A 144179-nucleotide genomic window follows, 5' to 3' on the forward strand; every position below is an offset into this window, starting at 1 on the left:
AGAGACAGTCTGTCTGCTACCTGTTTGCTGTGCTTTACTGAGGGCAAGATGTGTATCTGAAATTGAATAAAAAGCGGACAAGGCCAGGTTTCAGTGTGCCTCTCCAAGAGAGATGTCTCCAACTGGCCCCTGATGCCTTCTAAATTCATATTTCTTCTCTAGTGTTTTCATTTGTGCATCAGCCCCTTCTTTAGATCATGAACCCCTGCTGCAAAGGTTGTGGCAGCAGTTGACATACAATATGATATTATTTTCACGTGTACAACATAGCGATTAGACTTTATACAACTTACATAAGTTATTATCCCAATAAATCTCATACCCCTCTGACACCATGCATAGTTATTAGAATACTACTGGCCTGGTACATGAAATTTGTGCACAGAGTGGGGGTTCCCTCAGCCCAGCCTGCACCCTCTCCAATTGGGGACCCCTTGGGGATGTCCGACTGCCAGTTGCAATCTGGGACCGCTGGCTCCTAATCGCTCACCTGCCAGCCTGCCTGATTGTCCTTAACCACTCTGCCTGCATTCCTGATCACCCCTAACTGCCTCTGTCTGCTTGATCTCTCCTAATGACCTTCCCTGCTGGCCTGATCTCACTCCCAAATGCCCTCCCCTGCTGGCCTGGTCGCCCCTAACTGCCCTCCCCTGCTGGCCTGATCTTGTCCCTAATGGCCCTCCCCTGCTGGCCTGATCTCACCCCCAACTGCTTTCCCCTGTCAGCCTGATAGTCCCTAACCACCTCTGACTCTGCCCTCACAACCATAGCTTTGTCCGGAAGGATGTCTAGAATAATGTCTGGAAGATGCCCAGTCTAATTAGCATATTACCCTTTTATTAGTATAGATGCCACAGAAACCTCTAAAGGGTTGTAAGCTGGTGGGAACGGGCACTGAGAGATTCCTTTGGCCAGGGCTGAGGAAGCCCCCAGTTGGTGGCCCTCAATGATCGTGGGGAGCAAAATGTGGCCTGTTTTATTCAGAAGAGCCCGCTCCTCCCCCTTCTGCATCCATGACACCCCACTTCCCTCTTGCCCCCCCCCCCTTATCCACTCCTCCCACTCTCATGTCGGTGCAGCCACACCCAGGTTGTCTCAGCCTCTAAATCACTCTCTGCTGTCAGGAGCCTTGAGGGCATGACTCCAACCTAGTCCCACCCACACACAGTGCCAGGTATTCAGTAGGTGCTCAATAAATGCTCACTGAGGAGAATTAGGGGGAAAGGCCACCAAATCACCTCCCCAAACTTTAGAAAGGGCTCAAAACCTGTGAATGGAGGGGAAGTGGCCCTCACCCTGCCCGCCACTCCCTCCCCCATCCCCTGTCCATGACGCCTTACCTGGTTTTGAGGAACTTGCAGGCTCCCAGGACCATAAACTTGCAGAAGTGCAGCTGCCCACAGACCCCCACCCAGGTGGGCTTGAGGCGCTGGTGGCCATGACACAGGTGTAGCGCAGAGACGGCCAGCACCACCTGCTCAGGGACAGCGGCCTCAAAGCCCGTGTTCACCCCGTTGCCACCACGAAGTGGCAGGACTCCTGCAGCAGCCGTTCTGTTCCAGTGCGTCCACGCCAACACTGTCCCGGAAGCAGCACTGTAGCTGCTCCAGCTTCAAGGTGCCCCCGGCTGCACACAAGACCTGGGTCACCTGGGCGAGTGTGGCAGCCTGGGCCATGGCCGCAGCGGTAGGGCACACTGCCTGTCGGGCCCCTGTCTGGCAGGGCAGGTCCCATGGGGAGGAGAAGCTGGTGGGAATCAAAAGCGAAAGCTGCTCCGGCTTGGGGGAAAGCAGAACCGCTGCGGCCTTGCCATGCCCCTGGGCCCACAGCTGAGCAGGGCTCGGCACCTGGCACCTTCCCTCGGTGCTCCCAGTGGAGGCGGCCCGCCAGCCCAACCAGGAGATCATCCTGTCATCAGGCCCACACTCTGGCAGTGTCCAGACAGCTCCCGGCCCTGAGGGCAGTTCTTGGGGCGCAGGGAGTGAAAGTGCCTCTCGGGGCCCTTCACCTCCAGGATGGAGAGTGACGCCACATGCCCGCTCTCCTCCCAGGGCCCGGCGTGTCAGAGAGGCTCCACTGAGCAGAGATTTTTTGCCCAGTACTTCAGTCAGGTGGGATGCGACGGCCTCTAGGCTGCGCCGTCCTGGTTTGCAATGAGAAAGGTTTTATGCTGAGCCGTTTTCCAATCAGACCTTCCTCTTCCTTCCCCAGCACACTCCAAATCTACTCCAGCCTACCACCCCAACTCTGTGGACCCTTAAGACCTTACCCCCTATTTTGTTGACTTTCCCCCATCAAATGCACAACCTATTGTGTTGCCTAGGGGTGCCCTTAACCGCTCCCTGAGGGATGGGGCAAGCATGGAGAGGGGCGGTGGTGTTGCAGGAAAGTGGGCTGTGCGTTCCATCACGTGCATGGAGGTGAAGTCTCCGATTCCCGCTTTCTTGCAGGCCTGTGCCCCAGAGCAGCCGGGGATGAGCTGGTGATCCCAATGGCCTGACAGCCAGCCCGGTCCTCCCACCACCCACCCCGATTCCCCCTGTTCACCATCACTGATCCATCAGAGCCTGGGGGAGAGGGGGCACCAAGAGGTCAGCAGCTCGGCCAGCTCCCCAGTCCCCACCCACCCAAGCCTTCTGTGTCTGCAGCCTGGTATTCAGTTGAGCCTTCGGTTGTTTTGGACATTATAGACCCTGGCTCTTTATATATATATAGATTATTGACTACATTTCCTATGCTGTACTTTACATCCCCATGACTATTCTGTAACAATCAATTTGTACTTCTTAATCCCTTAACCTTTTTCACCCATCCTTCAATTTTCCTCCCATCTGGCAACAGTCAAAATGTTCTCTGTATCTGTAAGTCTGTTTCCGTTCTGCTTGTTAGTTTATTTTGTGTTTTTCAGATTCAGTTATTGGTTCCTTTTTAGATAGTTTTTAGTTCTTTTTGTAAATTCTTAATTTTATTTTTAAAAAACATTAAACAATGTTATTTTAAAATGTATGAATCTTTACTTGTTCTTCTCTTCTACTTAAAAAATTTGCTTTTGTCCTTTTGTTTGCCTGGTAGAATACATGGCTAATAAAAAAAAACAAACATAGTTTGAAATATAATAAAATGCTTTCTTTTCCATCAAAATATATATTTTTTCCTCTGTTGGGATTCTAGAAATAATGTCAATTCAATGTTACCTTATTTTAAGCAAGAGCAGGTCTCAATCATCACTAGCCTGCTCTGTATCTTCTTCCACTTAATTTTACAGTAGAGCTTTGGGATCCTAAACTAAATTTAGGTTGGTTTGTCAGATTGCCTCAATTTCTGGTGCACCCTGACCTTATATATTTTCTCTCATAATACCACATGACTGTTATAACTCTACTTGTCTTCTTTAAGTCTTTATATTACCCTCCAGGATCACCAGATTCTCCTAGAGAATTTAAAGTCTCTAAATGAATTTAGTTAGGTTGGATCTTGGAAGCATCTTAAAATATGCCTTCAGATTAAAAAAGATTATCCAGTGTTTCTCATTTTTCTCAGTAGAACTTTTCTCGACACATTTTTCTGCCATTGCCAAGAGATAGGCTTTTTTTTTTCTATTGGACCAAATGTAAAATTATAAATTTTGAAGAATTGTATATTTCTACCTACTAGGAAAAACAGCCCCAATCTACCATAGCCAAGAGAATAAAAGCACCAATTACCAACAAAGAGAATAGCAATTATTATGAAGGTATCTTTGCACATACAAAATCCTGAAAGATGCCCTTTCTTAAGTGGACACGGCGGTGCTGTTGTTATGTTATTATGTTGTCAAATCCAGCACAAGTGTGAAGTGCAAAGCTGCAACTAAAACTTTACGTATTAAATATATGGGAAATGGCCTAAACTTCAGTGCTGCAGGTAAGCTGAAAAGAGCTTAATAGATTGTTCTCATTTTAAATCAATAATGTTCAATGTGCTATAAATTCTTGACTATGGATTTGTGCCATTTCTAGGTCCTAAAGTTTTACCAGAAGAAGTGGGAATTCCTTTTTGATGTAATATTAAATTGACAAGGTGAACATTCATTTGCCTTTTCCAAGAACATAATAACATGACACTCTTGAAAATATTTTCTTGGTTGCCAAGACAGCAGTTCAACATTCACCTGAGACTGAGCTTTCAGCTATTACACAACAGAAAAATATTTGAATTTCCTTATTTAAAAAGAATCTGATTAAGCATATGAAGAGAAGGACAACCATAAACCCTGTTCATAAAGCCAAGTGCAGACATGAGACTAGCAATGAATCCACTGCTACAGTTAAAGATGGTTCCCTCCACAATATATGCAAGTGCCACTTTACCAACGAACCTCTTGTTATACTCTGTATGTTTGTGTTAAAGAAAATAACAAAGGACATGTTACAGAAAATTAAGAAAGGTCAAACAAATAATAGACATGTGAAACTGACATTCTGGCATGTAGGAAGGCTCTTCGTAACTTTCAGATAGATTATGTACGATTGAGCCCTTTCAGAGGGATTTCCCAAACTTTTGTTTAATTGAATAAAATACTTTTATACAATTGTTTAATTATGACATTGCATTATAGTTTAGAAAGATGTATTTTTCACTCTTACTTTCTCTAAGAATATAGAGCTGATACTTAAGCTGTAACCAGTGCCCAGTGGCCTCTGCAGTGTAGGGTAACTGACCAGCTGCTAAGAAATCTCAACAATTTCCTTAACGCAGGAAGTTAACATATTTGTCAGATAGTTGAGATGAAAAAATGGCATTCATGGGAACTTTTTAGCCTATGCCATCTGGTCCTGAGGTGACTATTACATCTATTATTGACTCATTAAAGTCAATGAGTTGAATAACACAATTAAACTTGTTTACTTGTCATGTAACAGTCAGTTAACATTGAAATGTAACTTCCAGTTCCAATACCACTACGCAACACAAATTCAAGGCAACAATACTGATACTCAAAATTAATCCCAGTTAATAAATCTCAAAATTATAGAACAATTTAAAATTGCATGAACATTTGAGGCTAATTTTTAGCATACAAATGCCACATAGTAGTCACATTGAAGATTAGTCTTATAATAAAAATAATAAAACAAAATAAATGGCCAGTGGGGACCAAATGCAGGACACATATTCCTGCACTCCACTAATCATTTAGCTACAGATGGCTTGCACATTTGCAAATAGCTTGCAGAAAATATGGATACATTTATGCAACCAGGGCTGCAAGAGGCAAAGTTATCAGAATAGAAAAGCTTATTTCTATGAAGCAGTTTAAGAATTCATTATTAGATAGGCTCTGAAATATGGTTATTATGGTTGTGGTAAAATAAAGGTATTATTCTTATTATCTTAACATATTTAGTAACATACTGTTCAAGTATGTTTAAATTAATATTTAAGTAACATTTTTCAAGAACTCTAGGTGAGATAACACTTGAAATAAAACAAAATGTTTATTTTTCAATTATATTGATTTAGTTAAAGCAAGTAAACATCATTTATTCATTATACACATTGGACACTTAAATAAATTAATGAAATGGCAGGTTTAAAATTAAGGCTTTCTAAATAACTGTTAAGTGGCTTCAAAAATAAGTGTGGACTTCATCACTCACAATACAATCAAGTATGCATATGACCAGTAAAGAGAGAAAGAGAGAGAGAGATTTTCAACCATATTGATTAGGCATAATGTATGCTAAAAAAATTCTTGAAGCTAAAGTAATTTTAGATTATTGTTTTGCCTTTGTGTGCATTCTCAGCAGTTGTTAAATATTACTCTTTATGCTGAAACAAATATTTATTTAGCTTAAAAATGAATTCCTCCTTTTAATATAAAAATTTCTACCAACTAATATCCATATAAAATTGTTAAAATTTTACACATATGTTATACATATATTTTTTACCTAAGATAGAATATAGTGAAGAGCTTTGAAAATTTTCTCATTCCAATGAACACAAAACAGCTTTGAGTACTTTACTTTGATAGGAAGAAATCAAGAAACATCATTGGCCATTAAACTTAAATAAGTAGCACATTGAAAGCTATATCCCCACAGGCCATATGCCTTATCAACAATTTTTTGAACCTAAACAGTTAAGTTTAGGACTCACATTGTAAACCCTACTTACAGAGAAAATGACCAAAATAATCCAGACAGTCAATTTTAACTCACTCCATTAGTATGACAGAAATGTCATGCTCTTCATCATACGGAAATAAAACAGAAAATCAGTGAATGGAAATAAATATATATTGCATCAATACTCTATGGGGTGATGAATAAAAACTACACTTGAGCAATTAAATAATTGAAAATGTTTGTTTCTATAAAGCCCTACTAATATATCTCATGGACTTAGTTTAATGACAATAGCTTTGCTTCTTCCTTCTAATATGTAGGGAAGATATTTGGTGAATTATGAAACTAAAAATAATACCAGTTTTGACATCCCATACACTTCTATGATCATAGGTTTTACCACATTAACAATATTAAAATATTTAAAGGACCTAACACTTTAGTGTTGAAGTAATCATTATTTTAGAACATCATAGAACATTGATTGCTATTTACAATATAAGGTTTCCATGTATTTTTGACATACAATTGTGATGTTTTCTAGCCATACATAGATTAAGGGCAAAGGTTAACTGCTGTGCATGTTGAGCTTATTGATATTTTTTTAGTAGAAAAAGTATTTTCTAGTAGAGAGTGAATCTTTAACAGCACTTCAAAGAAAACGCTACATAAAAATTAGATAGATTTCAATTATCTACATAATTTTTTTCCTATTTTCAAGCATTTTCTACATAAGAATGACTAATCCATTTGAACACACAATGAAGACTTCAACTACCTAAAGAAAAACAAAAAAATCATTTGCTATTTGCAAATGAAATTTAAATTATGTAAAAATAAGCACACATTCAGAATCTGTATAAATTCTGGATGCTATTTAATGGGAAAAAAACACGAGAAGACACTTCAGAAAATATTTTTACATCACATGGAACTCTCTATATATTGTTTTTATGGAAAAAATATAATTGTATAAAACCAAGCTATTAAGTGTCAGATCAAGTAACCTTCTTAAAAAGGGAAATTGATCTTCAAATGGACACTTGGGATGAGATGGTAGTAACCAATCCATATGGACCAGAGAAAGTAAATACAAGATTACGTATTTCATTTTAGAAAAATGAGAAAAGGAAGACAATTTGAGAAGATGAAGAGTAGCCTAATGCATCTTTCATATATATTTAATCAAAAGCAAAACTTATTTAACTGTGAAAAAATAGAGAAAGAAAACACTAACTTTTAAAATATTGCATTTTAAAACGAAATTATTTTTGTTTCATAATAGTAGCACTATTTTTACCTACTATGAATATTACCCAGTGGAAAAAGCTTTTGTAACCAGCCAGTGATATATAAAATGCATGGTAGTTTTTTTTACACCTCATGTAAAAAATAAATTTACACCCTATGTGAAAAGTATATGTAAAATGATTACTGAGCCCTTTTTAAATAAAATGCAATAAAATGCTTAATAATATTGAGTAAGGTGTAATGCATTCAAATGTGGAAATATAAAACTAGATAAGTAACAGCATCCACAGTAATGCAAATTAATACTTTTAGAACTTTTTATTACGACAAAAAGGTCTAAAAGCTTACGAGTGCTATAAAATGTGCTCTGAATTACACATTCTCCGTGTCTCATCAAAAGCTTCAGCACTTTTACTTATGGGGAGCATGTCATGAGCACCTTGCTGTCCCTCTGCCTATGGCAGCTGAGAGAGCGTGTTTAGACATGTTTAGAACATGTTAAAAGTGAACTCCCCAGCTTTTTCGTTAACGTGGGAAAAGCAAAAGTTCCTGATGTCTTTCTTTCCTTTTTTTTTTTTTTAATACTCTAAAGGATTATTTAAAAAGCCTCAATAGTCTTCATGGATATCAGATCACCCTGAAAGAGTGATGTTTTGATGATTTAAGCATCAATGAATCAAAACCATATGGATTAAATTTCCATTAAAATACACAAGGTTGTAAAAACCAAGGGCAAAGGCATTCCAAAAGGTACATTCGAAGCTTTGACTTCAAGTGTTTGAAAGCAGTTCAAGATGTTGAGTGAACCCAACCTGCAGATAGGACACACCATTCAGGTTGTATGTTGTTGCAGGACAAGGAGGGTTTGTGCTGATAGGGTGGGATTTTGGAGATTTTTGCATGCCTCGATGAAATCAGATCAATAATCATTTAAAGCTATCATAAAAATGAATCGATATGATGCGAAATAATGTATGATTTGCTATAAAAAAGGCCATTTTTAAATCACCATTTTGAAATTGTTAGAGAGTAGCTAATTAAGCTTTAACTGAATTCTTCCCACTAACTACATTTCAGGTCATTGGACAGATACCTCTCCTGGAGAAGTTTAAAACATAAAAGATAAAGGGAAAACTGTTGTATCTTTGGGCAAAAGAATAAAGTCCACTTACCCACGGGGTGCCCTTTTATTATGTCTTCATTGAAATGAAATTTACAAACCATATAATTTACCCATTTGTGTACAATTCAATGGTTTTTATTTACAGTGTTATGCAACCATCACCACAATCAATTTTAGAACATTTTTATCACCCCCAAAAGAACTCCCATTCTCATTCGTGTCACTCTCCATTTGCACTGACCACTTTTACTCCAGTCCTGGGCACCCACTAATCTGCTTCCTGTCTTTATGTATTTGCCTGTTCCGGACATTTCAAGAAATAAGATCACACTATATGTGATTTTTTTTTTTTTGTGACTGATTCTTTCAGTAATTTTTTCAAGGTCTAGCCAGGGTGTAGTGTATATCAGTACTTTCCTTAAATTGCCAAATAATGCTCTATTATGTAGATATACCACAGTAATTTATGCATTCATCAGTGATGAACATTTGGGTTATTTCTACTTTTTTACTTCTGGGACTAATGCTGTTATCAGCATCATGCCCACATTTTTGCGTGGATATAGGTTTTCATTCCTCTTGGGTATAAACCTATGAGTAAAATTTCTTAATCATGGAGTTGTTCTACACTTACAGCTTTTTTTTAAAATATATTTTATTGATATTTTACAGAAAGGAAGGGAGAGGGATAAAGAGCTAGAAACATCGATGAGAGAGAAACATCGATCAGCTGCCTCCTGCACACCTCCCACTGGGGATGTGCCCACAACCAAGGTACATGCCCTTGACCGGAATCGAACCCGGGACCCTTCAATCCGCAGGCCGACATTCTAGCCACTGAGCCAAACTGGTTTCGGCTACTTACACCTTTTGAGGAACTATCTGACTGCATTCCACAATAGCTATGCTATTTTACTTTCCCATAAGCAGAATGGGAGAGATATATTTTCTTATTTCCTGACCAATAGGTGGTATTGCCTGTTTTGCTTTGTTGTTGTTGTGGTTTTTGTGTGTGTGTGTGTGTGTGTGTGTGAGTGTGTGTGTATGTGTGTTTTAATTCTAGCCAACTTAATGCCTGTGATATGGTATCTTATTGTGCTTTTTAATTACATTCCCTTGCTGTCTACAAGGTAGGCCTGTTCATGTGCTCTAGAAACATATGTCCTAGTGAGTTAAGTAATATGGACTAATAGGTAATAGAACATAATCTTAGACAATCAGAGGGACAGTAAAATAACTTATGAAATAGGTTGTCATATATAAAAACAAAATGGAAAAGACTATTTTTAAATATTAAAAATACCTAGAGCCTAGCCAGCATGGTTCAGTGGTTGAGTGTCAACCTATGAACCCAGGAGGTCACCGTTCGATTGCTGGTCAGGGCACACGCCCAGGTTGTGGACTTTATCCCCAGTGTGGGCTGTGCAAGAGGCAGCCAATCAATGACTCTTTTTCATCATTGATGTTTCTATCTCTATCTTCCTCTCCCTTCCTCTCTAAAATCAATAAAAATATATTTTAAAAAATACCTAGAAAGTGCGTAGAAAGGTGCTTCCTGAATAGGTAACACTGGGTTAAGTAACTTAAGTAAAATTGAAGAAAGGAATTCTTGTGAAGAGTTCAGAAGAGGTATTGTTTCAAGGAGACACTAGAAACTGCAAAATCCCTGAAGCAGAAATGAGCATGGGACTTTCTAAGAACCTACAGCAGCATAAAGTAACATAGGCATAGAAAGTGAAGAGATGTATGATATATGATTAAAAGGGGAATTAAACATGATTAAATTAAATGATTTAAAACATGACTAAGTGAGAAATTCATATAATTTTTAAAGTGCCTAACCCATATCAAATGCTGAATAAATTTTGGTTATTATTGTTCTTATTTGAGTACTAGAGGCCCGGTGCCCAGATTTGTGCATGGGTGGGGTCCCTCAGCCTGGCCTGTGCCCTCTCGCAATCCAGGACCCCTTGGGGGATGTAGCAGTGCCAAAGCAGCAGGAGGCTGGGGAGGAGCCCCAGCCTGGGCCAGGCACAGCTCCACTGCTGCCCATCCCGTCCCTGCTGCACCTGTTGCTGCCGCTGCTCGGTAGTGCTGCTGTGGAGGTGGGAGAGTATCCCACTGCCACAGCTGTGCTTGCCAGCTGTGAGCCTGGCTTCTGGCTGAGTGGTACTCCCGTTGTGGGAGCGCACTGACCACCAGGGGGCAGCTTCTGCATTGAACATCTACCCCCTGGTGGTCAGTGCACATCATAGTCACTTGTATACCAGTCATTCCGGTCATTTGGTTGTAATGGTGGCTTAGGCTTTTATATATATACTAGAGGTGTGATGCACAAAATTCGGGCACAGGGGGGTCCCCTCAGCCCAGCCTGCAACCTCTACAACCTGGGATCCCTCAGGGGATGTCTGACTGCCTGTTTAGGCCCAATCCCAGCAGTCAGACATGGTTCCTAATTGCTCACTTGCCTGCCTGCCTGATCACCCCTAATAGCACCCCCTGCCGGCCTGGTTGCCCCCAACTGCCCCCTCCCTGCTGGCCTGGAAACTCCTAACTGCCCTCTCCCACTGGCCTGGTCACCCCTAGCTGCCCCCCCCCCCCCCCCGCTGGCCTGGTTGCCCCACACAGCCTGCTTGTTCAGTCATTTGGTCATCCTTCACTAACCCCCCTGTTGGCCTGGTCATAGGCAGCCATCTTGTGAGGGTGTGAGGGTTAATTTGCATATTAACTCTTTATTATATAGGGCTAGAGTCAGAGTCCCGGTGCACAGGATTTGTGCACTGGTGGGGTGTGTGGCCTGCAGGGATCGGCTCATTGTGGGAGAAGCTGCTCATCCCAGTCAGTCAAGCGGCGCTCCCATTGTGGGAGCACATTGACCACCGGGGGGCATCTCCTGTGTTGAGTGTCTGCCCCTTACTGGTCAGTGTGTGTCATAGCCACTGGTTGACCAATAATTCTGGTCATTCCGCCATTCGGTTGCTGGGCTTTTATTATATAGGATCTAGATCATTAGGTTTGTTAGAAAGTATGAGGATAAGCTATTAAAAGATAGGTATAATTTCTGTGGAGAAAATATTCTTTAACTTTATTATTACTTAAAATTTTTTTTTTTTTAATTCAGAGAAGAAGGAAGAGGGAGGGAGAGATAGAAACATCCAGGATGAGAGAGAATCATTGATTGGCTGCCTCTTGATGCCCCCTACTGTGCCCTGACCAGGAATCAAATCATAACCTTCTGGTTTATGGGTCAACCCTCAACCATTGAGCCACACCGACTGGGCTATTATTACTTTTTCATGATTAACTCATATTGCAGTCAGTTGGCATAATGGAAAGATCAGAAGCCTAGGACAAGTCTCAAGTCTACCACTTTTATGGCAAATACTCAGTAAGTGGGGTCTGGGAGAAAGTTTGAACTTTGAGCTAGTTCCATTTTGTTTTAACTTAACTATGCAGGGACATCCCCTTTCTCTCTATCAATAAGCATCCGGGTGTGCAGGGTACAAGTCTGTTCTGTGCACCCTCCCTCATCCAGGAGGTGAGAGGAAACTGTTCACCCTGTGAGCCTCAGGTAAATGTTGCATACAGCCTTGTGGTGAAGTTCAGTAGAATCCTTATTCTGCAGGATAATGATTGGATGACATGCTGGTTGTTATTAATGGTCCATCCCCAGAGTATAAGTAATTACAAGGATGGGCATATCGTAGATGGCTGCTCTGTACAGGCAAACATCAGTTCTCATTTGAATTCTGTCTGGGTGTTTCCAGGTACTTACTTGGTACTTATGATGACTCCTGGCCCTGGTGGTAGGTATTCTTTGCTCAGACTAGACTTGACTCTCTTCCTATGGTCTCACACTTTCCCTCATTATCCACATCAGCCTACGGAATGTTAAAAAAAAAAAAGAAAGAAAGAATGCATTTGTCGAAACTCTTCTGGTTTATACTCAGACCTAGAATTATAAACTTGAAAGGAAAGTGTATTGTGCTTTCTCTTGTTCTACCTGTCTTGGCAGTCTTGAGTGGTCAGTTGATGAAGGTGGTATTAGGAAAGAAACCACAGTGATTATTACTTTGGTGGTTGTTACTTTGGTGACTCATGCTACCAGCTAACTTTTGTAATTCTTTCAGCTAGGAGATGACAATAATACTCTACTTCAAAGAACTGTGGTCATAAAATGAACATAGTGTAAACTATCATATTATGCAACATTTGATGCCTAAACCTTTGTCATTCCTTTAAGATTACCTACAGGTTAACCATATTCTGTACTTTTATTTATATTTTTGTTTTATATAAAGGGCTGTCAAAACTCACCATCAGGGCAATGCCCCTTCTTTGCCTACATGCTCTTGTGGATGACCACGCTGGCTGGTTTCTGAGCATCCTTGCCCTCTCTCTCTACCAGACACATCAGCTTCTTCGCTGCCTCTCAAGCATCAGCTCACCTTAGTGCTGATGGGATTTTGTTTCAACTTTTAATCTTATGGTTTGCTCTCTCATTTCCTACAGGTCTCCACTTGACCTTGGCATGATCTATGCCTGGTAAGTGTTTTCTTGTTCTTAATAGCACTTAATACCATCTGACAGAGTATACGTCTGTTTCCCTCAGCTACAGTGAAAGCTCATGAAGGTAAAAACTTTTTTTTTTTTTTACTGCTTCTACCTGCCCATTCCCAGTAATAAAAGTGCCTAATCTAAAGCAGACAATCAATATTGGTTTAAAGTCTTAGAATTAGATGTTTATGTTGGATAAAAACATATAAAATATGTCATTTAAAAACATTTTTAAAATGTCATGTCATGTAATTTCAGTTTCTTATATTGCTTTCATGATCCTTTTGACCTTTACATTCTCTACCCAAATGATGACTGTATTTTTAATTATCTCATTAAGTGTCAGGTCTTCTGACCTGAAATATAATCAGAATTCTCTGGCCACCTTCCCCTATATGTTACTCCCCAGAGAACCAGTTTTGGAGGGTAGTGCTTGCAGAATAGAAACTGGTCAACAATTCTGGATATATATATATATATATATATATATATATATATATATATATATATATATTATATATATATTAGAGGCCCTATGCACGAAATTCATGCAAGAGTAGGCCTTCCTTCCCCTGGCGGCCAGCACTGGCTTCCCTCTGGCACCCAGGACCTGGGCTTCCCTTTGGCCACCGGGACCCAGGCTTCCCTTGCAGCCCTGGCTTCGTGGGAAGGTCGTCTGGAAAGATGTCTGGTCTAATTAGCATATTAAACTTTTATTATTATAGATGTTGTTGTTGTTGCTTGTAACTGCTCATTGCAATATCACAAAAATTGTTTTCAGTTAAGATTACCCTATCACTTAGTTCTCTCATCGATAAATATGCCTCTAAAATAATAGATTAGAACAAGATTTCTCTATGCATTGTATATGAGCAAAAGAGGAAGTAGACAATGGATTTTAGGTTTGTTACAATTTCTTCCAAAAAGAGTAGTAAGTGGGCCATAATGTCATTCACGGATCAGGCAGGTCAGTTCAGGGAATAATGGTAGCTTCCATGTTCAGTTTGGATGATTAGATGATTAAAAATTACACATTTTGAGAAAAAGTACTGAAAAATCATCAGTTTATTTATATCTTAACTAGAGGCCTGGTGCATGAAATTTGTGCACAGGGGCGTGTGCCCCTCAGCCCAGCCTGCACCCTCTCCAATCTGGGACCCCTCGAGGGATGTCCGACTTCCCATTTAGATCGGGCCTAAACAGGCAGTCGGACATCCCTCTCACAATCCAGGACTGCTGGCTCCCAAATGCTCACCTGCCTGCCTTTCTGATTGCCCCTAACTGCTTCTGCCTGCCAGCCTGATCACCCCCTAACTGCTCCCCTGCCAGCCTGTTTGCCCCTAACTGCCCTCCCCTGCAGGTCTGGTCACCCCAAACTGCCCTCTCCTGCAGGCCTGGTCTTCCCTAACTGCCATCCCCTGCAGGTTTGATTGCCCACAACTGCCCTCCCTTGCAGGCCTGGTCCCTCCCAACTGCCCTCCCCTGCTGGCCATCTTGTGGCGACCATCTTGTGTCCACATGGGGGCAGCCATCTTGTGTGTTGGTGTGATGGTCAATTTGCATATTACTCTTTTATTAGATAGGATAGAGGCCTGGTGCACGGGTGGGGGCCGGCTGGTTTGCCCTGAAAGGTGTCCTGGATCAATGTGGGGGTTCCCTTGGGGCATGGGGTGGCTTGGACAAAGGGCCTGTGGTGGTTTGCAGGCTGACTACACCGCCCCCAGCAATCCAAGCAGATGCCCTGGTATCTGGGATTTATTTATCTTCTATAATTAAAACTTTGTAGCCTTTAGTGGAGGCCAGGGTGGGCGGAAAGCTTGGCTTCCTCCATCTCCAGAGAAACCCAAGCCTCCTGCTCTCTCTGTGGCCACATCCATTTTTGTTGGGATTTATTTATCTTCTATAATTGAAACTTTGTAGCCTTGAGTGGAGTCCAGAGCCGGCCAGGGTGTGCGGGGAAGCTTGGCTTCCTCCATTCCTGGGGAAACCCAAGCCTCCTGCTTGCTCCATGGCTGCAGCCATCTTGATTGGGTTAATTTGCATACTCGCTCCTTATTGGCTGGTGGGTGTAGCGGAGGTACGGGCAATTTGCATATTACTCTTTTATTAGATAGGATTGGTTCTACATTTGATAGAAAATAACGAATATAGAGAACCCAGTATTTTATTTGTCTCTTCTTGTCTTGCCATTGCACTTTATAGAGGTAAAAATGATTAGAATACAGGTATCCCCAAATGGAGCGCCTTCATTAAACTAAAAGAAAAACAAAACAAACAACAACAAAAAACACGAAAGAAAAACTGAAAGTATAGATAGCAACAGTCTTCACTTGCTGAACAATTATTCCTTGGTAGATCTTTCTAATTATTGATTTATTTGAGTAATAGATTCCTAGCAGAATCAGCACTTCCTTTGAGAGGTTAAATCCTTGCTACTCAAGAAAATGGTCCTTGGTTGGTGCAGAACCATCAGAATTATCTGGAATTTCTGGGAATGAAATATCATGCCCTACCCAAGACCTACAGAATCAGAATCTACAATTTTAACAAGATCTCCAGGTGATTCTTATGCACATTAGCATTTGAGAAGGCTGGCTTAAACTCTGTGTCTATTATTGAAATGCATTCAGAGAAAAGGCAGTAATATAAAAGTACAGTGCAGGAAAATGAGTGGGTTAGGCTAAGGCAAACTTGACAGGGAAAGCATGGTTCTGTAAAGGTTTCAATTTAATGTAAGAAAAAATAACTCACTGTGCTTGGGAAGAAAAAAAAAACTGTTCATAATTTCCAACTTGGTTGAAACTACATGGTTTAGCATGAGTTAAATTAAAATGCCATTTCAACCAGATGGTCATCAAAATCAAGCCAACCTTGGTGAACAGGAATAGACCTGGATATATGGCTATTTGGGAGCAGAGGACATTTTAAGACAGGGTTTTGGGAATTTAAAGCAACAGGAGGGTAACGTTTCTCCAGGATTGAAGAGTATAGAAAGAGGAAGTTTAAATGAAACTTTGCTACTTCTCTTTCACACCCAAAAAGAAACTAGATGCCCTCAAAGAGGATAAGAACTGTGTCCAAGATTATGTTGTTAGGGAGTAGTGTTACTGAGAGATTTTGCATTAACTCTGCATATTTCCACAGCCCAGGCATCTCTACTGCTGGAATCAAGGGTGGCCCTGTTCAGTTTACCTCCATTAAATGAACGCATCCTTGCTAACTTACTAAATCAATGCCACATATATCTGAATCTTTTTGCCTTTGTCCAATTATTTTGTATATAGTATCCTCATAACTATCATTTAATAGTCTTTATTTCTGACCTGTGAAAAGTTAAATGTTGACCAGCATTTACATGACCTTTGAATGAGTAGGGCATTTTATTCTTTCTTCATGAAAGTTATCTTTTCCTTGTGTTATACATTTTCTGATGACGTCAATATTAATACTTTTATGTGCATTTATATTACCTTTGTTTTAGATCCAATTTGCATAGATGGCTTCAAGTCTCATTTTTATAGCATCCATTCATTTTTGTATGCTTCAATAAAAAGTCATATATGACAATATTATTTAACTAAGAGTATTTTATAGGTGATATTCTCCTTCATTCTGTATACTGCATATTTTCCAAACATTCTGGTAAACATTTTATTTTAATTTTTCCTATATCTGTTGGCTTCTAAATATAAAACTGCTTCTAACTTCTCTATTGTTTGCTTGGTCTTGATAGAGTTTATCTCTATTTATTTTGCCTATCTCTTAAATTCAAATTCTTGGATCAACTCTTTAAGAACTACTCTGTACTCCTTTTAAGAAACTTTATTACATTTATCGGGGTAACATTGGTTATATGAATTTCAGGTGTACAATTTTATAATACAGCATCTCTATTACTCTACTAGAGACCCGGTGCACAAAATTCGTACCCAGCCTGCACCTTCTCCAATCTGGGACTGCTGGCTCCTAACCACTTGCCTGCCTGCCTGCCTGATTTCCCCTAACCACTCTGCCTACCAGCCTGATCTCCCCCTAACCGCTCCCCTGCCAGCCTAATGGACACCTAACTGCTCCCCTGCAGGCCCGATCGCCCCCAACTGCCTTCCCCTGCGGGGATGAAGGGACTGGGGGACTCAAGCTGGATGAGGCGGGGCTGAGGGGACTGGGGGACTGAGGCTGGATGATGCAGGGCTGAGGGGACAGGTGGACTCTGGCTGGATGAGGTGTGTAGCACCTGCCACCCCCCAGTGGGGCTGAGGGGACTGGGGGACTCCAGCTGGATGAGGCGGGGCTAAGGCAACTGGGCATCACCATCTTGTGAGGGTGTGGCGGTCAATTAGCATATTCCCTCTTTATTAGATAGGATTACGTGCTTACCATCTGAATTCTAGTCTCCTTTCATCACCATGCATTTGACCCTCTTTACCTCTTCATCTTCCCCCCCACACTCGATCCCCTCTAGTAACCATGATTCAAGTTTGTTTGTTTTTTCTTTGTTTGTATATTTGTTTTGGTTATTAACTTGTTGCTTTCTGTTTTATATTGCACATCTGAATGAAATCATACAGTTCCTATCCTTTTCTGTCTGTCTTATTTCACTAAGCATAAATACTTTCAAGATCCACCCATGTTATTGTAAATGGCAATATGCCATCTTTTTCTGGCTGAGTAGTAGTTCACTGTGTATATGTACATCATCTTTATCCATTGTTTGTTGAAGGACACAGGTTGTTTCTATGTCTTGGCTATTGTGAATACCCTTATCACTCTACTGCAGTTTCTCATCCTCAGCAATATTAATATCTGAGGCTGGATAATTTTTTGTTGTGGGAGTTCTACTGTGTATTGTAAGATGTTTAGCAACATCTTTACACACTACCTACTAGACAAAAATAGAATCCAAGTTGTGACAATCAAAAATGTCTCCAAATATTGCCAAATGTTCTGTGGGTCACAAGATCACTCCTAGCTAAGAACCACTGCTCTACCGAAACTTGTCTTCTTATGATCACTAATGACCAGACACAAGAGTCTATTTTTAGTTCCTTTTTTCCTTTATTGCTGGTATCTGGAAGCTGCTGGAACCTCCCTTCTCCCTGAGTTCTTTCTTATAACACTCCTCTCACTTTTGATGTGTTCCTGTTTCTTTGCCTGGTCTCTGTGCGCCCCAGAGTTCTCAATTCTTCTTACCATATTTTGTACCATTTCAACTTCATTTGTTCAAGTGAAGTTGAATTGTATCATGGTAACAATTGTCATCATGGCTTCCATTCCCCTTCTACATTTGGATGAGTGCTGTGCCTTCATTTCTAGTCCCTGTGCCTTCGTTTCTAGTCCCTGCAACTGTACTGAATATCAGGCTTTCAGGATATTGACCTTTGACTTCCCTGTCAGCATGAATGCTTAGTTTGTTCACTGCACATTCTTACCTTCTCCAACACCTGGTATTATTCATCATGAATCTCTTTTGTTACTTTATGTCCCCATTCCCCACCAAGTTCCCCTCCCATCTCAAATTAAATGTATTACCAAATCCTGTTTATTACAAAAACATATATCCTGAATCCAATCTCCCTAATCTATCTCCATAACATTTTTTTGAAGCTAAAGAAATACTGTGGTTTCCTCATCTCTTGTCTGCACTATTTTTACAAACTCCAAAATAGTTTGCTGGCTGCCAGATCTCCTAGACTTTGGTCCACTGTTCGCATTGCTGGCAAATTTACTGCCCTAATAAATAAATTGGAATATGTCATCCCATTGATTAAAAGATCTCTTGCTATCATGCACTGCTTTCTGAATAGAATCTAAACTCTTTGATATAGTGTTTAAAGACCTTTGTGATTTGGTCCAACACATCTCTCTAGAATCATCTTTCTTGGCAATCATTATGCACTATGCGGCCATCTCTTTGTATGACCTCAGTGAAGATCTTGCTCTTTCCCCATACTGATTGCCCTGGCCCACTTCTTGGCTGCTAATCTATTACTGATTCTTCCTAAGAAAGTTCAAATACCCCTCCTCTCAAAAGGGAACTCCAAGTCACACAGGCAGTATTAGGCACTGTAATACTATAATCATTTATCACAATATAGTATAAGTATTCTTTTAGAGGTTTATTTTCCTCTAATGAGCTATCAGATCATATGATGAGAGTTACATGCTATCGATGCCTAACACAATGGTTACTTGTTAAAAAAAAACTAATTAACTTGAAATGGTTCAGTTGATTCAGTTGTATATCTCACAATAAAATTGAGAAATTAAAGCAAAGGGGTAGCAATATAAATATATACATATATGTTGAGGCACATGTATGTACATGCATGTGTGTGTATGGGTAAGAAAGGAGACAGAGAGTGAAAAAGAGATGACAGAGATTATGGGAGATAAAGAGAGATTGAACTGTGTATTATTAAAGTAAGTATATTTTTAAAAAGATATATTTCTTAGTCTTATATCATCTAAATTATGCAAACATTAGAAAATTTTACTACAATTACAGGAAAAATGATATTATTTTGCATGTAAATGAAAATGAAAGTTTCATAGGGGAAAATAATATAAGTATACTGGTATATAAGAGCTGTCATATTAATCAAATTAACTGTTAATACATTTTATGTCTCTCAGAAATAGGAATTCAGAAATGTTTTGAAATGCAATAAAAGAAAATGAATACTTGTATTGAATTTTATATTTTCAAATGCCAGAAATCCTCATTAAAGGTCTTACAAGCTGAACATTTTTTTTGCATCTGTTTAAATGCAAACACTTTCTGGAACCTTTGCCAATTAATTCCATCATCTTAGCAGTACCAAATATACTTCATATTTCAGCTCTTCTCATTCTAGGCTGAATTATGGCTCAAAATTGGTGCAATCTTAAACATGAAGGGCCATTACTTTATCTGCTAATCTTCATCAAAATACTGACTTTGTGTCCATGGTTGTGCATCATTGCTGAGGGCTAAGTCAGTGGGACTATCTTAATGGAGTGTGGTCAGTGAGTGCAGAGGGCCTAACTGAATAACTGAGTCAGTATGCTCAAACCCATCTTCTGTGCACAGTAATTTCATTAGAAAAAGACATCTTTGCCCATTCTTCCTCATTGTTTAGGAGTTTCACCCTGCTTATAATTTACCACATTGGCTTGTAAATGGGAAGTAAGACATTTATTAGGAATTACTTGTAATACCTGTGATCAAAAACTTAAAAAAGAAAAGATAGGAGTAAAACTACAAAGGGCAAAGGATTTATTTGTTCAAGTAAACTTGAATTCTTTAAGACCAATTAGTATTTTTATGATCTAAAAAAAGGTCTTCTGTTAATAGCATTAATAGTATCATGATACTCGCCATAAAAATAATTGTAAGCCTTCTTTCCCATCTTGTGGTTAGGAAAATAAAATTTAATTTCTGGAGAGTCTTTCCATCAGGACTTGTTTCTTGTGGGCAGAGCACAGGTCTAGAATAGTATGCTTTATTTTCACCCACTAATTCCACCTTTTGTTTGAAGACTAGAACAATGTGCAGCTGCTGCTCTATCAGGTTGACTGGCAAGCTATTTCAGAGCTTCATCCTAATTAGATCAATAAAAGCTAATCCCTCTGAGAGTATAAATAAGGCTTGCCAATTATGCACTTAATTTAGAGAGAAGCACTACTATTTTCAGTAAGTGGAACTATTATGACTACTCCTTTGCTTTTCTGCAACATGTATTTTCCTGGATTGCTGAGCTGCAGATGTAACCTTAGAAATGTGACAGGGGTGGGAGTGGTGAAGAGAAGGAGCCATCGCTGGTTGATACTTATGACTGCCTTGAGGCTTGTGGATTGATTAAAGAGAAAAAGAATGATTTTTCCCAAGATTACATGATTGTGTAATAATTGCTATATATGCTCTAGCAAGTGGTAGAAAATAAGACAATTATCATAAGTATCTGTATTAATGTGACTTCAAATAACTCCACTAGACCATCCCTACAAAAGGTCAAGAAACAACCCAGCACAGCAATCCATCCGAGAGCTGTGACTGTTATACAGGTGGCACTCGGCTCGATTCTCCATCATCGATAATAATGAAACAGCCTTTGCCCGGAGCGGCTTTAACTGTCTGCAAGGAAATAAGTGTCCACAGCCAACACAGTCACTTTCTATCGACCAGGAATTGATTCAGTCCTTTGCTTTATTCTCCATGCAGAATCACCAATTACAACGTGGTTATTGCTATCAGGGTGGATGCAAACTGCCTACACTTCCATACTTGATGAAAACTAAGGAAGAAAATTGTGTTTCCTGTTCTGACAAAATACAGCAATTGAGAAATTTTACTACTTGATTTACTTTTTTTTGTTTTGCAGATTGTATAATTATTGTAAAATTGATTTTAGCTTTCCAGTCTATTGACTCTTCCTTTCAACATTTTTTCAAAGCAAAGTGATATAAACATGTCTGATTCCTTAATATTGTATATGTGTGTAATATACATGTGTAATCACATGTATCAAGATGCATGCACATAGTGCACTTTTGAATAAAATGTAATTTTAAAAGTTTGTGAACGTATATATTAATTATATTATTTAAAATGGTATTCACATTTAATCAATAAAATATAAGTATTAACTTTCATTTTAAACAAGGCAATAACCACAGTTTCTATTAATAATTGGTTTTAGGTTAGTTTGGCATCTGAGCTTTAAAATCACCAATGAAGAATCATCAGTATCTATGGTTGTGCTAATTTGTACATCTAATCCTGCAAACAAAATAGCTCTCTACTCCTGCCCATCACAGTGCAGCTTCAGAGCAATCCCTTTTGTGTACTGTTTGAGAAACACGATCAGTTTATTTATATTTAGGACAATAAGGCAGCTGAGAGAGCACTAATTCAATTTCCCAGAATAGTGAGTATGATATTTTTCTTGAATATGAATTTTGTATAGATTGCTTACCCAAGATAGTACAGGACTTTTAGAGAAATATATCAAACTCAAAAATACCACTTGTGCTTTAAAAATAAAATGTATTATACATTTAAGGATACAAATATATACAAGGAGAAGAAATATCTGCCTAGGTAAACTGAGCAATTTATGCTCAGATGATGTTTGGAATTCTTTTATTTATTTCTCAGTGCTATGAAGGGGGAAAAAAAATCACAGCACTGGTTGTTTCTGTAGGTTACTAATTTTAAGAAAGTCATACTCTCTTTCAAACTGATGAGATGTTTTCTTGCCTCCCAGGCAGCCAGAAATAACACAAAGAGCCTGGCTAAGCATCAGATCAAGGCTCCAGCCTTCCCATTGCAATCTCTGGGGAGTTACTTCACCTGGCCAGGCTCTCTACCTTACCTGGAGGTTCCTGATCAAACAATAACGATCCTTTTCTCTTTCGATGGGTGACAGAGGCTGACATAGATGAAGGAAGAAAAATTTTCAAAAAGACAGGACTATATAGTCTTTGAAGTGATGTTGAATAAATAACATTAGAAGAAAATTATATAAAACAAACCTTCGCTTTCAGGTAGACATCTAGAACAGCATTATCGGTATTGCAATCTATTACTCATTTATGACACCAGACTTTCCCCATTTCATGCATTCCCATTTACAATAGGTGGGCGATGACTGATCAACCAGATGTGGTCTGGGGTCTGGCATGCTTAAACCCTCAGAGGACACTTCATTCTCCTGAAGAAATGGCCATGTCATCATTTAATCAGCTATCTGCATGTAATTGCATTTCGGATACACATGCATTCACACACTTACACAACTGCATTTAAACTTCAAAGAGAAACTTCCTAAAGGGCATTTGTTTCTTATGGAAATAAAATAAGAATGAGCTGCATTCAACTAGTGAGGAAAGCTATGCACAGGAGACCTCAGTTTTATTGTGGTTTAGCTCATGGAGCAAATATGTTTAGTGGTTTCGGTCTACTTCCTTAGAAAAATGTCCACATTAAAAATGACCACCCAGGTGAGCAGAAACTGGCATAATGCTAACATCCTAGAAAACAGAAGCCTCTATCCAGGGCCAATGTCCACTTCCAACTCTTACTAAATTTCTTTTCCTCTGGGAAAGGATTTAAGTAGAATCAAAAGAAGTTATTCTATGGGTTTAAAAAAACACAGTAAATTACACACTTTTACCCCATAAATACTAAATCAAAATAATTTATTAGACTCCATTTTTAACCATAAATGGACACCATCCACTATGGGATCAACCAAGAATGAACTATTCCCTAGTTGGTTACAAAATTTATTCAGGTATCACAGAATTGTGACCTGGTAACTTGCCCAGTCTGAAAGGGGTTGGACGTTACAAATGAGAAGGCTGTTGGGTTGTATGAAATTCTTTCCTAAAACAGTATAGCATTGTCAAAAAGTATGATAATTATCAATCCATGCCATAATCCTATAAGATCAACTGTCCACCTCATTCATTTTGTTTCAACTTGCATTCCCTCAGCTCAGCAAATGACTGAATCCTGAGGAAACCTAGGCCACTACACTTTAGGGAGGAGGCTTATAAAGTCCCTGAGTTAGAGTATGAGTTCTATACAGAGCACAGTTTTGTGTTTCAGTTTCAGAAACTCCAAATTTTTCTGTACAATATAATTAAATATACAGTTTTCTTAAAACATTTCCAACAGTAATATTGACTGGAAGAAGATTTCCATGTAACTGGCATACAAATAAAAATGAATGCCCTAACTCAATTTGCTTCAAAATAGAATAGCTTTTATTTTGAATGTATTGGGTTGAATTCTGAAATTTTTAAGCATTGATCCTTGATTATATATAAACTAGAGTCCCAGTGCATGAATTCGTGCATGGGTGGGGTCCCTCTGGGTGGCCTGTGGGGATCAGGCTGAAACCCACAGTCCAACATTGCCTGCAGCTCCTACCTGCTGCTCTGGCTAATCCTGGCCCCACTGCACTTGCCACAGGCTTGTGCCCAATCAGTCCAGGTAGGAGAGGCTTGTGCTGCTGTAGCAGCAGCACTCACCAGCCATGAGCCCTGCATTTGCCGCCCTCCCAAAGGGAGTGGCCTGAGGGAATGGGCTGAAACTGGCTCTTCGACATCCCCCGAGGGGTCCCAGATTGCGAGAGGGCACAGGCCAGGCCTAGGGACCCCACCTGTGCACAATCAGGGTGGGGAGGGACCACAGAAGGGCTCCAGGGTGTGTCCAGCCCATCTTGCTCAGTCTCAATCAGCAGCAAGCTAACCTACCAGTCAGAGCATCTGCCCCCTGGTGGTCAGTGCACGTCATAGCACATGGTTGAGCGGCCTTAGCATATCATTAGCATATTACACTTTGATTGGTTGAACAATCAGTCACCGGATGACTGGACACTTAGCATGTTAGGCTTTTATTATATAGGATACTTTTGTGTGTGTGTGTGTATTAGCTCATATAGTATCTGACCACCACCATTGAAATTTTTCTGAAACATTCCAAATAACATAATTTAAGGGTTGGTTTTGCCTATGGAATGAAGTAAATTGCAGAAATTATTAGGTAAAGTATAGTGATGTCAGCATTATTTGTGGATTTCTCCTACATTACCTTAATACTTATTTCAACTTATGTAGCCAATCTTTAATTTAATTGATTTCTAATTAAACATTATGGAAATGTCATTTTCTAAAAATTAGCAATATATGCTTGCTCTATCTTTAATAATTCTTTTTTTTTTTTAATATATTTTATTGATATTTTACAGAGAGGAAGGGAGAGGGATAGAGAGCTAGAAACATCGATGAGAGAGAAACATCGATCAGCTGCCTCCTGCACACCCCCCACCGGGGATGTGCCCGCAACCAAGGTACATGCCCTTGACCAGAATCGAACCCGGGACCCTTCAGTCCGCAGGCCGACGCTCTTTCCACTGAGCCAAACCGGTTTCGGCAATCTTTAATAATTCTTGAAAGTTACTTTTTTCCAAGCATGTTTCTAAAAATATCAGAAGTCAAATAGTTTCACATGATATAACAGCCAGACAAGTCTCCAACTTCTACTGGGTATAATGTAAATGATTATTTTTCATGGAAAAAAATGCAGAACTACTATATCTAAACCAGAGTTAACCGTGTAAAAACGAGAGCAAGAATAATGTGTTAATGCAGGACAGCACTAAAAACAGCTTTGCAGCAATTCTCTTATAGCAGTAGATTTTAGCTTGGAGTAGAGAATCCATTTTCTACCTTGTTTGAAAATCACTGAGTGGAGAAAGATGCAGATGATTATTTGCTTCTGTAAAAGTTTCCTGTGAGGTGAAAGAAACTTACATATAAGTGTTACTAAAGCATATTCATTACATGTTCTAGTAAGTACCAGATTATCAAAGTTGCAAATCAAAATAATTCAATGCAAAGGAATGTGAAAATCTCTAAAACATGTAATTGACTAGCTTACAGTACAGCTCTTGACTCTCCTGAGTCTCTTACAACCAATTTAAAGTATATCTGTTCCTGCTAATTGATTAAATATGCTCCCTCAATACTCCTTCACCTTGGCACCAATTAAGGTTTCTGACTTCACATCCTCAGTAAATTAACTAAAATCAAATTTTCTTAAAAGTAATAATGGAGGTAAAGAATCTACTAGAGAGTCATAGAACATGATGACAGGCAAATGAAAAATGGTAAATTCCTTAATGTAGAGCCCAACTAATCTTTTTAGACCCGGAACTTATTGCAGTGCTTGGCATCAAAAGAAAATCAATGATTGTTTTTGAATTGTTGTATTAACTCTGTTCATCTTGTGGTGAAATTCTTATTTTAGTTACAAATCTATCTTGTCAACTAAAACCGCTTGATGGTTTAGGTTTCCTTTAATCATCTAGTCAATAATTTAATTGCTGCTGTATTTGACTCTCAAGTAAGCTATTATCAAAGTGGCAACTGGTATTTGTATATGATTATTATTAATCAATTATAATAATTTGCAAAAATCACATTATATTCCAATGCAAATAGTTCTATAATTCAAATTAACTTGAAACATAAACTGTGGCTTCTTTTTTGTGACAAAATTTTACAATGATTCTAGTTTTACTAACAACAATTGAAAGGAAACACATCTTCCCAGTGAGTGATATTTTCAGTACCATTATTATCACAATTTTCTACTAATTTTGTTTTTTGTTTGTTTGTTTCTCTTAAAGTTGAATAGAACAACTTCTGTGTCATTTTGGTCTTTTCAATTAAAATTAACTCATGTGGATGGGCAAATATTTGCATTGTTATAATATTGGATTAATAACATTCACAGCAACAGCAGTTGAATCTCCAATCATCAACATCTAATATGACCAATTTTAATCAAGTCTAAAGGGAATACAATTTAAAATGTCTTCTTTTTCTTTTATTTATTGTGAATAGAATTCCTTTTTTATTATACATCTACATCTAAATTTGGTTCAATATTGCTTTTCATCAGAAATACTAAAATAATTAACAACTGAGCAAGTTTTATTTCATTTTTAAGGCAAAAGTGAGAAACTATAAATATAGTAAATCTTACTACAAAAATTTGATGATTTTCTTAGATTATAGAATTTATAATTTTAGGTTACTCCTCACTGACAAAATAACTATTTGTAAAGTTTATTTGTTTATTTTATTATTTAATTGATTTTAGAGAGGGAAGAAGAGAGAGAGAGAGAGAGAGAGAGAGAGAGAGAGAGAGAGAGAGAGAACATCAATGTGAGAGAGATACATGGATCAGTTGCCTCTTGTAGGTGCCCCATCTAGGGATTGAACCTGCAACCTAGGTATGTGCCCTGACTAGAAATAGAACCCCAGACCTTCCAGTGCATGGGATGATGCTCCAACCAACTGAGCCACATCAACCAGGGTCTACTTGTAAAGTTTAGAAATATATAATGAAAATAAAAAGTTACACATATTAATCTAAGAATAGAATCTAATATGCATATTCACATGTGCACATATGCATACACCTGTTTGCACATACACTTATTATCTAGTTTTCAGAATATATTTAATTAAGGACTACCTGATGCAGTTTGCTTAAATTAGATAATGAAATAGTCCTTATCCACAGAAGATTGACGAGGAGAGCCATGTCAAAATGCAGTTTTATTTAAGAGGTTTAGGGTGTAGGCTGAGCAACTACATGTCTATCAAGCTCCTAGTGATGGTAAGTCTGTTGGCCTGGGACTACATTTTGAGGAGCAATAAATTAGATGACACTTTTGGATAGCCCCAATATTTGAACTTAAGAATATACTCAAGCAAGGACCAATAAATAATATAGTTGCATAGGGGTGGTAAGAAAGTAAGAATATTTGAGTTATAAATCTCAGATCTCTCACTAAGTTTCTCTGTTTCATTTGAAAGTGTTGTTTGTCTTTGTGTCTCCTTAGTCTAAGCTGCAAATTATTTTGAAGATCTCTTTTTAAGTAGGAGAGATTCATAAATATATCAACATGAATGAAGAGAAAGTACCTACTATATGTCTTATGTCTTACACAATGTTTGATCTTTTTATGATAAATGCAAGCATTCTGGGATGATTATATTATATCTTTAGCTCTACATTTTTAGTACCTTTATATATGATCATATTCCAACTTCTACAACAAGTGGTTCCTATGTTCTTAAATGAAAACAAATGATATACCCAAATTATTTGAAAGGAAACCATGAAGATTATAAAAACAGCATACTTTTATTTTTCATAAATCACATTCACACATCAATTATGAGTATTAAAAAAACATCTTAGCAAAAGTGCTTTACATAATTGTAATGATGCATCTGGTTTCTTTTATCTACAACTAAACATTTTAAAGACCAACTATAAGAATTTCAGTATTTCATGTCAAAATCATTCATAAAAAAACTATTTCAGTTTGCTCTTTCATTTAAAAAAATCAAATACAAAGCGAAAAAATTAATAAATAAGTTCAACTGCTCTCTCAAATAGATCACAAAGAAGTAATATTTAAGAAAGGGAGGCCAGAGGTAATAATCTATTCATATCAGTCTGTGTTTATTTAAAATGTTAATATTTTGTTCAGCATGAGTATTTTGCATTAATTTTGGGTTTTAAGTTGTAAATTAAAATATTTTTTATCTTGAATACTGAAAATTTTATGATTCTACCTTAAAGTTTACACCTGTTCCTGATTAAGTTGAGTCCTGGTCCTGAACATGGACACAATCTCTTAATAGGTGTTTTATTATTAATAGTAATAAACACATCAGAAATGATTTCTACTCCCTTGTAAAAGATAAAAAGTATTAACTGATTTTAAAAATTTATATAGATAAAAAATTTGATTCTTTATTACTTTGTTATGTTTGCTTCTCTAATCAAAACTATTCTGTTATGTTTCTTTCTCTTCCAAATATTATTATCTTTAAACATAATTAAAAATAACTATAACATAAAATAATTATGTTCTAGTATTTTCCCTATCCTAAGATTTTATTTTCAAGATTGTGTATTGTGTTCTTTTCTGACCCTAACATTCAGCTTCTCTTTATTTCTCTTCTTTCTCTATCTGCCCAAGTTCTTAACTAATATTTTCCCATAGTGCTAAATTGTACCCTCAAATGTCTCATAATAGTTTAACTGAGAAGATTTCTGAAACCCACATATTAAAAATGATGTTTTTGGAGAGTAAAGTTCTGCATATGTTTATCTTTCAAGTTGTTTATGTCCTCAATGCACAGTTTTATCCTAACTCTTCCATTTTAAAGTCTTTTCAAATAAAGTCTTAATGTCCTCAATCTAACTGATGATATTGACCATATAGCTATCTATCTTACAGAATATCTTTGTGCAAAATTGTTTTTTACCCCATGTTTCCATTTTTCTTCCATTTCACTTTCCTTCCCCAGTCCTTTTCATATTTATCTTTTCTTTTCAATTTTATCACAGCCTTAGGAGATTAACCTTGGGGCACAATATTCTTGGGAAAGAATGTAAGGACAAGAAAAATAAAACTAAATGAAATAATAAAACATTTTTCAAGTCTGATTTTATCATACAAACAAACTATTCTTGATGTTTACCTACTCAATAAGACTTGATGGCATCTTCCATTGTTCTATTTCATTGAATCAAACTCATAAAGCTTCAGCTTTATGATTTTTCATTAAGTACTGATCTTTACATAATTTTCAATTTGCCACATAATGAATTCTTAATTTTTATATTTCTGTCTGAATCCTGATTATTTTTGTATTTTTGTTTGCCTTGAAACTTTTACACTTTTTTCCCTTTTTTTATTGTTTGAAGTATTACAAATAGTACATATGCCTCCTTTTTTTCCCCATTGACCTCCCCCCAGCCTCCCCTACCCCCCAGTACATGCCTTTACCTGCCCCCCCCCACTCCCAGTGTCTTGTATCCATTGGTTATGCTTATATGCATGTGTACAAGTCCTTCGGTTAATCTCTTACAGCACCCCCCACAACCTCCCCTGCCTTCCCGCTGTAGTTTGACAGTCTCTTCAATGCATCTTTGCCTCTGTATCCATTTTTCCCCATTTCTTTCCTTTAAAAAATCTTGCCTCTGCAGACTAGAAATAAACATATAATAACAAAAAATGTTTGAGTCCCAATTTCAATGTCCAACAGTTCTGAGTCCCCGTTTCAATGTCAAACAGTTCCTTATGTGTACATGTCAGTAATGATATCTAGATGGTGGGCACATGGTGGCAATGCAGGTCCGACCCTCTCTGGTTTGGTCCTAGGCAACCTGCTGTGATGCACAGCTGCTGACTGCTAGCGTGGCAAGGCGTCATCAGCGTTTTCCATCAAAAATATTTTTTATTGATTTTTACAGAGAGGAAGGGAGAGGGAGAGAGAGTTAGAAACATTGATGAGAGAGAAACATCGATCAGCTGCCTCCTGCATGGCCCCTACTAGGGATCAAGCCTGCAACCAAAGTGCATGCCCTTGACTAGAATCAAATCCGGGACCCTTCAGTCCACAGGCTGAGGCTCTACCCACTGAGCAAACCAGTTAGGGTGAAACTTTTACACTTTTAAAATTAAAGCATTCTGCCAGACTGATATGGCTCAGTGGTTGAGCGTCGACCTATGAACCAGGAGGGCTCAATCCCCATTGTGGGGCATGCAGGAGGTAGCCAATCAATGATTATCTCTCATCATTGATGTTTTTATCTATGTCTTTCTCTCCCTTCCTCTCTGAAATCAATAGAAATATATTTAATAAACAAACAAAACATTATTTCACCTGCTTTTATCAGACACATATCTTACTATATTTATCATCTACGAAATGTGGATAGAAAATTCTCTACCTATATCATATACTCAATGTACCTTAAGAAAAAGGAAGAGGAAGAGGAGGAGGAGGAGGAGGAGGAGGAGGGAATGAGAGCATAAATATAACTATTTATTGTTTGGGGGGGGGAAAGCATCAAAAGACAAAGAAATATGACTGAACCATTCAAGTAAATTTGCTGTAGCTGATGTTACTTTCTAAATCTGTTCTTAAATGTAAATTGTTGTTAAAACACAATGTATGAAAGCTGTATAGCTGAACTTGGCAAAATATCTCAGACAATATAAAAAATAAAATACGCCTTTTGTACTAACTTGACATTTTTCTCTGTGTTTACAAGGAATTAAGGGAAGGTATGTGACAAACCAGTAGTGAAGTATCCAAATCTTCATGACTAAACAAGCAGATTAATGATCAGAGGGAATAACACATTTCAAAATCCTTTTATCCCATCTTTACGATGTGCCTAAGTCTGTGAATCATAGTAACTGCTGGAATTGATCACAGCTGGAGACCTTTCATCACAGGCACATGTTTCATCTGTTAGTGATGCAGATGGGGATCACATATAATTTCTCCCCATGAATAACCCTTATTCAGTATAATAAAAAAGGGACCTATATTCTCAGCATTTAAACTTATTCACATCACTAATTCTGATACATTATACAATATAAAGTATTCCAATGTCTCTATTTTTATTTTCTTATTATTTATTTTCTGATTCAGAAAGTAAGGTTAAAGTGATTACTTTACATTAATGAAGATTTCATTTTCCCCTTTATTAAATTGCATGGTGTGTGTGTTAATGTGGGCTACCTTATATGGTGAGAACCTACTTAAATAGACTCTTTGAGATATACTTCTGTTTTTTTAAATTTTAAAACTATAATATAGAAAATAATTTAAAAAAACAGGATCTGGTACCCATTCAACCTAATTAAAATACTTGGCAGGATGCTATTTACAGCATGAAGTAATTTAATGACCCATGGACATAAAATAAAGACTCTCCTATGTTTTTTCACATGTTCTTTGTTTTTGAAAGAACACTAAGAAATATGCCTACCAGGTAGAGTATTTTAATTACATTTAGCAACTTTTGATTTTCTTAACTAATGAAAAGTATTTTAAATGCTTTAATGATAGTAAAGGAAGTTTATAGAAGCATCCACTGAGAATATACTTCTGTATATTATCCATTATCAAAACATTTTATTTTGTTATAAAATTTTCTCATGACCTCTATTAAACTAAACCTTCCTTTCTAAAAATGAAGTTTTATGCTTTTATTTTCTTGTATTATTTTTATTGCTGCTAAGATCCTCCATCAACTTACCGTGAACAGATAGATAAAAGAAAAATTATCAGATCTAATAACACATTGGAATAATATTTAGGGAAATGGTATTTTAAGTTTATTAATTGGTAAGTTATAGAGTAAGAATATAATATCTGTTTATTGATGTTTTCACTCTGTCAATTTGCTCTAGCCCTGAATATGTACTGACTTAGTAACAGTAATGTGAATACAGTTTGAATACTCAATCACAGATAGTTCAAGATTCAGAAATGGTAACAGAGATATATCTTTCTCTGTCTTTTTGACTGAAGAAAATGTTATCTTCTGTGAAAGGGTCACTTGAATGTGGTACACAAACTCAGGCCAATAGGTTCAGAAGTGGAACCAGCCTCCCCCCATTTAGTATACGTGGCTGAATCCTTGGAGCAAGTGAACCAATGTGCAACTCTTAAAGAAGTTGTCATCATTATTTGTGGTGGCATTGCTAGTAGTATAATTTCATTTCTTTTTGACTGAAGATCTGGGTAGAAGGAACTAAGTGTTTTTTGGTTAAGTGTAAGTCAGGGAGGAAGTGTGGGCAATTCTGAAGCAATTTCCAACCAAGACTGAAAGACCTCGTTTACCCTGAAATTGTGTGTGTGTGTGCCTGTGTGTGCCTGTGTGTGTGTGTGTGTGTGTGTGTGTGTGTTTTGAGCACAGTGAGTATCTGAGAGTAAAGTAAGAAAACTGTAATCTGGAGTCTGAGCATGGGCACCTTTGTGCGATTGAACCTCCAGTGAGTCATGCCACAAGGGAAAGCACAAAGAGGCTGCAGAGGTTCCCTTCAAAGACACATGTCAGGACAGCAAGAAGCAAAGACAGCAGTCAGCACAGACTCAAGTTCCCAGTTGGCTCTATGCCTGAATGAATTCTCAAGGATTTATGGTTAATTGTGGCTTAAAGAAGCTTCAAAAGGGAAATAGGTAATAATACATTGGGGCACATAAATACCTTGCTACTAAAAATAACTCTGTGAACCAGCAGCTTACGCAATACCATGGAGCTTGTTATAAATGGAGAATGGCTGGCCCCACCTCAAACCTACTGAAACTACATCTGAATTTTAGCCATAATTCCTGGTTACTCATATAAGAAATTTTGAAAAGCACAATCTAGCAACTAATTAAAAAAGTGAAATATATATTTTCTGTATGTGGAATCAATCAAATACAACATATTAAAATTATTTTTCCATGTGTGTATTTATGATTTGATAAAATATACATGGTTATGGTCTCTATCATTTATTAAGCTAATATTTTGTTAAGAAGAGACAGCAGTGGTCAAAAATACAACCTCCCGTGTCCCCTCCCCCCATGCAGCCATGCATGAATTCATGCACTGGATCTCTAGTAATAAAATAAAAATAATAATAATAGATAGTGTAAGGGGTCTCTGAGACAACTTCAAGTGTACCAACATTCTGATCATGGGGATGCTGGAAAGAGAAGAGAGAATGCAAGAAATTGAAAACCTATTTGAAAAAATAATGACAAAACTTCCCTTACCTGGTGAATAAAATAAACATGAAAGTCCAGTAATGCATGAAGTCCTAAATAAGAGGAACACAGAAAAGCCCACACTAAGACACATTATAATTAAAATGCCAAAGGATTAAGACAAAGAGAAAAATCTTAAAAGTAGCGATAGGACAATTAATTTCCTAAAAGGAAGCTCCCATAAGACTATCAGCTGATTTCTTAACCACAAGGACCTACAACCATGATTTCTCTACCCAGAAAAGCTGTCACTTAGAATTGAAGGAATTATAAAGAGCTTCCCAGACAAGAAAAAGCTAAAGGAGTTCATCACCACCAAACCAGTATTACTTGAAATGTTAAAGGGTCTTCCTTAAAAAGAAGAAGAAGAAGAAGAAGAAGAAGAAGAAGAAGAAGAAGAAGAAGAAGAAGGAGAAGGAGGAGAAGAAGGAGGAGAAGAAGGAGAAGAAAGATCAAAATATGCACAATAAAAGGCAATAAATACATATCTATCAACAATTGAATTTTAAAAAAATAAATGAACAAGCAATACAGAAATAGACTAATATATACAAAGATCATTCTGATGGTTGCCCGATGGAAGGGGAATTGGGGAGATGGGTGAAAAAGTTGAAAGAATTAAGAAGAACAAATTAGTAGTTAGAGAATAGTCATGTGGATATAAAGTACAGCACAGGGAATATAGTCAATTTTATTTTAATAACTAGGTATAGTGTCAGATAGGTACAAGATTTATCTGGATATTCACTTAATAAGTTATATAATGTCTAATCACTGTGTGTACATATGAAACTAATATAATATTGTATGTCAACTATAATTAAAAAATGAAAATAATGATTTAAAAATGTTAATCAAATACTTACTATAGCTATTCAAAGAAAATATATTTCTTACCCTTAAAAATTTAATATTTTAATATTAAGATATTTTCTTTTCCCTTAAAAGTCCCCTTAAAATTACAAGTCACATAAATAACAGACTAATCACAAATTATGAATATTTATTTATTAAAATAGTTTATTAGTTAAAAAAAAGAGAGACAGCAAGAATGTATCACCTTTTTTGGTTATATTTGTGGAAAGTGGTGTTTTTCCAGTTTATTTAATTAAACAACTACTCCAACTATATGCAAATACATTTCTGCCAAAATGAAAATACCACTGTTCTTCAAGAATAAATGTTATTATTGCCAGCTTCTATGATTGCCAATGAATAAATCCATGACATAGTGAAAGCTACTAGGTGATGTGCCTTTGTCACAACAGGACAGAGTAGAGAAGATGAACTCTGTGTAGGGTGAACATAGGTCATTGTCCCTGGGCCCTTGAGGCTGCCTACAGGCAACTTAGTCACGTGTTTTTTTTTTCCCCTACATTAATTGAAACTTTAGGATAAAAAATCCATCCATTGGTCAAAGAAGTAAGATTTTAATAAGAATTGTGATCCCACTTCATAATTCAACTGATGAAGATAATGCAAAGAATGATTTGAATTGCTCTGAGGCATTCACCATAATATGTGCCTCACACTTCTATAGAGTGACAGATGGTTGCAAATTAATGAAAGGAAGATGCCAAAAAATACTGCAATTATTTCACAATGAGTTTCCCAAAATATGACATATGGCTAGTAACAAATTCTGTGGTATGTTTGTTAAATTCATTAGGTGAGTTCTTGCTTCAACCTGTTGTTTCTTTTTTTATTATTATTCCACCCTCCCCTTTTCTTTCCTTTTTTCCTTCCTTGTTCCACCAGTCATTTGTTCATTCCTTTCTTCCTTTTTCTCTCCCCCTCCACCTTCTTCTTATTTTTTTTCTCTCTCATTTTTGAGGCTTCCTGATCCAGTATATAAAATCCCTGTAGTGAAGAGGTATTAAAAACATTTATTGATCAATATAATACCCCCAATATATGATGGCAATGATTGCCTGTTGCCCTTCAAATTTAATAGCAGCTCCTTTTTCCTTACCTCTTCATATTTTTCTTATTCCATGTCATAATAATTATTAAAAACATCTTGTTTCCTAGAAATAGAGTAGATCATCTGATATTTGTCATTATGGTCAACAACAACAAAAGAAAAATAGAAGTGCCAGGGAGAGCTTAAAGACTCATTTGACTTTCAATCATAAATGTTTTCTGAGTTTTAGGAATCTTATATATCTTTAAATGTAATTTCACAAGAAGATAAACAGCTTGAAGCCAGAGTGCTCGCTACCATAATTATAAGAAAAAGGGCAATTAGTTCTCTAAATAATGTTATTTTATAAACCTGAAATCTCTGTAAAAATTGTATTTAGATATGGATACTCTCAGAAACAGAGTTTTGGGGTAAAAATCATAGAATATGTATTTGTTTCAAACTTTCTATTATTCCATTAATAAAGAGGATCTGAGCATTAAGAAGAGTCCAAGCTAGAATTAAGCAGTATGTTTACTAACACTGTAGCTCTGAACTGTCCTGTTTTGTTTTAAACTAACTAGACTTTGAAGGAAGCCATGCAAATTACCACAAAGCATGACTTGAAAGAAATTATTTGGGCTTTCAAGGCCATGTAATCAAAGAAGTGTTGGCTACTTTAAATCATTAATTTTCACTGTGTCTTGCATTTCTTTTTATTGTCTTATTATGCATGCATACCTTAAAGCATATTTGTGCATTTTCTGTAACCCTTATTAAACTAGAGGCCCGGTGCACAAAATTTGTGCACAGGCAGGGGTGTCCCTCAGCCCAGTCTGCACCCTCTCCAATCTGGGACTGCTGGCTCCTAAATGCTCACCTGACTGCCTGCCTGATTGCCCCTAACTGCTTCGCCTCCCAGCCTGATCACCCCCTAACTGCCCTCCCATGCCAGCCTGGTCGCCCCTCACTGCCTTCCCCTGCCAGCCAGGTCCCCCCCAACTGCCCTCCCCTGCCGTCCATCTTTTGGTGACCATCTTGTGGTGGCTATATTGTGGCGGCCATCTTTGTGGTGGCCATATTGTGATGACGTCTCGCGAGGGCGTCACGCAATGCCACCTAGGCTTTTATTATATAAGATTCTGTTCAATTTCCTTTAAAACTGTATGGAGTCTAAAGAGCATTGAGAATTACAATCTAAAAGCTGAGTTATGAACTCATGAGAGAGAACAATTGGATAATCTCTTGTCTCATAGACAATATAAATAAGAAGCATAGAAAAAAATCACAGAATCTAGTGTTATATATGTGTTGGGTATTATGATTATTATTATTGTTATATTATATTTAGAAATATGGAAACTTAATTTCATAATTATAAGTATTCTAAAAATGTAATGATAAGTTTATATGTCTACCAACCTGTCAATAAAAATATTCTGTGTTTAACAATAATTTGCTCTGATTAATATTTGATTGTTCATTGTTTATTCATGTGTAGATTTGGATAAAAAATAGTACCTTACTCATATATTACTCTTGAAAAAATAATCACTTTATTTTTATTATATGTTCCAGAGTTAAATATTTGTATTTCCTCCAATATAAATTCAAAGTTCAATTTTCATAAGTCTGACTAGATTTGCTGTTTTCTCCAAAACCATTTTTCCATAGTCAGTGTTTACCCATATGCTTTCAAAAGATGAAAATATAGACATTTACTATTTGTTGAACATAGTCACAATGTTGAAGGTTTTTAAAATTAAAAATAAATAACATATATTTTATTATAACTATACCAGTGCCCCGGTGCAGGGATTCATGCACATTAAAAGGAAATTAATTAAAAGGTGGCTGGCAGGGTGGGACTGGGTGAGACTGGCTGGACATGCCCTGGAGCCAACATCTCATGGTCCCTCCCTGGCTGGCCTGCTGTGGCTCAAAGGGCATCTGCATAGTGAGCAAGGTCTTTTCAGAAGGTGGGATCCCTTCTGAAAGGTGGGGTCCCTTCTGGCCTGCAGGGATTGGGTTTAATCGGGCTCTCTGATATCCCCCAAGGGGTCCCAGATTGTGAGAGGGCGGTTCTTGGGTAACACACCCCAAATTAGGCTCCCTCCTCTCTGGTTCTGGGGTGCATCACCCAATAACTGCTGCTGCCAAGTCATTGCAGCTCAGCAGCTCCTGCATTGAGTGTCTGCCCCTGGTGGTCAGTGTGCATCATACCTACCAGATGGTCAGATGGTTGGACGGTCGCATAGCCTTTTATATATATAGATATTAGGAACTCACATATTGTTATTGGATACAAGGGGACACTGAGTCTTAGAAAGTTTAAACAAAGCCAAACCCACTGAGTTAAGGATCAGAACTGGGGAGTGAGGCATGGGCAGGGCCTCAGAGCTTCCTTCATCACCCTCAATCCCCCACTGCAATCATTCTTTAAGAAGGGCAGATAATTTGCTATCCAATCAGAAAATAATGAATACCTTAAGGACATTCATATCCTGTTTTCTGTTTTATATAGTGTGATTTTTTAAACATTTCAATGATGTGTATGACATAAGGTCCATATATTTCTAGCCAACTATTTTCCCTATTAAATGTGATCGAGAGTAGTTTTCCATTCTCACATGTAACACACTTCAATTTTTTTCTAATATTTTGCAATTTCTTTATGAATTCTTCAGAAAGGTTTTTCTAATTTCTGAAGTTCATTTTAAATATTACACTTAATGTTTATTTTTCTTATATGTAATAAAATAACACTTTTTCTGATAAAAGTATTAACTAGTTTTAGAGGTCATTGGTAAGAATATTTATTTTAATGTTTCTTGAGACTGATATTTAACAATTGTATTCATTAACATAACAATAGAAATGTTGATAATTTCTTAGTTTGTCAATAAAATCTATATGAAATATAAAATTGAATGAGAGAAAGGGACACTATTCTATTATGTATCTCATGATGATAAAGCCATCCTAGCTCTGATTAAAATATTTTCTACAAAATCTTTCTCATGTCTAACGCCTTCTGTTTTTTATGCAGCAAAATATTCATATCCAGGGTTGGATTAGCACAGAAGCAAAGATTTGTTCATGTATTTATTTATTCCTTCATTTTATATGAATCCACTGAATGTCTGTTTAATCAGCCCAAAATATATTTACTCAATCTTAATCTTGAGTAGGATGTCATGCCAGGCACAGAGAACAGTGGAGCAAAAATATAAGATTACAAAGGAGCACAGTCTGATCCTATCCATACTTCACTGTAACTCCCAAAGCCTCTGTTTACTAGTGATTTGTTCTAAATGTGGCTTGATAGTATTAGTCATTTAAATAAGACATAGACTCAGATGAAAAATAAATATTTCCCTGAGTGTATGACTTACTATCAAGAGGAAATATAATAAAAAAAAATGACAAAAAATAAGTGACAAAAATAAAAATCATTGTAAGCAGCTTGCATGTGATGTTTGCAGAGAGTGTTGAAACATCTATGCTAATATATAAAAACCGAGGGTCCATAACAACTGACCGAAGGCTCAATCGAATATCGGAAATCGGTCCTGCAGTCAGTGGTAGGTTGCTGTGGTGACCCGGCACTGACTGCCGCTGGTGTGGGCGCAGCGACCCAGCACTGACTGCTGAGGGGGCTGCAGATCAGGCCAGAGAGAGGCCGGGAGAGAGAGGCTGGGTCTCATCTGCAGCTTCTGTGGCTGCTGTTGATCAGCCATTGCCTCTCTCTTTCTCTCTGGGCTTCGCCAGCAGCAGCACCTCTGTTTCTCTCCAAGCCTCCACAGGGGCTGCTGATCAGCCCCGCCTCTCTGATCAGGCCCGGAGATAGGCCCGGAGATGCTGATTAGCATAGAAATCAACCAATCAGAACCAAATCTGGGTGAACTGTGAGGAGCCAATGGCTGCCTAGGAGGCGGAGCTTTTGTCGCTGACAGGCATAGAAACTGACCAATCAGAACCAAATTGGCTGGCAGGGGAGGGCAGTTGGGGTGAGATCAAGCCGGCAGGGGAGGGTTGTTGGGGGTGATCAGACAGGCAGAGGCAGTTGGGGGCGAGATCAGGCTGACAGGGTAGAGCAGTTGGGGGTCGAGATCAGGCTGGCAGGGGAGGGCCATTGTGGGTGAGATTAGGCTAGCAGGGGAGGGCAGTTAGGGGCAATCAGGCAGGCAGGCAGAGCGGTTAGGAGCCAGTGGTCCCAGATTGTGAGAGGGATGTCCGACTCCCGGCAGTCGGACATCCCCCAAGGGGTCTCCGATTGGAGAGGGTGAAGGCTGGGCTGAGGGAACCCCCCTCCTTGCATGAATTTCATGCACTGGGCCACTAGTTTATATATAAAAGCCTAAGCAATCATCTGACTGTTTGACCATCTGACCAGTAGCTATGACATGCAATGACCATCTGGAGGCAAACGCTCCAACTGGTAGCTATTACATGTACTTACCACCAGGGGGCAGATGTTCAATGCAGGAGCTGCTGAGATGTGGTGACTTGGCAGCTGTGATTCTCAGGTGACGCACCCAGAACCAGAGAAGAAGGAGCTCAATTCCAGGGTGTGTCACCCATGACTCACCCTCTTGTGGGATAGGCCGAGGGACCCCACAAGTTCGCTGGGCCTCTAGTTAAATATATAATACAAAAAATACATGACAAGACCATATGCATTTGCTTCAGGGACCTGGGTTTGTTTTGGATGTCATTTGGATCAAGAATGCCTGTACTTTCCTATGACAACATTCTGCTCTCTCAAACTGAATTCTCCCACAGTCTAACAGCAAGCAATATCTTCTAAAAACCATAAATATACCAACTCCTTTGAATATCAGTTACTTTAACACAGCAATTTTCATGGTCTCCAATTGCCCATGAAGCAAAGCCTTGAAACTCCTCCAGAACTTAGCTCTCCTTCATACCAGCAGTCTGCTTAATCACCATGATGCTTACATATTGAAAGGTGGGCCTTGCTAAGTTAGCAGACATGTGAAAATGAAACGATCTAACTCAGGATTTTCAACCTTTTTCATCTCATGGCACACATAAATTAATTATTAAAATTCAGTGCCATATCAAAAATATATTTTTTACTGATCTAACAAAAAATAGGTATAATTTTGATTCATTCACATTTGATAAATATTGTTGTGTTGGCTTTTGTCAGTTTTTTTTATTTGACAATCTGAAAGAAAGGACATTAGGGCCCTTGACTAAATAGTCAGGTATTGCATGTTTTAAAAACTGTTGTTCCACACTGGTTGAAAATCCCTGATCTAACTATCAAAATCCTTTTCTTTTTCCATTGCACTAAGAAAATAGAAAATATTCGTGTTTCCTCAGAATATATACTAATAAAAGCGTAGGTGGTCCTAGCATACTTGCACGCAATGTCATCACAAGATGGCCACCACAAGATGACGTCACAAAGATGGCCACCACAAGATGGCCACCAAAAAGATGGCCGGTTGTGGGCAATCAGGTTGGCAGGGGAGGGCAATTGTGGGCAATCAGGTTGGCAGGGAGCAGGTAGGCATCAATCAGGCTGGTAGGGGAGCGGTTAGGGGGTGATCAGGCTTACAGGCAGAAGCTGTTAGGGGCAATCAGGCAGGCAGGCAGGCAAGCAGTTAGAAGCCAGCAGTACCGGATTGTGAAAGGGATTTCCAACTGCCAGTTTAGGCCCGATCCCCCAGATTGGAGAAGATGCAGGGCGGGCTGAGGGATACTTCCCTGTGCATGAATTTCGTGCCCCAGGCCTCTAGTTTATATATAACTACCTCTGCAAAACAAGAAAAGTCATGCAATGTGCTTCATTAGACATATTTTTTGTGTCTCTTAAAACATGTCTTTTTTCTTTTTAATAAAAATTTTAGCAATTTTGTTATAAATAAAAACTAAAATTATCTATCTTCCTATTTTATATATCTATCTTTTTTTTGTTCCCCTTGCTCGTTAAAGGTATTTACCAGACATATAATTGCATTTATAAACACACACATGCATAGACGCACACACATATAAAAGTTGACTGAAAATTATGCAGAGATCTCCACATTCTCTTTGATTTTCTATATGTAATATCATGTCTTCTATATATGATATGCCTTAAAATCATAATTGCCAAGAACTAAAATCCATTGCTGGAAGATTCCGAAAATATCATTTCCTTGACACACATCATATATACCTGAAATGACTATGAAATGTTAGTGAAGAATTTCAGTACTTCTTTATTCACTTCATTAGGTTTTACATCTATAGAAATAAAAATCATAGTTTCTTAAAATGACTCACTAAAAGATCTGTGTCTTCTACCAGTCATATATATGCCAGCATGAGATAGGCAAGGATTACAAAATAATAATCACTTTTTAATGTTACAATGTAGAGAATTAAAAGAAAAAATACTAAGAATTCAAACATATAATTGAAGAATTAAAAGAATAGAAATAATACATTTTTCTTTTTATGGTTTAGCAAAATTAATATAATTGATCAGAATAAACCAATCAAAATGTGGACGGTTAGGGAATTTTTATATTTCCTAAAACATGAAAATGTTGTTTTAGAGTTTAAAGAACTTTCATTTTGGTCCTGTTGGTATTATTCTGGAACTGTGCTAACTGGGACAAGTGAGTAAATATATATGAGTAACATATACATATATATTTATATTTATACATCTTTACATGCATGTATAGTTATAAATGTTTATTTTATATGGTTATATATTTATGTAGTAAGTACATGTCTTTACTTCATTTATAAATCAAACATATGAAAGGACTACTATTTATATATCACATTCAGGATATCATAAACTCATAAATATTTTGAGTTGGTTATTTAACATCACAGGGCAAAGTACAGTGCCACTGAATGATTTAAAGTCTCAAGAAATTTTAAAAAATTACATATACATTCCCTCTGCTATTTATAAAATGACCTATTATGATTTGTCTTCCTCATGTGATTAGGACTTCCTTAAGAACCACAGATTTCCATTTTCTCAATAGAGAGGCAGTATGCACTGTGGTGTGTTAAATAAAAATAGGAAATTAAGAATCAAGTTACTTAATAAGAGATTATTATGCTACCTATCCAAAATTTTAATAGACAATGTAAAAACCTGAGATGAAAACACATTTCTCATTGTAAAATATTGAGTGGGTCATTATTAGAATGCACTACTCTATTTAATCTCAAGGCAAGAAATTTAATTTTGTGAGATTGCATGTACCAGACAAATATGCCTCTATTCATATAATCTATATATATGAAGGCCTAAGTGACTGAACCACAAAATGACTGAACGACCAGTCGACCAGAGCTATGACACACACTGACCACCAGGGGGCAGACGTTCAATGCAGGAGCTGCCCCCTAGTGGTCAGTGTGCTCCCACAGCAGGAGCACCTCTCAGCTGACTGAGGGATGCCAGACGCAGGGCTCATGGCTCAGGAGCACAGCTGCAGAGGTGCGAGCCTCTCCTGTGGACACACCCCCTGCACGCCCTTCTTCATCTATACCGGGACCAGGATCAGGACAGGCATTGGGACTGACTGGGCACAGCCGTTTCTTGGTTATGGGTGTGCTCGTATCACCCTAGGGTGGGCACATGGAGACCGCAGCAGAGCAGCAGCCAGCCTACTGAGCGGTGGTGGTGGAGGCACAGTGGGGCTAAAATAAATAGGAGTGGTGCAGCGCCGAGCCTGGGCTTGGGCTCCTCCCCGGCCACCTGCCACTCTGTGCACTACTACCTCCATCAGGGGATATAGGACTGCCAGTTTTGGCTGATCCCTGCAGGCCAGGCCAAGGGACCCCACCAGTGCACGAATCTGTGCACTAAGCCTCTAGTTCTAAAATAAGAAAGTAAATTAAAAGAATCTAAATGCAAATGTTTAGTTCATAAAAGACACTCTGGAATTTGAAATACATTAAGCCTATCTTGATTTAAATTTAAACTATTCCAAAAAGTAATGAATCTTAACAAATAGTGATTACATTCATGAACTTTAAAATACAATTGAATTCATTTTTAGGCTGATGCACTTCCTTTAATTTTTTTTCCTGTGAAATAGTCTAAAATATTCAGATGATCTCGGGTCTTCAAGGGATTAACACATTTCTTAAAATCTAAGTTTATGTTGGTTCAGCCAAGGGTATGTCTATAGCCAGCTTAATTGTGCATTCTGATATGTGAAAGATTATTTTCTCACCTTTTTACTTGACTATCCCTTCATTTTTATTAATATTATAAATTATCCTTATTCTTTCAGTTTAATCTGCTACATGAATAAGTATAGATGCTGCATCCAGAACACATTAGATACATCAACAACAATTTCTTTAACATATTAACATTATTTATAATACTAGAGGCCCGGTGCACGAAATTTATGCATGGGGGGTGTCCCTCAGCCCAGCCAGCACCCTCTCCAATCTGGGACCCCTTGAGGGATGTCTGGCAGCCCGTTAAGGCCCGATCCCAGTAGGATCAGTCCTAAATGGGCAGCCAGACATCCCTTTCACAATCCAGGACTGCTGGCTCCCAACTGCTGCCTGCCTTCCTGATTGCCCTTAACTGCTTCTGCCTGCCAGCCTGATCACCCCCTCACCACTCCCCTGCCAGCCTGATTGCCCCTAACTGCCCACAACTGCAGGCCTTGTCACCCCTAACTGCCCTCCCTTGCTGGCCTGGATCCCCCCCAATTGCCCTCCCCTGCTGGCCATCTTGTGGTGGCCATCTTGTGTCCACATGGGGGCAGAAATCTTTGAGCACATGGGGGCAGCCATCTTGTGTGTTGGAGTGACAGTCAATTTCATATTATTCTTTTATTAGATAGGATAGAGGCTTAGTGCACGGGAGGGGGCCAGCTGGTTTGCCCTGAAGAGTCCTGGATCAGGGTGGGGGTTCCCTTGGGGTGCTGGGCAGCCTGGGCAAGGGGCCTGTAGTGGTTTGCAGGCCGGCTTCGCCCCCCGGCGACCCAAGCTGAGGCCCTGGTATCTGGGATTTATTTATCTTCTACAATTGAAACTTTGTATCCTTGAGCGGAGGCCAGGGCCGGCCACAGCAGGCGGGAAGCTTGGCTTCCTCCATTGCCAGGGAAACCCAAGCCTCCTGCTTTCTCCGTGGCCGCAGTCATCTTGGTTGGGTTAATTTGCATACTGGCTCCTGATTGGCTGGTGGGCGTGGCTTGTGGGCATAGGAGAGGTATGGTCAATTTGCATGTTTCTCTTTTATTAGTGTAGATTTATCACAGTATTTAGTGATATGTCACTAAAACAGACAGTTAATTTGGTAGGGACTGGATATATTTAAAGAATAGTGTAAACTAAGTATAACACACAAACCTATTCTTTGCTTACTGATTAAATTTTTTATTATTTTTTTTAGTCTGGATGCAATAATAAAAATGGATCAGTACTAGATAATATGGCATTGAACCATTATTGGAACAAAGATCATCATTGCTGATTCATTACCAAAAAGTGCAAGGAAGTATCTTAGCCAGGCCATTATTGGAAAACAAAAAGCCTATAGATTTATACTTCCCAGCATGATACAGTTTTTAAAAATAATTTAGATATTTTGCATTTAAGCCTTATTTATGTAAAATATGTATAATCCCTCTTTATTCTGTGTTCAAATTTGTTTGATATATTTACATGAACAATTTTGAATACCACATATTTAAATCAAATATTAGAGTGACAAGATTACTGCTTCCTTTACATTATTTTCCCAAGTAAATATACAAAAAATGACAACTGTAACACTAAAGGATATTAACCAGCATCATTACAGGGGATTGCAAACAAGGAAGTTCTTCCTTTATTACCTTTTATCTCAAAAGTAAATTGAATGTGGGAAAGGGAAAAAAATAATGAAAAAATGAAAAAAAAAAGATTGTTAAAAAGAAAAAAAATGTTTGTTCTTGGGCTTTATGTAGTGTGACAAACTAGTTCTTCATGATGTAGACATTTCAAATGAAAACATTTCTGGATTTTTAAAAGGTAATGCAGTTTTACAAACAGCAGTGTGGTGGGAAGTGGGAAGGGGGTGGGGATTGAAGGGAGTCCTAATATACCATGGCAGGAGAAGATTTGACTTTGGGTGTTGAGCACACAGTGCAATATACAAGTCTTGTAACATAGAAACCCATACCTCAAACCTGTATGATCATATTAACCAATGTCACCCCTATAAATTTAATAAAAAGGAAAAAAATTAAAATAAAAGGCAATGTAGTTTTAACACTATATTTGTTTACTTATTTATTTACTACTAGTCATCATTATAAATACTCTCCTGAATTAGAAAAATGAATGGTTATTATATATATATACATGATAAACCCTGAAAAATCATGTACCTTATAAAAAATTCAAAATATTTGCTAATCACCACATATTTAGACTATGTATTTATTTAATTGTGGCAAATGAAGTAACATTAAATAAATTATATTCTATCTTCAGGCAAAACTCATTTCAATTAAGAATCAACATTTTGTAAGTGCTTACTATTTGTTATTATATTAAAAACAGCTCTTGTGATACCATAAGGTTTCACTGGAATGGCCCTAGTGGAACTGTAACTGTTGTTAGAAACATGTTGTATGGTGCCTTTGGCAAAACCTTCTGCATTTGCTTTCACTGTATTAATCCATTATCTAGAGCTCATGTCACTAGTCCCACACAATGCTTTAAAATGTTTGCTACAAAGATTTTTTTAACTGTATTAGCCATTTCTCGTTTTTCTGATGCACAAAGAGATTAAATACTTATATTCAAGAATTACAGTTAGTATATTGAACATGACAAAACATTTAACCTATTGTTATCAATGAATAATTTATGTATTTGATAATTATTAAGTAAATCCCTATTTTCTGCATTTTATCAGATTACTTAGAATGTGTGCTTTGTCTTGCTTTTTTACAAATTTATTTTTATTGTTGAAAGTATTACAGATGTCCTCATTTTTTACCCCATTGAGCCCTTTTACCCTTCCCACCCTACCACCCAGGCCTTCTCCACACTATTGTGTGTCCATGGGTTATGCATATACCCATATAAATGCTTCGGTTAATCTCTTCCCATCCACCCCTTCCCTCTGAGATTCTCAGTCTGTTTTTATTGTTACCCACTTTTAAAGTAGCATCCCAATTGAATTATATTTTTGCTTATAATTGAGCTTATTGTTTTATTAAACAAAGTTTTATAAAGAAAAAAAATTCATATGTATTCATATATGTATTTATATTTTTTCCTTTTTTATTTTAACAAAATATTTGATCTTATCTTTGCAACTCACTTTTTTAATTACTGTATTAGGGATAACTATTTAGGTTTCTTTTCTTATTTTTCCTCTCTCTCTATCTCCATTTATGTGTTTCAATATGTTGATAAATATTTTCCTCATTTGTTTAAGTCTTTGCTAATGTCAGTAATACTGTCCAGTTTTAAGCATCTCTATAATATTTCAGTGTATTGATTATTACAGATAATATAGTAATAATAATTATTTTATATACTGACATAAAATTGCACCTTAATTTCTATAAGATAAATGTATATACTAAGCTTTCTGCTCAAAGGCTATGTGTATTTTTTAATTTCTGTTGAATCATGCCAGTTCATCTTTCATAAAAATCATACATTTTAATATTCTCACAATCAGTGTACAGGTTGGGGCAAAGGTAGATTTATAATCATTCATATGGAAAATATATATATATATATATATATATATATATATATATATATATATAAAAGACTAATATGCTAAGTGTCCAATGTCTGACCAGTCGCTATGACGTGCAGTGACCACCAGAGCTGCCCAGCTGCAGTGAGTTGGCAGTGGCGGTTCTCTGGTGACGCACCCCAAAACCAGAGAGGAGGGAGCCCGATTCCTCGTGGGGCTGTGCGAAACCTTTGGCCTTGGGTTATGTTGTTGCTGGGGCACTGTCGGCCCCAAATCTGGTTTACTGCACATTTGTGTTTGTGTTCCACACCCTGTTTGACGGCAGCTTTGCAGAGTGTCCTCTTGCACTCTGGGACCCCTCAGGGGATGAAGAACCATTTTTGGCCTGATCCTCGCAGGCCAGGCTGAGGGATCCCAACTGCTGGAGGGACCCCACTCACTCCACAGAAGCCCTTCAAGCCACAGCACAACCCCAGGTGTAGCCGGCTGGGGAGGGACCACTGGAGATTGGCTCCAGGGCATGTCTGGCCATCTTGCCCAGTCCCGCCCTGCCGGCCATCTTCTAATTTATTTCCTTTCAATGTGCACAAATCCATGGCTGGGTCACTAGTAATACTATAATCTTACCTAATAATAAAGAAACATGTAAATTGACCGTACCTCCGCTACGCCCACAGCCAATCAGAGTGAGTATGCAAATTAACCCAACAAAGATGGAAGTTAATTTGCATACATTCCTGAGTCCCAGGAACCTCCTCGGCACCCAGGTCACTCCCAGCCGGCCATCGGCGGAGCAGGTAAGGGGGGCCCTTCCCAAGCCTAAAGCCTTGGGTGGAGGCTTTAGGCTTGGGAAGGGCCGAAGCTGGGATCGGAGTCTTTAGGTTTGGGAAGGGGCCCAGCCTGCAATAGGAGGGAGAGGGAAGGGGAAAAAATCAATGGAAACATATCCTCAGGTGAGGATGAAAAGAAAAATAAAGAAAGAAATGTCATATCCTATGAAAGAGACATCTTGAAAATGCCTAAAGAAACTCTTCATTTTTTCATGGTGAAGGGACTGGAGTCCCTGTTGATGAAACTACCTTGGTGACTACAGTGACTGGCAGTGGCTGCAGCAGCGGGGTGATGGGGCTGGCGCCTTCCCTTGATCAGCCCGGTCACCTCCTGCAAAGGGAGGACAGACTGCAGCTCAGTTCAGCTCCCAAAGGGGAGCTGGCCTAAGCCATCAGTAGGACATCCCCTGAGGGCTCCCAGTATGTGAGAGGGGGCAGGCTGGGCTAAGGGACCCCTCCCCAGTGCACAAATTTCATGCACAAGGCCCCTAGTTAATAAATAATAATACAAGAATAAACACTGTTTCTCATACAAACAACTCTAAGCCTACTTTTGCCCCACCCTGTATAAGAACACTCATTCCCCAAATATTTACTAATATAGAATATTCTGGAGAAAGGAAAGAAGAGAGGGAGAGGTAGGATGCCATAATGTTGACATTTCCAAGTTTTAAAAAAGGGTGGGGCAATTCATTCTGAGAGTTTTGCAGTGGGAGAAAGTGTCCTGGGTCTGGGGGTTGTGTTCAGGGATAAATAAAGTGAGTGAGGGGTTTTCATAGGTCAATATGTCATGAACAAGTAACATGGTTACATAAACTTTACCACTTTAAGTATAAAAATGATGAGGTAATTTATATCATATCAGATAGCATATAAGGTCATCATGTAATATATTATATAATATATAAACATGACATTCCTCTGTTCAAAAACCTTTTGTGCTTCCCTGAACACTACAGAATCAAGTCCCAATCATCTTATTCCAATGCTTTCAAAAGGCATCCATTATTTAGTAACAACCCTTGTTTATTATTCTCACTCTAGTCTATCACTCATTCCCTTAATGATATTATTTTTTTCCCAAAATTTCTTGCTATTTTAGGACTCTATGATTTGAAGTCATCCCTGAATTTTCCTTTTTCACTTAGGATTGATGAACAAATCTTGCATGTTCCACCTTTGCTATAAATGCTGCAATCTGACCCTCTTTTCATTGGAAACATCAAGACAGCTTTCTCTTTGGTTGATCTCAGTAGCAACATCACAGCAGCTTTCTCCTTGGCCATGCAGCGCCAACCTTTGAGTATTCCTTTATGAACTACATCACATCATGTCATGTCTCTGCTCACAGAACTTCAAAATGTTTCCACTTTCTTCAGAGACAAAGCCAAGTCCTTCTGCAGGGGCTAGTAGGACTTACATGATTGGACTTATTTATTCTTCTCCTCTCCTACTAACTTCCCCCTCATTCAACTTACTCCAGACCTACTGGCCTCTTTCTCTTTATCAAATACACGCTGCTCCCCAGTGCTTGCCTCTGCCTGGCACACTCTTCCCCTAAAGAGCTGCACGACTTCATTCCCTTTTCCTTCAAATGTCTCTCAAATACTACCTTATCAACGGTCATTTTATATAACACTGCAACCCTCTCCCATTATTCTGGATCTCCCTTAACTTTTTTTTTTATGTTTTGTAAAACATTACATTTTTAATACTTATCAATTATGGTGGGGGGGGTCCTTTCTCCCTATTTGAATTTAAGCTCTACGAGTATATGACCATTTATAATTTTATTTTTATATTTTTACTTTTTGTTTTTCTAGAAGCAATTTTCCCAGTCCCAAGAATAAGAAATTTAACCTACTGTGCAATCAGTAAATGTGTTCTGTATGAATTTATGTAATTTTTTCACATTGTTATGTCCTAAAATATGTATCTCTCAATTTTCATACATTTTACTTTCCTTTAGAAACTCAGTGTAAACACCATCTCTTTCATCGAGGCCTCTTTAATTTCCTCAGTTCTAATTAAATGTTTTCTCTGAAAGGTTAGAAAGTATTTTAAATATCTACTTTGGAATCTTTCACATTGTATCCTGCTTCAAGTTACTAAGCACATAGCTATTGCTCTCACTAGAAGGTGAGAGCTACTTTTAGTTATGGTCATAGTGATAAAAGCAGTCAGCCATGGGCCCCAAGGAGCCCTCTATGTAGGTCTTCCAGATAAAATAAAGGATGCCTAGTTAAATTTAACTTCCAGATAAACAACAAATGCAATATTTGGAATACACTTATACTAAAAAATGTATGCTGTTGAAATTCAATGTAAATTCTAGGTTAACTCTGAGTTTTATTTCTAACCTTGTTTATTGCATAAAAGTATACATATTTTTCCAGAAATTAATATAGGCAAATCCTCACAGTTTTTATCACTCCATTTTAATTCCCTTCCAATACTGCCTCATACTGTATCCCCTATAATCATTTTTTTAGTCAAACTGGGAAGAGTCTAGTTACTGCTTAATTCACTTAAAATTAATCATAACCCTACTCTATAACTCCTTCCCACTCCCTATCACACATATCTAATGAAATTAACCTTATATTTTTTCTCATTAAGATCAATTGGATAATATGGCAATGGCATTTTATGGAGTACCTGTGGCATTAGCAATTCATTTTTTTAAAAATACATTTTAAAACTACTTTAACATTTTTATAAAACTATTTTAGATTTACAGAATGTTGCAAAGATAATCCATATAATTCCAAGATATGCTTTACTCAGTTTCCCCTAATATTATCACCTTACATTAGTATGATACAATTGCAAAGCTAAGAAATTAACTTGGTACAATATTACTTACTAAATGCTAGGCTTCATTTAGATTTCTTCAGTCTTTCCACTAATGTCTGTTTGCTATCATAGGATCCCACGTGACTTTCAGTTGTCCTGTCTCCTTAAGATTCACAAGGCTGTGACAGTTTTTTAGTCTTTTCTTGTTTTTGATGACCTTCTGATTCTGAAAGATACTAGTCAGGTAGGTTGTAGAACATATTTCAATCTTTAATTTCTTTATTAATTAAGGTATTACATATGTGTCTTCATCCCCCCATTAACCCCCCAACTCCCCCCCACACTCATGCCCTCACCCTCCTGTTGTCTGTGTCCATTGGTTAGGCTTATATGCATGCATACAAGTCCTTTGGTTGATCTCTCCTCCTTTCCCCCACCCTCCCCTACCTCCCTCTGAGGTTTGACAGTCTGATCGCTGCTTCTCTGTCTCTGGATCTGTTTTTGTTCATCAGTTTATGTTGTTCATTATATTCCATAAATGAGTGAGATCATGTGGTATTTATCTTTCTCTGACTGGCTTATTTCACTTAGCATAATGCTCTCCAGTTCCATCCATGCTGTTGACCCATACCAAGACACATCATAATTTGCAACATATTTCAATTTGTTTATTTTTTGCTCAGAGAAAACCAGTAATTGTAGTTATGAGAATACTGAGGTTATATATTTTAAAAGAATACCACAAAGGCAAAGTGCCTTTCTCATCACATTTAATGAGAGTGTACATGATATCAACATGACTTATGGCTTGCTTAACATTGAGCATATGATTAAAGTAGTGTTTGCCAGTTTTCTCCTCTATACATGTACAAATTTTCCCTTTCCATACCAGTGACTCACTTTTACCGCATGAATTAATAGTTCATGAACTACCATATATTTGGATAGATTGAACTTTTCTCCACGTTTTGTGTATTGACAGTTGCATATCTATTTTCCTAAACATTACTTAGCTCAAAAGCTCCTGTAGACTAAAGAAACAAGGCTAGCATTCACATCAATTAGATTTTCTAAAATATATAAGTAAAACAAATTAAAGAACAAATTCAAAGGTTTTATTTACCCCTTTAAAACTGATTTCAGAGAGATCAAACCTATGTAGTATCAAGCTGTCTACATATGACTATATAATGTTACTAGATTTAATGATAAATTGGAGCTAATAAATTGAATAAAAAAGAATTAATATTAATTTCATTACTTGATTTGTTTCAATTCAAGGTATAATTTATACATAGCCCTGGGATCCCATCTGTCATCCCTAACCCTTTTAAGTTGGGTTTCCCAGGAACACACTCTGAGAAGATTGTCATGAAGAGATGTAACCAGAAGTGTTCCAAGCACAATGAATAAGGCAGATGAAAGTGAGGGTGGGAAAAGGAAGAGGCCAAGAAAGTTTATCAAGGAAAGTGTCAGTGTGCATTGATCCCTCTCAGTCCTGCAGAACAGCTTTGCAGAGCAGAGTCTGCATGTGAGCAGGAGGGAGCTGGAGAACTTACACCCCTCCACCCACCCTGCTGTCAGCACTGATAAAGCGGTGTCCCTGGGGAGAATGTAAAACCTAGCAGTCCTGGCCTTCCCATGCACTAAGGCAAAGTGGGTTCCAGAAGTTGGAGAGCCAAACTCCAAGGAAGGTGAATTGGAGGTGAAGAGTGTGCACACAAACAGTAGAGAAATCTGAAGGACATTGAAAGGGCAGACCAGGAAACAAAGCCCCTTGTAGTACTTATCTGAAGTGAAGGTGCTGGGCCCACTGTGTTTGATTACAGTTAAAGAGAGAGTCAGGTGTTAAGCTGAGATAATGCCTCCTAGCTCACAATGAAATCCAACACAGAGTAACCTATTTATTTATTTGTTTGTTTGTTTGTTTATTTATTTAACTGACAGATATGGACAGCACTTTTGTCATTTGTAACAGGTGTTAAAGAACGAGAAATAGCCCTAACTGGTTTGGCTCAGTGGATAGAGCGTCGGCCTGTGGACTCAATGGTCCCTGGTTTGATTCCGGTCAAGGGCATGTACCTTGGTTGCAGGCACATACCCAGTGGGAAGTGTGCAGGAGGCAGCTGATCGATGTTTCTAACTCTCTATCCCTCTCCTTTCCTCTCTGTAAAAAAAATCAATAAAATATATTTAAAAAAAAAAAAAAAAAGAACGAGAAACAGATTATTTTCTACTTTTTTGCTGGGGTTCTTGTCCCAGCACTAAACAGATCATTTTCTACTTTTTTGCTGGGGTTCTTGTCCCAGCACTACAAAGGGTTCAGCAATCTGGAGAAAGGGGCTGATGCGTAGATGATTCAAGAGTTCAGAGACAAAAGATAATTTTGAAAGGCGTTGGGGGTCAGAGGAGCTTCAGCTAAAGGAGCTGAAAGACTTCCCCTTGTCTAAGCACCCTGTGCTATTTATTAACACAATTTTTCCTAAGGCAAGGTGGAGACATACACTTCAAAGGGTAAGGTTTCAAAGGGTAGGGTACAGAAGCATTGTCAGTTTTAGGAATAGCCTGTTCGGGTGTTTGGCCAACAGGAGGCAATAACATGCAGATTTAAGATGCTCTGAGCTGTCTAGCAGCAGACAATAATATATACAAATCTTTAGGTTTGGGGAAATGTCCTGAAACCATTTTCCAACAGGTAATTACATTTGTGGCTCAGCCCTTGTTGAGCCCCCGATGCTTCACCAACCTTTTGGTGAAACTTTTGTAATTATGACATGCTGGAATTGGTTCCCAGCACTTTTTCCTCTTAAAGTTTCCTATTTTGACAAGCTCCTGATCCAGAGATCCTATTGTAAACAAGGTGCCTTTCCTAGAAGTGTGAAAATAAATGAAATGTTAATATCACAGTCAAATAAATTATTTTAAGGTACATGCTATTTATTTTATTATATTCAAAAAAATTTGAAATGGGGGTGAATTATTTTTTATAGTTTGATATTGGAATAGTTATGCTGTCTGTTAATTATAGCATAGCAGCTTTATTCATAATTCCCAAAACTTGGGAAAAACAAGATAGCATTCAGTAGGTGACTGGATGAATAAACTGCGGTACAACTAGACCATGGAATATTATTCATTGTTAAAAAGAGTTGTCAATCATGAAAAAGCACAGCAAAACCTTAAATGCAAATTACTAAGTGAAAGAAGCCAATCTAAAAAAGGCTACACATTTTAATGCCAACTATATGACATTCTGAAAAAGGAAAAATAAAAGACAATAAGAATCAATAGTTTCTAGGCATTAGAGGAGAGGGGGAAATGAAACAGTAGAGAACAGAGGGTATTTTGGGCAGTGAAACTATTCTGTATGATACTATATTGTGGATGCAGGCCACTGCGGGAAGCCACCACTTGCCAATACAGTCAGTGCACCAAGGAATGAGGAAGGCTGATGGACCTTGGGCATTAGCAGAGCTGACACTAAGAACTGATTGTTGAGATAGTGGTGGCTCAAGGCAATTCTCTAACCTGAAAATCCTTTTACTGTTTACCAAACTTTACCTTTGATATGCCTGTATGCATTGCTAGAGGGAAAGATGTGTATCTAAAACTGAATAAAAAGCAGACAGGACCTAGTCTCCGTGTGTCTCTTCAAGAAAGAGGCTCCACCTGGCCCCCAATGCCTTCTAAATTCACATTTCTTATATAGCATTTTCATTTGTGTGTCGCCCCCCCCTTCAGATCCTGAACCCCAATGCAAAGGTTGTGGCAGCCCATTATAAATTGGTCAAAACCCATAGAATGTACAACACCAACAGTACACTCTAATGTAAACTATGTACTTGGAATAATAATAACATGTCAGTATGGGTTCATTGACTACTAGTATAACAAATATGTCACTTTGGTGGGGGCAGTTGATAGTGGGTTAAGCTGTGCATTTTTGAGATCAGAGGGTATATGGAAAATCACTAGTTTCTGTTCAATTTTGTTGTAAAACTAAAACTATTCTAAAAATAAAATGTATAAAAATAACAACAGTTACCTATCTTAAAATATCTATATTTCCCAAAAGATATAAGCACATTCTGACTTCATAAATCTGTTAGTAATGAGTTTAACATGTTTTATATTGGTGGTAAATGAATGCATGCACAATGTGGACAATATACTATCTTTTCAAGAGACTTACATGAATGATTTGTCTGCTTCTTGATCTTGTACAATTGAATATTATTTTACAGAAAAAATATTAATAATTTTCATCTTTGTGTCCTCAGCATTGCCATATTATATTTTCATACACTACCTACAAAGTAGTGGGTTGAATGAATAAAGATGGAATATCTGGATATTTTTTATGAAGTGATATTTTACCATACCTTTTAAATTTCCATATCATGTTATTTACACTCAAGAGGAGACAAAATAATGATAGATAGGTTAAACCAGCGGACACTTCTAACCTTATTATGAGTTATTTAATTTAAGTTAAAAAGCCATTGTCTTTGAAGTGTGTGTGTGTTTTATAAAAAGTATAACTAGTCTCAAGTAATGAGAATTTTGATAGAGAGAAAATCATGACTTAGGGGCCAGTTTGTAGGGAGGACAGCATGTCAGGGTGGGTGAAGCTCAATGGACCCCCTGAGTATGTAATGAAGGAGGTGACATTTAAGTGAGAAGCAGAGAAAAGAAAAGTTTGAAGAGACTTGGGGATCACAGAGAAAAGTAAGAGGGATGCACTGTATCGATTTTGCAAGTTTTTTAAAAATATATTTTTATTGATTTCAAAGATGAAGGGAGAGGAAAAGACAGAAACATCAATGATGAGAGAGAATCATTGATCACCTGCCTCCTGCATGCCTCCTACTGGGGATTGAGCCCACAACTTGGGCATGTGCCCTCACTGAGAATCGAACCAGCAACCTTCTGGTTCATAGATCAATGCTCAACCACTGAGCCACGCCAGCTGGGCTGATTCTGCAATTTTGAAAAGAAAATTATGAAAATCAGTAACATATTTTAAAGTTATCTTGCAGATCGCCAGCAATTTATTAATTTTTAAACCTAATTTCATTTGTTTCTCTCTTTGTTATCATTGTCCATAAATTTTGCACCATGCCATATTACTTGATTGTTTCTTTTCTCCTAAGAGATCATGAGCACTTTGCAAAGATAATCAGTGCAAGACCCTTGTTTTGTTAGCCTATACTGGTGTTGCCGCTGGTTATAGCTGGCATCTGATTTGACTGGCTATTATGTAGCTTTAATGTATTTCTAATATCACCACAAAATACTGCTAAGAAATACTTGGTGTCCTACTTCTATTTATATCTATTCCACATGCAACTTGATTTTAGGCCATAGAGATGAACCATATACAACATTCAAAGCAACCAGCTAAGCAGGGTAATTTAGCAAATATATATCTCTGATAGAGACATGGGTTAAACTAGCATAGATAAATAGGAAATACTGCCTTGTTAAATCCAAGGAGTGTTGCACAACCAAAATCTGAAAATTAAAAGAAATGCATTTTATGTTAAGCAAAACAAAAATAGAAATCAGAAAACTTCCATATCTTTCTCTGCATCTCTCTTTCATTTATCATTCTTTCTCATAGTAGTCTCATTTCTTTCACTGGGGAGCACAGCCTAACCAATGACAATTCCAAGACTCATAGTGGGGGGGCTTTAGCCACATAGAGAAAGAAATGCTCTTTCTAAATCCACCACCAACAACAACAAACATCTAACCCTGCCAGCATGACTAAGTGGTTAAGATTTAACCTATGAACCAGGAGGTCATGGTTCGATACCCTGTCAGGGCACACAGGTGCGGGTGTGGGTTGCAGGTTAGATCCCCAGTGTGGGTATGCAGGAGGCAGCCGAACAACAATTCTCTCTCATCACTGATATTTCTATCTCTCTCTCCCTCTCCCTTCCTCTCTGAAATCAATAAAAATATATTTTTTAAAAATTCAGAGGAAAACCTTTACTGGCTTAGCTTGTGTCAGGTGCACACTCTTGGATAAATAAATTGGCGCCAGAGGACTGAAGTTAAGTTAGGACAACTGACACATTTAATAGCATAGAAGGGGAGGCTGGGCGGGGGGGTGAGGGGGTGATTGTGAATCTCATAAGTCCAGTACATGGATTCTGAGTGTTCACAGCCCAAGTGATCACTGGAAGAAATCATATCATAGTGCTGCTATGGCCACATTATAGCTCAACCTGCCTTTTGTGGTTGTTATTGTTATTAGTTGTAATTAGATTAAAGATACCCAATGAGGATTCATGGTAACACTTAAAAATATAACAAACCATGCTATATTAGCAAAAGATACATTATAGATAGATAGATTAGATAGGTAGAAAGGGATTATTTTCTGTTCAGTTTATGAAATACAACATATCATATTAGAATCCCTTGCTTTCAAGATCTGTATTTAGAAGCATTATATTGGTTTGACTATTGCATCATGATAATAATCTTCAGAGCAATACTGAAGTCATTTGAGATTTCAAACATTATGCAATCCGAAAATAAGAGTTTGAAATTCTCATCTGGTAAAACAGATGTTTGAATTATTTGTGGGTTGTTTGTGTGTGTGTGTGTGTATGTGTGTGTGTGTGCACTTAGTGTGTAAACACTTAATCTTATTGACTATATATTTTTTAACAGTTTTAGTTCAATATCACTGATAACTATTTGCAAGATCAGTCTGATTGAAACAATACAAACTATTATGAATGTTTTTGAATAAAATTACTCCAAGTGGTATAAGACATTTGTTAATAATTTATGCTTAATAGTTTTATAATTTATCAAAATTGCACAGAAATATTCATTTAAGTCTTTGGTTGTTGTTATTCTTTTTTTATTATTACCAGACACCCACTTTATAGAAAATACTCTTAGAACAATAGACTTGAATTTTCTTTATAGTAATACTGTCTTTAATTAGCAATATCAACTATATGAAACAGGTGGAATTTAGAGTCATTTACATCTGTGCTCAAAAACTATGTCTACCACTCTTTGCTTTTATATCATAGAAAAGTTATTCAAAATCCATGAATATCAGTTTGGATTTTTTTGTGTGTGTTGTTGTTGGTAAAATTGGTTCATGAGTGACATACTGTTGGGATATTAAAGAAGCCAAATAATTCTCTGAAAGATTTTAGGTCAATGAGGACCATGGTCAGATTTGTGTTTTAGGGAAATATTTTTGTTACCTGGGAAGGGTTATGGTTGGAGGGATATACTTAAATTAATTGTATGAGTATCTGAATCAAGACTACAAACATGCATTAGAATAGAATTATCAGGGTCAAATATCTGAGGTCATATCAATGCAAGTAGTTTTTAGCCTTGGGTGGACAACAGGTGGGATTCAGATATCAGTATGCCTTACAGTTTCTACAGACAATTGCAGGGTCCAGCCCAGGTTGTGAACTAGTGACCAATAGTTTTGGTAAACTGATGAAGGTTGGATGAGATAGAACAGTGGTTCTTAGCCCTGACTGCAATTAATCAACTAATCAGCTTTTAACAAACATGTCTGCCATTGCCCTACCCATAAATATTACATCAGAACCTCTTCCAGGTAGTTCAACTACAGTATTACTTACAAGCTCCCTGGGTGATTCTAAAGCAGGCAGCTAGACAAACCATAAAAGGCTTAGACACTCAGGCAGATGGATGTGCCATTTACTGAGAAAGGGAACATGTGAAAATGCATAGGTTTGGATTGAGGAGCAGAAAGAATGGTTTGCTGAGTTTTGAACATGTTGAACTTAAGATAGCTAAGGGACAACCAAGTAATGATACTCAAGGGGAAGTTGGGTCTATTACTCTGATTTTCAGAAGGTGTAGATTAAGAACATATGTCAGTATGTAAGTGACAGTTGATGCCATGGACAAAGATAGAGTCTTTCAAAAAGAATGTGTATAGTGATGATAATAACAACAAAAAATAGAGGCACAGGTTTAGGTAACACCAGAATAAGGGAGGAAAGGGGATATATACTGCATTATTCAGATGCATGTAAAAAGAGAGACTATAAAACACATTGGTATACTTACATGAAGGAGTCTATGTGAACATTCAGTGATTTGATCCAACCATTTAGATATAGAACTACATACTGAGGAAAATCTGAAATGCAGAGTAAAGTGGCCTCTGAGAGCAGAAGAATTCATCTTACCAGCATTGCAAAGACTGCTACCCTTAAATAAGAATCAATGTATCATAAAATACAAATTAAACATAGAAAGCAAACACCCCATCGACGTTCTGAGCTTGAAAAAAGCGCTAGGCCTTTATATTATTCCAGAATTTATAACATTTTAAATTCCACAAATTAATTAACTTGTTTTGAATAGTTGAAAGAACTATAATTAAAACCTAATGTCTTTTCTATTGGGAAGCATATAATCATAGAGTAAAGAGGATTGCTTTTGTATTTTCCTTACCTGCACATAGGGAAATAAAACAAAATTGCATTTCACAGCCAAAATGTATTTTGGCAGAACCATTTAGGACTATAAAGTACAGAAGCTATTACAGCCTCTGGAATTTAAATATGGAGTTTCACTAATTAGGAAACTATGACCTAGGTCATGCAAAAATTCTTGATATTTGAAGATTAAATCACTCTGAGTGGTAATAGTTGACTTTTGTCAATTAAACATGCTTAGGGAGAACTAGGTTATTATGAAAATTGTAATTAGTATATTTTAATTATGTTTTACTCTTAAAAAAACTATTCTGTATTAATTGCTTTGTATCCTCTGCTAAAAACACCCTTTCATTTTCATTTTATTGCTGAGACACTCCCTGTAGCAAATGGAAAGAGCTATGAGGGGAAAGCGTTTTCTTGTGTTCCCCCGCCCCCCCCCCCCCCCCCGCCCCGGGTGTTTGGTGAACTTTCCAACTGGCTCCAGAAGAAATTAAGTCTGAATCCCAACTCTGACTTCAAATCTAAGTGCAACCTCGGGTTGGTTATGTAACCCATCAGCTGGCATGTGTGGATGATAATAAAATTGTTGTGAGAACTGAAAGAAAAAATCCATGTAAAATGTTCACCACAGATCTCTCCACAGAGTAAATAATAAATGCTAGCTTTCATTTTTATTATAATTAGTAAGTAATATAATTTTCTCCTAACAACCTTAAGTTCTTCATTTTTAATAACAATAAATGAGACCTAAACTAGCCATTGTTTAAACTTTCAAAAACTAAGAGAGAGATTTTCTTATTTTTTAATTTAAAGAAATCATTTATTGACTCTACGTGGACTCAATAAATTTCAAAACCAAGCACAAAGTCAATTCTGACCTCTTGCTCTAGTCTCATGTCCTACTCTTTCATGGCATGGTAAATTCTAGCCAAATTCAATGAATCATGAACAGTATTGGCTTTGGTTATCTTTCTTTTCTGATTGGACACTGTGGTAAGCTAAATATTTGCCCCCAAAGATTTTGACAGCTGATTACCCACAAACCATAAATGTGCAACTTTATACGGTAAAAGGTAATATGATTTGGGATTTTATGATAGCAAGGTTATCCTGGATAATCCAGGTATACAATGTAATTGAATGTGTCATAAGTGCCTTTCTAAGGAAATAAGAAGACAACTATAGAAGAGGAGAGAGCAATGTGCCTAGGGTAGCAGAAATCGGAGTGATGTGGCCATAAACCAAAGAAAGCTGGCAGGCACAAGAAACAAGAAGAAGAATGGAAAGAAGTCTCCCCTGAAGCCTCTAGGTTAGTGGTTCTCAACCTTTCTAATGCTGCGACCCTTTAATACAGCTCCTCATGTTGTGGTGACCCCCAACCATAAAATTATTTTCATTGCTACTTCATAACTGTAATTTTGCTACTGTTATGAATCGTAATGTAAATATCTGTGTTTTCCGATGGTCTTAGGCTCTACAGCAGCGGTTCTCAACCTGTGGGTCGCCTAAGACCATCGGAAAACACAGATATTTACATTACGATTCATAACAGTAGCAAAATTACAGTTATGAAGTAGCAACAAAAATAATTTTATGGTTGGGGGTCACCACAACATGAGGAGCTGTATTAAAGGGTTGTGGCATTAGAAAGGTTCAGAACCACTGCTCTATATGGATCCAGCCCTGTTAGCACCTTGATTTTAACTCTGTAAGATTCACGTATGACTTCTCATTTCCATATATGTAAAAGAATACATTTTTGTTGTTTTAGGCTGACAAGTTTGTGGTAATGAATTACATATAGCAGCATAGCACTAATTACAGACATCTCTCACATCATCACAAGCAATGGCTCAGTCCTTCATATTTTCAGACTCCTTCTCAAATGGCATTTCTGCAGATAGAACTTCCACAGAAAAAAATGACAGTTAATATAAAAGACTCGGAAATCAAAATGGCTTCAGATTTTCAACAACAAATCTGAAAGCTAGAAGATGAAATTATGTTTGGAAGTTCTAAAGAAAAATAAGTTCCAGCCCCCGACCCCCCAAAAAAGTTATAGTCAGCCAAACAATCAATCAAGTGTGAAGAATAAAGATATTTTCAGACCTACAAAAATTCAAAATGCTTACTTCATAATCTCCTCACCTCATAAATCCACTAGAAGATGTGCTTCATTCTAGTGAGGAAGAATTTCAAGAAAACAGAAGCCAGCAAACTCAGGAGATACATGGTGCATTCCCAAAATGGCAATGAAAGTAGACACCAGGGTGGAAGTTCTGCACCAGGTTAAGAGAACAATCACTTCAGATGGGAACAAGTCAACAATGGCAGTAGACACTCCTTTTAGCAGATGAAAGAGATTTATTACCTAGTGTGAATAACTGTCTTAAGAGTAGAACTGGGTTGAATTATTAATAAACATGTAGAAAACTAACAAAATGAAGAAAAAAAAAACAAAAACCTCTGTGGATAACAAAAAAAAAAACATAATAGAAAAGATAAGTAATTCTAATCTACTATTTAGTTTAATTGAGTAGAAGATATAATAGTGTAAATAGTTAAATGGCACATATACATATGCAAGAGTGTGGTGGAACTAGAAAAAAGAAAGCAAAGACATCATATTGGGAAATAAATTGTGTTTAAACATAAGGATACAAAACTAAAAATTTAAGTGTATTATTTAGAAATTTGGAAGTCAAAATAAAATAATTTGCCAAAGGTATCAGAAGTGAGATAAGAGTGAGGCTGTTGCCTATTAAGATGTCATGTAAACAAGTTAAAATTGTAAACTATATGCTTACATGATTTTGATAAAAGTAAAAAAAAAATAAGTTTGAAGTATAATTTATAAGAGTGAAAAGAAACAAATCTGAAAAAAAACAAATACAACATTTATGAAGAAAAACAATAAAATTTACTGTAGGAAAAATAAGTGATAACAATGGCATAAAAGCACTGTTTTTATTCATAAGACAGATCATCATAAAAATGTGAAATTTTACTAACTAAGTTTATATGATATTATTGCAATTCCAAACAATTCAACTGGCATAAAATTATAACAAACTCATTCTAAATTTAACATGAAAGCATATGTATGCATGGAGAGATGAAGTAATTTTGAAAAAGAATTCCAGAGAGGACATAATATTAAAAAAAAATAAAAAGATTAAAAAGCACATTGATGATATAGCAAGACAAGTGTAAGGTTTGTAATCTAGATAATGAAATTGCACCAATATTTATTTCTTGCTATTGATTATTTTATTATTGTTTGTGAGGTGTTAACTGTAGAAGTTAAGAGGAAGAAATAAGGAAAATCTTTTTACTACTTTTGTAACTTTAATTCTAAAATTAATTCAAAATAAAAATTTTAAAAAGTCAAATTAGTTAAAATATTGCAGATAAAAACATAGATGAAAAGATTAGAATACTGAAACTTCCATCTATCTATATAATAAAGAGCCATGGTTGTAAAGACCATTATGACCGAAGGCTCGACCAGACCAGAAGTCAGTGCTGGGTTGTCGTAGTGATCCAGCACTGACTGGGCCCACTGCCGGCACCCCGATCCAGCACTGACTGCCTACGGGGCTGCAGATCAGGCCTGGAGAGAGGCCTGCAGAGGGAGAGGCAGCGTCTGATCCGTAGCCTCTGTGGCAGCTGTTGATCAGACCTTGCCTTTTTTTCTCTCCTGGCTTGGCCAACAGCTGAGCCTCCATTTCTCTCCAGGCCTCCACTGGGGCTGCTGATCAGCCAAGTCTTTCTGATCAGGCCTCGTTGATAGGCCCAGAGATGCTGACTGGTATAGAAACTGACCAATCAGGACCAAATCTGGGTGAATGTAAGGAGCCAAAGGCTGCCTAGGAGGCAGAGCTTTTGACGCTGACTAGCATAGAAACTGACCAATCAAAACCAAATTGGCCGGCAGAAGAGGGCAGTTGGGGGTGAGATCAGGTCTGCAGAGGCAGTTGGAGTGGTCAGGCCACCAGGGGAGAGTAGTTAGGGGCGAGATCAGGCCAGCAGGGGCGGGCAGTTGGGGGCAAGATCAGACTGGCGGGGGAGGGCAGTTAAGGGCGATCAGGCAGGCAGAGGCAGTTAGGGGCGATCAGGCTGGCAGGGGAGAGCAGTTAGGGGCGATCAGGCAGGCAGAGCGGTTAGGGGCAATCAGGCAGGCAGGCAGGTGAGTGGTTAGGAGCCAGTGGTCCCAGATTGTGAGAGGGGTGTCTGACCGCCCGTTAGGGCCCGATCCCACAGGGTCGGGCCCTAACCCGTGGTCAGACATCCCCCGAGGGGTACTGGATCCAAGGGGTACCAGATTGGAGAGGGTGCAGGCTAGGTGGAGGGGACCCCCCATCTCCCGCACAAATTTCATGCACTGGGCCTCTAGTTAACAAATAAAAAAGAGGGAAGTTAAACTTTAAAGTGTACCTTTAAAGGTTTGTGGGAACTTTGATATAATAAATTATTTTTGTTTGTTTTGCTGGGTACAGTGAACTTTATTGATGGTGCATAACAAGGTAGGACTTCCTAAGCCCTCCCCTTCTTCATGGGGTCTGGGATGGAAATTGTGGAAGTCAGGAGAATCTCAGTGTGTTGGAGAATCTATTTGGGGCAAGGACTTCCCAACAGCTGAGGGCCTCTCTTCCTCTCACTGGGACTGGTGGTCCAGGGGACTCTTACTCCTTGGAGGCCATGTGGACCATAATGTCCACCATCCTGTAGTTGTAGCCAAATTCACTGTCATACCAGGGACTGAGCTTGACAAAGTCAGCATTGAGGGCAATGCCAGCCCCAGATTCAAAGGAAAAGTAGTGGGTGTCACTATTAAAATTGCAGAAAATAACTTGGTCTTCAGTATAGACCAGGATGCCTTTGAGGGGATCCTCTGATGCCTTGCTGCTTTACTACCTTCTTGATATCATCGCATTTGACAGCTTTCTCCAGGTAGGAGGTCAGATAAAAAAAAACGACACATTGAGGGTGGGGACATGGAAGGCCATGCCAGTAAACTTTCCATTCAAATCAGAGATGACCTTGCCCACAGCCTTGGCAATGCCAGTAGAAGCAGGGAGGATGTGCTGGACAGCCTCTCGGCCATCATGCCACAGCTTCCTAGAGGGGCCATCCACAGTCTTCTCAGTGGCAGTGATGGCATGGACTGCAGCCCTGAATCCCTCCAAGATGCTATAGTTGTCATGGATGACCTTAGCCCAGGGGGTGGTGCAGGAGGCATTTCTGACAATCGTTAGGGAGTTGTCATATTTGTCACACCCATCACAAACATGGGGACATCTGCAACAGGGGCAGAGATAATTATCCTCCCTGTTCCACCTTTCAAGTGATCCTCAGCCTTCTCCAAAGTAGTGACGACACCAGTGGACTATTCAACATATTCAGCACCAATATCTCCCATTTGAAGTTGGCTGAATCTCGCTTCTGGAAGATGGAGGTTGACTTTTCATTGATGACAAGCTTTCCATTCCCAGCCTTGTCTGTGGCTTTGAACTTGACATGAGGAGAATTATACTGAAATATGTAGACCATGCAGTTGAGGTCAATGAATGGGGTCACTGATGGTGACAATATCCACTTTGCCAGAGTTAAAAGCAGCCTTGGTGACCAGGCACCCAGTGCCACCAAATCTGTTCACTCTGACCTTCACTATCATGTCTCAGGGTTGCAGCTGGCACTGTGCAGGAAGATGTGGCTGTCTGATGAACACGAAGAGCAGAGAGCTAGATATAATAAATTCTAAATCATAAACTGACTAATCTGTCTAGTATTGTTTTACTACTGGTCTCAGAGAGAATTGGTAATTGACTTCTCAAAAACAGTCCTGTAATTCTCTAAAAACATTTTCACATGTTCTCATCAAAGCAATAGAACTTCAACACAGAAATTTTATGTATTTTAAGAGCTAATGTTTTTAAGTTAAACTCCCTCTCGCAATCTCTTAAAAAGAGATATGATTGCCCCTTTCAAATATAAAGACTAATTTCTTTTCACTCAGAAGGTTTCTTGTTCTAGTTAATATTATCTACTTTTACAGTCTCCTAAGGTCCATGTTTAATAGTGGATCTTTTCATTTGTTTCATAATAGCTGATCTTTTCACTTATTCTGTAATTTTGACTGCATTCATCTACTGTTGCTAAAGATTTCCCATTATTTATGTTTCTTTTTTGTTCAATTTATAGCCAACTATTTTCATCATAAATCATATTTAAGTGTACTTCTTTTTTCCTTTAAGAAATAAATTTAATTATTATGTGCCAATATCCTTGACCAAGAATATATCAATTGTTATAAATTTAAGACCAAATCTTTTTTTAAATGATCTTAATCTAATTACCTAATGAATATAGGGTCTATTGTATATTTAATCTGGAGTCAATCCATTGCTAGTTGCCTATAAAATGTAAGTTGCTTTGGAGTATTGACTTTGAAATGATTTTTTTTAAAATATAGTTTTATTTATTTCAAAGAGGAAGGGAGAGATAGAGAGAGATAGAAACATCACTAATTAGAATCACCAATTGGCTGTCTCCTGCATGCCTCACACTGGGGGATTGAGCCCACAACCCAGGCATGTGCCCTGACCAGGAATTGAACCGTGAGCTCCTGGTTCATATGTCGATGCTCAACCACTAAGCCACACTAGTCAGGCTGAGATCATTGTTTTAAATTGGACAATAATTTATATATTGTATTTTAGTAAAAGCAAATAGATGTAACTAGCTATTAAAATGCATCTTTATATTGAAAGAGAAGTGTTCATTTTGCCTGATCCTATTCTAGCCTACATGGAACTAAATATCAAAACTATTCCTTTTCTTATAAATCGAAGTGTTTAATGTATTTTCCTTGGTCTGAACATAAATTGCAATATAGTTATTTCTCACTGTGTTGAATGGTCTAAGTCTGTTGATTAAATGTCTATTTGATACATCAATCAACTTATAGTACTGTAAGTTTATGCCCTAGTTATTCCATTTTGATTTTGTGATCTTGCTTTTTGAAGTAAATTAACAACTTTTGCTGATTATTCTGCTTATTTTATTAGTCACAATTTGGAATAATGACTTCTATTTTGTTCTATGTTGTTGAAAATATCTACCTTCTATCTCTTTATTGAATCTGTTATTTCTTGATGTTACTTTAATTTGAATGTTTAAATATTCTTGTCTATTGTCTTAAATGTATTTTCTTTTAAGTAGAAGTGGGTTTTTTTGAGGCAATGAAATGATAATTTGTTCAAAGAAGATTTATTTTCATGTTATTGAGAAATAGAAGTGTTAAAAAAAACTGTTTACCAAAACCAATGTTGTATAGAGATATATACATTTCATCTTAAGAATTACAGAGTTGTAAGAGAAATAAAATTTGATTCAAATATAATTGGTAATAGCTCTGTCACTTTGAAACACAAATAAAGTAATCTAATTGTAAAGTTGAGGAGGTTCTAAAGTTGTATTTGAAGAGATTGTTTAAAATGCCCATTCACACAGGAACAACACTGTGGTGATAATGAGGGTGGAGGGATGAATGGACGTGAAAGAGGGCATATAGGGGATCAATGGTGATGAAAAAAAATTAAATTAAAATTTAAAAACACCTATTTACATGTTCAAATTCCAATACTCCCAAAAGGAAATAAATAAATATCTGTTGACTATTTAAATAGCTGTTATTAAACTTATTTCATAATAGTAAAAGATTTGACTTTTAATATCAGAAGTGAGTTTCTATGGATGATGGCATCTATCTACATTCTATTTGTCTATATCCCACATGGTAATCATTATTAGAAACGTTTGGTGAAGAAGGAATATTTCATAAGTGAAAGCAGTTGATGAGAATTGGTGACACCAATAGAGGAATTGACAGGGTAAGTAAGGATAATTTTGACATATGGTTCCTTGCAAGGAAATGGCAGTACTAATTAACTGTGTGTAATTCTTTATCAGCAGTCTCTTTGAACCCCTTCAGAGACCCTCAGTGACCTCATGGCTCAGTTCCTGACCTTTGGTATGAAAAACATTGAATGGAAAAGAAAAAATTGCTCAAAGCTATGTTATTTCTGAACTACAAAATGGCTTACAAAGTTAAAAATAAAAAATCTGAATACATGTGCCAAAACTTACATGAATGAAAACACTGGACCTCCTTTCTCAGACCCAGCATCTTTACTTAAAGTCGATATAGTAATATAATCAGGGTGAGGTCAACTAATTGCTATTGAGGTCCTTGACAAGTCACTTTTTTTGGTACACAAGTTTCTTTTGTTTAATTTTTAAAAAGTATTTTTACAATTGCCATAACACTGCCTGTATTTAGAATTAGATGGAATCTGTATAATCATAATTTTCTTTCAAATATATAAAGTGAACTTTCACTTTAAATTGAATTTAAATGCATACCCCAAGAGGCTATCCATTTTTGTTCTGAATGTGCAAAAAAAAAAAAAATAAGACAAATTAAAATAGACAGTGAGGGTTTATGGACAAGATGCATGGGTATTAAGATGCCCTCTTTGATTACAAACAATTTTTTCTTGTAATTTTAAGACAAACATATTTTTTCTAAATTTCTGTTTAAAATATTAGTACCAAGGAGACATAGGTAATACTTTCAACAATAAAGATGTAAAAAATGCAATGGTACTAAAGTAGATTTGGCAGAGTTAAAGGTTACATTAAAAGCTAGATTAGTTCACATTAGATAGATGACAATTCTGAACATTTTAAATATGTAGGCATATTTACTCAAATAAATTATGAAACACAAGATGAAATAGAAGCATTAGTATGAAGCTTTTCTTAGATAATTATCTGTGTATTAGAGATTCTTTATATGTCAGAGTTGAAGCTGACATCTTATGAATTTTCTTGGACCAATGTTTACCAAAACTTGCTTTCACTAAATGTTTAAATTAATCAAAAGTATAGACTCCACGTGATTATGAGAATTGAATAATTAAATGATTGACAGATGGCCTCAACCAAGTTTTCCAATGTTGGAGTAGGTATTTACTGACAAGCAAGAAAGGGATGCTAGGATAATTCATGTGGTAATGGATTGGAATTAAAGACATAGGCATGAACTATTTAGTTTAATATAAATATGGATGTTACATATAGAAATATTTGTACATATGTATATATACAATGTAAATATATACATACATTTTTCCTTGTTCTCTAAACAGAGAGATCTAGTAGCCACCACACAGCAATGAACACAGCTGCCTCCTAAATGTCTAAATAGGAACTAGAGTCTGTGTGAAAATGCCTAATTCTATGACAGGAACAGAAAAATACAAGATGAGCTTGGAGCATTTTGTAGTGTCATAAAATAAGGTAGTGCAGCAAACATATAAAACAAACAACAAACATTTATGGGAATATATCAACAGGACACAGGTATCTAATAAAAGGATTTTCCAAGTCCAAAGCTTCAGCAATATGAGCAATAAAATAAATTAGTATTGGATTATAATATAATCCAAAATATAAGTAAACATCCATGTATATATACTATGAATGAATGATTAAATGAATAAATTGATGAGGCACAATAGACAAATCTGTGCAGAAGAGCTCACACATTTTATGAAGATTCTCCATCCTTAAGGAAGGGGACTATACCTCTGCAATCCTTAAATGTGGACTGTACGTAATGACTTCTTTCCAAAGAATACAGTATGGAAAAAGGGGGGAAAACAATAGATTTATAGTAGTACACCTTGACAAACACTACTTCAGTTGAATAGTGAAGTTTAACATCTACAGTGATGTCAGTTCGATAATAAATATTCTTGATAGGATGTGTAGGGAGGTGGACTTTACCTCTGGTGTCTTCCTCCGAAGAACACAAAATTCCAAAACAACCATTACAAAAACATCAGAGGTCAGGCAGGTGTGGCTCAGTGGTTGAGCATCAACCTATGAACCAGGAGGTCACAGTTCAATTCCCAGTCAGGCCATATATCTGGGTTGAGGGCTTGATCCCCAGTGTGCAGTATGCAGAAGGCAGCCAATCAATGATTCTCTCTCATCATTGATTGTTTCTTCTAGCTCTCCCTCACCCTTCCTTTCTGAAATCAATAAAAATATACTTGAAAAAACCCACACAAACAACATCAGAGACATCCCAATTGAGAGGCATTCTGCATGAGTACTCTTCAAATCATTAAAGGTTACACACACAGAAAAAGACTAAGAAATTTTATAACTAAGAAACACAATTAAATATATTGTGGTATTCTGTATGAGCTATTGGAACAGAAAAAGGGGTGAAAGGTAAAAACTAAGAAAATCTGAATAATGTGTGGTCTTTACTTACTAATAATCTATCATTTTAATTCATCAATTATACCAAATAAACCATGTTATTAATGAAGGAAACAAAGTGTGAGGTATATGAAACTGTACTATCTTCATAATTTTTGTGTGAATCTAAACTTTTTCTAAAAGATGTTTTTGTTTTTTATTGTATATATAGAAAATCAGGCACAAATATATCTATAGTAAACACTAGTACTCACTAGAAATTTGTAAAAACAGATTGAAGTTATTTTCTTAGTTCACCATCAACTACTGAGAAACACAAACATTGCATTTACTGACATATTTTTAACTGATTATTCATTTTCTGGCTCACTTGGGGGCAGAATTTTTTTTTTTTAAATAGATCACTAAGATGAGATTCAGGAATTCTACATACAAACATTATAGGGTGTGAATCAATTATAACAGCTTTCTGGAGCCTTGGTTTTAGCTGTCTGTTGTTGAGTTATGTTGTTATGAATTTCTGTTTGGCTTGACTTATTTTCGAGGATAATAGAAGAAACAGCATCCTTATGCTCATATTGGTCTCCAGTGTAATGGCATTTCCTTGAGGACTTTGTACATTGTATTACAGAGTCCTTATCCTTAGGGCTTCTGGGGGAATGAGCTTTATATTTTTAATGTCAGGAAGTGGGAGAATGAGGAATGTGATTTCAGGTTAAATCCCTTACCTTCTTTTAGGAAGGAGTCAAAAGTTATTATATATAACTTAAATTTGACTCTGTTTGGATACGTGGGTTATGGTAACATTTTGAGAAATATAAAGGCAATTTTAAAAAAATGTAATAAAAAGAGAATACAATCCTTTCAGTGGAGAAAATAAAAATAAATACAATACATTTGACAGAGAAAAAAATGGGAAAAATATATAAGGCCACAAAATTTTAAAATAAGCCAAGTAAGATAAACACATCTATATCAATCATAACATAAAGGGCTCAGGTTCTGAATAAAAAGCAAGGGATTTCATGAGGAGTATGTGCTTCCTGTATGTTAGAAATGTTCTCATTATTGTATTGACTGGTAGTTACATGCATATAGTCACTGGAAATGAGTGTGTATAATTTGGGCTTTTTATTTATAATTACATGCATCTCCTATAATAAAAGTTGTTTAAAAGGTAAGTGCAACATATAGTAAACACATCAAACACAAAGGCATTTCTAAATAAGGGTTGGGCTAGATCAGGCAAAAGAAAAAAGGAAAGTGAGGTTGACTGTATTAATATTAGAAAATAAAAATTCAAGAGAAAAGGCATTGAACTATATAGAGGGGGACATTTCACAACTGACTAAGAGGAGAAAATGGCAGCTGAATAGGCAGACATGTGGTTCACCTCCCCTTCTTTCCCCACGGAGCCAGACTGGAGAAGCATCTAAATTGGAAAACATCCATTTGGAATTAACTAATTAGACACAGCTGAGGAAACAATTTCCGATAAGGAAGGGCAGTGCATGCCTGGAGAGTGGTAGGAGCAGGGATCTGGGCTGGAGAGATGCCCAACCCCCAGGCCGAAAGGGTAAGGTGGAGGCTGCACTGCACCAAAGCCACTTCCCTTGGTGACAGGTGTAATACCCAATTAAGAAAAGGAAAACCTGCAGGGCTACTGGTGCCCAGAGAATTTGGACCTAAAACCACAGCTGCAGGGGACTGGGCCCTGAAAGAGGACCTGAAAAGCAGCACAAGCTGCGTGATGCTGAGGGTGAGAAATTCAGTTTTGTTGTTGTTTTGCTTTTGTTTTGTTTCGTCTTTGCTTTTATTGGCTAAACCCAGAAGATAGTACTTTTCAGTTGCAAAAACTCACCTGAGGCTCTGGTACAGGGAGAGGCACAGATTTGTGGAGTCTGAGAAGAGGCTGGGGAGGGAGGCAGGGCAGCAAGAGGTGGCCAGGACTCTTTGTAAGGCTCCAAACCCAAGAGGGAGGGCATTTCTCCCCAGAAGAGCTAGCCGCCCCCAGTGGCCTCAAGGCAGGGAATACAGCCTGCCACACCCTGCCTGCATTTTGAGCTATACAAATGAAACAAAGGCTGTGAATAGCCCCAAAGAGCTCAATGACTGGGTTAGAATAGGGCTTGGTCTGGCCCACTATTCTGGGGACCAGACTGATAAAAACTCCAGGTTACCAACCAACCCCACTGGTCTCCATACAAGATCTCTGACCAACCAAGGACAGAGTTATAATCTGGGCCACTTGTGGAGGAGTGGCTCTGGGTTAGGAAAAATGCATCCATTTGATCCCCAGATAGCAAAACAGCACCAACTCCATCTAAACCCCTGAAAAAAACAGACTCTTGAGTGATAAAGATTGACAGCTGGCAGGCAGGCAAAGCAGGCAGATTGGTCCAGTCTGCTTGCAACCAAGGCTTGTGGAGACAGACACAAGCAGCAGAGTGGTGGATTGCTTGGAGCTTCAATATGGTGCTAATCTCCAAAGAGAGTACCTGACAGTGGTCAGCACCTAACTACCTAAGAGGAAGCCCAGAATTGTCAGACAGAAGAATGGAGTCCTAAATCAGCCCCCATGGTGCATTAAAACACAGCTGAAGCAAATGACACTTCACTTTTTTTATTTAAAACAATATTATTTTTTAGTATTACATTTTTTAATTTTTTACTGTTATTCTATTTTATTTTATTTTTGCACCTTTTTCTTCCTCCCTTCTCCCTTTTTCATCCTGTTTTTCTTTTCCAACCCCTGCTTTAGCTTTTCCCTTTTCTTTCTTTTTACCCCTTGTTAAAAAGTGATCTTTATCTGCTTTATTGATGTGTTATTATTATTGTAGTCCCTGTTGGCTTATTCATATATCTAATTTCCTCTTTCCTGCTCCTACTCCAGAGATGATGAGCATTTAAAGATGAGGATAACTTTACTGAAAAATACAAATAAAACAAATCATTTGTAGTTCCTCTGAGACCATGGGTTGCTGAAAGTTCATATTATGTGTGAAATCTAGATTTTATTTAAAAAAAGAGATGCTAAGTAAAATTAACTTTTGACTAAAATATTAATTTTTATGTAATTTGGTTTAAGATATAGATAAAAACATTAAATAATATAATTTTCAATATTAAATGAAGTATATATAATCATTCTGAATATTAATTATGATTGTTCATCAAAGAGATATTAGTGCATATATATTCAGTTCCTACTTGGTTGTATATACACATTAAAATTGTATGTACTTTACCTGTATTTATGCTGAGGCAATTTATATTTAATTATCAAATTCAACAAAACTAACCAAAACTGTCTCACACAAATAAATTTCTGAATCTTAATTTGCAAAATGTGTGCAGAGCAAGTGAAGGAATTTGAGAATATAACAAAATTGCATGGACACATCTGCATTCTGGTCAGCATGCAAAAATCTGTAATATTGGGCTCTCTTCCACCAAAACAGAATTTTGTAAATGGAAAAAGTGCGTAGAAGGATCCAAAGCTAAATAGTTTTATGACTGTTTATCAAGAAAGAAAAATCAAATGGTAAGAAAAGTCAAGGCAACAGATATTTCAGATTAAAACTTTAAATCTAATATGTACCTTATGGGAGAAAATTAAAACTCTTCAATCATCTTTTTAATCTTTCTTTCAGATAAGTCCCTTCTTGCCTCATTTATCTACTTATACTGACATTTCCTGAAAATTTAGATGAAATAATATATGTAATTTTATTTAATACTAAGGTTTATGTTCTTGTCATACTTCTGAGTTTACTTTGGTTGTTTTGATTAAATCTTCTAATATTTGCTAGGATTCTTAGAGATCACTGGTGTAATATTCACTTTAAGGAATACCAATCCTAATATATAAAAAGCGAGGGGCCGTCACGACAGAAACAACCTGACAGATGACCAGGCCCTCAGGGGGGTCAGTGAGGGATGACCAAATGACTAAACAGCAGGCTGCATGGGGTGACCAGGCTGGCGGGGGGGGGGGGGGGGGCAGTGAGGGACAACCAAATGACCAAACAGCAGGCTGCTTAGGGCAACCAGGCTGGGGGCAGTTGGGGGCGACCAGGGTGGGCAGTTGGGACAACCAGGCTGGCAGGGGGGCAGTTAAGAATGACCAGACCAGCAGGGGGGCAGTTAAGGGTGACCAGGCCAGTGGGGGGCAGTTGGGGGTGACCAGGCAGGTAGGGGGGCATTTGGGGGCGATCAGGCCAGCAGGTGGGGCACTGAAGGGCATCCAGGCTGGCAGGGGGAGCAGTTTGGTGTGACCAGACCAGCAGGTGGGGCAGTCAGGGGTGACCAGGCCAGTAGGGGGGGGCAGTTGGGGGCAATCAGGCCAGCATGTGGGGCAGTGAGGGGAGACCAGGCTGGCAGGGGGGCAGTTAGGGGTGACCAGACCAGCAGAGGGGGGCAGTTTGGGATGACCAGGCCGGCAGGGGGGTAGTGAGGAGCATTCAGGCCAGCAGGCAGGTGAGCAGTTAGGAGCCAACAGTCCAGGATTGTGGCCTAAACCATCAGTCGGACATCCTTCTAGGGGTCCCATATTGGAGAGGGTGCAGGCTGGGCTGAGGGGATTCCCCTCCCCCATGCACAAATTTCGTGCACCAGGCCTCTAGTTTACCATAAGTATGTCTGTACCTGTGATAAAAGGGTAATGTGGCAGAGTGAGAATAACTGGTGTGGTTTGCAGTTTTTGGTTTTAAGGACTGATCCTAAGTCACATCATAATATATTTGCTCTAGCAAAGATCAGGATCAACCATTTACATGGAAATGACCAACACTTTCACTTTCTGAACATGATTATATTACTGTATTTATAAGATGTTTATAATTTTTTTACCCTTATAATCACAGATTAGAGACTTTATGAGGAAGTGGGGCTATCTACTGGAGAAACTAGGAAAGAGGTTCTATTGTATTTTTAATTATAAATTTGAATGCACTATTTCAAAAGCTTAGTGTATTCTGTTTCTAAAATACTTCAAGATTTTGTAACTTGGAAAAATATTCTGTAACATTATAGGTCATATTTTTGGAGAAAGAAAGCATTTAAAGTTGAATTTCTTGAAAGAAAAATCTAAATAAAACGTGAAAAGATACATTTTTAGGGTTTAAGGTTAAACAAGCATAATTTATCCACTTGGATATAAACCCATTGGGTGATTATATAACTACCTTAAGGACACAATAGAATTCAACTTAGTTGTTCTTAGAAGAAATCAACAATCTATATCTGTTGAAAACACGAAAGGAAATTATGACTATTTAAGGCATTTGATTATGCTGGAACAACCATTAATTTACAAAGAATATTAAAATGGATTAAAAAGAGAAAACTCAGAAGAGAGAAAAATATGCAGAATTCAAGTAGATAATAATAAATCTACAGTATGTTTCAAATACGCTTCATCAATATTGAAAATAAATAGCCAGGAATATATATATTAATAATAGGAATATATATATATATATATATATATATATATATATATACACATTATTTTTACAATATTATTTTAAGATATACTAGTAAATAGCTACCACATATATCAGTACTATTATTTCAATATGATTCATCAGCTACTGTATAATTTATAGTTAATATGAGATTTTGACATGATAATCTAACTGGATTATTCTGTTAATTCTTTTCATTAAAACTGTTATGTCTCTAAGCATATGTACTTCATTAATCAAATGTTATTAATTATAAATTTAAGTTATACACAGGAACTCAATATAAAAAATGTTTTTTCTAGATGGTGAATTTTGGTTATAAGTAACTTATAGGGGCCAGATCATTCTTACTTAAAATGTAGGACTACCATGTCTAAGAGACCAACACAATTTGATTTGCTATATTAATTAAGATTTGCAATAAGTAAGTTTAATAAAAAATTTTGAAGGCCAGTATAATTTTAAATTATGAGAAATATTTTATATCATTAGAAATTCACAACAGAGTAATGATATCTGTTTACAATATTCAATTATTTTAAATACTATAGTTTATATTGTGAAATAAGTGAATTCTTAATGTCACAATACAAAATAATAATCTTGTCTAAGATGTTAGAAGAAATAAATTCCCTTCAAGTCTTTCAATACAAGAATATGCTATACATTGTTCAGATAAAGGAGTTCTCAAATTTGTGCCTCAGACAATCATTTCCCCCCATTCTGATACATTTAAAAGAAAGGAACAGACATGACATGTTTTCTCATAGATATCTTAAAACTAGGTCATTGTTTTTATAATTACAGTACCATTACCATGCTTAAGAAAACTGACATCAATTTAGTTACATAATCTTAATATATAGTGAAAATATTCCAATTTCCCCTTTTGTCCTGAAAGCCTTTTATAGCATTGTTGTTGGTTTGTTTTTCTATTCAGGATTTAATCAATCTTGACACACTTTTTTTGTTTTTATTTTCTTTACTTTTTCATAATCTCAATAGTTTTTAACTCTTTTTCTTCCCATAATAATAAAGTTTAAAGATCCCAATTATAGTTTTCTTGAAGAAAATACTGCAGATTTTGACCTGTTTTCTCAAGAGTAGATCATGTTACATTTTTTTGCAATAATACAGCATAGATATTATGACATCTGCCATTGCATTTCATCAGGAAGCACTTATGGAGTTCCCATGCTGGATAGTAATCAGTTGTATGAAGGTGGTGACCATCAATCAGATCATCCACAGTAAAGAAACATGCTACATTTTGAAATTGATACTTAGGTTTGGCAGAATACTTTAAAACCATGTAAAAATCCTATTCCCCAACTACCTATCACCTCATTGAAGATCCTTGCCTGAAGTAATTTTATGTTGGAAGTTAATTGTAAAATTGAGATTTTATAATTTTATCACTTCTTCTGTATTTATTACCTGACATTTTTGTAAAATTATCTTCTAAACATTTTTCTTCTTATATTTTCAAATGTTTGAATATTAGTATACCATCATTGTTATTTATTATATTAAATATATTTAGCACATTGCAATGTTATTCATTTTCATGGTCAAAATAGCGAAGATTGCATTCTCACATGACAAATTTCAATATCAGACATGTAATCATACATTTCTCCAAGCAGCTCTCTCTGGTTCCAATTAGTGACAACTGGTTTTAGGAAATAAAGATTGGGACACTAAGTGTACTCATTGCAACCATTGTTCTAAGCCTATTCAGTGGACACATACTACTATATCATGCGTTTATACTGATACTTCTATTTAAATCTATCTTCAGGTGTTACCTGTGATCAACTAAGGCATTTAAATTGCTTACTAGTCCAATAATTATAATATCATCAATGGGATGTTGTGATGTTTGATAAGAGTGTGAATACAAACAAATTTCCTCAAGTATTCTGATAGAGTTGAAAAGGCACTGGAATAAAATGCTGAAGATGTAGTGTTGTCCTATGAAATGAAAGCAAAGTGCTTTGATTATCCATGTGAATTTTGGTGAAAACAGATTTGATGTATACTGTATTTCAGCAGACAGCAAAAATACCCTACAAAATAATGTGATTGAGCAGCACCTGATTAAATTAACCAAAACCTCAATCATTGCAAGAAATGTGTCTTTTACATTAGCCAAATAGGATAGTTTAATAGAGATGCAATTGGAATTTCAACCCTTCAATTTTGCAAGTTTTTGTTGGGACACTAATATTTGCAATTTCCCAAGACTGCAATATTGCTTATTGGTTTATTATTTTACTAAGGGATTAGTGGGCCATTATTCCTACTTCATTCCATGATCAAGCACCATGTGGGTAACCTGTCAATTAGTTATATTTATCTCTCTTAAATGTATTGAGACTAAGCATGATCTATAGAATGGTCTCAGGCCAAGACACTCCTCATATGCCACAGAATGACCACTCTGTGCCTCTAATAATGAAGGCTTTGGTGTTTAGGTATTAATGTCAGTTCATATTCAACATATAATGATCTCCAGATGTCCATTTCCCCTTCCCAAATACTGACACTTTCATAAATGACCACAGGATACTAAAAACAATAAAAAATAAAAATAAATTATTGGAGGAAGATTCAGAGGATACAGATGTGACATTGTTGCAGGATATTTTCTCAAAACAACTCAGATTCACATTCAGTTAAGGAGCTCCCGATCTGTAAAATATTTTTTCTTATAACCAGAAAGATGTCATAGGTTTCCATAGCAGTTTTTCCACTTGGGTTTCTACCTACCAAACATGGAAAGCTTCTGTTTTTATAGGCAAGTATTACCTTAGTACATTGCCTATGTTTTCATTTCTAAGAATCCAACCATCAATTAGTTAGCCACCACAAATAATTAGTGAGATTTACAACACTCTCTTTATTCCTCTGTCTCTATTACTTTGTACAGTCATGGGACTCATGTCTGTCACTCTCTCTTGACCTTTATTGCACTCTGTACTCTAAAATCAGGGACCCAAATTCTATAGTGCATCTCCTACCATTATCTCCAGCCTATAAATGTCAGTCATCACAGATCATAGTATGGTGACATAGTAGTTGAGCTGGTTGCACCAAATCTATGCATTCCAGCATCACATTTCCTGATTTTTTAGACCTGATGCACTTCTTCAGTGATCAGGAAAGTTCTGGTATTTCAATCACTATCTTTACGAAACGATCCAGTCCCGCGTTAGTTAACCAACCGATTAGGCTCTCAGGTACTGGACACAATTTGTTAATTGCCAAATCCAAGGTAAGCGTATGAATATTTAATATATTTGGTTTAATCTAGTTTTAAAGTTGCCCTTCAACATCCAATACCTTTACGACTAGTTACTATAATTGTGATTCAAACTCCTAATAAATCAACTTAGCAAGATCTTGCATCATAAATGCAATCAATATGCCAAAGTTCACCCTCTGGCTAAAATTATTCACTTCCCTTTATGTATTCATCCTCATCACAGGAACCTTCAAAGTCTCACCCAGTCACAACGGTGGATACAGAATACTGGTTCCTGTGATCTACCTCATGTCTGGATATGTAATTTTGGATATGACTCTCAATCTAGAGATTTGTGGAATGAAAACATTGTTTGTCATTCTCACACTGACTGTGCAATGATAAAACAAGCAAGAAAACCAAAACAAATTACACAGCCAAGACTGAGTTCAGGTAGGTAGGAAAGTGTAACACTACTATGAGTGCAAGTCATGTACAGTCCCACCAATTTGCACAACATTACGTTCTCCTCCTTCTTTTCTTTTTAAAGATTTTAAAACTTAAATGCAAAAATCCATTCATATATTTAACTTTTTAGTCTTCAGGCATTCATCTGGCTTTGCATTAGTGACAATTCATCATAATAGCTGTTAAGATTAAAGAAGGAAATAGACTGAATGGAGCTTTAAACCAATTTGGGAGAGGGGTTATTAGAAGCTACAAACATAGATGGAGTACATTAATCATCCATGACAAAAGGATCCTTATATACAGCCAATAACAACAAAGAGTACTGACCTAAAGATAATATTTGATCAACTTATAAACAGGAAAATAAAATGAGCAACTTAAAAGTGTAGATATTAAGTAAATGAATAAAGAAAGTTCCAAAACATGAAGAGATTATCCAGATCAACATTCCAGAAAACTTATCTGTTATCACTAGGAAAATATCTCCACCATCCCACAAAAATAAACTTCAAAGCAAACAAATGTTTAAAATATTATGTGAATATCCTAGCAAACATAGCTAGCAAAAAGCCAATGCTAGTGAACTTTATCATTTGTGATTCCATTTCAATAATGTGGTAGTTCTATATTATAAAAGACTGTTAAAACTTCCCAAAATAGATCCGGAGACATAGAAGCATGGAACAGACTGAAGAATCTCAGAGAGAAGGCAGGGCTGAGAGGAAGAGATTAACCAAAGAATTTATATACATATAAGGGCATTACCTATGGACAAGGACAATAGACAAGGCCTGGGGGAGGAGCTGCAGGGTGGAAGTGTTCAATAAAGATAAATTAAAAAATAAACAAACAAAAAAACCCAAACTTCCCAAAATTGTTTGAATCCTAGAATTAATCCAGTATAAAGTTTAAATCCTTATTTAAAAATGTGATTTTTAACTTATTCAAACATAACTCCTTGCTAATATTCTTGTTGTTGAGAATTTTAAAGTATGGCCACATATCTAATGAGAAGAAATGAACACTGTTGTCAAGTAATTATTTTTCTTTATGTCTATCTGCATATTTAATAAATTAGTGTCGTTCATATTATTCTGGAATTTTGCAACAACAAGAAACTGTAAGAGTTTCGATTTTCAATTCCACATTTTTGAAACCAAAGTTCTTGGATTATTTGACTTGTCTAAGGTACAGAGGGTTAGTAGAGATGGGACAAAGCCATGCATAAACAGACTTTCCCATTACCTAATTTAGCTTGAATTTTCAGTTACTAAGAAATAAAAATCAGGTAATGCTTATATATCTAGAATAAAAGGCATTGGAAAAGAAACTAACTGGCCTCATTAAAAACAAAATAAAATATAAATTATTGAATTGGTACTCAATATCTTTAGATGACTGTAGTTCATTGCAGTATCATTATGGCATTGATGAGTGTGGGAAAAGCCTAAGAAATGCTGCTGTATGACATTGATAAATGTGAGAAGGACATGTGAATTTTTTCAGACTCATAGATTTTTTTTTGAACCCATCTGCAAGGCTGTTTTACAGGAAATGACAATCTTCTCTGCTACTTAAAGAAAATGATTATATCTGGTCCAAAGACAGACTTTTAATAATGAAACCAGTTGTTTATATCTACTTTACATTGATTTTCCCCCCTAGAAGATATAATTATACTAGCTGAGAAATTCCTTGCCACCCCTTGTCATTAATTTCTCACAGCCTAAGCCACTTCAGCGTGACAGATTTCACCCTCTGATTATAGCAATAAGGAAAGCACTCACCTCATGTAAGCCTGCTGCACCCTTGTCCTAGAGAGCGCCAACAGGCCACATGCTTGCTGGCTCCAGTCAGCACCACTGGTAACAGGAAGCTGCAAATCAAGGCCAGGACAGCAGGAGGTGGTGGTCCCTCCTAGTTGGTTGGGTCAGATGTAGATAGGCTTTATGAATTGTCCCTTGATTCTGAACTTCATGAAATGACTCCATAATGTCTTGGGAAGGATCCCTATAATTTTGTCAAATTCTTGGTTATGTTTATGGAGAGAATCTAGGTTAATCCCTCTGCATGGGCAATGTTTCAGCTTGCCTTTTCATTAGTTTTTATCACTTGCACTATTTTGTAATTAAAAACAATAACAACTACCACAAAAAGAAACAGACACACTTGTTCATGCAATGCTCTACACCTGTTTTAAGTTGGATTTTGTCTAAATAAATTGCTTGTGCTGTTATTTGGAGGACTTGACCAGCCCTCCACTGGGAAAAAAACTAATAAACAATCTTATCAGTAAACCAAGCAGCAATCTAAATCATTTTAGAACTCTGTATAAAGTTATACTGTATAAAGAATGTAATACTTTCCATGCAACCTTCTGAAATGATCTCCACTAAAACACTATCTGGAGTAAATTAAACAAATTACAGTAGAGCATTTTAAATAATGATAATCATTTATTGAATATGTGTGCCATGAATACAATTTGGGTGCTTGTGGCATTTTTTAAACAAAAAGTTAAAAAATCACATAGTTAATATTTTAATATTTTAACACCAGCAATGACACTAACTTGAGAATTATTGAATAGGTAGTATAAGCCTAAATGGATCTAATTTTGAATGTTTAGGGAAAACAGAAAATGTGTGATCACATTAGGACTCTGAAAAGATCACAATAGCATTGAGAATAAAAAAGTATTAAAGCTCTCAAACTGCAAGTGTGGTTAGTTATAAACTGTTACAGTATTTTTAAACCGTAGGATCATTTTAATTTCTTCTTCATATATTAACTGGTGAGTCTTTGAGGGAATTCTGACTAGACTCTTCTAAAACCTCATGCCGGCTGTATTTCATGGCTCAGTTAACCTGATTGAGATTAATGATCTTTTTTGTACCCTATAACATAAAAATCAGTCACAAGTGACAAGGTATTTATTTTGGAAACAGTGTACCAACATTCCAGATACAAAGAGGTTGCAGTGTACAGATATAAATATATAGATACATTGATGCAGACATCAATATCTGAGTATATATAGATCATTTGGTGTCTCTGAAACATCAAATTGGATAGTTTAGCGTAAGTTGATTTATTTCTTTTATGTCTAATTGCAACAATTTCCATGAAAATGATTTATTGTGATGACAGAGACACATTGACAGTTCAATAACACTGATCAATGATACTAACCAATGGACAAATGGAATGTTCTATGCTTTGGAATGGCACCCAGGCATTGACCACTGAAAAGCCATTCTGAAAAGTCTCCAAGTGTGAAATAGTATCTGTGGGCATAAATGTCAACCTCATTGTCCATTATTCACTTTAGAATTCAACCTTGCTCTGATAGAAATGATTCAATATGTCAAACTCTGTGTTAAAATCTGTAGAACGAAGAATGTTTTTCTTGGCATGAGTGGATATTTGTTTTTGTTTAAATCCCTCTTCAGTCTAGGAGTTACTTTCCTTAAAATTACCTCTGTCACATTTTTTCTTCTCTACATTTCCCCCGTCAAATGGGTTAGGGAATGATAACTGCTATAACTGTAATCTCAAAATCTCAGTGGTTTAATAAACATAATCATGCTCTTAGTTTACACTTAATTCCAATAATTGTCACTGGTGGAGTGGGATAGAGCTTTGATAAAGATTTGAACTCAATCTAGTAATTACATAGATGTAAATAAAGGAGAAAAACTTACAGATATTATTTGGAAATATTCTCATATTTTAGATGATACAGTCATCATGCATTTTCATATTTAACCTCTAAATATTGAGAACTTCCTCAATCACAATCCAAGGGCTAACTGAAGACTTCTTTCTTTAGTTTATTAACAAAAAAATCTGATCACTGACAAGTCAACAGAATCTAGTGGTGCTTAAAGTAAGGCCTGAACATTTGAGCTACCACTTAACATTGCAAAAATCAGTAAACTGCATGACTAAAAATTAAGTTTTCACCCAAAATATAGTGACATTATCTGCTTCAACTGTTTCATAGTTTTAATTTTCAATCCAGTATGTTTATGTTATATACTAGAGGCCCAGTGCATGAATTCGTGCATGGGTGGGGTCTGGCCAGCACAGCCCCAATGGGGGCAGATCAGGGCTGGGCCTGTCGGGAAGAGGAGATGGCAGGAGGTTGGCTGGCCCGCCTGCCCCGATCAGACCTGATCAGGCTGGCTGGGAGAAGAAGGGGCCACAGGCAATTGGATGGTGGGCCCCAACCCCAATTGGGGTTGAAGGGCTGATTGGGTGAGGGGCCAGGTGTGGACAGTGGACCAGCCGGCCCTGCCACCTTGCCACCGAATGGGGGGGATCCGATTGGGGGCCAGAGGCCTGGGGGAGGGGCCATGGGTGGTTGGCCAGTTGGCCAGCCCGGCCCCTGATCTGGGTGGGGGAGCCAATCTGGGGTGGGGCCAAGAGGGGAGAGGGGCTGCAGGAGATTGGCCAGCTGGCTGCACCCCCTATTGGGGTAAGGGGCGATCAGGGATGGGGCTGGATGTGGAGAGGGGTTGCAGGAGGTTGGCTGGCCAGCCCCACCCCCTATTTGGGTGGGGGGTGCAATCAGGGATGGGGTAGTCAGGGGGAGAGCCTGTAGGAGGTTGGCTGCCCAGCCCTGCCCTCTATTGAGGTGGGGGAGCAATCAGGGATGGGCCTATCGTGGTGGGGCTGGCTGATCGGAGTTGGGGCTGGCGGGGGTGGGAGGAAGAAGGGAGGGGATGTTTGGCTTGCCACCCCACTCGCTTTTGATCAGAGTGGGATAGTCTGAATAGGAGCAGGCTGGCAGTGGGGAGGGGCTGTGAGGTTGGCTGGCCGGCCCCACATCCTGGTCGGGCTGGTTTGCTGGCCACAGTTGGCATTACAGTGACTGGTGGTTATGGTCATTATGGCCGTTACAGTTGCTGGCTTTTTATATATATAGATTAGGCATAAACTGATAACCTGTATATTATAATTTCCTCCAGAAGAAAGAGGTAAATAATTTTTAGGTTTTGAGGGGTTTATTTTTTTTGTGTGTGTGTTTTTACTTTAGTCCAAAGAAAAAAAGACTATTTATAGAGAGGTTACTGTTCTGAATGTTTAGTAACTTCCAGTCCTGGGACTTTCTACTAGTTTTGAGGTTAATACTAACATCAATACTACATGTGGTCTCTTCTTTCTCCTAGCCATTGCCTCACAATAGGAAGGTGTCTGGACCAGACATTAAAGATATAAGGTATGGTTCTTTCTCTTCCACTGTCCCTGTCTCTCTTTCTCTTTCTGTCTCTGTAGCTCTCCCTCTATCTTTCTGACTCTCTGTCTCTTTTTCTCTGGGTCTTATCTCTCTCTGTATCTCTATCTTTGTCTCTGTATGGCTTTCTCTGTCTTTCTGTCTTTGTCTGTTTCTTTCTCTCTCCATTTTTGTCTCTTTCCCTATCTTTTCTCTGTGTATGTGTGGCTTTTCTCTCTCTTTCTCTTTGTGTTTCTGTCTCTTTTTCTGGGTGTGTTTCTCTCTCTCTCTCTCTCTCTCTCTCTCTCTCTCTCACTCTCACTCTCACTCTCTCTCTCACCTTTCTCTCTTTCTCTCTTCCTTTCTCATTTGTCAACTGGGTTTAAGACTAACATTTTTATCTGGTAAAGGTTAGGACAGTAATCTAGACTGTTCTGCCTTATGAAGAGAAACCTCTTTCTTTCCTCATTGAATTTATTTCTGGATTAACTAACAAATGTAACTGTTTCTTTGGAATGGAAATCTGGAGATACAAAAACATGTGTGTATTTGTGTGTGTATGGAGAGAGAGAGAGAGAGAGAGAAAGAGAGAGAGAGAGAGAACTTAAGAGAAGGAGTGTAGCTAGAAAAGGCCTATAGCTTTTTTTTTTTTTTACTTCACTTAGGAAAAGAACTCCTGTACTCATTTCCAAATAATTTATTAGATTACCAAGTAAGATCAAGTAATGAGGTTCAAGGTTTGGTATCAAATCAATATTTAAATTGTCTTGGATTATAAGTTTTGGTCATGTGTGACACTGGACTCTTGTGGGAGAATAGCTATCAAGAAAAAAAAAAAAAAGCATTTGTTCTCAATTCCCTTGCATCATAAAATATCATTTTAGTCTAGCCAAAATTTATACCATCATGCATGCAATTAGCAAAATCTCATCCTCCAATTTTTTCACAAATATTCTCAGTCTATATTTCTCAAAAATCTCAATCAAGTTTATGTATGATTAAGTTAGGAAAAGGAGAAAATATTGCATATGGGTTTTAAAGGGATAAGACCATCATTGAGCTTCTGTCATTTTAACATTTCTGAATGTAAAATTAATCTAAAATACATGGGTATTACACTAAAATTTTCTGTGTTTTTTAGTAGTATGCAAAATAATTAAACACTTTGCAATCAATAGTGTTCTGAATCCATTCATAGTTCCATGGTATAAATGGTCATTTAAACAATCCCAGGAAAAACTTGCTAAAATGAAGCCCAGACAGTTTAGCAGCTACTAAAATAGATAGGATCTTTCTGAGAAAAGCAATTGGACACATCTGAGTATGCAAACCAGATATGATTGACATTAACAAGCAGAGCATTAACTCTGTTCAGATGCCTCAAAGGCATAATTGTTTTTATCACTTAAGGATGTTTGGAATACAAATGGTAGAAAAGTCAATTCACATGGGGTTCCTTTACTGGCTTATTCAATTGAAAAAAAAACAGGGTGTGTTTGGCTTCTTGGTAAGTGGGCAGCATAAGAACCTGGCTTCTCTCATTCTTTCTACCCCAATTCCTGTTCATAGCATTCAACTCCCCATGGACTCAGAATGACTATATCTTCCCTGATTTAAGCTGAGTAGGAAATAATGTTTATTTGGGATAGAATTCAACAGTTTATTTTAATTGGATCAAATTGAAACATGTGCCAAATCTGAACTAAAGACCAAAGGTATGCAGTGTTCTGATTGGCCTGTCAGGAGTCACACAGCCATGCTTGGGGAGAGTCATCCAACACACAGAGCCTGAAGAGTGCATAGATATTTACTAGTAGGAGCTGCGTGTACATCTCACATACATGCTCACACTATCTACATATTCCATGACAATGTTATACATGCAAATTAAAGCCAGAATAAACATTTAAATGTATCACATATATTATATATAAATTATACATACAATTATAGTCATACAAAGATTTCTGAATGTGAAAAAATATAATCTTCTCTAAAACACCTTAAAATATAAAAAGGGATTTGAAACTTAGAATATAAATTTTAGTAATATGTGATATTTAAACTCTGAACCAAAATGCTATTAAAACCAGGAACAGAAGAAAAGGGGATGCTATCTCTAAATAGAAATAAAATATAAATGAGCATTCTTATTTAAAAGAATAAAGTTATGAATTTGAAATCTATTTTCTAAGCTTCTTAACTAGTAAAGAGAAATTATATTAATTTATTTTGTGTCATCAGATCAAATGACACTCTGGTCCGTGAGGATGGAGCTGAAAGGATGGAGTCATGAAGTCTCCCTGCCACAATGTCAAACCTAGCTTATCTGAGAAAAGAAACGAACATTCTTTGCGTTAAGCTTAAAGAAAGGAATATGAACTCCATTGGTCTGGGTCTGTCAGCAACCACAACTTTATAATCTTCTTGAAGTAACTATCAACATGGATTTTCCCAGGACCTTTATCTTAGTGACAAAATAAAACTTACAGACAGAAGAAATTCCTCTGAACTACACTTTTGTCTTGCCTGGAAATGTGATAATTTCAGAAGTTGAAGAGGCAAAAAATTATTTAACACTAATCAAAAAGTCACTTGGTAATGTGCCAATATCTCAAAAATATTTAACCTTCTTCCAATAAAACAAACTAACAAAACCATACATAGCTTACATGTACTATAATGTCTTTCACTCTGGAATATTAATGGGGTAATGATTCACTTCTTAGGGTAACTGACCTCCATGTAGACCCTATCCTGAGATTTGCCACTCATTCATATTCTTGTGTAATGCCCCTCAGAAAATGATGTTGCAAAATCTGCACTGTGTAGCTACATGCCATTCTGGAAGGGACCCCTCCCCTCCCCCAAGACTCATATAATACAGACTCAGTGAGACCTGGAGCTTCATGTATAGTCACTGCTCTTTCCCATTGCCTAAAATAGAAGTTGGCACATAGTAGCTAAATAAAAATAGTGAAGGTATAAATAAATGATCAAATGAATGACAGAAAGAGTACATGAATGTTAGGTTAGACAGTATTTCATGTTGGGTAAGTATGCTTTTTTCTCCTTACAATTTGCAATTACATCACAGACACCACAGTGGGTTTTGTTCACAGTTATACTAGAAGTAATGTAGACTTAGGGTTGAGACAACATGAAGCATTATAACATAGAGAGTGCCAGCCTGCAAGGGAAAATAATGTAGCAAGGAACTGGTACTCAGCCTCTCCAATTCCTGAATCCAATTTTCTTTAGAGTCTACACTGCACTTTTTTTTCCCCTTTAGTTCTTTAAATTTCTTGCAAATTCTTTCTATTCATTCCTCCTTTTCTGTTGTAAACGGTTGGATCCATTCAACTTCTTTCAACAATAAATTTCTAATTCATACAACGAAGTAGTTTTCACGTATACTTAGTCTAAATGTGCTTTTACCACTTGAAGTAGTATGACTAATTTTCAGTTTCTGTGTCCTATATTTGAAATTTGAATTTTATCCCCTGTATCCCATCCTTTGGAGAAGTTCCCACTCTTATGTCACAAACCGACAAAGTAAAACATAGGGGAGTGCCTGCCGGAAGGCAGAGGAATAAAAGGAGGCTGAGAGAAGTGGGCATACTAAGTGTCATGGCAGCAGCCATTTGCTCTTTGTGTCTAAGGAGGAGTCCATGAAAAGCAAAGTCACAACCAAGGCGAGGGTGAAGGATCCTAAGGAGCAGCAGGAGGTGAGACTGCTTTTACACAATGAGGGGAAAACATCTCCCATATTGGGTCTTTCTTCACCAGTGCAATGTTTCTCAATGATAGGTTAGTAGAAGTCAGAGAAGTGGGTTTATCTAACATTGGACTTTTGCCAGATGGGTTCTATAACATTACAGGAGGACAAGAGAGTTTAGTGTTTAGGCAGAAATACCAAGAAAATAATGACTTGTGGACTTTAAACTCAATGATGAAGTTAGAGAAGAAAATATAATAATGGAATGGAAAGCATAGAAGAGTTGGAGTGACAGAAGCAAAAAATGGTGGAGTAAGGAACTTTAAATCCTACCCCTCCACAGAAGCTGCGAATAAGGCAAAACACTTCTGAATCAATGTTTTCAGATCTCTGGAAATGAAACAAAGGCTTGCAGCTACTCCAGGAGAGCTGATTTTAAAATAAAAATGAGTTATCTTCAGTAAGATCAGTGAACATTGTGGCATTAGAGCATACAGAAGACCCATGCCCTGTTTCCCAGCTAGGCAGGTGGCATGGAAACAGCAGTGTGTATTCCTAGCATCAGCGAAACAGGCAGACCTCATTCACAAAGAACCTGTGGCCTGTCACATTTTGACCTGCCTGATGCTTGCATGGAAGACAGGTTCAGATTGTCTCTTATTGTCTTTATCTAACTCAGGACTTGTTCAGTACTAAAGTTGCTTCCCGGGGAAAGTTGTCAAGAAATGTTTCCAAGCTAATATATAAGGTTGCTGTTGTCTAAGTCAATAAGCAATAGGTGGTGCAAGTAGTATACTAACCAAAACACGTAGAAGTAAGGCTGGGGAATAATATGTACATAGAGCTGTGAAAAACTACTCCGTTACTAGGGATCTAGAAGGTCACACACATGTGCACATGCTCAGGGAAGGTTTCCTACTGACCTTGAGGCTCAATAGAAACAGGAAGTGAAGACTAAGACAGAGTTTCCACCTGCCTTGCTGAGTGCTGCCAGCATGCCTCAACACATACTACACGCGGCCCTAGACAGACACTGGGATATCATGCTTCCAAATATTTAAGGAAACCCACTTTGCTCTTACTACTTAAATATATCCTCATAATAGAAATAAGAGAAGCTCTTCTTGCTAACCACTACACTAATGGTTCATGGACCTCAGGGACCACATATGACAAGGAATACAGACTCTATAGAATTAGCTCAGAAAGGTCACTAAGAGAACTGTATTACTACTAAAAATATTAACAGTAAACAAAATACAACAAGTGTTAGTGTGGTTGTGGAGAAATTGGTATCCTCATACTTACCTTTGGGAATATAAAATGATGAAACCACTGTGGAAACCAGTTTGACAGTTTTCAAGTTTAACTTTAAAAAGTGAACCCTAGAATTACCAAGTGATATAGCAACTTTACTTCTAGGTGTATAGTCAAGAAAACTAAAGTATATATTCATGCAAAAACTTTCCCATGAATGCTTATAAAAATTTTATGCATAATTACCCAAGATGTACACAACCAAATATCTGGTAATGAGTGAGTAAACAGAATGTGGTAAATCTATACAATAAATATTTTTCAGCCATACAAAGACTATAGTGCTCTTTCATTCTACAACATGAATTAATCTTGAAAACATGATGCTAAGTAAAAGAAGTCAGACACAAAAGGCCTCATATTATACAAATTCATTTATGTGAAATTTCCAAAGTACAAATAAAAAGTACATTGTGATTGTTAAGGAATGGGGGAGGGAAAATTTGGGACTACCTTGTAATAGGTATGCAGTATCTTTTGGGGATAATGAATCATATAGTGGAACTGAGTAGTTGTTGTAGTTGTACAACATAGTAAACATACTAAAAACTACTGACATTAATACTTTAAGATAGTGAATATTACATTAGGTAAAGTACATATCAATAAAAACATTTATTGTTTAAAAAATCATGAAGTTGAAAGTCCACAGGTTCATTAACTTTACAAGGAAAGCTTGAAAGAACAGAATAGGAAGTGAGATGGTTGAAAGAGTTGTTTCAAAGCAAACCAATGCTTAGTCTCTCCTGAAAGTAAATTACATACAATTTAGAATTTTTTGTTAAATCTGTAAATCAACAAATAACCATCTTAATAACTAAATTATTAAAATAGAAAATACAACAGGACAAAGGTATAATTTCATTTGTCTTCTTGAAAGGATATCTAGGTTGCTTGATTTATTTTATATGTTGGATTCTAGAATGATTTTCCTTTTAAGACACTTACTCTGAATAGGAAAGACCTTAAAATCACCCACTCTAATATCTGGAAACTTAAATAACTAACATTTTCCAGAGGGAAAGTTGAGAGAGAAAATTGGCTGAAGACCCAGACACCAATAATCATAGATGTTTTTCAGAAAGAGAAAGAGGAATAGATCAATCTGGTTGGAAGATGTGCCTCAATTCATAAAAGCATGTCATTCTACTATACATATATATAGTAGAACCATATCTATAACTATATCTATATCTATATCATCTATATATATATATATCTAATTTATATCTATATCTACTCTATCTCTATCTCTATATCTATATATCTATCTATCTCTATTATCTCTATATCTACACATACACCCCAATTTCTTAAAACAGGCTCATAAAGACACAATAGCACAAAAATTATTGGTAACATGGAAAATTATAAAACTTTTAGTAATAGTCCCACTAATAATTGCTGAATTTGCAGTTTTATAAAGTAATTTACATTTGCTACATTTTGATGCATTTTTTTATGTGTTAGAGAGATGTCCACTAAAATGACACCAAAGAAGACATGAAGCTCAGATGTATTTATTGGGTATCGGTGTCTCCACTTCATTTTTAAAATACCTTTAATCTTTATATTAAATATTTTAGTAATGTCTTATTATCCCATTTTATGAATGAGAAAATTGAATCTCAGAAATGTTAGCTAAATCTCCCAAGATCAGGAGATTTATAGATTTTAATGCTGTGATTTAAACCCAATATTATCAGACTTGAAATTCATTTTTCTTTTTGCTACTTAAAAATGCCCTCATAATAAAAATAAGAGAGGCCCTTTATGCTATGTTTATCCTATCTGTAACTTATAGAATTTAATATAAGGAACTATTTTGATCATGTGCTATATACTATATTGCAATGGTTAAAGACCAAGTAACTATTGACTAAGCACTGTAAAGTAAAAGAATGGATAACTTTTCAATCTATAAAACATTACTCATAAAATATTTAGAAAAGAAGAAACAAGTCTATTGACAAAAACAAGTACAAACAGAGAAAAACTAATTCTGCTTCATTCAGAGAATTCATGAGGAATTATGCTTGTTTTTACCTATACCTCTGGTTTTGCTATGAAGGCATGATTAATTATATTAAGAAAATTTCCACATAGCATGTTCTCTGAAAAGCTTAAAAAATTATACAATTGTCATACAGGAGATCTATTTTAAAACCACTTATATAAGACATCCCAGATAATTATACTGTAGAAGATATCTTTTCCTATTTTTAGGAAGTATTTTTAGTAATAAGTGCAGAAAACTATCAAAGTCAGTACAGATAAAATATGATCACTTTTCCCAGTGATCTTGAGAGAAATCCATATAATGGCTGAAAAAATTATTTTGGTGAGAATAGATAAAATAAGTATGGCTTCTTATATTGCCACAGAATTAATAGTCTAATATTTTATAGAAAAACAAACAAACAAAACTGTCTAAAATTTTATAAAATGGCAACCCTCTTTTCATTTCCAATAAAAAGTTATTGATTTTAAAATGCCATTAATACTTTATTAATAGTTCATGAAGCTAGTTGACTTGGTTAGCAGGTAATACCAATAAATTAGGAATTCAATTTCCATATAGAACATTTACCTTTGCTCCAATAACTTGATTATAATTGTTTCTCTAACTCTGTTTGCCTCCTTGAAAACTGAATTTAATGGAAAGACATTAGAATTATTTATAACTTGGTATAAAAAAATGTCATGTGTCCCAGCTTGTTCAGTGCTTGAGCATCAACCTATGAACTAGGAGCTCACCATGTGATTCCCAGTCAGGGCCTATTGCAGTCTAGGTCCCCAGTAAGGGGCATGTACCTAGTAGAAGGCAGCCCATCAATGATTCTCTCTCATCATTGATGTTTCTATCTCTCTCTCTTTCTCCCTTCCTCTTTGAAATCAATGAAAAATATTTTAAAAATATGGGCATGTGTAAAAATAAGAGCAGCTTTTCTAATATTGTATAATTCTGAATGTTACATATAATGAACACTCTTGTTATGCTGATACAAAGATTCGTCCAAAGAGTTTCTGTGAGAGGCATCCATTAAATTTTAATTCTCTACTTAGAAAATCTCGTCATGCATGATTTAAGAAATACTGGAGAAGACAAAGCTATGTATCTATATCCAAGGATACCTCTGATAGTCTAAAAAGGGGAACGTGGTTTCTGTAGGCCAGATTTAGCCACCAACCCCAAATGAATATATGATGTTTAATTGTTTGGGATTTCAAATAAACAGCAAAAGATGATTTAAGGTAAGTATGTCCCAAATCTTGAATAGGATATACTTATACTAAAACTTTTTTTTGTTTTTTTGTTATTTGAGGTGCGAATTTATCTGGGTATCCTGGATTTTATCTGTCAGCCTTACTTTCAGAGTGAGTCAACAGAATAATAGATATAAACTAAATAAAATGTGCCTCTCCAGAGTCATAACCTAACTACAAAGAGCTGTTATATAAATTACCAGTGTCATTATTTAAACAGATGCTGGTGATTACTCTTGACAAATAATAATATAAAACCTAATTTATTATTTAAAAGACCTTAAATTTTTTTTAGAAAAAGTATTTACAATTTTACATGATTAAGAATAATTTTCTTTGTAGATATAACTAGAAAGAAACTAAAGGGAATGACAGATTGAATTAATTGTACTTGTTATCAAACTTACTCTTCAAAAATAACTTCAGAAGTCAGTCTGTTCTTTCAATGAAACATTCTGTAAACATATATAGATAGCGGAATGTCTTATGTTAATTCTATCTTTGACATTGAGTACTATGTAGACAAATATGCAACTAACTGATTACTCTATTTTAATGTTTTTTAGCCATTCCTCAATCACTTATCATTTTATTACTTTAGAATTAATTATCTACATTTAGAAATGAAACAAAAATGGCAAAATTAAATGAACCAGTTTTTCTATTTGATGAAGGAACAGTTTCAATACGATAAAGATTGAAGCCAGGTTTTAGATTACCTATTGGTTTTATTTTTCTAATAAAATTAATAACTGAAATTCGACTCCCTTTAATTTAGAAAAAATGCTCTGAAAAATTGTCTGTCAAAAATTTAATTGTACCTCTCCTTCAAGAATATTTATAAAACCAATACTTTAATATTTTAGATATGTTTCAAAACTATATTTTACAATAACATCATTTATTATAAAATATTTTTTTCTTTAATAAGAAATGTTTGCCTTAAATGTTGATGTTAAATATGTGTATATGTACACATTTACATATCTATTGTATTTGTATGTGTTTATAGAACCATATAAATTTATATTATAAAACCTTTTTCTTAATATATTTTTATTGATTTTTTTTTGAGAGAGAAAGGGAGAAGGAGAGAGAGAGAAAAAAAAACAAACATTGATGTGAGAACAAAACATTCCTTACCGACTCCTGCATGTCCCCGACTGGTGATTGACCCTGAAACCTGGGCATGTGCCCTAACCCAGAATCAAACCAACAACTTTCAGTGCACAGGAGGAAACCCAACCAACTGAGCCACACTGGCCAAGGCATATATAATCTTTTATATGTTTAGAATATGCTAATGACAACAATTTTAGTACTTTTATATAAAAGGAAATAACAAAGTTTAAATCTGTTGGTAAATAATACTTTTTGAAAGCTTGTCCAGGGTTTGTAAAGATATAATAAAAAATGTAAATATCAGTATAATCCTTGGCTAAATCAATATAAACAAACTAGAGGCCTGGTGCACGAATTTGTGCACCAGTGGGATCCCTCGGCCTGGCCTGTGGGGATCAGGCCAAAACTGGCTCTCTGACATCCCCTTAGGGGTCCGAGATTGTCAGAGGGTGCAGGCCAGGTGGAGGGACCCCATTGGTGCACTAATCTGTGCACCAGGCCTCTAGTATGCATATATGATTATTGATTAATCTCTTCCAGCCCTCCCCCTGCCCTCCTTCCCTCTGAGATTCATCAGTCAGTTCCATGTTTCCATGCCTGTGCATTAAGCGTCTGCCTCCCTGGTGGTCAGTGCATGTCATAGCTACTGGCCAAGCGGTCGAATGGTTGCTTAGGCTTTTATGTACTGGTATACAGATGATTAAAGTGTCATATATCTATGTATATCAAGTTCTGTATAACTACTTATTATCTATCTCTTCTTACAATATCTATATCTATATGGGAAAAAAACTTTCTCATCCTAAACACAGTTCACTGAACTTTTACCAGTAATTGGTGATACCTTGAATATGAGACTTTAGAATCATACATTATTAGTAAACAAAATGAAAAAACATAAATTCTTACCTGAAATATTTTGGTAAACTTTTCTGAAGAATATCACCTGCCACATAAAAACCTTATTTCTAATATTCTCTTTCTCTACAGATCTGAGTGAATAGCCAAGGATAAGACAGATGTTGGCTGACTTTCACCCTCTGGAAACAATGGTTAGGTTAATAACTTGACCTGCCTCTTAGAAAGAAAATTGAAGCCAGTCTCCCATTTGGTTTAGACAGTAACCATGAAAAGAAGTTATTATAAGCAATGTAATGAAGACCATAACTTTTTTGTCATGAGCAAATCTATCACTGGAAGACCCAAATTTCAACTAAAAATTTGAGATTATTCTTCAGTGAAACAAATTAAATTGAACAGTAGGAAAGAAAAATACTATGGAATGCAGAAGGAAATGCTGGTCATAGAGGCTTCGGGAAATACGCCTGAAAACTATTTGCTTCTAATGGCACATGGCAGAATCAAAATTCTGATATAATTTGTTCTCTGAGCCATAAAGTTAGGTGTTCACTGCAGCACGCCATTAACAAGTTGTATTAGTGAATGAAGAATGAGATTTGAGTCTCCCCAAAGCCACTTGTTAGTTGTTAGACCAACGTATTAGTTGTATGGTGACAATTAAGAGTCTAAAAAAGAGGAATTCAGGCCTGGTATACAGATGGTTCTATAAGATATATTGGCACATTGGCACATTCTAGAAGAGGATAATTACAGCATGATGGTTTTAATATGGGAGGCCCTAAAGAACAGAGGTAACAGGAAATCCTCCTAGTTGCCATAACTGAGCAGTGTACTGTATTTTTTTACCTAAAAAATGATAATTAAAAATAAAAAAATAGCCAAAATACCAATCTACAGTGATATATGGTCAGAGGCTAATTATCTGGATAGCTAGTTAAGAACATGGAAGAAATGCAATTAGAAAATTGGTGACAAAATTTTCTGTGGAATAGCCCACAATATGGCACCATTTCCTGAGGAAATGAGCCAGCCAGCTTGATTCTATGAATCTGATTGATTACATTGAACTCTATCTACCATGGAAGGGGCAAGACTTTGTTCTCATTGAAATAGATATTTGTTCTAAATGCGGATTTGCCTTCCCTGCCTGTAATGCACCTGACCAAAATCACCATCCACAGATTTAATAGCTACATTATTCATTGTAATGGTATTAAGCATAGCATCATATTTAACCAGAGAACTAATTTTACTACTAAAAAGCATGACAATGGACTTGGACATATGAAATTCATTGTCCTTACCATATTCCATTTATTAAACTAGAGGATTAGACTGTCACTTGGCCATTTCTGGTTTCTTGAACTCCCTGTTTGGGGGCAGGGGGAGTTATTGTAGTAGTTAGAGAGATTAGATGTAACTATCATGAGAAGATTTGGTCACTACTAAAATTCGGGGAAGGGAGGAGTATATCTGGAAAGCCTCTTAACTCTCTAATATTCTATTTAAAGTTATTGGAAAACCCAATATAGGTATAATAATTATTGGCACATACTTTAGAATGAAGGTTCATGCAATGTTTGGAAGGCAGAAGTGAGTCAGCCGTCATCCTCTGAAGGTTACTGTATTAAGACACAGGTGCTGGCAGTCCAGCTCCTCCTTCTCATACTTCCTCTATGTGCAGCTCTTCCTGACTGCTGCCAGGACTGACCAACAGCAACAGCAAGTCCATCACCAGATGCAGAGTTGACAGTCTTGAAAACACACCTGCACCCAGCTCCCCTTCATGGTTCCATTACGCTTGGCTTCAGATTTTCCTGCAAGCTCCCATTTGTCCAGCTGCTGTGGCAAATGACCCAGGAGAAGCAACAGCCAGCACCAGAGGAATCAGGAAAGTAAAACCTTTATTATGCAGTTCTGCTAGTTCCGGGGACTTTGATCTGAAGCCTGAAATGATAATGTGGGGAGGTTTTGATATATATCTGCACTAATAAAAGAGAAAGATGCAAATTGACTGTACCTTCATGATGCCCACCAGCATCAGCCAATCAGGAGTGAGTATGCAAATTAACCCAAAAATGATGGTGGGTTAATTTGCATACATAGGCACCGCACCTCCGGGGGCGGGATGCTTGTGTCATCACCATAGTGACGACACAGGTGTTCTGCATTGCCCCAGCCTCTCTGGGCCTCTGGGCAGCGTGGGAAGGCGGAAAGGTGGCTCCAGGCCAGAGCAAATGCAGTGCCAGCAGCCAGGGAAAGGAAGGCCCATATGTGCACGAATCTTCGTGCATCAGGCCTCTAATATATATATATATATATATATACACACACACACACACACACACACACACACACACACACACACACACTAGAGGCACAGAACACAAAATTCATGCACACAGGGTCCCCTCAGCCAAGGCTGCACCCTCTCCAATCCGGGACCCCTCAGGGGATGTCTGACTGCCGGATCGGGCCTAAACTGGCATTCGGGCATCCCTCTCACAATCTGAGACCACTGGCTCCTAACTGCTCACCTGCCTGCCTGCCTGATTGCACCTAACTGACCCCCCTGCTGGCCTGATCACCCCCAACTGCCCCTCTGCAGGTGTATTCACCCCCAACTGCCCCTCCACCCCTGCTGGCCTGGTCATCCCCAATTGTCCCCCCGCCAACCTGGTTGCCCCTCACTGCCCCCTTCTGCCAGCTTGGTCGCCCCTCACTTCCCCCCCTTCCAGTCTGGTTGCCCCCAACTACCCCCTCTGAGGTTCTGGTAGCCCCATGCAGCCTGCTGCTCAGTCATTTGATCACCCCTCCCTAACCCCCCTGCTAGCCTGTTCACCCCACACAGCCTGTTCGGTCATCTGTTCAGTTGTTTCAGATGCAGTGGTTGCTTAGCCATTATATATGTGTGTATATATATATATATATATATATTTATATATATTTCTTCTTGTGGAAGGCTCTTTGGGGTGGGCTTTGCAGCTTCGCCCAAGTCAGTTAGAATGGGGCTTGTAAGAGTATTGTTTAACTAGATACTGAACTAGGCTGTAAGTCCCCAAATTTTCCTTCTCGCACCCACCATATCAAAGTGCTTCACAAAAACTGGTGATTTAAATATTAATTTAATTTACTGAAGTGACATTGGTTTATAAAATTATATAGGTTTTAGGCATACAAATCTGCAATACATCATCTGTATATTGTATTGTGTCTTTACTACTCCAACTTAAGTCACTTTTCATTATCATGTATCCCCCCTTTGCTCCCTTCTATCTCTCCCAACTCCCTTCTCTCTGGCATTCCCCATACTGTTGTCTGTGTCCATGAGTCTTTCTTTTTTCTTTGCTTAATCCCTTCATGCTTCTCACCCAGTTGTCACCCTCTCCTCTCTGAGAGCTCTCAGTCTGCTCTCTGTCTTTCAACTCCCATTTCCAGACCTTATCACCAGGCCCCTTCCACCACTGAGTAAAAATCAGTTCTAACAAGTCCCATATCTATAAATGCCTATAGTGGTTCTTTTCTAATATAACACTGGCTGATATATTTCTAAATTTGAAAACAAAATTTTTGGACAGTTCCCCCCCCCCATTAACCTAGCAAGAAATTCATCTTCTGCATAACTGTTTACTTTTCAGACAAATCATTTGCTTTTAAGCCAAGAAATATCTGCTCCATCAAATTATAAGCATCATTATTATCCAGTCATAAATTCCCAACATTAAGGAAAAGGAGTTAAAAGTGAATGTTCAACCAGTTTCAATACGGAAATTTGACTACATTTTACCTTCTCACCCCAGCCATGCCCATCCTTTTGATCCATTAGAAGAACCCAACCAGTTAAAAGAAGAAAATTATCTCTACCTAGATAGAAGATAATTGATCCTAGTGTTTATAAACTGAGCTCTCCTCAGCTTGAGGTAAAGGAAACTAGTTTGTAGTTTGCTAAATGATTCAGATATTTTAAAAGTATTTCTTTAAGATATATTGGTGACAAAGACAAATGATAAGTGTGTGTTTGTGTGAGCCTGTGTGTACACACCTGTATTTATTTTAAGAAGTAATAGAAGAAAACATGAGGAGAAATATAGCTGGGGCCCTAGAAAGTAGGAAAATCATAAGAATGACCTTGTTTTAGAAGAAAGGTGAGGGAGCTGCCTGTGAGGAACCACTGGAATGGTCATTGTCTTGCATTTATGTTACACAAACTGAGGCATTACCAGAAAAGACCCATTGTTTATAGAATTAGAACCTTACATTATCTCCTCCTAGAATCTCCAGCTACATGCTCTTGTTTGATGGCAGAAGAGAATTTTGCTCCTTCTCCATCAATGATAACACTCTGATTAGCTAAGCAGATAAAATTCTCATCAGACTTAAATATGGTGCTCTGAGCCTATCAGAGTCCCCAATGTGGACAACTTTCTACCCAGATACTTATGAGCCCAATATATGGATGATGGGAATAACTATCCATTGACCTGGTGGATTAACTCTCTATCCCTCTCCCCTCCTCTCTGTAAAATGAATGTGGGTTAGACAGCAAATTGAGGACACTCCCCTGGAACAATTGTTAGTGAAGGCCCATTGTTAAAAGCTACTGGATTTAGAGATTGTCGAAGTTTCTTAAGAAATTACAATCATTTTCTTCTACAAATACTTTTGAGTGTTGATAGACTATACAAATATAGAAAAATTATTTGATTCATTTAAAAATATCATTAGCGCCAAAACCGGTTTGGCTCAGTGGATAGAGCACTGGCCTGTGGACTGAAAGGTCCCAGGTTCGATTCCGGTCAAGGGCATGTACCTTGGTTGCGGGCACATCCCCAATAGGAGGTGTGCAGGAGGCAGCTGATCGATGTCTCTCTCTCATCGATGTTTCTAACTCTCTATCCCTCTCCCCTCCTCTCTGTAAAATATCAATAAAATATATTAAAAAAAAGAAGACTAAAAATATCATTAGTAAAAAATATTTAACTTTTAATAGGCATCCTCTTTCCAAAAGGAAAAAATCAAAGTATATTATTTATCAAATTCAATTCCAATTTCTGCCTTGCAGTTGTTGAGTTGGGGGTGGGATGAGTATGGAAATAGCACCTAAGGTAAGCCCTGCCTATTTCCTCCTCTCCATCTTTATTGCATATCCCCATCAGCTTGTGCTGGACAACTGCATTTATGGCCTTTGTTTTCATTGCTTCCTTCTGCCATAGGCATTGAATCAAAGATTCTGTTCTCTGAGAAGCTCACCCTTGTTGTTCTGGATACCTCCCACTTATCCTGTCCATCTCAACTAAGCACCCCTTAGAATCTTTTTCTAACCTCCCAGAGTCCTGCCAATTAACACCCTTATCCTCACTTAAAATGACTGTTATCATTTGTCACAGTTAAAGTCTTATATTTAACTACATGGTCATTTGCCTACTCTATTTCCCTAAAAACCAGGGACCATGTCTGATTTTTTACCAAACACACTATTTCAGTACCTGGCAAGTAAGTCAATTTTTTAATAAATAAAAAGAAAATTTTGAGATATTTACTGTCTCTAAATTTCCATATATATTTTTATTTAGAAATGTGACATATTCATTTCATAATAAGATGTATTGTCTGGGAAGTTTGAAAGTATATTTGGAACTTTGTCTATAATTAGGATCAGGACTCCTAAGAGAGAGCTAGAGTAGCTCATGGCTAAGGCTATCGAATTTGTATTTCTGCCACCAGGAGCAAGAGAGAAACCCAATATCTGAAAGGAATATATTTCTCAGAGACTTGGAATTGGACCACAATTTCATAGAGGTCCCAGCACTAAATTGATCATGAACTGCCTAAATTACTAGCATGTTGGTTTTTTTTCTTAAATTGTCCCAAACCACGAATAGAGACTTAACAGTCATGCTATGGGGATTAGAAGAAGTAGAAAACAGAAATTTATAATTTTACTACTGTTCTTAGTTACACATTGCTAGTTAGAGAGTAAGATAGGAAGTTTAAGAATACTTAAAAGGAATATATTCCAATTACTTCCTAACGTGACTTTGTCTCTTATCTGACTCTTTCAGTAGGTTTTAAACTGTGATCCTAGTTTTTAAATTTATTTTTATTATTGAAAGTATTACAGATGTCCCCCTTTTCCCCTCATTGACTGCCTTCACACCATTCCTGCCCCCTCCCCTGGCCTTCCTTGCACTATTGTCTCCTATTCTTGATCTCTCCAGTTGCTTTTCCATTGCCTGACTCTTGAGCTATTACACCCTACTCTGGGTTATGGTACTACCTGTAAAAGGCAGGGTGGTGGTCCTCTCAGAAACCAGAGCTTCAGGCTTGAATGAGCAAAAGTCTCCTTAAGCCATCAAATCAAAATATTAATCTACTTGCTTGTTTTTTGTTGTTTCTGAAGGCTTGTTTTCTTTTTCTGTTTTTTAAACTAAAACTGGTATCTTTCACCTGCATATTTTGCTAGTTCCTTCAAAATGGATAAATGTTTTACGATTACGAATACCTGAGATTAAAAATTATATCAAAGCACAAAAGTATTATTATTAAAGAGCATACTGTTTGGATGATAACACCGTGCAGGCAATATTATTTTGATTATCCCTACTGAATATAAAAGGCAGTTCAAAGCAATTTTCAATTTTATAGCCTGCGGAAATTATTTCTGCAAAAAAATCCATCCCTGGTTCTCATACTGACTAAATGCTTTATAGTTTGGAAGTTGAGCTGAATGGCAGATTCCTCTCAAAATTCTACAAGCTTTTGAATAACTTACTTTGTCTCGTCTTTTTGAAAAATCTCTGCACTTTGTAATAGATAGCAAGTATGTTGATAAAAGACTGCCATTTTGATATGATTTCTTTTTGACTTAACAATGAATTGAGAAAGAAAGCTTAAAGTTGTGTTGAATTTTTAAACTTACCATCTAGTGATATTAATATTAGTATGAAAATTACTTTGCAGTTGCTTAGTATATTTCAGAAAATGAGTTAATGGCTCAAATCATCATTCCAGGGGTTTATTTATTTTCAATACTAATTTTTCTTTCTTGGGAACACAGAAAATTGTATAAATATATCCAAACCTTAACTCACTTTTCTGCTAAGCTTTATTGTAATATTTTTATATTTGGCTTAGGGTCTTCAATATCACTGTGCAAAGTGTAATCTTGCATGATATTTACCTGATTTTTTTCAACTGTAGCATATACTGAGTTTATAGCAAAGAAAAAATGCCATAATGCTCTGGATATTACACCTTAGTAATGTACAATAACTATGAGTTTCAGAGATAGCCACTTTCCCTCAAAGTAAACTTTTGCTTCAAAAGTTATTTACTTATTTCTAGGATGATGAAAGAAGAAATGATAGAATGCCTTTGCATGCAGCTAGCTCAAAGCAATGGTTGAAGTCTGAGATTTGTCCACATTATCCTCTATATTTTATGCACTGTTTCCATCAACGCTAACACTACCTAGCTTTAGAAATATAGTGTTTTTCTGATTTTTAATTGTATTAAAGTTTGCTATAATTCATTTAAATTTTTAATGAAATAACTGGGAAATACACTAAATTATATTACACAACTTGAAAGTATTTTAGTCAATTTAGTCAATAGTACGTAAATTTTATGTAAAATACAAAAGCTCTAATCACTCTTTCACACCAACATATAATTCTTCCAAAAACTTGTTTTCTTTAAAAAATAATATGGTCATAATAAAAATAATTAAAAACTGAGGGTATAAAATTTCAGTTATACAAGATGAAAGAACTCTGGAGATCCTCTGAATAACATAAACCTGTAGTTAACAATACTTATTGCACTCTTAAAAATTTGTTAAGAGGGTAATTCTCATGTTAAATGTTTTTACCTCGGTTAAAAATTATAATCAACATTAGTATTATAATTAATTTATTTACATAATTAATTGATGTTATCAAGATATGTCATTACATTAATACGTGCCAACATGAATACTTAAATAATGTTAGTAATAATTAGTGAATTCCTCTTGATATCCACCTACTGTGATAACATGAAAGTTACATATATTGTGCTTGCATTTATAAACCATTTTTTAATGAACAGATATAATCTTACAAATGCACAAATGTATAAAATTTGATGCAATTATTTATTAGTAATAAAGCATGATTGTCTTATGCAATTTAGTTTGTAATTTGCTCCTCTTATTTAGCAATGTGTCAGGTAATTCCATACAGCTACTTTTTTTTTCTTTTTTCAAAATTTTATTATGAACATTTTCAAGCAAAGAGAAAATTAAAAGAATCATTCAGTAAACACTGTTAAAACAATAACAACAACAACAGTATGATTTGGTGATCATCTTCTACCAGTTCATTTAAAATTTCCTTATTCTATATTTTAAAGTACTATTATATTCTAGTGTGTGGATGTAGAATAAATTATTTAACCAGACCCTTTTTCTAGACACTAGAGGCCTGGTGCATGGAAATTTGTGTACTCGGGAGGTCCTTCAGTCTCGCCTGTGCCCTCTCACAGTCGGGGAGCCCTCAGGAGATGTCCGACTGAGGGCTTAGGGAGCGGGTCTAAGCCCCAGTCTTGCCTCCCTCTGTGGGAGGAGACTGGTGAGCTGATCAGGGGACTGTGCTGACTGGCCAGTGGCCGGCCCTGCCCTCCTGATCACCCCTCCACCGCTGCCAGTCACTACCACCAACCGATTGCCATCCCCTCCTTCTGCCTGCTGGCACCCAACTTGGCTGGCCTGGTGCCACCTGCTCACCAGCCCTACCCCCTACCGACCAGTCATTCAGCTGTTCGGTCAATTTGCATATTAGGCTTTTATTATAGAGGATTCCTGTTGTTCCTAGTCTTGACTTTTGCTGCTACCAACAATGTTACAGGGATACCCACACCTGTGTTTGTGTCTTTTATTTTGTGCATGTATAAATATATTTGTTGAATAAAGCCCTGACAGTGTAATTACTGGGCTAAAGGTGTATAAATTTATAATTTTGATAGAAAGTGCCACATACCTTTCCATAAAGATGATACTAATTTATACTCCCAGCAGCATTGTATGAGCTTGCTAGCTTCCCCAGATCCTTGCCAACATACTTTTATAAAAAAAATATATATATATCTTTATGCCCTGCCAGTGCTACTCAATGGTTGGAGCATCAACCCCTGCACTGAGGGGTCGGGGTTTGATTCCTGGTCAAGGGTGTGTACCTGGTTTGCAGATTGATCCCACCCTGGCTGGGGCAAATGTGGGAGGCAACTAATCGATTGATGTGTCTCTCTCACATTGATGTCTCTCTCTCCTCCCCCTCCATTCCTTCCTTCCTCTCTCTCTAAAAAATCAATGGAAAAATATATAATTGGGTGAGGATTGGTAAAAAAAAAAAAAAAAAGGGGGGGGGGAGGGGAGAGAAGAAAAAAATTAAAATTATCTTTATTGTTGAAAGTATTAGAGATGATCCCTTTCCCCCACAATGGCCCCCTCCAGATTATTTCCACCCCTCCCAGGCCTTCACCACACTATTTTCTGTGTCCACCAAAGAACTTATATGCATAATCTATGGATATATAGCTACTTTTAATTTCTCAATTAATAGACTCAGTTCCTAGAAAAGTGATTATTGGGTCAAGAGTATGAATTTGATTTAAGATATATTTTTCCTTTCTAGATACACAACCATGTTAATTTTAAATAAAGATGATTTTCTTTTTCATTTCTAATATTAATTTCTGTTTTTAATTTTTTATTTTACATTAGTTTCATCTTCCAAAATAGGAAATTATAAAAATGATAATTAGTGTCCCTAAATGGTTTCAATATTTGAGATTTTTAGTGTTGTTTTTTTTAATATGTTTTTATTGATTTATTGAGAGGAAAGTAGAGGGAGAGATAGAAACATCAAAGATGAGAGAGAATCATTGATTTGCTGCCTCCTTCATGCCTACTACTGGGGATTGAGCCAGCAACCCTGGCATGTCCCTGATGGGGAAGCCAACTATGACCTCCTCATTCATGAGTTGACAACTACTGAGCCATACCAGCTGGGCTTTTGTGTGTTTTTGCTGTTGTGTTTTGGTAGTTTCATTTTATATTATATTTAGGTAGTTTTTATGTATTCCTGTTTTATGCTGGTTTATTATTATTTGTCTAAGATCTGAGTAAATAATTTTAAACATATAATTTTGTAATCCTATTATTTTATTTCTTTTCATTTTTGAGATGAGGATCTGTGTCTTAGAGTATTAAATATTTCATTATTTAATTATAGTAGAGCAACAGGAAAATTGATTTTTATAACAAGGGCCTTTTCCTTACATTTAACTACACATTCTAAGGAATAATTTTTAAATTTTATTTTAGAGAGAATAACAGACCCTGGTCAAAAAAACAAATATAAATAAATATAAGTTCATGTATTGGTCCTTCCTTTTCCTTTCTACCTTCTTAAATTTTTAATCTTCCTCTAAGACTTGATTGGATATATAACCAACTCCACTGCATCTTATTTCCTCTACTTGCTTGCCTCTCTCTGTGTGTGTGTGTGTATGTGTGTGTGCGTTTTCTCCTTATGTTGTTTTTTCCTGCTATGTAATCACGCTAGGCTCTGTGGGGAGGCACAGGACAGGAGCTGACTTTTCCAAACAAGACTGAGCCCCCGGGTGTTTACTGGAATCATTATGCTTAGTCTTCAGACGTCCTTGCTTAAAGGACACTGCAGATGCATGTGTCTTCTCAAGGATGCTTACCCTACTGATAGTATCTAATAGTTAATTTTAGTTCAAGCTGTTGTTACAATAAAAGCCTAAGAGGACAGGTGAATGGGGCTCTTTGGTTTCTCAAGCCAAGCAGTCCCTTAGCCCTCTCTGTCACAGAAAAGTGTGTCAGAGTAATCATTCATCCATTGCTCAGGTTCTGCTGGTCAACCCTGGCAAGGCTCTTCATGCTTTATGCAGAAATTCGCCTGGCATCCTAGCCAAGATTGTTTTGCTCCCCTATCTCCCTGGAAGGCAGGATACTTTAGTAAGTGTGGGTGTGTTTGAGTACATTAAAAATAAACTTGAGAAATCAGAATAAAATAGGTTTGTTTAACCATGATTGTGCAACAAACAGCACATGGTAACTCTGGCTTGTGGCATGTTTGATTCAATATTTTCTCTTCTTGGATAATTTATGGCACAGAATAGATAACATTTTATGGACACAATTTTCCTCTGAGATCCCTTAATATAAATTTCTCTACTTCCTAATAATTTAATTGTTCAACCACGTACCCTGGAAAGCAGTAGATAATGGCAGTGTACTTAAAAATAAGAAGACAGTAAAAGGTATAGTTATAATTCTAAATGTAGAATTTATAGAAACTCCCTGTATCTTGTACAGTATAATGAACATATCTGTGAGCTAGATTGTCTGTTAGAATGCACCAACAATCTGTACTCATGTCCATCATCCTTTATTTTATTTATTCTTTTTTATTGATTAAGGTATTACATATATGTCCTCATCCTCCACTGCCCCCCACCTTCTTGCTCATGCCCTCACCCCCCTAGTGTCTGTGTCCATTGGTTATGCTTATATGCATGCATACAAGTCCTTTGGTTGATCTCTCCTCCTTCCTCCCACCCTCCCCTGCCTTCTCTCTGAGGTTTGATGGTCTGATCGATGCTCCTTTGTCTCTGGATCTGTTTTTATTCATCAGTTTATGTTGTTCATTATATTCCATAAATGAGTGCAATCATGTGAAATTTATCTTTCTCCAACTGACTTATTTCACTAAGTATAATGCTCTCCACGTCCATCCATGCTATTGCAAATGGTAGGAGTTCCTTCCTTTTTACAACAGTGTAGTATTCCATTGCGTAGATGTACCACAGTTTTCTAACCCACTCATTTGCTGATGGGCATTTAGGCTGTTTCCAAATCTTAGCTATTGTAAATTGTGCTGCTATGAACATAGGGGTGCATATATCATTTCTGATTGGTGTTTCTAGTTTCTTGGGATATATTCCTAGAAGTGGGATCACTGGGTCAAATGGGAGTTCCATTTTTAATTTTTTGAGGAAACTCCATACTGTTCTCTACAGTGGCATCACCCTTTATTTTTTGTTGTTATTGTTTCCAAAGAATATTCTTGCACTTGAACTGCTCCAATCTATACTTATACCTCTAATAGTGGAGAGAACATCATTGACTTACTTCAAATATATAGTTATTGGGGGAAACATATTTTCTCTGCTACAATCTTTGTATATTTGTCACCTCATTCTTGATAATATCTGCAACATCTTTTAAAATGCCTGAAGATACCTGTAGTTTTTTTTAAGTAACATAAAAATGCAAATAAACACTATTTCTATGTATAAAATAAATATTTTGAAGGAAAAGGTGATTTTCAATATTTGCTGTTTTAAGTTTTATTGGAGCAAAGAGTGTTTCCATGAGAATTGAATAGAATAACCTCCCCCTTGCCATGTATAGTTCCAGCAAGGAAGACTATATATTTAATATTTTTAAAAACATTTGCTGATAATTTCTTAATTTGACAACTAAGTAACCATTAAGCATTGGAATGATATACTTTTTAATAATAATAGACTTATTTGTAATTACCTACTAAAAAGAATTACATTTTCAAAAGAATAAATTTTAAATGTAACTTTAATTAATATTTAAATTTTATATTATTTGATTATAAATTATTTGTTTTTATAGACAGTTTTGAGTATTTTAGAACAAAATATGAAATTTATTTTATTTTACTTTTCTGATGTTTACTTTAACTTGGATTTTTATTTTTATAAAATGTATTAATATGAACACTGAATATAATTACATATTACTTTTTAGTTCTTTAGCTTATTTTTTTTTAATTAAGTGAAATTCTGGATAGTATACTTAGTGACACTCGTTGCTGAAATGAAGATATAAAATAGACAATACATTGTATACTCTAAAAAAAAATTATAATTGCCCAACAGTGTGAACATCCTCAAGAAATGAGAAATGTGAGATTCACAAAAGTCTAAGATGATTAAACCCTATGTTTAAAAACTGGCAGCTGAAATAAATAATATGAGTAGATTTTGTGCCCAATAGGGCATAAGTTGATTTGAACTTCATCTGTCCTCAGGATTCAACTTTAGGAGGAGAAGGAGAAATTTGAACTGCTCCAATCTATACATACGGAAGAAAATGTGGGAGGTCGTAGATAATGTAATTTCTAATTGAAAAGCATCTTCTCCAACTTTTGTCCCTGCTCAACTATAGTTTTAGGCACTCTTGTATTTCCTGATTATCTTATTTCTGGCTGCTATAACAAAATACCACAGGCTGGTTAGCTTATAAACAACAGAATTTATTGCTCATAGTTCTAGAGACTGTAAGTCCAAGATAAGGGTGTCAGCACAGAAGTGTGAGGCTTCTCTTCCAGGTAGCAGGGTGGGTAAGGGGCAATCTGGGAAGCTCTGTAGGGTCTCTTTTACGAAAGCACTAATCCCATTCATGAGGCCCCCACTCTCATTATCTAATCAGATCCCTAAATCTCCACCTCCTCATACTATCATCTTTAGGGGTTAGGATCTCAACATATAAATTTGGGGGGAACACAAACATTTGGAGCATAGCACTGATCCTTGTTCCAACTCCAGGGAGCAAATAACAGTATATCTCAGAGAACATTGCCTCTCACTTGCCAGTCATTCATTTAACAATGGGCATACGACCCAGTTTTGTTAGTAGACTATGAGGAAAGTAAAGTCAGGGTCTTCTGAAAACAGATGCCATACACACACCTAATACAAGGGTCATGTAGGAGGGTGGACCCCTCTTCTGGGAATGCCTGAACTGTGCAGCCACCTTTATGTGTAAACCAATTGAAATGCCTCTTTCTGATCTGCTCGGGGTCTTGCCAACATGTCAGAATGGTGCAGTAGAACGAGCTTGTGGGCTTCATGACGTGGTTGAGATTGAATTAGCCAGCCCTGGCATTGCCTCAGTGCAGATTTGTTGTTATATCAGATAATCAAGTGCATAGGCAAAGTAAGACTGCTTTGCTCAGGTTTATTTTTTTGTTTGTTTGCTTTTGTTTTTGGTGTTTTGAGGCTAAAAGTGTCCACATGGTAATGGAATTAATAGAAGTTGAATTATGAGGTTATTTAGAAACTGACAACCTTCAATCTGGGACTGAAAAAGCTGGCACAACATACAAGAAAAATATGCCTGAGCTGAGAGGAAGAGGCATGCATAACAAAGAATTAGCAAGGAAGTAAATAACCTTGATTTCTCACATTGCTACATAAGCATTCTGGCACTTACTAGATGGTTTGTGGAAATGCTTATTGAGCACAGATGTTATCTTTTTGCTTCCTTTAAAACCTGAGAGTATACTATGTAAAATAATCATATTGTAATTTTAGATGCAATTTTAACACATTCTTTTCAGAATAGCATATGAGTGCATGTGAAGAAATCATTAAAAGAATTTTGTAGTACTTAAAAAAGTATTCTTTTTAAATTTATGCACTGTATGGTTGATCAGTTTTATTAAAAATAATTTCCAAGCGAAGTCATGTCGGCAAATTTTAGTTGGGACCATCCCTAGTCTTCAGTTAGGGTATGGACAGAAATAGCCAAACTAAGTTTAGAATAAATACCTATCATTTTTTGGTTAAAAAAATACATAAGGATAGAACATAATCAGAAAGACAGAAAGATTTTCAGGTCAGCCCTGTACAGTAAAAACAGCTTCGTCCTCCTACCTACTTTTCCCTTTCGGCCTGACTTTTCTTCCACTCTTCTAGATATCTTGAAGTCTCACTCTATTTCTAGGGCCAACTCCCTCTTCTTTATATGGAGATGTTCCTGGAAAATCTCATCCACCCCCACTGCTTCAGCTCTCTCCTATGTCCTAAATACTTCTCAATAGTTATGCCCAATCTTGATGTCTTTCCTATAAAAAACCATGCATCTTTAAATACTTCCTGGAAAATGTTGTTTGCCTGTAGAACACCTCAATATCATGAAATGCAAAATTAATTTTGACTCTCTTAAAACCTAGCTCTCAATTTATAATTTTTATTTAGATGAACAATGGCATCATACCAAAATTTGTCTTCCTCTCCAGCACCTCCCATATCAAATCATCAAAGCAACACACCAATGACTAGTTTAGTTATTTTCTCCTCTTCCCCACACCCTATTTATAATACTTCTTCTTTCTCACCTAGATTACTACAAAATCTATTAATCTAACTCACTCCTTCCATTTCATTCTACAATACTCAGTCTTTCTATGCTGTTTTTCTAAAATATAATTTTAATAAAAATTCCCCAATGCCCCCTATTGCATCCAAGATAAAGTCCAACTCTTTAGCATCAGGACCTTCACGATCTGTGCTTCCCCCTTACATACCTTGTTTGTGCTATTCTACACAACTTGAAGTAAGCTCTGTGCTAGCTGATCCTATATAATAAAAGGCTAATATGCAAATTGTCCCCTTGACCGGGAATTCGACTAGGGGGTGGGGCCAGCCGGCAAACCACCTGCATCCCCACCCCCCCCCGGCTGGCCCCACCCCTGATAACCCCCCACCCCAATTGGGGCAGGGCCAGCTGGCCAACCTCCTATGTTCCCTCCCCCCGGCCAGCCTGGCCCTATCCACCCCAATTGGGGCAGGCCAGCCAGACACCATCTGCGCAAGATTTCATGTACTGGGCCTCTAGTAGGTAGATAAACATAGTGGTACTTTTCTCTCCCAATAGCAATGCATAATAAACTCTCTGAAGTTCCTTAAGTATGCTTCCCTTTTTCCTTTTGTGTGTATATACAATGGCATACTACTTAGCTGCATCAGAATATCTCACTCACATGAGGTAAGCCATTTACTCCAAAATCATTATATCTTTCACATATCCATCCATCATCCTTCATCTTCTGAGCAATCTGAGGGGAATCCAGTCTTTGTGTAAGCAGAGTAATTCATTTATATAGAAACTTATGACATGACACTTACACCAACTAGCCACAAAATTTTATTTATTTTAATTTGTTTTTAAAACAACTAGTTAAATGTTGAGCATATATTATGTACTTGATTTTTAATCAACAGCATATGAGTCTCAAGAATTTTAGTAGCTCATTATTTCTGACTTTGGGATATTTGCCTGCGTAAGTCTATTATATAGCAGGTATTTAGTACCCTCTATGTCCTAGGACCTGAGTTAGACATTGAAAACATTGTCTCTTAGTGTATGTGGCCAATAGAAATTGCTCTAGAAAACCCATTCTGAATACTTTTCATGCCAGTGTATATTAGTCACATTTCTATAATAACTTATGTTTTATTTTCTTTGGATATTTACCATACCATTATAAATAAAATCAAACAAATATTAGTATTATTACTCTTTAATGGATAATCAAATAAAGATTCAAATAATTAAGACATATCAAACAAGACCATACAAGTTGGTAAAGTTAGGTCTCAAAACCATATGCTTCAATTGTGTCTGTTAAATTCAACTTAATTATCTCTAGTACACTCTATCGTTCACAGACACATCCTAACACTCAATGTTCTCTATTTTTACAGAATGAAGAAATCACTGAGTCCTCAGTTAAGTTCAGTTAGGATAATGAGATGCTTTGATGAGAGAATACATTTGTGTTAGAGAACGCTACAATATACCTCATTACTCAGGACTCAGCCCTAGAGAGTGGCTTCATAGGGATGGGTAAATATGTGACCAGGCCATAACTAGGTTAATTAATCCCAAGCAATTTATAAAATTGTATGACCTGTACTGACCTCCATATGACCTGAATGTTAAGTAGAATTCAGTCCATCCTACCACTAAGCTAACCACTCAAGCTCTGCAATATGGATCAAATAGAGAAGAGCAGGGAATAATTTTTTTTAATCCTTTCTTTAGAAACTGATCTTTCAAGCCTTCAGAAGGTTGATCTCAAGGGAGGCATCTGCCTTCTTTCTGGAATTATCAGTCTCTCATGTTTAATGGATCTCATTTCAGGAGCCATCATATCAATTAATCTCATCATCAAGGATCATCTTACAGGCTCATAATTATTCTTAAAATTGCACTGACCGATTGATGGCTTACTTTATGGATGCTTAAATGATGGATACTTAATCACAGTTAAAAACAACAAAATACCTTGTACCTGCCTATTTGGAGGGTTTAATTTACAGGCAAAACAAACCAATAATACAAGGCATGTAAACAGTGTTTCGAGTTCACATTTAAATATTTCTTATTTTTTGTTGAAGACCACTGGGACTAGAAGGAGTAGTGAAAAATAAAGTGGTAACAGGGAGCTACAGAGAAAAGACATCCTATATCAGTGGTCGGCAAACTCATTAGTCAACAGAGCCAAATATCAACAGTACAACGATTGCAATTTCTTTTGAGAGCCAAATTTTTTAAACTTAAACTTCTTCTAATGCCACTTCTTCAAAATAGACTTGCCCAGGCCGTGGTATTTTGTGGAAGAGCCACACTCAAGGGGCCAAAGAGCCGCAGTTTGCCGACCACTGTCCTATATAATAGAAGGGCTAATATGCAAATTGATCAGACAGTAGAAAGACCAGTCACTATGATGCTCACTGACCACCAGGGGGAAGATGCTCAACACAGGAGCTGTGCCCTGGTGGTCAGTGCACTCCCATAGGGAGAGCGCTGCTCAGCCTAAAGCCCTGAGCTGGGCTTACAGATGTTGAGTGCAGCAGCAGTGGTGGGAGCCTCTCCCACCTCCACGGCAGCATTAAGGATGTTCAACTTCCAGCTTAGGCTCGCTCCCTCAGGGAGCGAGCCTAAGCCATCAGTCGGACATCCCCCAAGAGCTTCTGGACTGTGAGAGTGTGCAGGCTGGGCTGAGGGACCCCTTCCCCCCCCCAAGTGCACGCATTTCATGCACCGGGCCTCTAGTAGCAATATAAAGAGATAAACTGGAGAGGAAACAACCAGGGCAGAGTCAGGATAAGAGTAGTTGAAGCGCATCAGAGAGATTATGAAGCAGCTGGGAAGGGAAGACATTATCACACAGACTTGGTACTAACATATACTTAGGCAGGAGTACAAAGAGAAGTCCACATTGTACTGTATATCCAAATGTTTTAAAGTGATCAATAAAATAAATTATTTTTCTAACCAACTTCTTTGATAAATATACCTTTGTGTAATAAAACTGAATACCACATACGTCTGAATTTTATTATTTTTATTCATATCTGGTGTTCTGTTTATGGAACAGCAATGTTTCTATGAGAAAGAAAAACTATGCATACAATAAATTATTAAATGTTTATTAAATACCTGTATTTATTTCTTGATTAGTTCTTTGATATAAAATTTTCAGCAAAAAATAAGATCTAGATTTTACAGTCTGTGTCCTCTTTATGCTCTGTTTTTGTACTCTAAATAAAATTTGCCAAAAAGAAAAAAAAAAGTGAGGTCAGCATAAAATCAACCATTTGCTACTTTCCTGGAAAAGTTTATTCACTGTTTCCTTAATGATGGGTCCATGGTGAATGACCATATAGGATATACATTTTTACCAACAGATGATTTTGCTTCTTAATAAAGAATTCCTTAAATTTTAGTACAGTCTTATGTTAATTTTTAGAAATCTTTATTATCATGACAAAGTGAAAATAGTATATTGTTTATATAATTAATAGAGCTCTTGATTTCCTCTCACTGAGGCGTATCATGGAATTTCCTATCACTGCTACTGAGTGTGAAAACAGTCACTAATACATTTATTCATGCAATGATTACTAAGTTACAAATTGCTTGCTGTTACAGGACACAAAGCTATATGAAAAACACCCTAGAATTGCTAATTATTTCATTTGGGTGACACATCCTATCTAATAAAGAGGGAATATGCTAATTGACCATCACACCCTCACAAAGATGGCGGCACCCATGGCCAATGAGGAGGGAATATGCTAATTGACTGTCACACCCTCAAAGATGACGGCACCCACAGCCACTAGATAATGGCACCTAGTACCCTCAGCCCGGCCAGGGCAGCAGGCGCACGGCAAGGCCGGGCCCGCTCCCAGACAGCTCCAGCTGCTTTGCGCGCCTGCCTCCGGAGTCCCCCAGTCCCCTCAGCCCCCCAGCCACCCAGGGCCAGCCTGAGACACAGGCAAGCCTCAGATGGCAGCTTCCCAGCTGACGCCCAAGTTGCAGGCAAGCCTTGGATGGCAGCTGCCCAGCTGCCCAGGGCCCCCTGAGGCTCAGGTAACCAGGGCCGGCCGAGGCTTGGGCTGCCGGCAGTGGCAGCAGCAGAGGTGTGATGGGGACGTCACCTTCCTCTGATCATCGGGTTGCCTCCTGCCCCTGAAGGCTCCTGAACTGTGAGAAGGGGCAGGCCAGGCTGAGGGACCCCCCCCTCCAGTGCATGAATTTTCATGCTCTGGGCCTCTAGTTAATAATAAAAAGCCATCTTTCTTACTTTGACATATAAAACACTGTGCAGTTTGGCTTATTCCACATTCTTAGTCTCACCAACCACCATTTCCCTGAACTACAGCCACACAAAAATTATCTGTGATCTTGGAAGGTACAGTTGCCGGTGGCTGAGGTCACACTCAGCTCAAGGAACACTTTAGGCAATAACTGAGCAAGCAAAATGATAGTATATAAGTCTAGCTGTTTCTACCTAATTTGGGCTCTCCTTTCTGCATCAAAGCTCCCTCTTGGTCTATCATACTTTGTCATGTTTTCAGCACATCCTGTTATCACAAGCCCACTCAGTTTCCAGGGAAAGGGACAGAGTCCTCATGACTCAATGGAGAAATATCACCATCTCTTCCAGAGAAGAGCATGTGCTATGGGGTATATCGGCATGGCCACCTTTGGAAAATGCCATCTGCCTCACCAAAGAAAAGAGAGGTTCTCATATTCATTTTATAAAAATAAATAGCTATACCTCCATTCATATGGTACTTTTTTTTTCTTGCAAAAAGAATAGAAAATGAGCACTTATTTCTTCCTAAGACAAGCTCCCTCTGTGTTCCAGATCTTATTCCTTCTTACCTGCTTGGTATGTCTATGCCATATCCTTGAAATTCTTTCTAGCATTGTCATCCCAACCATATTCTTAAATTATGTTTCTCCCCATAAAAACAAAACATCCTCTTTTATGACCTAAATGTCCCTCCTCCAATCTAGCATCTTCCCTGATGTTTACAGCCAAATTTCTCTAAAGTACCATCTACTCTAAAAATATAGGTCTCCATATATTTGGGGTATTACTCAATCTACTACTATATTTTTAGGATTCTAGTTTTACTATTCCCATTAAACCCACCTATTGTGAGATTGACACAATTTCCTTGGAACCGCTTTCAACAGTTTTGGCTAAAAATAATACTTTTAATTTCTTCCTTCTCGAATCTCTTTTTAGTGGCACTTGCCTGACTATTTTCTTTCCCCTGTGGCTGCTTGTTTATGTGTCCTTTCTCTTCCCATATCTTACATAACATTATTCATTTTTCTTCTCAATTCAGTCTTCTTTAAAGATTTTAAATTCTTATGTTTTTATTTGTTCTCTGTAAGCTCAATGAACCCTAGATCTATACCCTGTGAAAGCAACCCAGATTTCTAAAGTTGCTTTCATCCCCCTAAAAAAAAACTTTTATTTTGTTCGATTGCATTAGTATCTACCTCTAAGATTATATTTACTGTAGATTCACTAAGTTATTTGTATGTATCCTTGTCTCACCGCCCATACCATGTTCTAAGACTTGGAATAATTCCCAACTGGGGTCCCAAATGCCCTAAGCATTCATGCTTTGGATGAGTGCCCCATCTTCACTTTAAAATAACTTACTGAATCAAAGGTAGACATCTACATCAAGTTCTAAGGCATAGGGCTTTACTCAAAAGATGAGCTGTACCAATTAAATTCTCATTTGGGATTTTTCACAAGTTTCTCAATGGAAATATTTTATCTGTCAAAATGTAAATTGAATGACTGGTCCAAGTACCATGGCATGCTATAGTTTATCTGTATAATTTGGTCTCTTTCAAATTTCCCAAATTAGTTTTTGCGGATCCAGGAGAATTGACATGCACTAACATTTATGGGAAGTTATTCCTGAACATCTTTCTCTCCTCTTCATCTATCCCTATTCACTAGGTATCATCTCTCTGAGTGCTCCCAAAGGAAATAATGGTGCTTACCATCACTGTTTTATATACTCCATATTTCCAATTACATTTACAGTTCTTGAAATGTATTTGGGGCACATTAAACAACATAGCCTGAAGTATAAAGAGATAGATATTTACAGATGAGACCAACATTTCCTGAGTTCTTTTGTTAACAAGGAACTCACTCAAATAACCCTAGTTCAAAGAACGCTTTCCTTAAGAATGGGGAGATGGGTTTCATAGGATTGCAGGTCTCTACAAACAAAGGATTAAACTAAACTTCAGGAGAACTGGAACAGAATGTAAATGAATCCTAGGAAACTTGGTATATTCAGTTTATTTTTTGGTTCTGTGTCTTACTGTGTCACTTCTCCATTTATATTTTTCTTTCTCTTTACTGTATATCATATATATATATATATATATATATATATATATATATATATATATGTGTGTGTGTGTGTGTGTGTGTATACTCATACATAGTGTCTGCTTCTTTCTCATTTTTATCTTTGGAATCAATTATTTATCTTTTAAGCTTCAGTTTCTTCCTTGATTTGTATTCTTTTTTTTTTTTTTTTTTTTTTGGTTCATATTCCTAAAAGATAATCTGATCGGCAAAAACTAGTCTTAGTTTATGTTAGCAGAGTATGTACTATAATTCAAGGTACATTATTTAGTGGGGACATTATTGTTCTTATTATATCATTTGAGAAAGGAGAAAATTGAAACTCAGATGAGTTTTTCATTTTAGCCCAAGCTCAAAAACATTTATGTTAAAGAGATAAAACTTGCCACCCAGTCTCTCTGTAGGCTCTCCAAACAAGCTTATGAATTTTATTACATTACCATACCACCTACTCTGAGATGATCAGTCTTAGCTTGGTTGGGTGGGGTAGCATGTTACAAATTATGACTGCCAGAACTAATATATATCAGAGCTTCAAGAACAATAATTTGCTTTGGAAGGAGTTGTGATGGATAGAAAAAAACAAACAAAACACAAAAAATAGTGGATGCATTATAGTCATGTTTGAATATCAAACTAAGGAATTTATACTCAATTATAAACAACTAGAGGCCCGGTGCACGAAATTCGTGCACGGGGATGTGTGTCCCTCAGACCAGCCTGCACCCTCTCCAATCTGGGACCCCTCAAGAGATGTCCGGCTGCCCGTTTAGGCCCAATCCTAGTAGGATTGGGTCTAAATGGGCAGCCGGACATCCCTCTCACAATCCAGGACTGCTGGCTCCCAACTGCTCGCCTGCCTACCTTCCTGGTTGCCCCTAACCACTTCTGCCTGCCAGCCTGATCACCCTGTAACCACTCCCCTGCCAGCCTGATTGATGCCTAACTGCTCCCCTGACAGCCTGACTACCCCTAACTGCCCTCCCCTGCAGTCCTGGGTCCCCCCCAACTGCCCTTCCCTGCAGGCCAGGTTGCCCCCAACTTCCCTCCTCTGCCAGCCTGGTCATCCCTAACTGCCCTGCTCTGCAGGCTTGATTGCCCCCAACTGCCCTCCCCTGCAGGCTTGATTGCCCCCAACTGCCCTCCCTTGCAGGCCTGATTGCCCACAACTACCCTCCCCTGCTGGACATCTTATGGTGGCCATCTGGTGTCCACATGGGGGCAGCCATCTTTGACCACATGGGGGCAGCCATCTTGTATGTTGGAGTGATGGTCAATTTGCATATTACTCTTTTATTAGATAGGATAGAGGCCTGGTGCATGGGTGTGGGCCAGCAGGTTTGCCCTGAAACATGTCCTGGATCAGGGTGGGGGTTCCCTTGGGGCATGGGGCGGCCTGGGCCAGGGGCCTGTGGTGATTTGCAGGCCAGCCACGCCCCCCAGTGACCCAAGCTGAGGCACAGGTATCTGGGATTTATTTATCTTCTATAATTGAAACTTTGTAGCCTTGAGCAGAGGCCTGGGCCAGCCAGGGTGTGCAGGAAGCTTGGCTTCCTCCATCGCTGGGGAAACCCAAGCCTCCTGCTCGCTCCGTGGCTGCAGCCATCTTGGGTGGATTAATTTGCATACTTGCTCCTGATTGGCTGGTGGGTGGAGGTACAGTCAATTTGAATATTACTCTTTTATTAGATAGGAGGATTATGGAGGCTTAGTTTTTGGAGGCCATTTTAAAGCCATTGAATTTCTTGCTTAGTGAACACTCTGGGAAATTAAATGAACAGAAGAGGTAGCATGTGGCAGTGGATGGCCCATGGTTTGCACACCTGTGCAAGTCGTTAACCTCTCTGAGTTAAGCAATATTTGAGGTAAACAAAATCAGCAATGTTTCCTGCTTTCTATTCATGCACAAGAGTTTTGTGACTGGGGCAGAAACTGTGAATGAGGACAGTCACTCAGGGAGGACACATTAAATTACTGAACATGGTGTCCTGGCCATAGAAAGAGGCCAGTGAAATAAAATAGACATGAAGAGGCTGGAAGATGAGAGAAAGAGTGTGTCACTGGTTCTCTTTTCCATTGCTTTCAGCTTCCACTTTCTCTGAGAAGAAGGGTGCTATAATTTATCAATCATCTCAACTTCTCACTCTGCCATATGTCTACCTTCTTCTAAGAATTTTGTCACCATGTTTCTTACAGCAAACATTTTTTGGTTTGTTTTGTTTTTAATCTTTCATAGTTACTCCAGTTCTCTTTGCCTGTATCCTATCCCCTATAACATTGTGAATTATTATATTTTTCTTTAGGTCTTCCATGGTGCCTTTTTAAAAAAACACATGAAAAAATCCTAGGTAAATAAAAACATAAGATCTAGTCATTGGATTTTAAATTATTAACAGTAGTTACAACTTAGAAAAAAGACACTGACATCACTTTGATATTGGAGCCTTTTGGAAAGTAACAGGAAGAACTGGCAATCTCAGGCACTCATGAGTCACCAATGTCATTGAGGAACATTGGAAAATGTCAAGAGCATTCAGATCAGATTTTGAAGAAGAGGGCACACTATTATTATAAACCAATAGCAGGGATTCCAAAACAGTATAAATTATAAGAGAAGACAGGGTTCTAACAGTCTGGAAGCAACAGTAAATCACAAGAAGCACCCTCCCATGCAAAACTAATTGCTATAATCTCTCTATTTTGAACATTCTAAGATGTTAGACTCTTATTTCCATTACCGTCTAGTAAGCCATATAATTATCTTTCTTGCTTCATCAATTGAGCATCAGAAGATGTTTTCTTATCGCTATTTCTAAGGTCAATCACTCTGCTGGGAATAAAGTAGTCATAAATAAATGCATGCAAATACGTGATTGAATAAATAGCAAGAATGCATGCATGCATGCACTAATAAATATGCTAATACCATTCCTCTTGAATGTTGGAAAATAGGAAGAAGAGAATTATCTGAATTGAAAAGGTTTGTAAGGGATATAGTGCTTCCTGATAATTTTGTGAGGAGGTAAAATGAATGAATAAAAGTTCAGAATAGAGAGATGATAGTTCATTATGTTCTCCTGCGAGATAAGAAACAAAATGTCTCTCATTTCTCATCCTTAAACAAGAGGCCCAGTTTTTTGTTTTTGTTTTGTTTCTTCTATGTGGGTTTGAGAATCCCTGATTATCAGCATGCATGTGCTGCAGCTAGGCAGAGATGTTATATGGAGAGAAATAATAAGGATAACAGGCTTCCTGGAGAGGCCTGGTACTCTCATTCTCCCACTGGCCTCTGGCTTTCTGTTGGTCACCAGCCAGGTTGATGTAAGGAACTTTGTATCCACACCCCCATTGTGAGAGAAAGGAGGATAAGTCCACCTGGATTATGTCTTAACATAATTATGATTTTTCTAAGTTTTCAGAAGTTGACCCTATTTTTTTAAATGGAGAATTATTAAAATAAAAAAATAGACAAGGATATAAAATGAAACCAATCTAAAATGGCTCAATAACTTTTTTAAAAAATATATAATTAAATATGCCCAGCCCATTAGGAAAATAGCTCTCAAAGGTACTAATCTTACTTGCTATTGTGGTTCTAATTGTTTGGTAATGAGAACTGAGTTAATTCTATAGTCTCAAACTGCAGAATTCTAGCTGTAGATAAACAATTGAGGGAATGAGCTATTTCTGTCGGTGCTAATAAGGAATGACACTTAAAGAAAATAGTGTTCAAATAAAAAATCGCTCATTTCAAATGTTGCCTTAGATTGGAGACATGCTGTGTCAGTGTACTGACAAGCTTCTGTTTGTTGGAACTGGTGATACTTATTTTCCATTTCCAACAGTCAGTCATTTCTCATAGTCTAAAGTTGATTTTTTCAACCTATAATTGTTATTTATGAAGTTGTCAGAGGTGTTAATAAGCACCCATTAATAAAATTTAGGTCTGAATATGAATACTTAGCAGACTAATGGTTGGAAAGAAGCAAGCACATTCCACTGGACAAAGCTAAAAAAAAATGCCTGACTTACTTCCCTCAATTAGGAATAGGGAGCACCTAGGGCTTAAGGTAGGATCACAAAATTTATACTGCTATGCCAAGACCAACTGTGATGCAGAATGGAGTTTCCCTATAGAATGTCATGTTATGGAAAGTAACATGTAGAGACCTCACTGCAATGGAATACAAAGGTTAATCTTTCTTTTTGTTGCTGTTGTTATATGTTTGTTGTAGTATATGCTTGCTTGATTTCCTCTGAGTATTTATATCTTAATTCCAACCAAAAATTGTTTGAACATGTGTTTGTGTGTTTGGAGGTTAAATAGGAATAAGAATGTATATGTTTGTGAGTCTCATTAATTACAGTATTATTAAATAAATTATCAATGTTGTGGAAAAGGCATGTTTGGGAAAGTCATCAACCATGCTTTAATGACCACATGGTATGTGGTTGACGTAAGATTCCAGATGGAATTGTGGGAGCCACTATCCTATATAATAAAAGGCTAATATTCAAAGCAACCAAACGGTGGAATCACCGGTTGCTATGACGCACACTCACCACCAGGGGGCAGATGCTCAATGCAGGAACTGCCCCCTGGTGTTCAGTGCACTCCCACAGGGGTTGCGTTGCTCAGCCAGAAGCTGGGCTCACAGCTAGTGAGCACAGCGGTAGTGGCGGGAGCCTCTCCTGCCTCCAAGGCAGCGCTAAAGATGTCTGACTGCTGGCTTAGTCCCACTCCCCCTGGGACTAAGCCGTCAGTTGGACATCCCCCAAAGGCTCCTGGACTGCAGAGAGGGTGCAGGCCGGGCTGAGGGACTCTCCCACCCCCACGTGCACGAATTTCATACACCGGGCCTCTAATAGTCCAATATATGAGCAAACCCGTGGATCTGCTTCCCCACTGCTGTGTGTTCTGAGCAGATTCCCTGACTGGTAGTCAGAACCCTAACTCAGTTCTCTGGTTTCTGTGTCTCTTCAAATATGACCCACCCACACTAACGATTTGCCTGTGCTCAGTTATCTTTCCACGAATTTTGACTTTTAACAAATCAGACTATTTCTTACCAAGTATTCTGTCAAGGCTAAAATATAGATCAGGAACTAACCTTTCTGAACTGTTTATTCATTTGGATTATATGGATGCAACCTGGGCATTCAGCCCTCTGGAAAGGATGCTAAAATCCATAAATGGATAATTTTAGGAGATATTTAGGCCAGGATAATGCATTCTGGCTTAATTCTAGGATGCTGAATCAATTGAAGGATGAGTGAACAGGAAAGAGAAAGGGCAACAAAGAAATGAGACAGAAATAGAAGGAATGGGAAGGAGACCAGAATGGGTGTCAGAGAAAAGGAGGTTTGGACAGATTATGTCAAGAATTTGGCAGAAGGACAAGAGGAACAACACCCTGGCTATTAATCATGTGTTTTTGTAGGAATATAAACAAAAGTAGTGTTCAAGTATGAGCCAGTGTCTTAACCAAGAAAAAGAAATGACATAAACTACTTATGTGAAATTAACATGCATCATTTGTACTCAGAGGAAAGAAAAACAAACTAAAACAATTCTTCAAACAATACTAAAATAAAACCTGAGTTACCTATGAATATTTCTCCTGCCACATACAGATATATTATTAGATTAGAAATTCCATTAGAAGTTATGAACATATTCAATTAGTGCAAGTAGATGACCTAGATTTACTTCAACACCCATGATTTTTTAAATTAGAAGGCTTTTATACCCAGCAGTGCTTTAAATTATCTTGGTACAATTTGGAAACTTTAAAACCAGATGGTACTTTTGTTAATACTTTAGCAGACACATTTGATATTGCCGTTGGATTTAAAATGAACATGTGGGCTGAGGCCCCTGCAAGACAAACATAACATTTAAAAGTGTCTGGATCTGTCTGTGCTTCAATAAGAGCTTCCATGCTTGAAAGTGACCTTGAAAATCTTTCACCAGGTACTTTTACCAGTTGGATAAAATGCATTTTCTAAATTTACATTTTAAACATATAAGGAAACACAAATAGTAACTAAAACTTAGTAGAATCAATAAAATACCATTTTTCCTATAAAATTTTATTACCATTTTACCCAAGCCATTATACCTGAGATCATCATGCTATTGCAGATAATATTAAAATCCTATTTTCATATACCCACTATCTTTCCCTTATTTTCTAACATGTGATCATTATCACTTAATCTAACAAAATGTCCAATAATCGACCATACCTGACCTACATAAATGGCATTTTGTACGATTTAACATAATGTATGTGCAGTTTAAAGTACAAGGTGATGAATCCTACTTACCACTATCTTGTTGAAGAAATAAAACCAAATATTACAGGTAACTAATTGTGTTATTCTAGTCCTCTAAATATATTTTGCTTGAAAGTGGGATGTCAGTTTCCATATATAAATTCGATTTGTCAATATATATACGTGGTCTTGTCAATTTGAGTTTTTACACTTTGAAGTTTTATTACGTACATCCATTTTTAGATTTGTCAAATCTATGTAAAATGACAGCCCACTGTCTAGCATTGCATTTTGAAAATAAAGAACATTTTATTCTCATTTATATACTAGCCTTCTTTTGGTAATATTTGCCTGGTCCACCTTTTTTTTCTTATTTGTAATCTTTCTATGTCATTTGTGTTAGACATGTTTCATGTAAAGCTGCTGTAATTATCTTTTTTTTAAATATAGTGTTTTTAAACATGGAAGTTTCTCTCTCTCTCTCTCTCTCTCTCTCTCTCTCTCTCTCTCTCTTCCTCCCTTCCTCTATTCCTCCCTTCCTCTCTCTCTCTCTCTAAAAGTATATCCTCAAATGAGGATTTTAAAAAAGCTTTCCTAGATCTACTTGGACAATTGATATGGTTGCCCTCATGATTCAGGGACATGTGTTTGTCTCTGACTCTCATCCAAAACAAGCAACATGGTAACCAGCTAAAGCTGCTCTTAAGGAAAAACAGAGATGCCAGGCATGGAGGTTTTCTCATGGTTTTAGTGCTTATGTGAATGTAGCTAAGCTCAAGGGTCCAGTAAGGATCCTACACAAGAGTAATGCCCGCCAAGGTATGGTGACTGTGACAGGTTACGTGTATGATGAGGGAGCAGGAGTTGAGGGAGCAGTTTTAAATAGTTAGCATTTGAGTATGGTATGATGGCAGATCCTCAGAAGGGAAGCTCAAAAAGGCTGGTAGGAAGATCATAATCGGGACATCTGCCCACAGTAACTCTAGCAGCCACCTGGTCACCAGTTTATTTCCACTCCCTCTCCTGCCCCAGTGCTGAGGGGAGCCAACCACAGCAGAGGGCGTAGGGGTGGACTACCAACAGGAGGAGGAGGAAACTCCCAATAACCAGGAGTCAGAACAAGGTCTGGTTGGAGTAACATTTTGAAGTGGATGAATGATAGGTGATTCTACATTAGACTCAATAGGATTTTCAATGCCTATAATTTAGGGTGATTATAAACGGCAGAGGCTGACCAGAAATGTTATCTCAAATGCTATTTGAGATTTTTCAGAGGTGGAAAGGACCTCTGGTATAGAGCGGTTGAAAGTTGATGTAAAAAAATAGATATTTTCCCCCATTTTATGCCTTGTCTAGCCTCTCTAGATCGAACTATTTAAACACCATTTTACTATCTCTCTTAAATTCATATGTGTGCAAATCGTTTCAAACCTGGCAAGTATCACTCCAGTCCTTGTTTTTATCTCTAATGAATTTACTGATGGGTGTCACAAGTGAGGTTTACCACATTTTCCTGGAAATCATAGGCAACAACACACGCAAAGAGAATTTTAAATGTATTTGGCAATAAATGTTCACCTTAAATTTTATCACCCTCCTCCCCCAAATATATCTAACATTCTTTTTAAAAATATATTTTTATTGATTTCAGAGAGTTAGGAAGGGAGAGGGAAGGAGAGAGAGAAACATCAATGATGAGAGAGAATCATCGACTGACTGCCTCCTGTATGCCTCACACTGGGGATCCAGCCCACAACCGGGCCATGTGCCCTGACCCAGAAACGAACTGTGACCTCCTGGTTCCTAGGTCCACGCTCAACCACAGAGCCATACTGGCTGGGCAATACATCTAACGTTTTTGGCTCTGTGTTCAGAAATCGGGTACAAATGTAAAGGATGAAGTAACAAAAACTTCTAAAAAGTGAGTTAGGGACACTTAATTATTTTTCATAATTCAGGTTCATACTAGTTAATGAAATGGCCATACAGAAGACCATAACATTATTAGAGGAGGTATGACATTAGTACTTTAAATGATTTATATAGGCAGATTAAGGTAGGAGGGTGAAAAAAAAAGAACATTAAAAATCTCCATCTTTCACAGCTTTAAAATGTTGGCTCTGTTGTGCAGCATAATTAAGTCAACAGTCTGCTGGTCAGGTTCCAGGCATGTGACAACTGTTCCCTCTCTGTCACCAGTACATTCACAGGTCTTGTACTTTTCCCAAAAGCTGTGTGCACAGCCTTTTCTAAGGTAGGGCTGGGTGGGAAAGCCCCATGGATAAAGAATAACAGGAGAGACAATTAACCAGTGTCCAGAGCATCAGTTAGGTATACATAACATTATTTATAGCCTAGCTGTCAAAATCTCTAATAGTAGGAACTTAATTTGCTCTCACATAAATGACATAGTTTTATATAGACAGAAAAATGCTTATCTCATTTTGAAAACTTTATTGTTGGATCAATGTGCATGTCATTTTATTTATTTGTTTGTTTATTTCTCATTCTAGTAATCATATGTCACCAGGCAAACTTATTACAATAATATTGACTATATACCCCTTCACCTTTGTTACCCATCTCCCTACCCTTTGGCCTCTGTTTCTATAAGTCTGGTTTTGTTTTGTTTTGTTTGTTCATTTATTTTGTGTGTGTTTTTTTAAGATTCCACATACAAGTGAAAATATATATTTATCTTTCTCTCTCTGACTTATTTCACTTAGCTTATCCTATGTCAACTTTTAGGAAACTTTTCCCAAGAATTTCATGTTGTCAGTCTCTAGGCTGCTTTTAAGTCAAAGCTCTGAACACTGCTTCAGGAACTGCTGTTTCTCTTTGAATTTTTGGAAAAGGATAACAATATTGTTCACCTTTCTTAATATATTCTTTAGAAAGTTTTAGATTATTAATAACCACATTCCATAGGGTCATATATTTAATAATAATGGTATTTATAAAGTTTATATAGACAGACTTATGTGGACATTGCAAATCTGAAATTTGAGCTGTGCAAAATAAGCCTTTGAATGAATAAAGGTTAACATTTATTTATTTATTTTAGGCACTGTTCTGTTTTTATATCAACTCCTTGAATCCTACCAATGACCCTACAAATTGGCAATGTTTTCAATGATACAGACAAACAGAGGAAAAGTTAAATAAGGTGATAGATGATAGGTGTCAGAGCTTGGATTTTAACACAGTTGGGACTTAGAACATGAACTATTGCACTATATAATAAAATGCTACGAGAAAGGGATGGGACTGGAAGGTTGGTTGTATCATGGTACTTGCAGCTTTGATTGTGGTTATAGTTGTGATGATTGTGATAATAAGAAAAAAAATAACCACCACTCTGCATCAGGAGATAAGTTAATTACATTGCATGCAGAATATCAAATAATTATTTTAAACTAGAGACCCAGTGTATGAAAATTCATGCACTGGAGCGGGGGGGGGGGGGTCCCTCATCCCGGTCTGTGCCCACTCACAATCCGGGATCCCTCACTCCTTACCACCCGCCAGTTTGCTGCTCCTCACTGCTCAGCTCGCTGCTCTTTAGCGCTGCCACGGAGGCGGGAGAGGCTTCTGCGACAGACGCTATGCTTGCCAGCCATGAGCCCAGCTTCTGGCTGAGTAGCACTCCCCCAGTGGGAACACACTGACCACCAGGGGGCAGCTCCTGCATTGAGCATCTGCCTCCTGGTGGTCAGTGTGCATCATAGGGACTAGTCATTCTGATTGTTCCACTGTAAAGGTCATTTAGGCTTTTATTATATAGACTAGAGGCCCAGTGCACAAGATTCGTGCATGGGGGGTGTGTCCCTCAGTCCAGCCTGCACCCTCTCTAATCTGGGACCCCTATCAGGATTGGGCCTAAATGGGCAGTCTGACATCCCTCTCACAATCCAGGACTGTTGGCTCCCAACTGCTTGCCTGCCGGCCTTCCTGATTGCCCCTAACCGCTTCTGCCTGCCAACCTGATCACCCCCTAACCACTCCCCTGATTGATGCCTAACTGCTCCCCTGCCAGCCTGACTACCCCTAACTGTCCTCCCCTGCAGGCCTGGTCACCCCTAACTGCTCTCCCCTGCAGGCCTGGATCTCCCCCAACTGCCCTCCCCTGCAGGCTTGATTGCCCCCAACTGCCCTCCCTTGCAGGCCTGGTCCATCCCAACTGCCCTCCTCTGCTGGTCATCTTGTGGCAGCCATCTTGTGTCCACATGGGGGGAGCCATCTTTGACCACATGGAGGCAGCCATCTTCTGTATTGAAGTGATGGTCAATTTGCATATTACTCTTTTATTAGAGAGGATAGAGCCCTGGTGCAAGGGTGGGGCCAGCTGGTTTGCCCTGAAGGGTGTCCCAGATCAGGGGGGGGGGTTCCCTTAGGGTGTGGGGCAGCCTGGGCGAGGGGCCTGTGGTGATTTGCAGGCCGGCCACGCCCCCCGGCGACCCAAGCGGAGGCCCTGGTATCTGGGGTTTATTTATCTTCTACAATTGAAACTTCGTAGCCTTGAGCAGAGCCAAGCCTCCTGCTCCCTCCATGGCCACAGCCATTTTTGTTGGGATTTATTTATCTTCTATAATTGAAACTTTGTAGCCTTGAGTGGAGGCCTGGGCCCACCAGGGTGTGTGGATAGCTTGGCTTCCTCCATCGCTGGGGAAACCCAAGGCTCCTGCTCGCTCCATGGCTGCAGCCATCTTGGTTTGGTTAATTTGGACACTTGCTCCTGATTGGCTGGTGGGTGTGGCTTGTGGGTGTAATGGAGTGGTGGTTAACTTGCATATTACTCTTTTATTAGATAGGATACCTTATGAGTTAGCCCAGTGCACAAAATTTGTGCACTGGGGAGGGTGTCCCTCAGCCCGGCCTGCACCTTCTGACAGTCTGGGACCCCTGAGGGGATGTCCACCCATGGGGAATGGGCCAACAATTGGAAATCCCTCTCACAGTCCAGGATACTGCCTGCCTGCTCGCTGCTCCTTACCACTTGGCTCGCTGCTCCTTAGCACTGTCACAGAGGCAGGAGAGGCTCCCGCCACCACCACTGTGCTTGCCAGCCATGAGCCCTATCTTTCTGTGTAGTTGTCTGTGGGCCAACTGCTCTCTTCCTTCTCATTTAGGGCGAGCAGCGTGTGAAGGCAGAGTGCACTGTAGTGGAACGCAGAGGGCTGCCTGGAGCTGAGGGGTGTGCCGGGTCCACGGGGTGAGAGGTGGACAGAGAGGGTGCTATCTCACCCAACTGTGGGGTGGGCTGGCCGTCCTTCATCTGCCTGACCCCTCCCAGGGAGGGACCGAGCAGGGTATCTGCCTCTCCATTCTCCATCCTTCCATCTGTGACACCTGCCACCTTTGCCGGGACTCCCCCAAAGTGAGTTCAGCTCAATCCCTGAATTTAAAAGGCTACTAGGGGGGAGGGCTCCACTCCAGTGCCCCCCTAATTCCCAGCGACAGGACCTGTTGACAGGACCTGATCTCAGGAAGGTGGCCACAGCTGCAGAACATAGATCTGTTTCAAGAAAAGTTGGGAATGCAGTCTTTTGTATGAGCCCCTATTCCAAAAGGTGGCAGTTTATTCATATTGTGGCAAAGACACCTTCAAGAGTAACATAAGTGGGTAAAGTCAGGGCCAAACTGGGCCATTTCCTCATCCAATCTCTCTGAGGTGCGTGGGCAGAACCAAGTCTCAGCTCTTCGCAGGACACTTCTGGGGATTTTTTAAGCCTAAAGGACAGTAGTCTGTGTCCATCCTTGTTCTTTGGGATTTTTTCATCATCAGATAAAAGGATACGTCCATTGGGGCAATCCTCTCGAGATACAATATTCCAGTTGCACCCATGTGATGATGACAGCGCCCCTCAGAGGGAGGGAGCCAACAGATGGGGAGCAGGGAATTCTGAAAACCAAAGCAAAGGTTCAGAACACAGAAGAAGTCCTTGGTGTTCTGCTGAGAAACTTGGACTCCTTCCTCTGTGGTCACACAACTGTCACACACCAGGCAGTCACTCAGAAATATCTTCACATCGGTCAACTTATGGAATTCTCCCTTTTCTCCATTCTCCTGAACTGGACTCTGGACGTTGACCGTGGCATACTCTTGGTCATCGTTTTGTGTTTTGTTGTGTTTTTTTTTTCCAAAACGTTAGAAAGTTTATATGAATATAACATACATAGATGCAGCCTCCTTTGTAGGAACAGGGAATGAAGGGGTGGCTAAGTAAGGCACATGGAGCTGCAGCAAGCACCAGCTGTGGGGAGGGCTAAGGGGGAGAGGAGGTTGGTACTGGGCCGAGGCCCTAGAGCCGTTGCTGGGGAAGTAGGGATTCCCTCTGAGTGCCACGTTCTGAGGCTGAACTAATTGGTCAAGCTGAGGCAGAGGTGGGTGGCCATATCAGCCACCTTTGGTGCTGTTTACCCTTTCCCACCACAGCTCTGTTGTAAAACCCCAGAGCCCTGGATTCCAAAGGCCCCATCCAGAGCAGAGGCCCTGGAAGGGGGTGAGAGGAAGTGAGTAGGGCAAGTTTGAAAGCTGATATGCCGGTGTGCTGAGGGATGGCCAGAGACAGTGGTGAGAGGTAGCAGGGGAAGTGCTCTCATACCTACCCTTCTGTGGGGGCCACAGGTGAAAAAGGCCAGGGGAGCAGGGTAGGGATGGGGCACCATGGCCCCAGCCTCTTAGGCATCCTTTTCTATTCTCTGCAGTGTGCATGGAGGAAAGGGGCTGCTCTGAGGAGGGGCCAGACCAGGCAAGTGACCATCTTGAGTTCTGGCTGAGGTGATGGTCCTCACCCTGAGATGCCTTCTAACTGGTGATATACCCAGGCCTGACTTCTACCGCCACTGCTGCCGCCGAGACCCAGGCCTGACTCCTGCTGCCGCCGCGGCCAGGATCCAGGTCTTTGGTCGTCCTTCCAGTAGTGACGGCCCTAGGCTATTATTAGTATAGATACCTTATGAGTTAGAATATATTATTGCCCTTATTTGTCATGTAAGAAAACCAAGGCTGAGAGAGATTATGTAACTTGTCTATAGTCACAAAGCTAATGCATTACAGAGCCAGGTCCTCCCCTCAGGAAAACCAAATCGAATGCCAATTCTTTACTTTCATACTCAATTCTTTACTTTTCTGAAAATATATGATTCTATCAACATAACACTGGTCCATAGGCACTAAGATGATTATTTTTTATTTATTTTAATTATTATTTTTCATTTTTTTCCATTACCATTTATCCCCCCTATGCCCTGTCTCACCTTCACCCACCCGTCTTTCTTCTCAATCACTATACTGTTGTTCATGTCCTTGAGTTCTTTCTCCTCTTTTTTTCTTTTTTGCTCAATCCCTCCACTCCTCTCAACAACCCCAACCAGCACTGTCTGCTTGCTCTCTATTTGAGTCTGTCTCTATCTTGCTTGTTAGTTAGGTTTGTTCATTAAATTCCATATATGAGTGAAATCATATGGTACTTGTCTTTCTTTGACTGGCTTATTTCAGTTAGCATAATGTTCTCTGGGTGCATTCTTTACTGAGTTTTATCATATCACTGAAGTGTTAGTCTAGCTAAAGTCTATATCCGTTTCTGATTTACATTGAAATATCCATACAGATTAAGATAGGTTACTTGTTGAATTAAAGTTTTATTTTAAATAGAATAGTCACTACATTCATCCATAATCAGACTAGATTTTAAAATTATATATCTTTATTGATAAGCCATAGTTATTTTTCATTTCTGCTCTTGAGCTATTTTAGCACAGGGTAGGGCAGGCCAATATTTATCATGTCAAAAAAGATTATGAAACACATGCAGAAAGATGACATAGACTTAATCATATAATAAAAATAAGAAGGACAACTTCAGTGTTAGGGTACAATTGGAATGCATTTAGAAACTATTGATGAAACAGGGAAGATGAGTTTGGCATGTAATAGAGACAATCTATGACAATCGAAATTGAAGTGATGGAAATATGGTGGCCTGCTCCCATCTTCCTAAAGCATTTATGTACACTAAATAAAATGGTCAGGTGATTTTGAGTTAGAAAAAACTTAATAAACACTTATAAAATGGAATAAGAAATAAAGCATTATTAACATTTCTTAATCTCATATAATCATGCAATTATCACACAACTATCTTAATTTGCTTATTATCCTACTACATATATATTTTACTTACCATTTAATATTTTTGTTAATATTACCTATTGTTCTATTTGACTTTGTGTCCTTAATTTTCTTATATTTTCTGCATAATTTATTTTTATGTTCCTGTGTCATAATTTTCATGGTCATTCTATATTTTGGCATTTGTGTTGTTTATGAAGTTGTACTGAGGAGTGTCATATTTGAATATATAGCAACTTATGACATTCAGCTCTTAGAAAAGGAAGATCACATCTTTCTCCTGTTGAAACCTTCCATTGTTTCCTACAGCTTTCAAAATAAAAGCTAAAGTGCATTCCATGTCTTTTAGCCTTAAGTGGTGTGACTTGTGATTGCATCTCCAGCCACTTTCTCTTTGTTCACTCGATTGCAGTCCCACTGGCCACTTGCTTCCTCATTATTTTTCAATCACATCAAATGCCCTACAGCTTCAGGACCTCTACACTTGCTGTGTCCTGGGCCCACAGTGCTCTCCCTCCAGGCATCTCATGACTTAATTCCTTCACTTGTTGAAGTCCCTTTGCCAATTTTATCATTTCAGGGATTGCTTCATTGCCACCCTTTCTAAACTGGCTTTGTGTGCCATTTTTTTTTTTAACTTTCTTATTCTTCATTGGTCTTATTTATCTAGATGAAATATCCTAATGTATATTTTCTAATTGCTTTTGTCCATCAGCATAATATTATCCCCACTCTAGTAGGGATTTTATCTTATACTAGAGGCCTGATGCACGAAATTTGTACAAGAGTAGGCCTTCGCAGCCCCAGCTGCCTCAGCCCTGGCAGCCCCGACTTCGCCCGGAAGGTCATCCTGAGGATCGTTCTGCTGTTCGGCCATTCAGTCTATTTGCATATTATGCTTTTATTATTATAGGTTGATTGATCTAACCCTCACAGGTTAAATACAAACTTTATAAACAATAAGCAAAAATAGGTCATAAATGCATTAATCCAACCCTTATACCAATACCACTGTGGGGAATTCCCTTTCCTCTGTTATATGCCATCTTCTAGGAAAGCTTGTAGAAGACTGTAGAAGTTGAAGGAGCCAGATTTGAGATCTTCACTCTTACTACTCCTTACACTTTATAAAGCACTGTGTCCATGGGCTTTGGATCTTGATCTACTTATGCAAAGTCATAGTAGCAATGAGGTGTTTGTGATTCATTCAGGCTTCAGTACAGCCTGTGAAATGACAGTCTCTGCTCTGTGACAGCCAAACGGATTGCTGTCTCTAGGCCTTCTGGAGCTCAACCACTTTAAAAGATTTGTAACATCTCTTCTGTGAGACTCCAAAGATACTTCCACTAAACATTTTTTTTTATTAAAATAGGCAAGTGTGATTAACCTCAGTCTTAACAGTTAGCCTTAATCTGCTTGTCAGTTTCTCCATTAGCTTCAGTCTTATGAAGCTTCATCTTTTTAGGCACCATTATATCTAATAAGGGCAGTAATGTAAGACTAAGGTATGCCATTTAGATTTAATGTTAATAGCTCACTAGTCACATAAATGTAGCTAAGGGTCCCAGTAACTTGGAATGAATGCCTCCTAAGAGACTTTATATATTGAAATTCTTCCCATCAGCAGCAATTTGAATGTATAATTATTTTTGCAAGTTTGAAATGTTACACCAATTAGTGATTATTGTGAAAAATATTAATTTTATACACAAAACAACTTTTAAGGGTTTTGAGAGATAATATAATGTAAAACTTGACAGATAATATGAAAGTTGGAAACTGTGTAATGTAAATTTAGGATGCTTAAGGCAAGAGATATTTGCAAAAGTTAAAGTGACAACATAAGGTATTGTAATTGATATTAGATGATATTATTTTTTAATTATTTGGAACAGTAGCATTTACAACACTACATGGAATAATTTAAAGTACTGTATTGATATTTTATTTATTGAATTCCATGTAGACTGTGAGTTATGGAAAAAATGTCCTTTGTGCAATTTTTATATGAGTTAGGAAATAAAATGCACTGGATATCTTAAAATTTTATAAAAATAAAAAACTATAAAAATCAAAATTCATAATACATTAATTTTAATCTAGATATTTAAAAAGACATAAGACATAAAATATAGGTAGTAGGATAATTAAGTTATTTTACAATTTTTTTGAACTACTGATTTCAGCTGACTACAAACATCAGTGTTATAACACAAATTTTCAATAAATTTAATTCAGAAAGAACTTAACTGCTAACAATTGCTGACTATTTGTGAACTAAGTTTTTTTTTTAAATTTGAGAAGTAAAATTGTAATAATAAAATAGTATTGCAATTAAATTTTCTCAAAAAGATTTTAGATTTTTTAATTCAAAGGTGATTTCATTAAGAAAGTTTTCATATTTAGACAAATATTAATTTCAGCACTCAGCAATTTGTTAATTAGCCAAAATATGTGAAACACTTCACCTTAAACTTAAATACCTGGCTAAATATCCACAATCATAGATAATGCTAATAGCCACTCTTACGGAATATTTCTAACTTTCCTTTTTTATTTCTTTCTACAAAATACTGCATGAAAATGTCTTAAATATAAAATAACTGAATCATTTTTATGACAGACATTTTTGTGGCTCTTGATATAAAGGGTAATATTGTTTTTCAAATGGTGCATGTTATATACTACCTTCAGTATGTGATGTTCTAGCAGCTATACTACCACACTGCCAGCATTTAGCATTCCCACTTATCCATTTATGTGTTTGCCTAGTTGCTAATTTAGTAAGTTCATTAAAATATTCTCAATGTTGTTTTATGTTTCTTTATTAGCAAGAACAAATGTATATTCAATAGTATCCTATATAATAAAAGGCTAATATGCAAATAGACCGAACTGCGGAAAACAGAACAACCAGTCGTTATGACATGCACTGATCACCAGAGGGCGCGTGATGAACATGGTGGGCATCAGCCACGGCAGGATGGTGGAGCAGGTGAGCGGGGCCACCAGACAAAGGCAGGGCACCGGTCGTTCTCATCGGAGAGAGCCTCTGGTGTTACTGAAAATTCTCTGCTCCCGCATGCCATGGTCCTGCCCAGTGCTCAGATCTGCTGCCAGCGCTGGCCCTGCTTGCACCCACTGCTGGCACCAGAGCCGCCACTTGCACCCACTGCCGGCACCCGATGTTAGCCCTGATGGCTCAGCATCATGAGTGGGTGCAAGCAGCAGCTGCCAGCCCTGATCACACCTTAGGGCTTCTCCACCTCCCCCTGCTCCTGAGGGGTAGTTGGGGTAGCAGCCACTGCTTGCACCTGCTGCTGTCGCTGGCCCCAATTGCCCCGTGAGGCTGCTGGCAGACAGGGGTTTGGGGTCCATGGTGGGAGAAGCTGGGCGGGGGCACAGAGGATGGGCTGAGATCCACCCCTGTGCGCACTGCAGCCTTGTGACCCACAGTTCCTTTCAAGGTGCATGAATTTGTGCACTGAGCCCCTAGTATGATATAATTCTTGAAAATTTAGGAATATATAATCCTAAAAATTAGATGTTTAAAATTTATGTCTTCAATTGATATTTTTCTGATTGGCTAAACATACTAAAAATTCAATGTTTTATAACTTTTCTTTCTCCTGCTGTGTCTTTTATACATTCAGTTGCCTTTTATTTTGATTCAAATTTCATTTTCTACTTTTTCAAAACTATTACTTAAAAATTATATGTCATCTGAGTTGGCTTATCTTATACAGGATGTCCCCCAAAAATGTATACACACTTTAAAAGCTGAAGAGAGCTCAATTTTGAAAATTAAATATATTTTAATAAACACTGCCTTTATAATTATTCAAAGTGTGTATGTACATTTTTGGGGACACTCTATATTTTCTCAGATATAATAAATACTCTTCTAAGATATATTTGTATATATGGCTGCCAGGGGAGTGGTTAGGGGGTGATCCGGCTGGCAGGCAGAAGCGGTTAGGGACAATCAGGAAGGCAGGCAGGTGAGCAGTTATGAGCCAGCAGTCCGGGATTGTGAGAGGGATGTCTGACTGCCCATTTAGGCCCGATCCTGGTAGGGGTCCCAGATTGGAGAGGGTGCAGGCTGTGCTGAGGGACACCCCCCTCGTGCACAAATATCGTGCACCACTCCTCTAGTTATCGTAATAAAACACCTGCTTATTTCCTCACCAGGTGGTTCATTTGTTTCTCTGCCCTGAGATTTAGGGCCAACAGCAAAACTTTGAGTATCAGCAAGACTATGTTTCTTTCTGAAAACTCTAGTGGAGACATTTTCCTAGTCATTCAGGGCATTGATAGAATTTAGTTTCGTATGATTGTTGAATAGAGGTCCCCATTTTCTTGCCATCTGTAGGCACTTTGGGTTTATTCTCAGCTGCGAGAGACCCTGGTGTCAATCTTTGGCTCAGGTGCCCCTTCTTCCATCTTCAAATCCACCAATAAATGTCAAATTAAGTCCCTCTTATACTTAAGAATTCCTCTGACCTACCCTATCATTCTTAGCTTACTGAACTTACTAAAATAGGAATGAACAACAGTTTATAGATCTATGATCTGGAATATTGTATAGGCATTGGAAATTCTGTTGATGAGTATTTAATCATATGAAATGTCTACAATAGATAGATAAACTAAAATAGCATGTACCATTTTTCTAGTTTTATAAACAAAAATATTTGTAATACAAATTGATAGATTGATATCTCTATATTTATAAAAACTGAAAAATACATAATGCATTGATAACAATAGCCATCTCTGATAGAGTGACAGATTAAGTTAATGTATTTTCATTATGCTTTTCTGTATTTGATAAGCATTTGCAGTGTATTTTTTCAAAAATAAGAAAAAAATTAAATGCTATAAAATAGTTCAGATTCAACAATATGGCATTATTATTTTTCACCATTAATTGCCTTACTTGAATAAGTAACATAGGAGATATCAAAATAGAATGACATGTTTCATAGCAACTGTCCTAGGCAGCTAAATATGTAAAGAACAGACCATTATTAAACCAAACCAACAACACTACCCTGATGAAACAATAATGGGATTTGTTTGAACAATCTTGTATGGATGGTCCTGTGCTAGTTTTTACACCTCAGTTACCATACCCCTATAAAACCACCTTGCAAGTACCATAATCTCTATATTGTAGTATTTTTGTTTTCTTCTTACTATGAATCATTTTTTTAATGTATGAAAATATAAATGGAAACATGTTTCTTTGCACTGACAGAAAAAAAAAAAATTACTTCACTCTTAAAGCTGGGGATTACTAACTCAGCCAGCCATCCACCTTGGTTCTGTAACAATCAGATGATTATTTTCCACCTGGGAACCAAAAAGGTCCCTGGTTCAGTTCCCTGTCAGGGCACATACCAAGGTTTCAGGTTTGATCTCTCCCCCTCTCCCTCTCCCTTCCTCTCTCTAAAATCAAGAAAAACATATTTTAAAAAAGAAAGCCAAGAAAATAAAACAATAAAAAACAATATTCTTGAAGAAAGACAGAAGTGAGAAAAGTAATACCATGAAAAAGAACTTTACCATACATGTGGGGATGCTTGGCAGGTGCTCGGAACTATGCACATGACATTTGTTGGGAGGTCCATTTTGAAGATTAAGAATTAGAAAAGCTCATTGGTTAAACTGCAGACATGGGGTAGTTAGTTCTCTAAGACACAGAATACGCTACAAAACAAGAAATAAGTTATTTACATAAACACTATTTATTATGTTGGGATTAATTTGTACACATTGTATACAAACTGAACAATGTTGATGTGCAACAGATGTTGTAGAAAATAAATAGACTAGAAACAAACTGAAAAGTATCACTAGAAAACAAAATGGATGAAGACCTAAAAAATAGTTGTAAACAATATGTTTTAACTATTAAGTCCATGAAATCAATTGCAGTAGATATACTTGTGAAGAAGCTGGTAAATTTTCTGAGAATATATCAGAATGTGAAGAGATTACATTGCATATAAAACTGTCTGTGATTATGGAACAGAGTCCTCATTTTCTTGCCAACCTCAGGTCAACTACAGGTCAGACCTGTAGTTCCTTTGAGAAAGAATAACTGAGTTGTTATTTGTTCTATTCTATGCTAGGACCACATTATTTGAGTTGGTATCTTGTGAAAATGCATAATATTTTGATTCTGGAGTAATAATTGGTTCATTTTTAAAAATTAATTAATTTTATTTTTTATTGAATGTATTGGGGTGACATTGTTTAGTAAAATTATATAGGTTTCAGATGTACAGTTCTATAATACATCATCTGTATACTGTGATGTGTGTTCACCACCCCCACTCAAGTTTCCTTTCATCATTATTTACTCCCCATACTGCCTTTTACCTAACACATCCCCTTTCCCTCTGATTGTTACAGAGAACCAGAATAAATCAAGCAATGCTCAAAGAGTTTGGAGTTACATTTATTACGCGCGGGTCCAGAGGAAAATGTCTCTCAAATTCTGGACCCCAACATGGAGGAATTTTCCCTATTTATATGTTTTTACCTTCTTTTTCTCCCAAATATGGGGTGTTTCTGGCCCCCTTTGCAAGTTCTTAAAGAGCCCCTATGTGCTGGGGCCTTGAGACCTCAAACAAAGGCCTGGCCTGGTGCCAGCACTGATAATTTTGTCCGGGGAAGGTTTAATGCCTCTCTGAAGTGGGCCTTATTATTTAAGCAAGTAAGCATTTACAGAAGCCAAATAGCAGGGTTAAAATTTCAAACAGCAGTTTTTATGTAAGATGGATGCTTCATTCCCCACTGGTTTTATGTACATGAGTCAAATCATTGACTCTTGGTCATTGTCAGGGAGGGAGTTATATTTACCCCTAAGGACTATAATATTAATTTTCTGCCTAATAAAGTTAGTGGGCCTACTTATAAGATAAGGGCCTGGAATGAGGGCCAGGAGTTATCTTTAGAGAGTCCAAAAAGTCCTGGACTCTCTATTTTTCCTGGGCTGTCTTAAGCCAGGTGTGATGAAGCCACGTTGGGATTCTGTTGACCTTGACTGCCATGGAGGAGGTCCTTTCCAGGTAAGAGTCAGTCCTTAGGTGGAAAATTTCTTTACCCAAACAGAGTTACCAGGGTGGAAGGGATGAACCAGATCAGAAGTTGGTACAGGCAGAGCGTCTCAGATGTGCTTCTGGATTGCTTCCTGGGTAGACTGTAAAGCCTGTAAGAACTTGAATAAAGACTGGTTATGGATTTTAGCTTTTCTAGATTGGGTAGATCAGGGTCTGTAAGAGTCACTAGAATCTGTAGAGGCCCCACTGGTTTTAGGGCAGCCTCCTGGACAGCTTCATCTGTGGCCCAGTTCCCTCTTGCTTCTGTGGAGAGCCCTTACCTTGTAAATAGCACTATGTAATGAGCCATTGTAAATGCGTACCTGCTATCAGTATAAATTGTTACTGATTTTTCTTTTGTCTACCAGAGAGCCTGAAACTGGGTGACTCAAGTGTTTGACATCCAGTGCTCCATTATGTGCTAGAGTAAAGTCTCAACCTCATGTGGGGTAGTTAGGATTAGTTCCTGCCCTAGGATTAACTTATTTGCTTTTTTGATAAGCATAGCTGTGGAAGCTACAGCCTGGATGCAGGTATGTCACCCAAATGCAAAGGGGTCAAGTCTTTTGGACAAATAGGCTACCAGCCTTTTCTAGGGGCTGAGACTTTGGGCGAATACCTCTTTGGCTATGCTCCTTGTCTCATATACAAAGAGGTGGAAATACCTAGTTACATCTGGTAGCACTAGTTGGCCCATCATCCTTGCTCTGCTCATGTCTGTCTAACTGCTTAATATATTACCTCAAGGATCCTGGCTCTGAATTCTTTTAGGGAAAATGGACGTTGAATTTCTTCTGTAGCTGCTTCGTGCTGAGGAGGGACGGAGTTTTCTTTTAGAGCCAAGAGATCCTTACTGTCTGTCAGAGGGACAATGAGGCATGGGCACAGAAGGAGGTGGGCTTGTGACCTGGCAGAGACAAACTGTAACAAATGGTCCAGTGGACGGGAAATAAAACATTTCAGTTTTAATAACCTCTATTGAAATAGAATTTTTCTCCTCAAAATTACCTCTATGTTTATCAAAAGAGCCAGATTAAGACAAATTTACCTATTGTATTTAATTTGGCCTGATTGTTTGCATAAACACAACAAGAATGGTAACCAACTACCTTTGCCAGAATTTCATGATTGAATCTTAGTGTGCCCCGTAAGGCTAGGAAGCCAAGTTAGTTGAATCTCTCACCTGCAGCGACTCCACCTGGGCCCACACCCTAGGTTTTAAGGCCCATCTCAGTAGCCCTCCTACTTGTCGCAGCGTAGAGTGTGTGGGGGTCCCGCAGGGACACAGAGGCGTCCTTATTGCTCCCCTTCTACTCTGACCAACCACCAATGATGGTAGGGCATGGGCCTGACGCTCCAGCACCAGCCATTTTCAGGGCTCCCAAGCAGGATACCAGGCTTTTCCTTGGCACTCTTATTGGCTTTAAGTCTTCAGAGTTCAGACGGGGCTCTTTAAAACATGACACTCCAGTCAAAGTTTCCGGTCAATAAAACCACTATTAGAAACCGGGCTTATTGAATTTATGCAAAGAAATGTATTGCTATGCTTTATTAAGCCTTGCCAAATTTCAGAGGAATTATGTAAGGAGAAAAACATACTGACCTGCTTTAAGATCTTCTGATTTTCCTTGTCAGTCCTTTCTATGGATTCTTCAGAGTAATATAACTCTTCAAATGACAAGGAGAAATTCAAAATGTGTGTATATTCAAGTAGACAATTATAGCTATCCTTGTAGTAGGGTTCCCCCTACTTGACTTGTCCTTAAAATTTCATATGGTCTCTGGGAGGGGTGACATGCCCTCTGAGAAAGGATTAAGGGAGCTTTATTGCTTTACAGGGTCTCACATGTCACAGGACCTCATGGGGTCTGTAATTCCTGTAACAAAGGGCTGGTACTCACCACTTCCCTCTGTTCCAAACAGGCCTTCCCCAGTTTCCTAAAGTTGAGGTTTGTGCTACACCTGACCTGGGTATGGCCACAAAGGCCTGCAAGACAGTATACAGGCTGCCAACTGTCTTTCAATAGAGACCAAAACCAGATGGGTATTCTCCTTGCCCATTTGGGCACCTGCCCTTTTGGCAACTGCATTCAAATCTGTAAGGTTAATGCAGTATTATTAACACAATGAAGTACAATATTGGCACTGTGGCCACCTTAGGTAGCCAAATCTTCTGCTACCATATATGACATATGGTAGGGCTATACAAATACCTTAGGGAGGTGACTAAGGTCTATTCTTGACCTTCCCACACAAAACAAAATTGTCCTTGTCTTTCTGGAGTCATGTCCATGAAGACTCAGGCATCATCTAAGTCTATTATACAGTTTTCTGCAGGCCACTGTCAGGGCTGTGCATGGTGGCCAGTTCTTCTTTCTAGCCACAAACACAGCCTGTCTAATTTCCCTAAAATTTATTCTGGCACGGGAGAAAGTTATTTTGCTGTAAACAGGAGCTTAACCCCTACATAACTGGACTTGGACATCTGCCTAGAAAGCTGTAATGTATAAGTTTAACATGTGGCCTTAGGTCCTTCCAACCCAACAGGGTCTCTGCCATCCCTCAGTCAGACTCCTCCTCTGTTGGAGAATCTCAAAGTCCTGAAGGCTCCCTGGTCCAGGGAGAGTGCCTTTCCTTTGCTCTTTGACTTTAAGCTGCCAGTCCAAAACAGCCAGAGTTGCAGTTAGAAACAGCTTTGCATATTGCAAAGCGCTTCTGTGGCAGTGGCTTGGGTATTAGGCCCCTTGTCTTCCTGCCAGTCCCCTTTGTGGCAGAGCAGCGACCAGGCCTCTCCCAAGGGAATGCACTGGAAAGGGATCTCAGCCCCTCCTCTTCTAGCAGCAGCAGGTACTGAACCCTTTCAGTACATTTGCAAACAGGGAGCTTTCACTAGCTCTATCTGCTGCTTTTACAGATCCCGGGCCTGCTGCTCTATTCCTGGGGCTGCAGGAAGGCTAATAGCAGTCACTGGCTTCTGGTTTAACTGCTGCAGCCAGCAAGCCAAAGGCCTAAGTCTTGTATTGCTTGTTGTAAAATGCTCATTACTCACTGGGCAGCAGCGGGGCAGCTCTAGTGGCAGGTAAACGTCTGCTGTCCCCCGCTTTTCTCGCTGCTGCGGCTTCTTCCAGGGCCACTGAAGGCAGCTCGGGCATCCAGCCCCCCTCACCCCCTTCTTTCACCTGGCTCTCGGGGGCTGAGTCTGCCTAGCAACCAGTTTTAAATTGCCAGGGCAGCTGCGGACTTCAGCTCTGTTTCTCCTCCACTTGGCTCCTGGGAGTTTAGTGGGTTTTTTTAATGTGTTAATTATGCTTGCAGAAAACTTGAGACCTTGAATCTAGTGAAGTTCTGATAAGACACCTGGACCAGACCCCTACACAAGCAGAGTGGTCTGCAGCCAGTAAAAATCAACAAAACCTATCTCTCCCGGCTTCATAATTAACTGCCTGCCCCTTTTTTTGCATTAACCATTTACTCTGTCCTAAAACAAGGCAAATGGTCTGATATCCTGTATATTTAGGCTTTTTACATTTAAGGATACTTTTTTCTTTCTGAAACTGTTGTTTTCCCTCATAGATTTTTACTCTAAGCCCCTAGAGGATCTTAAATCCTCCTCCTTTACTACTCTTGATTTCTCCAACCACCCCCTCCCCACCCCGTCCTGTCCCCCAGTCCAGTTGCTTGTCTCCCTTTCCAATTGTGAGTCAGAGGAAGACAATTCCTACAGAGGGGAGAAATAGAAACAGTGGGAGTTTTGGAGAAAACTACAGACTACCGCTGTAGCAGTCCTCTTTTTCGAAGGCTGAGGTCCAACCTGTGGAGAAAAATGACTCTTAGCCTGGAAAGATAGCGGAGGAGGATAAGGGTGTGTAGGGAGATTTCTTGCGAACTGAAAGCCTGGATGGCCTCCTGAAAGAAAAGATCTTTAATCCAGTTACAGATGCTATTAGAATCAGGATGAGAGAGGAAGGGAAAGACCAGGTTATGTCCTCTACGAGGATCCTAATAACTGAAAACAGCAAGTCAAACAAAACATACAACCACGAAGACAACAGACCGCACAAGACACACAACCAGGGTTAACGGAGTCCATAGACAGTTAATAAAAACTTCAGCCTTAGTTCCGCCTCAGGTGGCTCACGTTGGACTGATGTCACAGGCAGGGACAGGGCCTGTAAACCTCTCCACCCTGCAGAGCTGTAAGCCCTGCCCCTGGAAGTCTCCGACCACCAAAAGAGATAAGAAAGCCATAAATAAAAGTTCTTTGTTCTTTGAAATATTACAAATTTATACCTTTAAATTAACCCCAGGACTTCAAAATTTCAATTTAATGCAGCAAATTCACAACTCAGGGAAGAGCAACCGATAGACAGAAATTTTTATTAGCTAAATGGGCTGATTCCCTCCCACTGTGATAGAGAGCAAACATCTCTGAGAAAAATAACTCAGCAGCACTGCTTAAGACGTCTGCAGACCATCACGGGTTCAGCCTTTAATAGATCAAAAGTTTTAGCCAGATGAATCAACAGAAATGCAGAATAAATCAAAGTAGCTTTCACTTCACACAGACTCTCACACTTACATTTATACACCAGACAATCCAAGTTTTTTACTTCTACCAGATATTTACTCAGAGTTTAAACAGTCCACCTGATTCCTGATTCCTGATTAATTTGCCTGAGGAAGTCGTATGGCTTCCAGGGAGGTGGTCAAGCTCCCCCTTCCACTCACCTGGAGTGGGCTGAACTGATGGGCCCCTACCTTACTGATTCTGTCGACAGGTCCAGAAATGTCCTTCCACTCTCTCCAGATGCTGGCTGGGTCCTGGGCTGAGGTCCGGGAGCACCCAGAGTCCCCCCATTCAATTCTGCTAAATCAGCAGAGCCGCACCTCCCGGAGGCCTATCCAGCTCCCCTGGGCCCCAAACCCGGTCCACTCACCAGAGGCTAAAAAGCCAAGCATGGGTTGGTTTTCCCGGAATCTCAGGGAACCAATAATGTTACAGAGAACCGGAATAAATCAAGCAGTGCTCGAAGAGTTTGCAGTTACATTTATTATGCGCGGGTCCAGAGGAAAATGCCTCTCAAATTCTGGGCCCCAACATGGAGGAATTTTCCCTATTTATATGTTTTTATCTTCTTTGTCTCCCAAATATGGGGTGTTTCCAGCCCCTTTTGCAAGTTCTTAAAGAGCCCCTATGTGCTGGGGCCTTGAGACCTCAACCAAAGGCCTGGCCTGGTGCCAGCACCGATAATTTTATCCGGGAAGGTTTAATGCCTCTCTGAAGTGGGCCTTATTATTTAAGCAAGCAAGCATTTACAGAAGCCAAATAGCAGGGTTAAAATTTCAAACAGCAGTTTTTATATAAGATGGATGCTTCATGATAACCACCATACTATTGTCTATGCCTGAGCTTTGTTGTTGTTTTTTTCTTAATCTCTTCACCTTAATCACCAGCCCAGTAACCCCCTCCACTCTGACAGCTCTCAGTCTGTTCTCTGTATCTGTGTCCATGAGTCTGCTTCTATTTTGTTTGTTAGTTTATCTTGTTCATTAGATTCCACATATACACTGAGTGGCCAGATTATTATGATCTCTGAATGCCCGGTGCACGAAATTCATTTATGGGGGTGTGTGTCCCTCAGCCCAGCCTGCACCCTCTCCAATCTGGGACCCCTCGAGTGATGTCCAACTGCCCGTTTAAGCCTGATCCCGGACATCCCTCTCACAATCCAGGACTGCTGGCTTCCAACTGCTCGCCTGCCTGCCTTCCTGATTGCCCCTAACCGCTTCTGCCTGCCAGCCTGATCACCCCATAATCACTCTCCTGCCAGCCTGATTGATGCCTAACTGCTCCCTTGCCAGCCTGTTTTCCCCTAACTGCCCTCCCCTGCAGGCCTGGTCACCCCTAACTGCCCTCCCCTGCAGGCCTGGTCACCCCTAATTGCCCTCCCCTTCAGGCCTTGTCTCCCCCAACTGCTCTCCCCTGCAGGCCTGGGTCCCCCTCAACTACCCTCCGCTGCAGGCCTGGTCACCCCTAACTGCCCACCCCTGCCGGGGGCAACCCTAGCCTCCTGCTCTTTCTAGCTCCGTGGCTGCTGCCATTTCTGTTTGGGTTTATGTATCTTCTATCATTGAAACTTTGTAGCCTTGAGTGGAGGCCTAGGCCAGCAAGGGCAGGCGGAAAGCTTGGCTTCCTCCATTGCCAAGGAAACCCAAGCCTCCCTCCTGCTTTCTGTGGCCATAGCCATCTTGGTTGGGGTTATTTGCATATATGCTCCTGATTGGCTGGTGGATGTGGCTTGTGGGTGTAGCGGAGTGATGTTTAATTTGCATATTACTCTTTTATTAGATAGGATATACACATCAGAGGCCCGGTGCATGAATTCATGCATGGGTGGGGTCCGGCCAGCCTAGCTTCGGGGAGGGGACATGGGCAGTTGGCCAGCCTGCCTACTGATCGAACTCCTGGTCGAACTCTTGGTCGAGGGAACAATTTGCATATTAGCCTTTTATTATATAGGATATATACTGAGTGGCCAGCTTATTATGCATTCAGAGATCATAATAATCTGGCCACTCAGTGTAAGTGAAATCACATGGTTCTTGTCTTCCTCTGACTGACGTATTTCACTTAGCACAAGTTCATTTTAAAATATGTCATATTTAGTCTTCAGTTATTCAGACTCAAGCAAAGGACTCAATATTCAGGTTAGGATTTGAAACAGGCAAACAGAGAGGTAACTGTAGGAGAGGAGGACTTGACATTTGGGCAACTTCTTGTTAGAAAAGGTTCAAGTAAAACCTTTACTAGTTAAGGAACTTCTAAAGTTTGTGTAAGCTTGTCTGCAGTCCAGAAAAGTGCCTGGGGTTGAGGTCAGACAGTGGCTTGAAGGGAGAAAGGTGATGCTAATGGGGTTGCTTGGAGGGGACAAAGATATCTACCTTTTCTCAATATTTTGCCTAAGGCCATTCTGGTCCTGCCATTCAAAATCATCTTTTCTGTCATTTTGGCATTTGTGGTACACTGAAGAACCCAGATGTAAGCTGGCAGGTAAATTTTGAATATTATACCTGACACTTCGTTTTAACTTAGTAAAATAAACAAATAATTTATTCTTGTCAGATATTATAATCAAATAGCAAATAGCAAATGTAAATATATAACATTATTTATTTTAAA

This window comes from Plecotus auritus (genome assembly GCF_963455305.1).
Source record: "Plecotus auritus genome assembly, chromosome: 3".
NCBI lineage: Eukaryota > Metazoa > Chordata > Mammalia > Chiroptera > Vespertilionidae > Plecotus > Plecotus auritus.